The 144,179-nt window shown below is 37.4% G+C and overlaps 1 protein-coding gene across 1 annotated transcript; it reads right to left on the bottom strand.

The window, feature by feature from the left end:
• Positions 1–39,171: 39,171 nt before the first annotated feature.
• On the bottom strand, positions 39,172–106,104 carry LOC131073779 (uncharacterized). Its single transcript, XM_058010277.2, has 2 exons — positions 105,949–106,104; positions 39,172–39,584 (listed from the first exon to the last, which is right to left on the bottom strand). Exons 1-2 carry the CDS (start codon positions 106,021–106,023, stop codon positions 39,405–39,407), a joined length of 255 nt encoding a protein of 84 aa, XP_057866260.1. The 5' UTR covers positions 106,024–106,104; the 3' UTR covers positions 39,172–39,404.
• Positions 106,105–144,179: the final 38,075 nt, after the last annotated feature.

Below are 144,179 nucleotides of genomic sequence, written 5' to 3'. Positions count from 1 at the left end.
CGGATTCTAATGATTGTCCCAGTGGTGTGAAGATAGGCTTTTGAAAATTGTTCATTTTGCGTGAATTGTTGTGAGGTCCTAGATTCATGTTTTTGCTTTGAGTATCGTTGGTGTTGTTTGTATTGAGTTGTCCTTGATCAGTGTTTTGTGCATATGTGTTAGCATTTGGAGTAGCATTTTTAGGATTTTTTGTATTTTGAGGATTTCCAGATAATGCAAGCACTAGTTGTTTAGATTTGGGATCATGTGTTTCATTGTTACCTTCATTTTTGTTTCGGGTCCAAAATCGAGATTTGTCAAGGTTGGTGTTGTTCTGGTTATTGTAGTTTGATGAGTTTGTTCCTTCCTTGTAAAATTTGAGCGTTCCCTTTTTGACACAAGCTTCTTCCACTTGAATGCCATTTTCAATCAATTTAGCGAAAGATGGTATGCATTGAAGTTTCAATCTGTAACTCATTTCACTATTTAAGTTATCGATGAAGATTTCCATTTTCTCCTTTTCAGGAATATCTCGAGGATATCTGGAGACCATGCGTCGCCAGCGTTGAAGGAATATCATGAATGTTTCATTGTTCTTTTGTTTGGTGTTGCAAACATCTAGCATGGTTATGGCATGTTGGATGTTGTAGGAATAGTGGGTTATGAATTTGTTAACCAATTCATCAAATGATCTGACAGGTGGCGAGATTTTGGATAACCATTCCATGGTTTGCCCTCCCAAGCTTCTGGGGAATAACCTCATCAAATAGGTGTCATCATGAGCAAATTCAAGGCTCAGTGTGCAAAATTCTCAAACATGATCTCGGGGATCACTTTTCCCATCATATTTATCAAATTTGGGAACGTCTGAGTTTGGAGGAAAAGGCACCATGTTCAATCTTCTGTCAAATGGATAAGGACAGATTTCGTTCAAAGAGTACCGCACTGTTGTCCCTTATTGCATATCCTGTATTTGCCTTTGCAACATTTGCATTTGTTGAGTAAGGGCTGCCAAAGGTATATTGTCTTGTCGAGGGAAAAGTTCTTGCCTTGTATTGGTTCTCAGCTGAAAAGGTGTGGTAAATGGTATATTTTGCTCTGGTGTTTCTAGCTCCAGTATACGCATTTCTGGTATGTGTTGTTCTGGAATGTATTGTTCTGGAATATGTTTCTCAGGTATGTGAGTTTCTTCTTCTCTTTGTTGTTCTTGATATGCATATTGTCGAGATTCGGTTTGAAAAATGGTTGGGTCTAAATCTTCGGGAAGTTTAACGCCTTTGCTTGTAAGCATGAGCAGATATTTTTCTTTGTCATTTTCCATGAGCTTTTCTACAAGTTTTTGAAAGGAAGGGTTTTCTTGACATTCCCGAAGAAGTGCTTCAATAATTTCAGGTTCTTCTACGGGTGGAACTTCAAAAGGATTTGACAATCTTTGATTCATACTAGACTCAGCGTGTGCCTCACTTTGTTTGTTGCTTTGAGAGCAAGTAACAGGCATTTTAGTAGAAACTTTCGGTGACAAAGGGGAAAAAATCCTCTTCGATGTGTTGCTCAGAGGTGGGTGGTTCTGGTCGAGATGTGCTATACGTGATGCACTCGTCGGGCAAGAATGCTAGATTGATCTTTCCGCTACGGTTTATGGTTTGATTAAAAGCAAACTTTTGACAGTATGCTCTTGTTTTCAAGGGTTCCTTATCAAATTCGCTAGATTTGTTTTGAATATAACGTTTGACATGATGAAGGAATACCCGATGAGATTTGAAGAGTTGACGATTGATGTATAAGAACTTGTTTCTCTTGATGAATTTGACAAAACTAGGTTGTTGTTTCTTCAACATGATGTTGTGATAAAGGTTCTTTCTTCTCAGAATATGAGGATTAGTCATACATGAGTGATCAATGGTTTCTTTTGATTGGTTTGGATTCAGTTGATTCTTGTTTTTGAAAATTTCAAATCTTACTCTATCAAAATGAAGGCTTTTAGATGCCCCTTCACGACAAAGTGTGTCAAATGATATGGATTCAAAGTCTCCCGGTCTGGAAACTTGATTTGACAATTTGAGAATTTTAAACAAGTGTTTTGAGATAAAAATCCGTAAGATGGTAAAGGATTCTGTCGATACTGATGATGAAATTTCTAGATTATGATAGGAGAGACGTCCTCTATTGCATGATTCGTTTAGGATTCTGACAACATTTGTTTTGACACAAATTTAGCTCAAGAAATAGTTTTAGTGGTTTGTTTTTGTCACTCTAGTTTGATGAAAAATGATGTTGATGAAAAATGCTTCTAAAATGTTTTTGAAATTTTCAAAATTTTCTCGGTTTTGCTCTCTGTTTTTTTGTTTTGGATCACGCGCTAGAACAGAGTCTATATGTGCTACTTAAATCCTTCAATGCCCTAAAATAACAAGCACACGCACTAGGCTGCCCCCAGACATGTGCTAAAGTTTTGGGACTGTTAAAATTGGTTTTTCAACTGTTGAAAAGTCTATGCGCTATCCTGGTCCTGCTGAGCGCTAAATGTTGGACTTTATGCGCTAATGTTTGGTCTTCACACGCTAAGTTGTTGCTTCCATGCGCTAGACTGTTTTTCTGATGCGCTAAAGGATTTTACACTGTTTTGCCGTAAGATGAAACACTACTGTTTTGAACCAACGCGTTAACTAGTGGTTTGGATGCACTAATAGAAGTATCCCACGCGCTAAGAAGTTGCTCTTATGTGCTAAACTGCCCTAATCTTTCTTTGGTTTGGTTTTTGTGAATTTTTGGATTTTTGTTGCAATTTTTTCAAGTTTTATGGATGATTTTTTGAAGTAATAAATGCAAACACAGCATAAAAAGTATAAACCATTTTGCCTAATCTAACAAAAAGTGTATGTTCTGCGAGGATGTGTTCAAATCCCCAATGTTTTAACAGGTTTGATACAAATAATACACTTCAGATAGACTCTTTAGTCAAGGGTCATAAATAACATCATGGCCCACTAGTCTCGATACTCCGTCAACTCAAACAGCCGTGTCACCCCCTAGAGGGTGCCCATTTTTTTGTCTTTTTGCCAGAAATTAATTCAAAGTGAATCACTTCACAGTTGAGTAGTTATCTTGGGAGATATATGGTGAGTAATCTTGGGGGCAGATTCTTCCCCACCCTTGCACTATGATGTTATAAATGTCTGGTTACTGACTCGGTTCAAAGTTTCTATTTCTATGGTTCGTAATCGGGCTTCCTGTTCAGCCGTCAGTGATAAACTCCCTCAGGAGGCTTCCCAACCTTTAGAACAAAGGCTTTACGTATCTCAAGGATACTGGGGGAAGGCTAATCACTGCGCGCAACCGTTGAAAAGGACTTTCATCACTTTCCACATTTGATTATAGTGGGTTGGAATTCTTGGCGTCAAAGCCGTTCCCCACTTAGGTCGTTCCCTTCACACCGGCCATAAATGGCTTTAAGAGTTGATTGCAACTCCTCGGGAAGACAGGCCTGCTAAAGGTTTTATTGCTTGAAGTTGCTCTTATGCGCTAAACTGCCCTAATCTTTCTTTGGTTTGGTTTTTGTGAATTTTTGGATTTTTGTTGCAATTTTTTCAAGTTTTATGGATGATTTTTTGAAGTAATAAATGCAAACACAGCATAAAAAGTATAAACCATCTTGCCTAATCTAACAAAAAGTGTATGTTCTGCGAGGATGTGTTCAAATCCCCAATGTTTTAACAGGTTTGATACAAATAATACACTTCAGATAGACTCTTTAGTCAAGGGTCATAAATAACATCATGGCCCACTAGTCTCGATACTCCGTCAACTCAAACAGCCGTGTCACCCCCTAGAGGGTGCCCATTTTTTTGTCTTTTTGCCAGAAATTAACTCAAAGTGAATCACTTCACTGTTGAGTAGTTATCTTGGGAGATATATGGTGAGTAATCTTGGGGGCAGATTCTTCCCCACCCTTGCACTATGATGTTATAAATGTCTGGTTACTGACTCGGTTCAAAGTTTCTATTTCTATGGTTCGTAATCGGGCTTCCTGTTCAGCCGTCAGTGATAAACTCCCTCAGGAGGCTTCCCAACCTTTAGAACAAAGGCTTTACGTATCTCAAGGATACTGGGGGAAGGCTAATCACTGCGCGCAACCGTTGAAAAGGACTTTCATCACTTTCCACATTTGATTATAGTGGGTTGGAATTCTTGGCGTCAAAGTCGTTCCCCACTTAGGTCGTTCCCTTCACACCGGCCATAAATGGCTTTAAGAGTTGATTGCAACTCCTCGGGAAGACAGGCCTGCTAAAGGTTTTATTGCTTGAAGTTGCTCTTATGCGCTAAACTGCCCTAATCTTTCTTTGGTTTGGTTTTTGTGAATTTTTGGATTTTTGTTGCAATTTTTTCAAGTTTTATGGATGATTTTTTGAAGTAATAAATGCAAACACAGCATAAAAAGTATAAACCATTTTGCCTAATCTAACAAAAAGTGTATGTTCTGCGAGGATGTGTTCAAATCCCCAATGTTTTAACAGGTTTGATACAAATAATACACTTCAGATAGACTCTTTAGTCAAGGGTCATAAATAACATCATGGCCCACTAGTCTCGATACTCCGTCAACTCAAACAGCCGTGTCACCCCCTAGAGAGTGCCCATTTTTTTGTCTTTTTGCCAGAAATTAACTCAAAGTGAATCACTTCACAGTTGAGTAGTTATCTTGGGAGATATATGGTGAGTAATCTTGGGGGCAGATTCTTCCCCACCCTTGCACTATGATGTTATAAATGTCTGGTTACTGACTCGGTTCAAAGTTTCTATTTCTATGGTTCGTAATCGGGCTTCCTGTTCAGCCGTCAGTGATAAACTCCCTCAGGAGGCTTCCCAACCTTTAGAACAAAGGCTTTACGTATCTCAAGGATACTGGGGGAAGGCTAATCACTGCGCGCAACCGTTGAAAAGGACTTTCATCACTTTCCACATTTGATTATAGTGGGTTGAAATTCTTGGCGTCAAAGTCGTTCCCCACTTAGGTCGTTCCCTTCACACCGGCCATAAATGGCTTTAAGAGTTGATTGCAACTCCTCGGGAAGACAGGCCTGCTAAAGGTTTTATTGCTTGAAGTAAAGAAAGCTGTAAGAGTGGTTTGGATTTTTTATCACCCAATTAAGGGGAGAGCATATTTCTTCCACTTTCGAGACAAAGCAATCAAGTTGGTTTATTTTACCCTTTTAATTCAGTGATTTGCTAAAATCTATGTGGAGATGTTGCTCCACGAAAACATGGTGTTTATTTTATCCGTGCAAAGCAATGATTTTCTAATCTATGAAAATAAATTTGGTCAACAAAGTAAATTCGACGGTTTGGTCAGCAAAATAAATTGCTTTTTTTTTAAAAAAAATGGCCCGCTCCACCTGCAAGAAAATTGTTAGAATCCTGCAAAATTTCAATCCATGAGTTAGAAAATTTGGATTTAGGTGGACTTCTACAAGTCTAAATTCTCTTGCTGTTACATTTTTTTTTTAAAAAAAAAATTTGTTTTGTCTGTGATGCGCTACAGAAACGGCTTCACGCGCTACAAGAAAACCTAGATGCGCTAAACTTCTGTCTCTCTGCGCTACACTATTTACTGGATGCGCTACTTTGTTTTTTTTTTCGTGTTGAGACCTGCAGGAAAAATATTGATTTGATGTGCTACAAGACAGTTTAGACGCGCTGGTTGATGAACTTAATGCGCTAAATAGTGAGCCCGATGCACTATGCTATTTATTGGATGCGCTGCTCTGTTTTTATTCCGCTCCGAGACCTACAGGAAAATATTAGAGGGAGCCATGCGCTGAGGAAAGGTCTTTACGCGCTATAATGTAGACTCCACGCGCTAAACAGTAAGCGGAATGCACTAAACTGTTAGCCGGATGCGCTAGGGAATGTTTCCCACGCGCTGATTCCTGTTTCCCATGGACCTGCAAAAGTGATTAGTTTCAAAAACCGATATGATATTTGGGGTCGGGCCCCACGGTGGGCGCCAGAAATGTATGCAGGAAAAGTGGGTCGATATAACTTAATATGTGAAAATATTGCAAAATAACTTGTCCACACACACACACAAGACTTCTTGATGCAAGCTATAGAGTAATAACGTATTACTCAGCTTCCCAAGGTGGGTCCCATGGTTCTCTATCTCATAATGTCCCTCAAACCAATGTTTTTGCTCTCAGATTACTGAGCAAAATGGTTTAGGGATGTCAAATGCAAGAACGAGGGATGTTTTGATAGTTTTTAGTATGAAAGGTATGCTAAGCTATGTATGATCTTAGAAATACAGTAAACTAAACGATAAGATGACAAGATTAGTATAAATACTATCCTAACATGATATATTAGTCTATGATTGAGCTAAATGATAAAGAAATTATCCTAAACATGCATATTTAGACTAATTCCTGATTTCAAAGAGAGGCTAAATGATGAGCATATATGAAAGCTTGAATGTATTTGAGCATAAGTGTGATACTACAAATTTGGATGATTGAAATGGAGGAATGAGAGCTCTATTTATAGCACAAACAGGGCAATGGATGGTCAGGATTGAAAGGTTTAATCAAGGGCCAAGTTTGAAAGTTGGGGATCCATGTGCACAATTTGCACCAATGAAATGGTGACAAGTGTCAACATAGGGTTGGGTTGAGAGAAGGGGTTGGAGGCATTAAAGGCCTGAGAAGACCTCATGGTTATCTAGAGGGTAAGGGTCAAGTCTAAGTTAAGATTACCCACTGGATTAAGAGTTAATCCAAGGATAAACCTTTGTGCAAATGATTAAGAGATAATCATGGTCAAAGCATTAAAGGCCTGATGAGACCCTTGGGTTGGATGAAGGTTGAGTTAAAACAAATGTTTTAACCATGTAAGAGGGTTTGAGTTAACCATTAATGGTTATTGGAGACTTTGGGGGATTAAGTGGTTGAAAGTTGGAAGCCTTTTATGGCTATCAAAGACTTTGAGGTTTTAAGTGGTTGAAGGTTGAAAACCTTTAATGGTTATCAAAGACTTTGAGGTTTGAGAAGTGACTTCCCTTTGCTTAGGGATGTGACAAAGTTTAGAAGAGGGGTTAGGTTAATTAGAAGTGATTAGAAGATTCTAGAAGGGATTAGAAAGGGGTTTAGGATTTTGCAAGTGGATGGAGGGATAATAGGATTTAATTGAAATAATTTAATTCAATTTGGTTGCCATTTGGAGAAATTAAATAAATTAGATTTATTCAATTTTAGGATAACTATTTAATTAAATTCGAATTTAATTAAAAGTGGATAGGGGGGATTTAATTGAATAAAATGATTTATTCATTAAATGGATATAGTGAATTTAATTTAAATAAATTGAGTAATTTACTTAATTAAATAGAGGAATGTGGATAATTTGATTAAATTAGATTTAATCAAATAGAGAAATGAACATAAAATATTCATTTAGGAATATGGTCATTTTTATACGTCTACAGAGACAACCTCTTATGTCATAACCAACTCTCATCAATATGAGCAATCAAACATGTCTTATCACTAGTGTTCAAGTGAAATATATTACATCTAGTATGAGTACCGATTGCAATCTCCAAACAAGTTTTGTTAATGATTTTGCATTTTCTATCTTTAAACTGAAGTTGGAATCCCTTGTCCACCAATTGACCAACACTTAAAAGATTATTCTTTAAACCTTCTACATAATAGACATTATCAGTATTATGCTTACCATCCAAAGAAATAATACCTCTACCTTTGATCATACATGCTTTGTCATCTCCAAATCTGACTTGACCGCCATTGAATTCTTACAGGGATGGAAATTTTCTTTTATCTCCAGTCATATGATGTGAGCATCCACTATCAATTACCCATTCATCCTTGTCTTCAACTTTTGCTGTCGGGGCCTTTTCTTCATTCTAGATAACCAGTTCCAGTTCATCTTCCTTTATAGCATAGAACACCCATTCCTTTCCATATCTGGATCCACTAACAAAATCACTTGTTGGTTCTTCATCGGAGTCATCACTTACTCCTTCCTCGTCCACTATGTAGCATAGTTTATTTTTCTTGAATCTATATTTGTTCTAATAGGCTTAAATGATTTCTTAACTCTTTCTTCAAATCTTTCATTCCTCTCAGGACATCTAGATGCAAAATGACCAATCTTATTACATGCACAACATTTAAAAGGTGTTTTTCCTTCATACTTACTTCCTCCTGGTCCTTTAGGTACTCTTCTAGCATATAAGGCTTCAAGTTGCTCAAATTCTTCATCCTCTTTCCTCATATCTTCCAATTCCTTTGCATATAGAGCTCTCCAATCACTTTTTCCAGTAGATGATGATGCATGAAAAGAAGGTTCAGATTTTGCAGCTCCAGAGGGTCCAAATTCTTCAATCTCAAAAGCTGATAATTTCCCAATCAGAATGTCTCTGTTAACTGAATTTTTTGTCATTGTTCTCAATTCATTAATTGTAATAGCCTTCATCTTGTAAGTCAGTGGTAGGGCTCTCAAAATTTTAGAAACTATTTCATCTTCACTCAGAGATCCTCCACAACATTGAATTCCCATGATAATCTCATTTACTCTTGCCATAAATGTAGCAATAATTTTATTATCTTCCATCTTCAAGTTCTCATATCTTACCCAGTAACCATCAAGTTTAGCAATTTTGATAGTAGGGTCACCTTCATTCAGAGTTTGCAATTTATCCCACATAACCTTTGCAGATGATTTATCAGTCAATCCCATGATTTGTTGATCAGTGAGTGTACACAAGAGGGCTTCTCTAGCTCTGCAATCATTTTCAATATTTTTGTCCAAGTCTGCAGGAGTAGGATTGCGAGATGTCGGATCATAAGGTGTGTATCATTTCTGAATGATCTTCCAAATAACCTTGCCAAGACATCTAAGATGAGTCTCCATTCATATTTTCCATATCCCATAATTTGTTCCATCAAGCTTAGGAATTTCTCTTCTGAAAAAATAGTTGCCGATGGATTTGAACTATTAGTTGTCATAGGATCTACCTCAAGTGGTAAAGCTTCTACAAAAGAGGACCAAAGCTCTGATACCAATTGTTAGAATAACCATTGGACAACTGACAGGGGGGGTGAATTAGCTATCAATATATTATATTAATCAAACCACTTTATAACCTTTAACCGGAGCACATAAACATGAATACCGGAATAGCAAAAATAGATACCGATAAGCAATAAAACTTAAGAATGAAACAATGAATTAACACAATGAAACCATACCACATAACACCATTATTTGTACATAGAAAACTCAATAAAGGGAAAAACCACGGTGGGAAGCCTACGCACAGTCAGATGATACTTTTGGAGAAAGTATGTGATACAATGAGGGGCCTGCACATGTAGGAAGGCACACTGCCTAGAACGTACTGCTCATTACAAAGGAGTCACACTGACTACGGAGAGGTTAACACCACCTCAATATAATTGGACAACAATCCAGAAGAATGAACTACCAAAGATAGCATCTACCATGTCTGATTACAGTCCCAATTAAGCTCAATACCAGAGGCCTTTGACCTCTTACATAAACCCAATTCGATCACCTATGATCGACCAAATCTCCTTTGCATATGATATTTCATTCCATGACCACGACCATGATCTACAATGAGATCTTACATCAATTTATACAAACCCTAAGGCCTAAACTAATTAGGTTGGCCACCTAAAAGATATTACAATAAAATCATTACATATATCCATATTACAATGATATTCCATGTCGGATTTAGACCAAAACAACATTATCCAATCCATAAATCATCCTGGTAATGTATAGAGAACACGTTACATGATATCGGTCCATAACCTAGATAGGTGTCGGACCTAATCTAGGTCCACCATGCCAAAGCAATGTCTACAATCAGTCGTGGCATGAACAAAGATCATCTTATGCATCTTGAATTCCATCTAGAAGCCGCACCAACACCACAAAGTGTCTTAGTAAAAATTTTCCCAGTAAAACCTTCAACCCTTACTAGTTTAGGCTTACTAGAGTGTATGATAGAATCCGATCACCAAGTCAATACCAACAAACAAAAACATACTCCAGAAACATGTAACACGTCAAACCAAACCAGTGTCCAACTGATAGTCCCTTCTATCGGTAACACTAGATCTTTTGTCGGTAACCAAAGTTTGTCTGCCACTAACCAAACATAGCATCTAGTATTGACATTAATGACAAAACATCAATGCAACACATAATCAATTCCTTCATATTGCCAACACTCTCTTGTAGGATAAGAATGAATTCTTTAGCAGAATTCAACTCATCTTGTAGCTTTAAGTTCTTCAATCTTTCAGCATCATAATCTTCAAGTGTCATCTCAAGCTGCTTCTCCAAAGCCATATTCAATGATTCCGATTTTAGGATCTTCCTCAAGCTGTTAAACTTCCTCTGAGGCACAAGGCTTTGATACCAATTGTTGGAAACCAATAACATTGAGAGGGGGGGTGAATCAGTGTTATACCGGAATAGTAGATTTTAGCCTTAACAAACTATTCATCCACCAAGTGGTATACTGGTATAAACAGAATTGAAAGAAGTAATGCAACCAATAAGCCAAACACATAAACGAGAATCATAACACAGATTTATACGTGGAAAACCTCATAGAGGAAAAACCACGGTGGGATTTGTGACCCACAATATCAATCCACTGGCCATATGAAGAGATATTACAATATATGATGGGTCTGCACTTGCAGGAAGGCTTACAGCCTAGAGCACACTGCTTAATCACAATAGGAGCCTCACTGACTACATTCTAGAGAAGTGTGAACTGCTAAGATAGCATATTTTATGCTAGAATACAGTTTTGGTTTAAGCTTTGTCTGTTCTGGTTGAAACCCTAAACCCCTTTACTGGAATAACCCTTACAATAAATTCCTCACATACATAATCTCTCTGATATATTTCACATCACATTTACATATCCATCACCATATCTCTATATGATTATTACAAAATGATCTAATCAATCTTCCCTATATACCCTATACAAATTTATGCCTTGTGTCGAGTTACAAAGATATATACAATATCAAATTACATGTCAGCCATATAACAAAAATGAATAAACATTAAAACAAGTTCTCGATGCTAGATCCAAGATAAGTCGGCCTCTAATACCGATGACCTTTACTATACCATGTCGACCTGCATTGTCGGTGACCAAAGAAATCTTCTATCATGTCGGCCCCGGTGCTAGTGTAGAATCTGTGAAGTGCTTGCTGGTACACCATATGAAGTCGAAACCCAAAATCATGTTGCCATCAATGACAACATAGTGAAACCTAACCATAGAGTGTCAATTGCCAACAATTTCATTGTCTACAATAAGACTATTGTGTATGTCTCCCACCTTTCAGTTAGGGAATATATAATGGAAGGCGATATTACATAGAAAAGGGAAAATTGGATTACCAAGATTTTGGAGTATGACATTGATGTCAGGCCCACTAAGGTAATCCGCGGAAAGGACCTTTGTGAATATATACCCAAAGAGCTTGACCCTCAAGATGTCGAGACTCCTACGAGAGAAGTTGTGATGGCCCCCTCTGAGCAGACTGAAGCATGCTAGGTCGAGAACCAAAAACATTTCATGGAGACTAGGATATTCCCATCTAACATCTCTCCTGAAAAGAAGAGATTCTATAGGATGCAAAATAGTGGGTCCTGCCTTGTTGAAGAAGTGCTTTTTAAAATAAATTTTGACAGCATCCTACTCTGTTGCGTAGATTGGGACCAGGCCCGTAAGATCTTACATGAAATCCATCATGGCCTCTCAGGGGGCCATTATTCGGCACCACCATTATCAAGATTACTTTTTCTGGGTATTTGTGGCCCTCGATGTTTAAGGATACACATGCTCTAGTGATAGAATGAAAGGAGTGCCAATACTATAGTGATAGGTGCAAAAGGGCAACAATTCCACTCAAGCCAATAATGGTGGAAGACCCCTTTTCACAATGGGGCTTGGATTTCATAGGGATGAAACCAGCTAAGCTCATCCAGAAACAAGTGGATCCTTACCGCCAGTAGCTATTTCACCAGGTGGTCTGAGGCTATACCCCTAAGGAATTCATCAAAAACAAAAATACTAGCATTTTTGGAGGAGCTAGTATGTCGGTATGGTCTGCCAAAAACCATAACATCGGATAATGCACGAGAATTTACAGGTTCCCGTGTAACCCAATTTGCTCTCAACCAAGGTATATATCTTAAGACTTCCTTGAACTATTATCCTCAAGGAAATGGCCTAGCTGAATCTACCAATAAGAACCTCATAAGACTCATTAAAAGAATGGGGTCTGAACATAAAAGAGAGTGGCATAACCACTTGAGAAGCATAGTATGGGCAGACTGGATCATGCCTAGACAAGTTTTTAATAACTCTCCCTACAAGATGGTCTACGAAAAGGATGCCTTGTTCCCCATATCTTTGGAGATCCCCACTTTGTATCTCCTCAAGTCCATTGAGGTGGCCGAGAATGATCCCATGGAGGTGAGGTTGGCTGAACTTATGGGGTTAGAAGAAGCAAGGGAAGTAGCATTTCAATCCCTTCAAAATCATCAACAAACCATCAAGAGGTGGTTTGATAACAAAAAGAGCTCTGACCCGAAGTTTAAACAGGGTGATCTTGTTTTAAAATATAATGAGAGTGGCCAAGCCATGTCAACAGGCAAAGTTTGATGGTTTATGGGAGGGGCCTTTCCGCATCACAAATTTCAAGGGGCTTAATGTGTTTCACCTTGAGAACATGTAAGGAGAATCCCTCGAAATCCTAGTTAACGGGTTTCATCTTAAACCTTTCTATTAAAGTCTTGCATTCCCAATGTAAATAATGTATTTTTTAGTGTGCCTTATTTATTTAATTATGATTCCTCATGCATTGTAAGAAAAAAGAAGTAAATCATAAGATACATCATGAGCAAGCAAAAAGAGCCATTATATTACATATAGTAGTATATTTGTGCAATGCATAATAAAGGCTTGTAGCCTATAGTTTTAAGTGGAAGGGTGGCAGTCTCTCAGCTATATTCCTCATCCATGATAAATTATGAGTCATCATCTTCTCCCATCCACTCATAGCCGGAGTCACTGTCGATTTTTTGAGATATCAACATAAGCACCAGGTTTGGAAGAATATGCGGCATCAAGATCCTTGGGAAGATGTAATCTCGGAATTCAGTATACCATGTTGTTTTGACCAAAGTAGGAACTATTAGATAGACTCTGAGGAGGAACTCCACAGAACGTTCCACACATTGGCGATGAGCGGACAAAGACATACTCTTTAAGCCTTCTATAAGTGTATATCAGGTAAACTCCTCTCCAAGGGTGATGAAGCATTGAAAATTAGAGGCTAAGGGCAGACCTCTGAACGGGATGAAGTATTCCACGACATCCTTGAGGCTGCCCAGATACTCTAATGGGAAGAGTGTCTTAGTCAACTTCATGGTTAGATAGTCATACATCTGAACATCCAGCACTAAAGCCACGAAGCGGCAGTAGATATCTATGTTGACCTGATATTTGTCAACATCGTCAATGAAATATTCCCCAATCACCCATTTTATTGCAGCAGTAACCAACAGATTTCTTTGACACATCATTCCTTGCAACCTCTAGTCTAAAATGTTGCCAAGGAAAGCGACTTGTGTCTTGCTACTCGTAAGCCAAACTGGAGTATCCATTTCTAAAAACTTTGTCATTGAGCCAGTTTTGTGAAAAGTGTCAGGGTTTCAAGCAGATCCGAAGCAAATATGAACTAACAATTATATGTAGATTTAAATACAAAAGGTAAAGGAATGAAATAGGACACAGATAACACAGAGATTTAACATGGTTCTCCCAGAATGGGTTACGTCCACCTTACACAGCCATCCAATCTTTCTTATTATCTAGCAAAAATAGTACATCAACATTACAATGCCTTAAGCATCTCAGCCGCTTATAACATGTGTTTTTAGGGCAACAAACAAAGTCGGCATTTGCTGATCAGTCGCCACATTTCAACAATCTCCCACTTGGAGACTAATCAGGCTCCACACCAAACAATCTCCCACTTGGAGACTGAAACTACATGACACCACTGTACATGCAACATCCGCTGGAAAAAACACTAGGACTCGATTGGTATACATTCCACAATTATCAATCAAGAAGACCAATAGAAACTGATGAAGAAATCAGCTTCTCCTGTGGAACTGCCTTCGTGAACATATCGGCAGGATTCTCACTTGTGTGAATCTTCTCAAGCCATAACTGACCCTCCTCCAAAACAATCCGGATGAAGTGGTACCTGAGCTAAATGTGCTTTGTCCTTGAATGAAAAGCAGAGTTCTTCACAAGATGAATGGCACTCTGGCTATCAGTATACAATGGGCGATCCTCCTATGTCTGACCCAATTCCTCCAAACAACATTGTAACCAAATCATCTCCTTGCTGGCTTCAGTAGCAGCAACATACTCAACTTCAGTGGTTGAAAGTGCAACAACCTTTTGCAGCCTAGAAATCCAACTGACTGCAGTTACCCTATAGTAAAAACATACCCTGTAGTGCTCCTCCATGAATCAATATTGTCTGCCACATTAGAGTCAACAAATCCACTCAGAGTAGCATTAGATCCTTTGAAACATAATGTCTTCATAGTGGTTCCTTTCAAATACCGAAGGATCCATTTCACAGCATTCCAATGTTCCATACCCGGATTACTCATAAACCTACTCACAACTCCCACTGCATGTGCAATATCTGGCCTTGTGCATACCATTGCATACATTAGCTACTAACAGTTGATGAATACGGGATGTTAGACATTTTCTTTAACTTCTTCCTATGCCTTTGGGCACATCTCCTTAGTCAATTTGAAATGACTAGCCAAAGGTGTACTAATTGCTTTTGCATCCTGTATGTTAAATCTTTTCAACACCTTCTTTATATACTCACTTTGGGACAAATTCAAGGTTCTATTTTTTTTGTCCTGTGTAATCCTCATACTCAGAATTTGCTTAGCTGCACCCAAATCCTTTATAGCAAATGACCTGGCTAATTTACGTTTAAGATCATTTATGTGTTCCATGTTAGACCCAGCAACAAGCATATCATCAACATAAAGCAACAGGATAATATAACTGCCATTATCCAATCTCTTAAAATATACACAATGATTAGAATGACATCTATGATAACCGTGTTCAGCCATGAAGCTATCAAATTTTAAATACCATTGTTAGGGTGCTTGCTTTAGGCCATACAAACTTTTCTTCAACCTGCACACCAAGTTCTCCTTACCTTTGACCTCATATCCCTGTGGTTACAACATGTAAATTTCCTCCTCCAAATCTCCATGGAGAAAAGTTGTTTTCACATCTAATTGCTCAAGATGTAAATCATCTACAACCACAAGACTAAGTACAGTTCTAATTGAAATCATTTTTACAACTGGAGAAAATATTTCATCATAATCTATACCCTTTTTCTGTGCAAAACCTTTTACCACAAGTCTGGCCTTATATCTTTTCTGACCTCCTTCCTCCTCCTTCAGCCGATAAACCCATTTGTTAGGCAAGGCTCTTTTTTCTACTGGTAAAGGGACTAAGCCCCAAGTCTTATTTTTCATCAAGGAGTCCATCTCCTCTTTCATGCCTAGCTCCCACTGTTGTTTGGCATCCACCTGCATTGCTTCTTCATATTCTTCTGGTTCACCAAAATCAGTTAATAATATAGAATACAAAGAAGGAGAAAATATTTCAGGGGTCTACTTGACCTCGTAGAACGTCTAACACTTGCAGGAGTTTGTGGGACATTATGTTGTTGTTGAACATCAGGCACCTGTGGCATTTCATTTTCAGGAATCTCATCCAACACCACATATTCTTGCTTGTCCTATTCATGCTTCTTTTCTTGCATGTGTTCTTTATACATAACCTTCTCATTGAATATAACATCTCTACTTCTAGTTATTTTCTTATTTTGAAAATCCCATAACCGATAGCCATATTCATCTATCCCATATCCAATGAAGGTACATTTCTGAGATTTAGCATCAAGCTTGGTTTTGTTTTCTTTATCAACATGGACAAAAGCTTCACAACCAAAGGTTTTCAGAAAAGAATAATTTACCTTTTTACCAGTTCGTGCCTCCTCTGGAATACCACCATCCAAAGGGGTTGAAGGTCCTCTATTTATCAAATAGACAGCAGTATGTACAACATCTACCCAAAAATGTAAGATTGCATGTTGGACCTTCAACCTTTCCAAAGGAGGCATGGACTGGTAAAAAAGTAAATTATTTTTTTCTAAAAACCTTTGGTTGTGAAGCTTTTGTCCATGTTGATAAAGAAAACAGAACCAAGCTTGATGCTAAATCTCAGAAATGTACCTTCATTGGATATGGGATAGATGAATATGGCTATCAGTTATGGGATTTTGAAAATAAGAAAATAACTAGAAGTAGAGATGTTATATTCAATGAGAAGGTTATGTATAAAGAATAGATGCAAAAAAAGAAGCATGAACAGGACAAGCAAGAATATGTGGTGTTGGATGAGATTCCTGAAAATGAAATGCCACAAGTACCTGATGCTCAACAACAACAAAATGTCCCACAAACTCCTGCAAGTGTTAGACGTTCTACGAGGTCAAGTATACCCCCTGAAATATTTTCTCCTTCTTTGTATTCTATATTATTAACTTATTCTGGTGAACCAGAAGAATATGAAGAAGCAATGCAGGTGGATGCCAAACAACAGTGGGAGCTAGGCATGAAAGAGGAGATGTACTCTTTGATGAAAAATAAGACTTGGGGCTTAGTCCCTTTACCTACAGAAAAAAGAGCCTTGCCTAACAAATGGGTTTATCGGTTGAAGGAGGAGGAAGGAGGTCAGAAAAGATATAAGACCAGACTTGTGGTAAAAAGTTTTGCACAGAAAAAGGGTATAGATTATGATGAAATATTTTCTCCAGTTGTAAAAATGACTTCAATTAGAACTGTACTTAGTCTTGTGGATGTAGATTATTTACATCTTGAATAATTAGATGTGAAAACAGCTTTTCTCCATGGAGATTTGGAGGAGGAAATTTACATGTTGCAACCACAAAGATATGAGGTCAAAGGTAAGGAGAACTTGGTGTGCAGGTTGAAGAAAAGTTTGTATGGCCTAAAGCAAGCACCCCGACAATGGTATTTAAAATTTGATAGCTTCATGGCTGAACACGGTTATCATAGATGTCATTTTGATCATTGTGTATATTTTAAGAGATTGGATAATGGCAGTTATATTATCATGTTGCTTTATGTTGATGACATGCTTGTTGCTGGGTCTAACATGGAACACATAAATGATCTTAAACATAAATTAGCCAGGTCATTTGCTATGAAGGATTTGGGTGCAGCTAAGCAAATTTTGAGTATGAGGATTACACGAGACAGAAAAAATAGAACCTTGAATCTGTCCCAAAGTGAGTATATAAAGAAGGTGTTGAAAAGATTTAACATGCAGGATGCAAAAGAAGTTAGTACACCTTTGGCTAGTCATTTCAAATTGACTAAGGAGATGTGCCCAAAGGCACAGGAAGAGGTAAAGAAAATGTCTAACATCCCATATTCATCAGTTGTTGGCACTTTGATGTATGCAATGGTATGCACAAGGCCAGATATTGCACATGCAATGGGAGTTGTGAGCAGGTTTATGAGTAATCCAGGTATGGAACATTGGAATGCTACGAAATGGATCCTTTGGTATTTGAAAGGAACCACTATGAAGGCATTATGTTTCAAAGGATCTAATGTTGCTCTGAGTGGATTTGTTGACTCTAATTTGGCAGGCGATATTGATTCATGGAGGAGCACTACAGGGTATGTTTTTACTATAGGGGGAACTGCAGTCAGTTGGATTTCTAGGCTGCAAAAGGTTGTTGCACTTTCAACCACTGAAGCTGAGTATGTTGCTACTACAGAAGCCAATAGGGAGATGATTTGGTTACAATGTTTTCTAGAGGAATTGGGTCAGACACAGGAGGATTGCCCATTGTATACTGATAGCCAGAGTGCCATTCATCTTGCGAAGAACTCTGCTTTTCATTCAAGGACAAAGCACATTCAGCTTAGGTACCACTTCATCCGAACTGTTTTGGAGGAGGGTCAGTTACGGCTTGAGAAGATTCACACAAGTGAGAATCCTGTCGATATGTTCACGAAGGCAGTTCCACAAGAGAAGCTGATTTCTTCATCAGTTTCTGTTGGTCTTCTTGATTGATAATTGTGGAATGTATACCAGTCAAGTCCTAGTGTTTTTTCCAATGGATGTTGCATGTACAGTGGTGTGTAGTTTTAGTCTCCAAGTGGGAGATTGTTCGGTGTGGAGCCTGATTAGTCTCCAAGTGGGAGATTGTTGAAATGTGGCAACTGATCAGCAAAGTACTGTACATGATTGGACCCCGACAAGGATACGTGTTGAGTGTATAGTACTTTGCTTATCAATCGCCACATTTCAACATAAAGGAATGTTTGAAAAGATATATTTATAGCCGATTGGCTTTTCTAAGTAATAAAAAGAATTAAGATCCAATGCCCTCGATCTTCGATGCAGCTATCTTTTCCCATTACTCGCACAAGTGAATGGAGTCGAGCATGAAGGTTGCATATGTCCTGTCTAGAGCCTCAAAAAGAAAAAAAGCATACTCAGACGCCATGCGTATTTTTGAGTATGTCATGCCTTAACCAGTAACACGCAGGTCCATTTTGGCCCGTGCGAGCCTTGTTGGCTACCAATTTGCTCTTTAATAAGGAGATCTATCTGGACAGGCAGATTGTCGCTAATGGATTGGAATGATGAAGTAGTGGGCTGACTCCTTTTCGAAAAATAGCAAATGGCGGCACTTTTTCCCATTTTAGCATTAATGTTGCCTATAAAATACGATGGCATATGTGTTGGCGGATGCCTATCATAAATGCCTCATTTACTCACACAAATCTAGGCATGTGATACATTTAAGGAAAAGAGCTTCAAAAGTGCATGTCATATTTTCAGTTTGCATTCCCAATGCCAAAGTCTTTCAAAAAGTGTCAAAAAAAGCTCACCTACAAAAAAGGAGATGGAAGCAACAACCTCAAATCCCCTGCAAGGTGAAACATGGGTTGACATATACGAGGCAATTTCATATGCGTCCCACGCCATGCCCCCAAGCCAGAATATCCCAAAACCAAACCCAAATCAAAGGTGGTCACCCGCGATTCCATGGAGGTGATTGATTTATTGGAAGAGGTCATTGAGCTATGACTGCACAGACAACCTAGAGCTCTTAGGGAGGCTGTGTGCGGAAGAATGCTAAATCACATAAATGAGTTGCAGCCTACTGCATTCAAATTTTGGAATTTTCACACTCCTCAATTCATGGTTCCCATGGTTCCACATTGTCCTAAATTTATGACTGCATGCGCAAGCAAGTTCATGCCACATTCTTTTTCAATACAGGGCTCCTCTCTGCAGGTTGTCATAACCCTAAAATCTATTTGGGACATGCTTTGATATCCCATAATTCACAACATGGAGGTGTTTGACAAGGATGCTATGGAAGACTATTGGTACACTAGACAGTACATTGTCCCATTTTGTCAAGCTAATCTGAATCGGAGTTCAGTGGTCGAACCTCCAAAGCTCCCTATCTTCTATAGTGACTTGAAGAATGATTATCTCAAGGATATCATCTCTACCATTACACAGAAAATAGAGAAGGTAAATTATTTGTTGTTCACGTCGGGTTCACCAAAATGTAGCATGCTCAAATTCATCATTGCTAAATAGGAAATAAGGACGATCACGAATCCTTAACTATCTAAGCAATTCAAACATAAAACTAATGAAACAATGCAATTAAGAAATAGGAATGTAAAATACGTTAATCAAAACTCCATGTTCCATGATTGCATATGGCTTCCATTGTTCTTCTTCTCTCTGTGGTATGATGGCTCTCAGATATTGTACTGGCAACCTACAATTGACACAAAGATTCGAAGTTCGTGATCTAGAGGAATTGTGAGGATTCAGGAGGATTGAAAATAGAGATTGAATGCTCAATTTATAGATTTTTGGATGAGATTGATTGAAAGGTGGAACAAATTGATCAAGAGGTGGAACTCAAGTGAGCTCACATGTTGATTGATAGTTGAACTATTGATTTAGAGGTGAATCAGAATAGGTTGAATAGATTAATTGAGTTAACTGATTGAGAAAAAGCTAACTGGATGAAGAAAAAGGATGATTGGAGGATAATTAATTGATGATAAAGAAAGCTTTATTTAGAAAAAGCTAACTAAAAGATGGAAATAGAAGTTAAAGAGATAATGATTTAATTAATTAATTGATTGAATTAATTAATTTAGCATGTGCTTGCACTTTAACTTAGATTTTCAATTTAATCTTTGCATGAGATTTTAATTCAAATAATTGAATTAAATTCAATTTAGTATTTGAATATATTTAGAACTTGACTTTGATTTTCAATTTGATTTTTGAAATCATGCACATGTAATTAGAAGAATTAATTAGTTAATTAAATCATTTAAAGAAACTATTTAATTATTTTAGAAAATAGAAGAATTAATGAAATTAAATGAAATTAGAATCTGGGGATTTGGAATTGGAATTAATTAGCTAATTAAATAATTTAAAGAAACTATTTAATTATTTAGAAATGGACTTTAATTAAATAATAAAGATTATTTAAATTAAAGGAATTAAATCATAATTAATTAAATAATTAATATTTAGAAAAGGGTTAATGATTAGATGATGATAGGATTCAGATAGAAATTGAGAATTAATTTATTTAAATAATAAAGATTTTTTAAATTGGGGAATTAATCATAATTAATTATATAATAAATATTTAATTAATATTTGGAAAATAGTTAAAATGATGATAGCATAGAAAATAGAATAATTAGTAAGATGATGAGGAAATATGAAATTAGAAGACTAAGATTAATTAACTTAATTCAATAGTTAAAGAATTATTTAATCAATTAGAGGAATAATTAGTACATGATCAATGAGACATTTTTAGGTGTCCACATCCATTACTAAAGACCACAAAGTTATTGGCCCCATCATTCTTGAGTGGAGGAGCATAGCGGAGAGGGTTCTAACCTCCAAGCTAGTGCAACTTGGTTTGGTAGCATTTGATGATGTACAGAGCTACGACCCGGACGGTTGTCTATCCAATAAACAAGGGAATTTTACTACTAAACATGTATCATGAAGCTCCTAGGAGGGCCACATATGCCCGTTGGTGAATGACCCAAGGTTTTATGTGGGTCCTAGTGACTTTCCTATCATTGATCACCCCCCATGGTTGAGTTTTTACCCTATCTTTCAAAGGCACAATCTGGCTAATCCTATTCCTTGGAACTTGTTGCAATCCATGACAAATAACTGTTGGCCGAAGAAGAAGAGAGATGATTTCTGGATCTACCGCCAAGAAAATAATCAGCCTAGGGCTAATTTGGGGAACGCTCATTTTGATGAGCATTTTAAGGAAGAATGGTGTAAACGAAACGGATCTGAAGAAGAGACAAGTTATGAGTCCCCACGTGATGACTCATCCCCTGAGGAGGCTCGACCCCAAGGGTAGAAGTTATAAATGTAGAAGAGAAAGGTACCGAGACTAATTTTATAGTTTCTCTCATTAGTTCGACTTGGAGGCCTCATGCCCAATCTACCAAGAGATCAGCTGATAAGCAAACACCCGATCCCCCTTCCAGGAAGAAACAATATTTGGGTTCTGCAAAGAAGGGTTCATCTTCTCGAGTCCCTATGGTTTCTCCAGCTCCTCAGCAACCAGTGACTTCCACAGTTCAGGTACGCTCTACTCTTCCCTTCCTCTCTTCTCAATCTATGGTTTCTTCAGCGCCCCAAGTTACATCAATGTTTGCTCAAATCCCTACGGCTCTTACATTAGCACCCACCAAAACACCAATTGAACCCCAAGTTGCATCATTGTAGGCCATTTCTTCGCTTCTCGCCCCTAATGTCATATTTCCTATCACCTTTTTTCCCACAGATTTTTGCTACAGTCGTCATTTCATGTAGGCTTAGTTTCGGAGAGTCCACTCCTCCCCCATATGCCGATACAACATCCGATGACCCATCTTTTTTTGAAGCCTCTCCCTGTGTACCATTGTTCTCCCCAATAGTGCTAGCACAACCCATTCAAACCACTTTCGGCGGCCCTATTTCCCATTTTCCCTACGCCATCCCTCCTGGTGCAGTGTTTGCAAGTCAAGCCATTTCAGCCCTGGATACTTATTATCAGCAAGTCACTTACTCCAAGTATGCGCGGCTTAGCTGGGTACGCAAGAGAAAGGAGAAGGATGGTGCCAAACAAGCCCAACCGCATATGCAAACACATTTTAGTGAGGAAATTAAGTCTCCTCTTTGCAACCGTGTTCCTGAAGGTCAACAAGTCAAAGGCTCAAATGAGGCCTAATGATTATACTCTGCATGTTGTCTGGGTTAATCTCTTGAATGCTACAGCAATGAATAAAGTAGAAATAATGGAAGAAACTTTGAAGGCTATATCTATAGATTTCATCAAGAAAAGTTGATGCCTAGATAAGACGCAAGCAGAGTTCGTCCACCTCAGATAATCTTTGGAAAATCAAAGGAAGGAGGACAAAGCTATAATTATTGAAATAAATTGCTTGCAGGGATTTTTGACTCAAGCCAATTCTGAAAAAGGGAAGTTGCAATCTGCCCTAAACAATATGAGTTCTCATTTGAAATTGCAAGAGACGACGAGTGATGTAGCACTGAAAGAATTGCAAGAGAAGGAGCAAGAGATACAGCAGCTGAAAGAAACCTCTAGAGATGCTACTCAGATTCAAGCTCAGTTGTGGGAGGAGATCTGCTTGAAAGAAGAATACACTCAGCAACTGAGCGAGGCGCAGGTCACACTTGCTGAGGAGAGAGAAAAGTTTGAAATAGAAGTGTGCGAGATGCAGAGTAACCTAGAATAGACTAAAAAGAAATTCCAGGATACAAAGGGATTGTTAAAGAAAAAGAAGGATCGTGAAGCCCAGCTTCAGGAGGCTTTTCAAGATAGAGGTACTAGGATCCTCGCTTTGGAACATCAGGTGGTCCATGAACACGAACGATGCAATAATTTCTAAAATGAGATAAGAGAAAAAGATGATGAAATTACGCGCTTATCTAATGTTCCTCCCCCTCTAGAAGTTCCTCGGGATCTCTCCCCGGTCGTGGAAGAATTATATATCTCTCATTGGGAGAAAATCAAGCAGTATTGCCCTTCGCTGCAACTCGTGTTGAGGTTCCTAGGTGAAGCACAATCTCTTTGTGTTGGAGTTGGTGCTCTTATCAACAACATTACGCTTTTTATTGGTCCTAAGCTTCCTATGGCCCAGAGTTTGATTCAATTATCGTATGCTGCTTCAGGTGAGGAATTGAGAGTAAAAGGAGTTGCAGATCGCAAGCAATTGATTATGAGGGCCAACATTTTCATCAATCAACACAACAAAACCATGCAAGCATCAGAAGCACTTGATTCTTTAAGGATTTTAGCACCAGACATCAAGCAGCACATAGAGAAGTTTGTGTTATTGGATCTGCCTTCACCTTTTCCTGCAGATGGCTCTATGCTAGGAATTGAGCAGGTGATGGGCCAAATTGAATAGTTGCAGCAAGATCGAACTTTCCTACAGTGCCTTGGCAGACCAATATCAGCGAAAGAGGAAGAGTGGCTCTTGCAACCCCTAGCTCAGCTCTACGCGCTCCTGAAAATGGTCCATGATGAACCAGTGAGCTTGCTATATGATGAAGTGATCTATTTGGACCAGAATTGCTAGAGTCTGGAAGCTCAAGCGTTGCCCTCTAAGGATGATTGGTTTCCATTGCAGCAGGTCTTTGATCTACTTTTCCCTGTTCAAGCATGAAGTCTGGTCTCCGAACTAGCAATTTTGGGTCCTAGCAATCCGCAGGCAGAATTCCCCATTGAGTCACCAAGAAATGTTAATATTGTTTTGGGGTGCTTCGTGTGCGGCATTTTGGTAAAGTTTCGGCCTGTCCCCTTGTTTTTTGACCTGCTATCTCAACTACTCACGCACGTACCAAGTGGTGTCCCAATGTTGCTTTAAGTGGCTTGCTTTTCTCGCTTCGTGTTGAGAGAACGCAAAGCTACTACGTGGCACAGATCTTTTCTTTGCCTTACGATTCTCGGCCCCACCATCTTCCATCTACTGGTACTGACACTTAGCATCTCGGCGTAGCATGTTTCGGTTCCCCTTTTTGCATTCACTTCGGGTCTCCCCCGAGTTGCCGCATGTCTTCTTCGATGATTCATGAACCAGAATATTGTTTGCACCATGATTTTCTTGTTTGGCAAGTGCAGGGGTTGCCATGACATGGTTGGAGCAACAATATTAAAGGTCGTTTTCACCTGCATACATCTATGTGAGTGTCATGCAGGGAGATTCCTAATCAGAAGCGGTTGCTAGGATTTTTAGAGGTTTCCTTATTGTTTGTTGAAGGCCGAGTAATATTTATAGGCCTTTTCTGCTTTTTAAGGGTTCGGACTTTTGTGAGGATTTTAGACTTTGGTTCATTGAAGAAGTCTTTATGTTAATTTTGGTGAATTATAGACATATCAAATTGTTCTTATGGCCTTTATGATTATTTTATTTGAAGCTTAATAAACCGACTTGTGTGCTTTATTCACATTCAATAACTTTTAGGATATTGTTGTGAGACTCTACAGATTAAACTATGTTTTAGGACTTGTTATCTATTGGATGCATGGTGAATGTCATATTATGTTAAATGAGTTTAGTTTAATCATCTTCTCAAATTATGTTGAGCGTGTAGATTATTGAATGGGCCTTAAAACTGCATGTATTTAGGTTTTGTGTGCTACTAATATCCTATAAATACTCTAACGTATCACCTAAGTAGTGTAGCTTTTTAAGTTTTCTTCTTCCTCTTTTCTCCCCAAATTGTATGAAGAGCCAACTTCTCAAACCTGGAGGTTATTCAGTGAATCTCGTGCAAAAGGTCCCCCGTCACTAAATTTCCCATAAGGTTGTTAGCGTTTAATGCAAAATTAGTAGTCAACAGATACTATATATCTTTTTGACACTTCTATGGGTTTTGATGCCAAACTATCGGATCTCCATGTCCTCTTGCATTGCATATTTTGATGTTGTGGACGTATATGTGTCACTGTCTCTTGGTGGCATTCCATGGAAAGATCTTGTTATGTTGATGTGCCACAACTCTTCTTCTCCTTGGACTGACATGCCTTCCATGCATATCATTCTAAGCGGGGGCCATCATATCATCATTTTTGCATTTGTGCCTTTATTTTTATTCTTTTTCATGCATTTGTTTTACCATGTGCGCCTAGGTGGGGGCCAAACCCCTTGATCTTTTCTTTCCAAGATCACCTAGGTGGGGAAAAAACCACTTGATTTGTTCCAAAGATTGCCTACATGGGGGCTAAACCATCTTTCCAATCTGCATCATCTTTCTCGCCTTGGTAGAGGCCAATCTACTATGTTCCAATTCCAATTGCCCTATTGCATGGCAATCTAGCATGTCGCTACCCATGTCGGCTAACTTATTTGCCCTATCATATCGTTATCCATATCAACGTTCCAATTTTCCCTATCATATGGTTATCCATATCGAAGTTCCAATTTTCCCTATCATATGGTTATCCATATCGGTGTTCCAATTTTCTCTATCGTATGGTCATCCATACTGGCTTATCACGCCCTTTCATATGGCTCTTAGCAAGGCGCATAATGCTAACCATATTCACATATCTTGTACCAATGGTGGTTGCCCTATCTTGTATCTTTTTGGCATCAAGGACTTTCCTCCACGACCAGGCTTGTTCTTGTTGCGCTTTGTTCTAACTTCTTTATCATATCTTATCATCCTTTAGGCTAGACTGCAACTAACGTGTTGTCGATGTTCCAAGTACCAATTTCTATTCCAAAATTCTAGCATCATATCACCTAAGGAAACTTCATCTGATCAACAAGCATCTGCTTCCCTATCACGATATTCTCTCCTCTTTAACTTTTCTACATTTCCTACTTTAGCTTTGCATATCTTAATGGAGACATGCTTTCTAAAGTGGGGGAAAAATGTAGAGTCAAAAATATCACCCTTAGTGGCAATTGTGACATGTTGTGCCTCCCCCATGCTGCTTGGAGGACAGGTTCGCCAACTTATCCTTTTGTCCATCGAAGAAGTCCATGTCAGCTTCCCCAGAGGCATTACCAACTCTGTCGATCTGACAGATTCGCAAACACAGATGCGATGTGAAGACGTCCGTACGGTGCGCTACCATCCCGCCAACCTAACAACCAATAGGTGGCCATTGGAATGTTACGACCCCCACTAGGAAGGAAACGTAATGCCTCCCTGCGCGGCCACTGATATTCAAACTCATCCCTTAGCCTATATCCTAGTTTTGGGACATTTCCAGAGGATCTTTTTGCAGATTGGAGACTTTCTCTTGGAAATTGAAGCTCTTGGAGACACCACCACCATTGTTGCAACATCGTCGAGCTACCAAGTTTACCAAGCATACCAACACTTGCCAAGCACTAGGGGAGTAATCTAACTCTATCTTTCTGTTGGTTGAAAATTTTGTACACTTAGGGGAAATATACAAAATTGTGGTTTCAACCACAGCACACGAGTAAAAACTCTCCTAATTAAGGGAAGGCTCCCCCTATCTAACTAAAACTGAAATAAAAATAGGATGGGACAGCAGTCTTCCTTCTTTCTTCAAGAAAGACAATATCCTTTTCTCTTCACAGAAAAGGATAGCGATTGAATATGAACAGCAGTAATTACTTTCAAGTGAAATGAGAGAAAGGAAATGAAGTTTCCTGAAAGCGCAAAGACTTCCGTCACTTCCTTCGGGACGGGACAGCAATATCAAGCTCAAAGACTTGACTATTGGAAGTCCTATCTACCCTTTGCTATACTAAAATTTACAACGAATAAAAGATAACAGCTCAAAGACTGGAATAATCTATTCTTTCAACATAAAGACAAGAAATAATGCGAGCTCAAAGACTTGCTGCTATTTCTTATCAAACAATAATTTTCCTCAAGAATGGACGCAAGCTCAAAGACTTGCTACTCCTTCAAGAGAGTTTCCTATTTTAATTAATCTTCTCTACTTGCAGCTCAAAGACTTCAAATCAGATTGGACTAAGCTCCTTTAGAAACACTTTGCATAGAAGAAATAAAAAGATTCAAACTCAAACATGTAGCTCAAAGACCCAAAACTTGAGTAATCCTTCTTTATTATTCTTCCAAAACCTTCAATTCACATTCATAAGCTCAAAGACTTCTTGCTGTAAATTTGGCAGAGTTTTTGCTTGCTTTCCAAAAGATAAATATTACAATAGACTCCTCCAGTATTTATAGAAGAGGATCCTTGAGAAAAAAGTGGGAGGATCCTAACTAACTTGAGAGATTCTCTCAACCACCAAGACTCATTCAATAACTAACTAAGACTTCATTAACTAACTAAGAGTTACTCCAACTAACTAAGACTTATTCCAACTACAGTCCTAATCGGACACAACTTGTAGTTGTCTTACATGTAATTACAAAAGTGCAAGAAATGTGTAACTTGCATTTTACAAAAAATATTTTTACATGTAACTTGTCAAAACGAAATTACAAATGCATAACTAAAACTATTCCATGTGTCTAAAGACACGACTCTAACTGCATCATCCTTTGTCTGTGATGATCTTCATGTCGCTTCAGGATGCTAGAGCTTGAAGTATTCTAGATTGGTAAAGACATCTTGAACCGGAACGGGAACTTGCATCCTTGTCTTCTTGCTTGGGGTAATACTAGCTTTTCAAGAGGGAACAGGCTGCCTTCCTCTTTTCATGTCATGACCATCTTTGTCTTGAAAGCATTCTATGCTCTCAACCATGAATTGTTGTTGTATCTCTTCTTTGTATCATCCTTCATTCTTGAAATCTTCTTGCAAAATAAGGCCCATGCCTTAATCCATTGATTTGGTAGATCGTGTGTGCAAACCGGACTGACAAGGGAAGGGATAAATTGATGCGAAAATGGGCTCACAAGTGAATTTCGGGTTTTGGAAGCTGCATTACATGTGTGGGAAAAACAAGAGCATTAACTTGCAAATGTGGGAACAAACATGCAACTTCATATGTGTAATGGGTAACTACAAGTTTGCACTTGTAATTGGTCCTTTAAAACTCATTTTCAAGTGTTTTTTGAGTGCATTTTGGACCAATTTCGGGTTCTGGATGGCTGACTGCAAGTAGACTTTAAATGGGGAAAATGAATGAAGGTGTGAAATGAGTGGATGAATTGGTATGTACGGATGAGGGAATTGGAAGCGGATAGGTAAAAATGAATTTCAAGAAGATCACTTGGAACTTTGCCAATGCAAAAATGGGAAGAACTTTCAACTTGCAACCCGGATTTCAAAAAAAAGATGGTTAAATCTTTTATCCGTAAGGGAAGAACAATGATTTTCATCCAACTTGTAATCGGAATTTAAAATCCCGAATACAAGTAAAGAGGGAAAATGGGGAAGAACAATGCAATTCTAAAATTGCTTTACAAAAGGGAAAATCTCTCTCACAAAATCTGATTTTTGGGGAAGAACCAACCATTTACAAATTTACAACTAGAAAGAAAAAAAACAAGAAAACAAGAAAAAAGAAACAAGAAGAAAATAAATCTTACCTTGCTCCAATGTGAAAATGCCTCTCCAAAAGATAATCAATCTTTGAAATAAAGAAGAATATCTCTTAAAAAGAAATTAACCGTATTCCAAAACCCTAGCCACGTTTTTGAAAAAATGGCAAAAACTGAAAAACGTGGCAGCAAATGCATGAGAAATGGCATGGAAAATGGCCAAGACTCTTTCTAACCTCAATACCTTAGCATACCAAGCCAAAACGATTCATAACATTGCTGATTCGTGGCATTTTTAATGAAGAAAAACATGGTTTTTTAGCAAAAACGTGTTTGCTGTTATAAACCTAAAAACCAGCAAACTTAACCTCCATGTGGCGTGAAAGGTGTCTAAAAATGCATGGAAATAGGAAGGAATCCAAAACGCCTTCTATCTCCCAAAAAATCTCCACAAAAATTTGCTAAAAATCTTCAAAAAACATGTTTTTCCTTGCAATTTGGGTTTTTTGGAACAAATAGCAAGTTTAAAATGTATGAAACAATGAAAATCGGGTTTTTTGGAGGATATGACAAGTTTAAAATTTCACTTTTTCAACATGTTAGGCAAAATCGGGATTTTTTGGCCAAATAGCAAGTTTAAAATGTCAAAAATGCACTTTATAAGCAAAATCGGGTTTTTTGGACCAAAGTGCAAGTTTTAAATTGTCACTTTTTCACTTACAAGGCAAAATCGGGTTTTTTGGAGCAAACTGCAAGTTTTAAATACTTGTAAATGGGAAATAAAATCCCTACAACAAGTTATACTTGCTTGCACATATGTAATGGGGATTTAAAATCCGTATTACATGCAAAAACCATTAAAGTAGGGGTTTTTTGACCAAACTGCAAGTTTACTTGCACATATGTAATGGGGATTTAAAATCCCTATTACATGTGAAAACCATTAAAGTAGGGGTTTTTTGACCAAACTGCAAGTTTACTTGCAGTTGAGCCAAAAAATCCCTATTTTAACTAAAAATGACCAAAAAACAATAAAAAGATAAAAACAACAAAGGGGAAATTTAAAATAAATTACAAGTAACATATTTGAAATAAAAGTGCACATGTAATTGGTCAAAAATTCCCCTACAAAGACCAAAACAATGAATATCATTAAAACTTGCAGTTTGAAGAAAATTCTCCACCTGCAGTCGGGATTTTAAAACCCGACTGAAAGAAAGACATAGCAAACGAACCCAGAATTTGATGAAATTCGAAACGTAGTTCGAGGATGGACTGAGGATTAAGCCAGTCCAAGGATTAGTCGAAATTTTGCCTCGGGAAGCATGCCATAGAGTAAATTTTTTCATTTTTTCACAAAAATTTCATGTAATGGTCCTTCATTTTTTAAAACAAAAATGAGGACAACACTTTCATTTCCAATATCTTGTTTATTTTCCAATTACCAAATAGCATAGCATTGCCTTTGTATTTGAATTTGCATTCTTCTTTATCAGCTTATTCCTCATCTTCCTTTCCCGTGGCTTTTTGGGTTGTCTGTGGAGGTGGAAACACCAAAATGGGGGTCTAACTTAGGCAGACTCCAAAACACAACCCCCAACATTTTCTCTTTTGCATATGTGTAGGGATTACGTTGCAGGATTGAGTGTCATATTGTGGAATTAAACATCACAGCAAGCTTCTTGGTGAGTTCATTCCTAACTTCCTCTTCTATTTAACTATTTTTTTTCATAGTTAACCTTTTGTACATTGCTTTATGTCTATTTAGTTAGCATTCATCTAGTTCTGCATTTTGTCTATACGAACTGGACGTCTTTGTCTAGCTCTGTACTCTATCTGACCTGGACACTAGCGCGTTGCTGTAGTCTGCTAACCACGTTGTAGTCTCGGACCACGCTGCCATCTTGGCCACAGAGCCTTGCAAAGTTCGCCAATGGTTTGTTTCGATTCCTTGATAGGTCCAGAACATACTATTATCCCCTGGCCCAGCCTTGCGCCAGTTTGTAGAGGTATCGAAAGGACCATTCGCTCTCTGAGGACTCGTCATTCCCGAGGTGTCGAATTCCCTCTATTACAAGATGATGATCAATGTGGTGTAGTATCTTAAGAGTCATGGCATTGATTGAATTAGATTATTAATAGAGAGCATCACATGTTAGAAATGTGCAACACAAATAGATATGAAGTGTTTGCATGATAAAATCCATCACCGAGAGAGTTTCAAGTAAGTGATATGGTTCTTTTGTGGAATGCCACTTCAAAGGATAATAGAAAGCATACAAAATTTGACCCTTTATGGCTTGAACCTTATGGAGTAGCTAAGAGATACAAACTTCATGTCTACCATCTCATGAATTTGGATGGAAAATTAATGGAGCTACCCATGCATGGTTAGCATCTAAAGCATTACTACTCATAAGTGATGAATCTCATTTTTTTACTAGCAAGTGCAAGACTAAATCTTTCATATTTTGCTTGAAGTTTTATTGGTAGTCTTGATTCTTGTTGGTCAAGACGGTGCTTCGTTTTGATCATGTTGAAATTTTTGGTATGCTCATGGAGATCCCGATTCTTTTTGTTCTTGCAAGAGACAAACGCCCTCAACCAAAGCCACTATTGGGACTCAAATCCATAGTACCCTTTTTGCTTGAGTCGCTTCATTTTCCATGCATTGTCTTGGTCATCTATTCACTCTTTTCTAATAATCAAGATGAGAAATCTTCTAAATTGGATCCCCATATTCACATGATACTCAAAAGGGATATGAAATATTCCAGAAGTTTGTTGAAATAAGTAAAAACTAGTTAATTTTACTTGTCTATTTGGACCAATTGGTTCACTTAGGTTTTCACACAAGGTCCTAACTAGTTGGAGGTCCTTGCAAAAGACGAAAGAATGAAGAAAAATAACAAAAGTGTTTCTTTTGCAAAAAATTGACTTTCTAGTGAACTTCCCCTTTTAAAAAGTATAAATTCAATTCCCTTTTTTTTCCCATACTTAACCATTTATAAGATAAAATTGAATCTTTGTGGAAGTTTGAATATTCTTTTAACCCAATTGATTTCCCCTTAACATTGAATTGATTCACTTCTCTCTTTTTACATATTCACTTCGCCTAACTTTTTTGCATGAAATCCTTTTTTGAAAATTCTTCCCCCATCTAAACTTCCTCATTTATAAGTGATTTAACTAATTCTTTTAACATTTTTTGCATTTAAACTTTTCTAAAACCAAAATTGAAGTGTTGTGAAAGTTTATGATCCATCTAAACCCAATCCTTATTATTTTGAACATGTGTTTATTTCACTTGAAATATTCTACAAGCCATGCTCGAGTGATGTCATCTTTACATCATCATTTCACCATTAGCCCCTTTTACAAAGATTCCCTTGCCTTCTTTAAAATGTGCACTCCTAATTGATCTACTTGCATTTTTCCACACATGCTTTGCTAATGTCATCCTATCATAAGTTATTATAATCCACGATAATGGCATGCTTAGTCATGATGAGATCACCATGTCCTTTTGTTCACATCATCATTAAAACTTTTCATCCAAATCAAACATTGAAACATTCTAAGATTAGCAGGTTTAGTTCAGTTAGACTTTTCCATAAGTCTAATTCGGATGGTCTTCCTCGTAAATGGAGTTCAAAGGGATTTTTTTGCAAATCCAATTCGATGGAAAACTCCCACAAAGGTTTGAATGCACTCCACAACTCTACAAACTATCATACTAACATGTAGAAAGTTCCTAACAATGCTAGAATGTCTAGAATTTCATGACAATATTCAATGTACTTAATGCTAAGGCTCTATACCCCCTTGGATTGGCATCAGTCTCCCATTATTTGTTATGATCTTAATATGATATATTCTTAAGTATATATTATATATTCCTAAGTATAAATACCTACTCTCTTGTCAATTTGATATGCCATTAATGCATCTTCTACCAACCAAGGACTTGAAGAGTATAAATTTGAAAGTATATGTGGGTGCCAAAAATAAACACATGAGCTTGATTTTAACAACCACCATTAATGCAAATTGATCACCCATCCGCCTGAAATCAATGGAAAACTTGCCAAAAGTTATTGTAGGTGCTACTAACACTTTGGAACACCCATTTTTACAGCAGTACCTTGCAAGTCATGGATTTTTTTTATGCTATAGTGTAGTGATTAGATTTTTTGGCCCTTCTAAGTATATTATTGGAGCTTTGGCATTTTGGTAAGAATTGGACAATACTAGGACAAACAATAGAGAAGATAAACAAAATAATAATAAAAAATTGATGTCAAAGCAATTATAAGAAGGCATAAATAGTGTTAGATCACTATAGTATGATGTCAATTTCATGTCTTCGTTGATGCATGAAAATGTTCAAAAAATGTGTCATTTTGAGAGATTTTCTTCAATACACTAGATGTTGTGAATGTAAGCACCATTTGGTGAATTTGACATGATTATAAACTTATTGCAAAATGTTGTAATAAAACATTTTTTTCTTACATATGACTGGGTTTAAGTCATTAACGAATAACGAAGAATGTGGAACTAAAAATGGCCTATTTTGATTGCATAAAAATCCTAGATCAACTTGGTGTTTTTTATTGTTTCTTTTATTTCCTCTATGTTAGCTAAGGCTCTATACCCCCTTGGATTGGCATCAGTCTCCCATTATTTGTTATGATCTTAATATGATATATTCTTAAGTATATATTATATATTCCTAAGTATAATATGGATAAGAACTTGTGGCATGCTTAACCCTAACATAAGTATTAGTTAACACGTGAATCCCTCTTAATTAGAATCAAGGGGTATGTCCCTAAATAGTTAAGCCTATAAATAAGGAAGAGAACTCTATCCCATATCATCATATCATCTATTATTCAATTCATATGTTATTATCTAGCTATTGGAGGTCATCCCCTCAAAGTGGTATGTATATTTATGATTTTTGCATTCATTTCCAAGGAGTATCATAACATTTTTTTGTTTCAATCACTTAAAATAAAAAATAAAATCATTAAACATTACTTTTCAATTTGATTTTATGCAGTTCATGGTATCATGGTTATGGTACATAGGGAATATCAATTTTAGTAAACTTTGTGAGTGATATATCTTGCTTCCACCTTGCACTTACTAGAGGGGTGTTGAATCAACTAAATAGACATAGTAAGGTAGTTGCTCCCAACCCAATGACAAATTTTGGGGTTGAACCAAAATAGAGTTTAGCTACCGATTCTTTAGTCATTTCATATATTTCAACCTTTAAGAATGCCCTCTTGATTTTAAGCCAAGACCAAATTGTATGAGAGAAAACACACTCTCATAGAGTTTATCTTAAACCCTCCATTGTTCTGTTGATGAATTGATTTGACTTCCCCAAGGACAACCCAAACCCTGTGAGTGAAATTTTGTTCTAGGAAGTGGAGCACTTATGCAAAAAACACCAAATTGTTTTTGAGAATCAAAAGCTTATGGAGGTGGAAGGACATTTATCAAGTAACTTTATCATAGTGGAGAAATATCTTTCCACCTCTTTTATCAAGTGAATCTACTTAGGAGACCATTATTACAATACCACCTATCACATTTTTATCAAGATGAACCATTTATGGCTTTGTATGGGTATGAAGCTCAAGGATTCATTGATCTCATTCTAACAGATAGGAAGGTACCAAGAGCAAGTGATGTGATCAAATAAAGCCAAGACATTCTCAAGTCACTCAAGAATAACCTTTAGTGAGCTCAAAACCAATAGAATATTTACAAACCATAATTGGATCAAGAGGACATTACATTTTGGAGACAATTTTTGTGAGATTGCTTTCATACAAGCAATCTTCCTTGAAGGAAAGTGAGGCAAACAAGATCAAATTGTGTTTCTACTGGTGTTACAAAACTCTAAGAAGGATTGGCAAAGTGGCCTATGAGTTGGAGTATTGAAGAGAAGCAAGATACGTAATGTTTTTTGCATGCCTTGCCTTAAAAATGTGTTAGGCAAATATTTAGAACACTTGGATGAATTGCCTATGATTTACATTGATAGAAAACTGGTTTTTATTCCTAAGGCAATCATAGGTGTAAAGGAGAGAGCTGAGAAATAGAAGCACCAAGGAGTACCTAATTTGATCAAAAGATCTATTGATGGATCATACAACATGAGAAAGCCTATATATTTTGGAACATCTAAATCTGCAATTGCTCGAGGATAAGCAATATCGAGCAATGTGGACTTGTGTTTCAATTTTAAATCAATCTTTATACATGTTTTTTATATTAAAAGCAACAAAACAAGGGTGTTGATCCTATATACAAACAACCCATAGGCAACATAAAATAATAGGTAACAAAACAAGGGTGTTGACTTTATAAAACTCAGGTTGAATGTGCCATTAAGAGTAGGTCACAAGACCATTGCTAAAAGCCAAGCAAACCATCAATAGTATACTATCTAGGATCCAAACTCAAGAGTGGGAAGAGTTTGGGGTCACTGGGGGTGGGGATGGAGAAGAATTTCCTTTTCGCCTATGAAAAACAACAATCGAGGCAATAATACTGTTAGGAACATCATTACAAGTGGGATCAAGGAGGGAAATCCCCCTAGAGGGTCTATCAGCACCTGGAGCAAATTGTAGACCAACCATCAACAGTTGTTGCAAAACAAGAGCAACAAAAGTAAAAACCTTAGGACCAGAGGAGGCCATACCAACAACAATAGGCAGGTAGAGGAGACCACAACAGCAGAAAGAGGCACAAGCTCATCCTGGGAGGAGTAGTCATTGTGTGTGTGAAATTTGGAATCTGTATCAGAAACACAAACACTCAATAAGTCATTGCATGCATGGTTAGTTGATCAAAATCAATAAATGTAAAAACCATAACAAATCAACCTATTGCCTCCTAAAAGATGCAATTATAGATTTGCTCTCAGATTTATCTAAGCAATACCAGTGGCTATACTACACCAAGACAAAGGATTTAATCTATATGAATGCAAGATTAAGCAAATTAAGCTAGATGCAAGCAATAATGATCAAGTTATATGATTCTAACATGATTATGCTAATATGATTAAACTAATATGCAATATTTTCAATGATTCTAGAGCAAAACCAACATGATAACAATAAAATCTTCAGTCTCTTTTTGATTGAGAGATGAGAGCCTGAATTTATAGAAAATCCAGAGAGAGACCAACGATCGAGATTGATTGATGATGAGCGGTTGAGATTCTCCAAGAGGAAGCACAATCCAGGTGAATTGATATGATTGGCTACTTTCTTCAGATTTGAGGGAGATAAGGTTGAGCTAAAATTGAGACAAAATTAGAAAAACTGATTTATTCCATTTTCCTGTCTTAAAGCAAGCTTTCTTTGATTTATTCCCTTTTATTTAATTTTGCTCCTTTTTTGAAATTTATTTTTCAAATTATCTCAAACTAATTCATTTTTCAAAATAATTCCTTTCTTTTGTGATTTAAATGGCAAATTAATTTATTAATTAAATATGCTAGGATATTTAATTAAATAAATAGGATAACTGTTTAAAGAGATTTTGATGATTAATTGAAAAGATTAATTTGCAATGTGATTGATGATTTAGGAATTAATTAATTAGGTGCTCCAAAATTCATTTAATTGCCTTCAGTTAGGACCTTGGTGATGTAGTCGAAATTAGGTGTCCATGGTTTGGATGACCATTTTTAGGGTATTACAGTCATCATGTGAAGAGTCATCAGAATCAAAAGAATCAATAGTCAAATGATCAACATTAGCGTCTTTCCACCAAATAGCAACACCTTTACGACACAAGAACTTTGTACATGTTATGCATATCCTTTTGTCTTCTATATTTATGTCTACTTTTGTTTTCCTAAGTATGCATTTTCTTCCAAGTCCACTCTTCCCTTCTACTTGTAGGCATTTAAAATTTCTCCATATTTGCATGCCTTCTATCTATCACCAATATTGACATTGTATTTGTCAAACATCTCCATCTTGTCACGTCCTTTATTGAACCTATAATCCTTGATTTTTCTTTGAATTTTTCAATTCCTCTCCTAACTCCCCAACACATCATATCATTCCCAGTAATTTGCTTTTGGTACCATTTCTTTCAACGTGAAATCTTTCTTGCCCATGATCACTATTCAAATTAAGATAGCAGGTGTATTTGGTGGCTAACTTTTTCTATGTGGAAGATATAAAAGAGCAATTGTTTTCATCCATGATTATGATCTACACTTAATCAAATTCCTTTCAAAATCAGTTTTAGGCATTAGTGTTTGAGTGTGAGAGTCTTAAGACAAAAACCCTACTAATTTTGAAGGACAATCTCATACAAAGTTCGTATTTAAGTTTCATTGGACACAAACTTCAACTGCATATCTTTATCCAATTTGCCAAAGTAGTTAGTATGAAATTGTTGTAGTTAACCATATAGCAAAATTATTGAATGTAATATGGTAATTATTGCTATGATACACAAGGACACACCCCCGTGGTTTTCTTCTTGTGCCCCCATACTGGGGATGTCTCAAGGATGGGGACAACTCGAGGACATTTTCTCAAGTCTAACACTTCAAATAATGTATGCTTTGAGCAATTTATTGGGGTTTCAATGAAGGTATACAGACTAACTATTCACAAGAATGCATCCAATGTTTGATAACATGAAGATTGTTGAGTTTTATTGAAGATTGTTGAACTTTAAGGATTCTATATTGTATATGTCAATATGATGAATGATTCTATAATGTATATATAATTTTATATAGTCATCACCTTTGTCATCCCCAAAAATGACCTCAAAAGATCCCATCCCCGAATGTGTTTGTCCCATCCCCGCATCCTGAAAACTTGGTGGAACAAAGGATTATTGTTGTAAAAAAGTGAATGGGATTCACTCTTGTTATTTGTTGTTCATTATATACAAAGATCATGAGTTATTTATGTCATTTTGCTATTTGAAATATAATGATATTGCTGATGCATATACAATAATTTTAGTTTGTGTTATTCTAAGATCTAAGTGAACGCTAGGACCAATAGTATTGTTTAAATAATCTGTTATGGGAAGTTAAAAATTGGATTTGCATTATTGTTTTTCCATGGCATTCTATTGTAAGGACCGGATATTAAAAGAAAAATGCAACTCCAGCCCAAAAGGGCAATGTCTATGCAACAAACTAAATAGCTCTGACAAATGCAACTCCAGCCCAAAAGGGTAATGTCTATGCAACAAACTAAATAGCTCTGACGAGACATTTTTTATCTATTTAATAAATAGATTAAAAATGTCTTGTCAGAGCTATTTAGTTTGCTCCATAGACAATTCCACCCAAAAGAGGGTAAGGGATACACGGACACAAGCTGATGTCATCCCCACTGCAGTACAGCTTGAATGTAGTTCTCCCTAAAGTTTGCTAGCATCAAGTAGGTGCTTTCATGTTTTTTTTGCACTCTTTAACAAAGAAAATTGTTACTTTGAAATTCTCATAACATATTTTAGTGAACTAGATTATAGTCGATCTACTTTCAACATAAAAAGTAAGGAGTTATAGAGAGCATTGCTAACTTGAAACATTTGCTGAGTTTTTCTCTGTTAATAATCATATTACTGTAATGCCTATGATAGAAGTGATAAAAGTAGCCATCCATAACCTTAGGCTGCAAATAAAGTCAACTATAAATGAGAAAACAAAAGCAACAAACATATCATTATAATTTATTTAACAGTTGGCTTATGCATTATTCAGTGCCAGAACCCCTAAAAAAATCATGATGAGTGGCCCAATTATATATTTGAATAATAGGATTTCAAGAATCTATTTGATAAGTTTTTCAAATACTTATTGTGAATTAAGAAACTACAGACAAACAGAACCAATCTAAACAAACACGCTGCATGTATGTGGGTGTCATAGGTCATGTATGTGGGTGTCATAGGTTGAACTAAGTAAACCACTTCCTCTCTCTTGGAAGCTTGCTTGATAGAAAGTTTAAACGAAGGCAAAACTTTTTTTTTTTCTCTTGACACAATCAGGATCAATCTTCAAATAGCTATCCTTTAAGAGAACTTTTGTATTTTGAACCTCATACTGCAATTCGCTCATCGTAACTAGGTTTGTAATCTAGTAATCAAGCACATTTTCAACTACTGTATCAGTTGGATTTGACTTTCATACACTTCATTTCTCATTGATCTTGGTCCTTGCCCAAAGATGATTATTAAGGATCACATCTGAAAAGAAAGAGCAAAAATCCATGGTAATCAAATAACCGAAAACAGATGTTGTACAACTAATCCATTTAACATCAAGCATCATATCAAGCGCAAGGAAAAAATGATAACTATTCTGTGTTGGAAGCTACCTTAGCCAAAGAAATTTTAACTGCTGGAAACTTCATTTCAAATCAAATAACATGGAAGCACATGAAAAAGCCAATATACACATCAAACTTATCAAAAGTTGATAAGTTCTGCAACTTGCTTCAACTTCTTGTATGCTAGCCCATTTTTTACATGGAAACACATATTAGTGAATCTTAAGAATATACCATCTCAGCTAACTGAGTAGTACATCAGATTTTAAAAATAGCCTTGATGTCAGACTACTTCATTCAAGACGTTCCTCATCTTTTCCTTGGTATTCAGATATCATTTGATCATCATGAAATTCTTCTAGATTGTCCTTGGATTGTTTATCTTCTTTATTGCTAACCTCTTGAGTTTTTTTCTTGGTGGTACCAAACTTCTCCTGGAAGGATTCCTGTCTCCGCAACCACATCATATGTGCCTGCCAAAAAAGGACGCACACCACCAATCACAAACTGGTGACTGTATGGCTCTGTGTAATATAGAATTGACATTAATAAATTCAAGACATGCCTAAAAAGAGCTATAAATATTAAAAAGTTAAGTTCATGCTAACAGCAATATCATCATAAATGTAAGCAGAAAACATAATATTATAAAATCCAGCTAAGCAACAATGAAATGTACCTGCAAACAACACTACCAACACTGCAAAGTGGAGCATTCTTTAAAGATTTTTTTTTAAAAAAGGAAAATAGTCAGACAATAATCAACATGATGATCTTATATTTCCAAATTTCCATAGGCCACCGTAATATAACAATAGAATTTGGTGTCATTTACTATATCCAGAATCGTTATCAAGAAACATTTGCATAAGAATGAGCCAAAGAATACAAGAAGAACAAGCGATCTATAAACAGGAAGAATATTTCTCGCATTGCCATTAAAGGCAGATATAAAGATATGACTTCAACAAACCCTAAATGCACACTACACACCACCTCAAATGGTTGTCATATCATCAGAGGAAACAATATAAAACACCTCGTCAACATGAAAGAACAGATGAGAAACATGGACAACACATGAATATATAAGTTGCTCTGGAAAAAACCAAACCTCAGATAAAAAAATTCCAGCTCTAGAGAGCAAATCACAACATGTTCCACTATGTAAAGGTTGAATACAGATGTTTACAATGCCACAATGACTACAATGAGCTCCTACAAAAATTCTGAAGTTCCTCCAACATCTACATCTACACTCCCACAACGAACAGACTCACAACACTTGCAACAGTCTTGAGATGGACTAAGACTGCCATACAAATAAGAGTCAGCACCACAAAGTCATGGGAAAGCAATATATGACATTCCTCCATCCTCCCATGAACAAAAAATGGAAAGATTAAATCACAAATTGGAAATTCTAACAACAAAACCCTTTTGCATTCCACATTATGTCTAAGATTTAGTGAAACATGTGTTCACCACAGTATCTTCCCATTTGTCATTGTATTTGGCACAATAACCACAATATCTGATGAGATTGCCATTGTTGCATGCAAATTTGCTGCCTATACAAACCAACGTATTTGTTGCTTGTACAAACTTTTAAAGTCTGCAAGCTATACCAAAGACTCCTAGAAATGTCCCATACCATCCCTGATTCTTCAGACATAATTACAACTTTATTTTGTGAAACGACTCACCAAGAATGGCAAACACTGTATCCTAGCTCCTTGACAACACTCCAACAAACATGAAACACCATGATCCCAATGGTCCAATAGGTTTTGAAACCATTTTTTTTCAAATCACACCTTCCGAATGGGGAGGGAAATCCATAAACTAGGGTAGCCATGCCACAGTCCAACACATCAGCAAATGAATTAAATTGAGATGATCTCAAACTACCTCTATATGCACTTAAACCACCTACAATAGATGTCAATTCCCATGACACATGCCATAACGGATTCAACAGAGAATATCTTAAATACAGAAATAAACAACTTTCCATCACAACACAAACATGCAGCTCTAGGATACTCTGGAGAAACCCTCTAATGGGCAGAAGCCTCCAAGAAGAATGAGAAATGCTCCTCACACCACTAATCCACAGAAATTGAAGTAAAATTTGCCCAATGGGCTTACAAAACTTCCCATATAGTATCGCAAAGGGAAAATGTGAATTGTGTAAACCTAGGTAGGGCATTTTACCACCCATCCCGATACTATGCAATGGTAAACTTAAGCCACCACCTTTCATGAGGAAGCCGTCAAATGCCCTTGTTCGAATATTATATTAATCATCAGCCAGCAAGTATCTTTGACATTCGAACACTTGCCAGAATATATCAGGAATGATTTCCCATATCCATAGTCTGATACCAACCAATCCCACGGCAATGTAAGCACAGCAATCACCAAAGACAATACCGATGCAGTGAAAACATAATCTCCAATTAATTAATCAACAGTTCTGGTACAATATCATTATATTCAACAGTCAACCTAAAAATCACTGTTCAATTATTACCAGTCAATCAACTTTCAAGACTCCATAGATAAGAACAAATGGCACTTCACTTTACCAGGCAAAGTGAAGTGCTATTATTATTGAGCTAATTGTTTACAGTATAAAGATTTAACTTGGATCAGCTAAACCAGATTTTTTTTTAAAACATAGAAACATTACATTGGTATCAGGGCAGGCAGTCCTGCTAGCTTGCAGGGTTAATTTGTTTTATGCAGTTGAGTCAAAGAGATTGAAGGGACATAGAGAGAGAGAAAAAAAGATCAAAGGCAGCCACGCAAGAGGTTAGCAGTGGAATTGGAGGCAAAGGTAAGAAGAAGATGGCAGATTAGGAGGATGAATGGAAAGCTTTCATGTATAGATAAGAACAAATGGCACAAAGACAAGAGCAAATGACACAAATGCTCATCCAAATGATGGAAAACATGATTAACACTAATAACCACACCAGATCTGCACAAAACAATGCAGTAGGGAGTAATTCAAATCAGAATGGAGCTGGAAATCACACAAATAACAGTAGAACTCCAATTGGATCGACACCCAGACCTTTCCATCTATATTTTTGCCTAAAGTAGAGCCAGCACAAGATGAGGAGCCAAATCAAGCTGCAAATGACTTTAATATCTGTATAGATAGGTACATGAGACTTGATCCAGATGCCAGAAATTAGATTTCATTTGCACAATACAGTAATGCTAGAAGAAGGGAGTAATTCAAATCAGAATGGAGCTGGAAATCACACAAATAACAGTAGAACTCCAATTGGATTGACACCCAGACCTTTCCAGTCTACATTTTTGCCTAAAGTACAGCCAGCACAAGACAAGGAGCCAAAATCAAGCTGCAAATGACTTTAATATCTGTATAGATAGGTACATGAGACTTGATCCAGATGCCAGAAATTTGGTCCCATTTGCACAATACAGTAATGCTAGGTCAAGAAGTGGGCCAAAGGGAGAAAGAAAACATATGCAGTAGTTCAATAGAGATGCTCATGAGTGGTGGCATCATGGATTGATCACACATGGGCATCAACTTATTGTGATATACGCTAAGTTTAAACAAATCTCTAAGAGAGGTTTGATACGAGGGACCTGTTGTGACGTTTTCACACATTGCCCCATTGCAAATGGAGACCCCCACTTTTTCTGCTTTCTAGGTTAGTTGTAGAGTCTTTTGCTATTAGCCTTTCACTTGGAAGAGGTGTAGTTGGTCAATAGTAATCAAGTCAAGTCTCTCTTTAGGATGAAGTGAGGTCTGTTCATTTTCAAGGCTTACGAAATGAATGATTTACATCTTTCGCTTGCAAAATCAGAAATGAAGTGCTGAAATTTGACTGAGGCAGATTTGTTTTGGAGAGTCAAAATTTTAAGGAAATGGGGCTAGAGTTCAAATTACCATCAAGTGGCTTGGAACAAAAGGATCAAGACAGCGAAAGTTGCCATTTTAAAATCACTTCCTTTGACCCCCCAAATGTGCAACTTAAGCATTTGCTTTGATTGCCTAGATCAGCGACTTAAGGCATTGACAGCATTTCCTTTGCCCAGCCGAGGCATTGCCACTGCTTTCTTTGCTCAACCATGGAATCAACAAGACTTCTGGTACCCAAGCAAAAGCACTTCTTTCTACTTCCATTTCCTTCCACTTCTTTCCACTGCCACTTCCTTTGCCTTCCTAAACCTCCGACCTGCCTCTCTCAGCACTGTCAGTGAATGCTCCAACCCCTTTCCCCCCCACACCTTCCATTTCCATCTCTTTTCACTACCTTTCTTCCCTTTCATTTCCACTTCTTCTCACCTCCTCACATTCACCCTCATTTCCTTCTACCCATCCTCCTTCCAGCATCTATCTTTCATCCCTTATCCCTCCATCATCCTTCATCGCCTTTTCTTTATCACCTCCTAACCATGGCATTCACCTTCCCATTTCCTAACTTGTCTTCTCTACACCCTTCATTTCATCTACTACCCTTCCTTCCATCACCCCCACTTCCTACCTTTCTTCCACCTCTTATACCTTCCTAACCTCCCATTCTCTCACCCACATCTCACATCTTTTACCCCTTTACTTCCCCTCATACCCTTACACTAACCACCTTCTTTACCACCCTTCATAACCCCGATCCTATCCTAGCCTACCCCCCTTAATCCCCTCCTTGCCACGACATCCCTTTATCCCTTATAACTCCCCAATCCCTGGCACCTCATCTTACCCCCTACCTACCATGTCACTCATCCTACCCCATAGTATCTCCCATTTACCTTACCCCCATGGCTTCTCCTCACCACTCCCTCTTCTTCACCGCACCCTTCCACCTAATTTCCTTCAACTCCCCTTCCATTACCGTGCCACATTGATTGGGCCACACAAACTTTAAGGAAGAGAACGAAAGTTTTTAAAGGCATTAACAATGCCACTTCACATGCCTTGCAATTTCCTATGACTCCCAAAAGAGCGAAAATGTTTAAGGTATTTACAATGCCACATCATAGAAGCCAGATCACTTCCTTTGACCATTCAAAACACAGACTAAGGATTAAAGATTTCCTTTGATGCTTCCAAGGCATGATTTAAGCCTTGTCGCTTCTTATGGCCATCCAAGTCAGCGAGATAACATTTCCTTTGCTACCTTAAATGAACGACACAAGGATTATGTAATTTCCTTTGCTACCTGTTGTGACCATTTCACACATCGCCCCATGCAAATGGGGGCCCCCTTTTTTTTGCTCATTTTGCCTGTTCTTTTTCTCTGCTTTTTAGGGTTTTGGTAGTTTGTCAGTTGTCTGGATTTAGGGTCAAGCCTTAGGGTTTCTGTTTTGTCGTTTTCAGGCCAAAGTCCAGTCAATCTTGAGAGTTTTTCGAGCTTCCTTTCGTAGGATGCAATTTTGAATAAAGTGAATTCGCCAGAGGCTAAGTGAGTTGGTCTATTTTCAATTGGAATTTTGAATGAAGAGTCTAAAGTTGTCTAAGTGTGAATGATGAAATTGCGAATTTTGTCCAATTGAGTGATTTTGACCAAATTTTGAAAATTTTGATATTTGATCCCGGGCATTGGAAAGGTCTTGTTTTTGCCTTGTGAAGTGATTGTAATCCCGAAATCATGATATTTTGGCCTGTAGGAGCAAAATCGCTCCTGTCCCTCAGTGGAGGACCGGAGCTCGTTTCTCAAAATCTTACTGTCCTTGCAGGATCCAAACGAATTTCAGAGTGGAAGTGATAAAGGGAGGGATGATCTTTCCGTTGAATATAATTTGAAGAATTTCACAAGCATGGAAATGTGCCAGGAGTAAAAATCGCTCCTGTCCCTCAGTGAAGGACCGGAGCTCAAAATCAAACATTGCCTTGTCCTTGCAGGATTTGAACAACTTGACGATTTGAAGAGATCAAAGGAGATATGTTTTATCAATTGAATATAATTTAGCAGTGCCTTCATGAAGGAAAATGGACCAAAATGAAAAATCGCTCCTGTCCCTCAGTCAGGGACCAGGGCGAAATTCAATGTAGTTCCCGTCCCTCTCCTAGGGACCAGAGCGAAATTCCTCATAGGGCAAAATTTGGGTGAAGATTGAGCAAGTTTTGAGTTTGAAGCAAGAAAGGAGGGTGAAATGAACCCGTTGAATACAAATTGAAGATTACAAGACATCAATAGGAGACTCAAATTGGCCTAGGCGCTCCTGTCCCTCAGTCAGGGACCAGAGCGATTTTTGCCTTAGGTCAATTTCTTGCCAAGTTAGAATGAATTCCAAGCCATGGGTGAATGAAGGGATGCACAACAAGATCGTTGAAGATAAATTTTAAAGTTAGCAAGTTGTGATGGAGCCTACAAGTACAAATTCGCTCCTGTCCCTCAGCCAGGGACCAGGGCAAAATGATGATTATCTTGCCTTCCACTCAAGTTCAAACCACTCCAAGTCAGGATACATGGAGGCAAGGACGTTTTGAAGCGTCTCAACGAAGAACAAAGTTACAAGGACCGCTAAAGTTGAAAGAATTGCACCAAATGCCCAAATTCGCTCCTGTCCCTCAGTCAGGGACCAGAGCGAAATTTCTATGAAGGCTTGGGTTTTGAAGGTTTATCAAGTTTCAAGGGTCTAAGAGGGATCAAAGGACCTCATTCTACATGGTGAAAGTGATTGCAAGTTGATACAAACAAGGTTGAGCCCAGGATGCCCAAATTCGCTCCTGTCCCTTAGTCAGGGACCAGGGCGATATTTACCATATTGGCCAAATCCTTCAAAAATCACGCCAAGTCAAGGTTGTACAAGGTGGCACAGGGTCTAAGGTGTCTTAAGAAGGTGATATGCAAAGAAATCAAACGTCAAATGGTGATCAATTGAGCCAAGGAGACAACATCGCTCCTGTCCCTCAGTCAGGGACCAGGGCGATTTTCACAAGATCATTCATTTTCCTTCAAAATCATGACAAGGCAAGGATACACAAGATCAAGGATATCGTTTGGAAAGCAATGAACAAGAAACAAAGGTTACAAAACGACAAATTTAGGCTAAGATACAAGGTTCGCTCCTGTCCCTCACCAAGGGACTAGGGCGATAATCCTCCAAGCATCAAAGTGCCTTGTTAACGACAAGTAGAACAAGCATGGAACGAAAGGATAACGTTGTTTCTTCCTCATGATGAAATTTGGTGATCATAGAAGCTAAGATCAAGGAGAAAACACCAAGATCGCTCCTGTCCCTCAGCCAGGGACCTGGGCGATGATGGTCACAAGAGGCATTCATTTACGAAACCAAGTTAATCAAGTTCGAAATTCCTTGCAAATATGCCAGTTTCAACGTGAAGATGATGGTTTTGGACGTCGAAAGCACAAGAATCAAGGCCAAAATGAAGTTCACTCCTGTCCCTCAATCAGGGACCAGAGCGATAGGTTCGTATCTTTCCCTTCTCCCAATTTTTGGCGCTAAAACAATTTTTTGAATTTTATTAAATGCTAGAAAAAATCGATAAATCAATTGATAGCATTTAAAAATTGCGCATAAGCATTAATTAATTAATTTTTGCCTATTTAAAAATCGAATTAATTAAAAAACGATGGCATTTAATTAATTAATTATTATTTTAAATAATAAAATGGGGCGCTTGGTGTTTATTTGTTTATTTTACAAAGGTCGGCCTTTAAATTTATTTAAAAAATTGTTTTAAATTACCTCATTTTGCAAAAGTCGGCCCTTGTTATTTATTTAAAAATCATTTTAATTTCTTTATTTTGGCAAAGTCGGCCTAGAGGTAAATGAGAGGTGAGCGCTTATAAAAGGAGGGTGAAAATTTTCATCTTCACATTATCATTTTATCATCTTCCATATGCGATTTTGGAGAAGTGCGATTTGTATTTACAAGGAGCGAATTTCCATTCCAAGGAAGGCGCAAACATCATCAAGGAAGTGCGAACTTGAAGTTAAAGTAAGGCGAACTTGCCAAAGACATTAAAGATCACATCAAAGACCCCAAGGGTGGCGAATTGATAAGGAAGACGTTCATTTGAAGAGAGATCACGTTGAAGTCACCAAATTTCGATTATTGCCTAGGCGAATTTCTTGTTTTGCATTTTAGAGTTAAACTCTCAAGTGAGGTATGGCGAGGATCCCTTGAAATTTTGAATTTTGATCGTTATAGCTTCAAATTTTGAATTTTGAAATTTTTGAATTTCAGTAGCTCAATCGTTTTTAGGAAATGATAACTCAAAGACTTATCATGAAGTTTCCTAATCTTTAATCTAATCTATGTTATGCATTGCAATATCTAGTTACTTATTATGAAATGTTGTGTAGGTATGGCGACCCCGAAGGCGGGAGCATCCACCAGTCGTCCAGCTCTCATGAAGGAAGATCAAAAGACCGAAGAAGTGGAGACCAAGATCGTGTCTAAATGGAGCAACATTGGAGATACCAACTTGGGCAACTTCAGCACGAAGAAGTTTCGAGAGGTCCCCTACATTGGTAAGCCATCACCTGTCGCCCGGAGAATAATTGAAAGTGGCATCATTAAGGCGGTCGGCTTCCCTCCAGCAGTTCAGTGCCATGAGTTGATGATCGAGTGTGCTCGTCATTATGATCCTCAGTCCAGAACGATCGTGTCCAAGGAAGGAAACACTTTAGCATATCTTTCAGAGGAAGCTATAAGTGAGGCTTTCCATCTTCCAGAGCACAGGGATATGATATACAAGAGCATCGAAGGAGCCAGGTCCATGTACGAAGATGATCCAGATGCTTGCCTAAGCATCATCAACAAGAATTGGTTACTCAAGAGTCGTCCTCGCCTGAGCAAGATCCCGAACACACCACATAGGATTGATTTCCAGGAGGAGTACAGAGATTTGATTACAATGCTCAACCGAGTTACAGGAGCCCCTCAAGCCTTCTACTTTGAGAAGTGGATGTTCTACTTTATCCAGGTGATAGTTCAGGGAAAAGGAACAATTCATTGGGCTAGGATGATTAGCCATTGCTTGGACGTACAGTTGAGGAGACTAAAAGTTACCAAGTCCTTCCACATGAGTTCATACGTCATATATGCTTTGATTAGGAGCTTTGAGTACGCAGGACTACCTCACAGAGGAGTGATTGGAAGAGGACCCGACGAGGTCAGAGTTTGTGATTCCTATGTCCACTTGCATCATCCGCCAGGAAGCAACTACAAGCTAGTTAATGATACCTTCACGATGAACATCACGAGGACGTTGCAAGGTGGGATTCACAACAGGCTATCTCAAGATGCACAGGAACTAGTAAAGAGGTACGGTGCTTGGTTTATCCAATTTTCGAAGTTTACTTATATCAGAGTTCATGGATGTCCTTCACCTCCATACATGTTGCCGAGATATCCGACAGACAGAATAGTGTTACTTGAGGTAACAAGACAGTTGGCAGCTTATGCGAAGGCATTCAGACACAGACATGGAAATGGAGTTCCTGTACCTATCATCTTAGGCAATTCAGTTGAGGTATGTCCTAATGCTTTAGCCATGGATGACGCAGAGAAGGAGTTAGCTTTGTATTCTTTTTCATCCTTTGCCTTGAGAGAAAGCTTTGATCCACATGGATATATAGAGGAGACAGTCAGTAGGAAGTTTAAGCATGAATTTCAGATAGAAGATTTTATGATGAATCTCTTAGACGATCTTGAAGTGAAAAGAAAGATGCATTCTAGATTGCCTTTGGATTTCATCAGGAAATGCAAGATTTACAGAGTGGCCGACCAAGCACAGGACAGTGGCAGACATCTCCAGTCATCCTATGACCGAGAAAGCAAATCAGTAAGGTTAGATTGGAATGAGCCCGAGGTCGTGGATCTAGATGCTTTGATCGCTCCAGTCTTGTCTTGTACTCGCAGATGGGTTGATGTGCAGCATCAGAAGTTGAGAGAGCAAGGCATAGCTATGACTTTCACTTTGGAAGAGAAACCAGCCGAAGGTGGAGCTAGTGTAAGCGAAGGTAATCCTAATCCCAGAAATGCAAGTGAAGGCAACCTTCGAAGTGCAAGTGAAGGCGATCTCCATCCAAGAGGCTCGAAGAGGAAAGAGAGACCTGAAAAGAGAGAATCTTCCAAGAAGAAGCAAGGGGCCAACCGAGATCGTTCATCCGGCACATCTTCTCGACCTGAGAAGAGGACACTTGAAGTGGAAGATTCTATGGAGTCAATGGTACAGAATGATAAAGAAGGACAGGCAACAGGTGGATCTCTTCAAGACAATGAGTTGCATGAAGATGGGGAAGATAATGAAGTAACATCTCCTCCCAGAGAAGAAGAATTGCCCAAGGAAATACAGGTTAAAGACACAAGATCTGCCATCCCAGATTGGTTGAAGGAAAGATTAACTAAGGTGATCGTGATTGAGGACGAAAACAATGTAATTGACTTGGAGAGCCTTGTCGGACATTCCCAGGAAGTGACAGAAAAGAGGAAGGCTACCAAGATGTCCAAGATGATTAGAGATGAAACTGGATCCAGAAAGTTGCAGATAGCTACACCGGCAGTGGACAAGTATGAAGGTGAGATCTTAGCAGAGGAATATGATATAGAGACATTTGAGCTAGGTCCATCCACAGCCGAGCAGACACTTGATGATGCCACCGATTCATTTGAGGCCTTGAAAGACAAACTTAGGGAAGAAATGGAGAAGAATAGGAAGCTTGAGAGAGAGGTTGGTGCATGGAGAACATATTTCAGCCATCTCAATCAACCTTTAGGACGTCAGGATCCAGCAAGATCACCCATACAGGCACTTCCCCTTCAATCAATTGGTGAGGCAGAGAGATTCAGGAGTATGGTCCAGCGTATGAGTACTTGGATGGACAAATCTCATACAGTTGCCGTAGAATTTACAACAAGGATGATGAAGACTATTCATAGGGCTATCCAGATTCTTGAGATTATCCACAACTTGATGATAACAGTAGCTGCTTTTGCTCATACCAAAGAGGTTATCATTCCTGTCTTGAAAGTAATCAGACAAACATCGAGGAAGGTCTTAGCACAGGAAAAGATCATGGATGGAGGACCTCACAGTTTACTTCAGTGGTCAACCTTACTCCAGATGAAGGAAGTTCTCTTTGAGGACATCAGTACTAGATGTAGCCATGTTGAGGAGGTGATCAATCCGATCCAGGACAGAGTATTTGAGGTACTACGTACCATTCTTGGCAGGAGGATCGAAGTTGAGACAGATGTGGATTTGCAGGAATTGGAAGATAGAATCAAGGTCATCTTTTGCAAGGACGCTAATATCACAGATGAGCAACAGGACCAGATGTTTGCTACCATGCTCCTGATCGAAAAGACTAAGGAACTTGAACTTACATGGGACGCAGCTCTTCTAGATGCATTTGATCAGGTCATCCACTTGGAAGAAAGAATGAAGAATCTTCCCGAGATTCCAATTGCTGAGATCGAAGGAATCGTGTCAAGATTCATTGCATATGCTAAAAAAGAGAATTGGAAAGGAATAAGATTCTAGATGAGAGGTTGTTATAGATGACATGGCACCTTAGTTGTCATTGGTTTATGTCTCCTAGATTTTCGTGCCAAATTTAATAATTGGCTATGCATTTAATGTTGTGCAATAAAAGGGGAACTTTTGTAATAAAACCCTAATTAGAGTTTAGGTGTCATGATCTTGACCGTTGATCTGCTTTTTGATCTGGACCATTCATTGTAATTGAGGATGCTATTTATACCCTCATTTCATTTCATTTTCATAATTAGATGTGAGAAGAAGATTAGATTATTGATGTATTAGAGAGATTAGAGTTTAGAAGCAATTTACTTTTGTAGCAAGATTGAGCTTTGAAGAAAGAATTCAAACAATTGTTGTACATGATGACTTTGAAATCAATGAAATATTGAAGTTATGGTGTTTTGTTGCAATTCTCTTGGTTATCTTCATGGTTGTTCAATTTTCTTGAATCATTCTCAATCAAAGTAGTGTGTTAATTCGAAGGACAAAGTGTTGGACTTGATCTTTGGTAGGATTCGCTTTCCAAACCACTAGCTTCTTGCTGATTGTAGGAACGCCTTGCGTGGTCAACTGGAGAATACTTGAATCACTTAACCTTCAATCATTGTTGTATCTTGGATATGTACCTTCGTGGTAGTGTCTTTGATCTTTGATGTATTGAAAAATCATTTGTTACCTTAGAAGATCGCATCAATTTCAATTGACTTGTTATTTTATGGCAAAATTGAAGTTGGTAGAATTTTGCCAAGTCTTGTCCACATTGAGTCATTCTTAGGGTTAGACTAGATTAGATCTCTTGCAAACCCTATCCTTTTGTTTTTTTTTGAAAAGCTTCTTTAGTTTAGCAAAATCTTCGGCAACGTAAGGCCCCTTGAGGACACAGCAAATCACAACGACCACTGGTGCTTATCCGCACGTAGAGACCCTACCAAAAAGAACATTGGAGTCATCCTAACTGATCCTTTTTGCGAATCTTCAGCAGTTAGCGACTTTATTCAAGAGAGGATAAGATGCCTTTGGGTATTTTATTCTGTGTATGATCGTGTACAAAATACACGTCAACACTACCCAAAATCAGCGCCATAAGCATTTTGAGTTATTTCCTCTGATATATGAAAAGAGCGACTTAAGGATTATGAGATTTCCATTGACCATCAAAAAGTGCAACTTAAGGATTATGTAATTTCCTTCGCCTATAAGAATGTGCAACTTAACAATTGAATGACTTCCTTTGCCTATGGAAAAGCATGACTTAAGGTATTTTACTTCCCTTGCCAATGGAAATAAGCGACTTAAGGTAATACAATTTAGCTATGAGAGGCATTTAACAACAGCACCCAGCCTTGAACCATCAACCATACCCAAAGAGCAAGGATTAAGATGTGAAAAATTTGATTAAGTATTTCTCTTGAGTGCATTGTGCACCCTTACATGCATTATTCGCTCCAAATTTGTGCAAGATCACATGCACAATAGGAATCAGGTTAGAGGCTCAGAACTCAGAAATCAGAATTTAAAGTTAAAAGAATCATGGATGAAACATAAAAAAATCAGACCTGACCACAATAACTCGGACTTAGTCCGACCTCCAAAGATCTAAAATCAGACCACTTAGAGTGAAGTATCAGGTGAAAGAGAGTTGTAAAATCAGCATATATCAAGTGTGTTTGATAGTCTTTTGTTTGTTTTGCAGGTGACTAAAGAAGAAGATGAAAGAGTAGGCTGTAGATAGCACCAAAGAAATCATCACAAATTCAATGCCGGCAACATGGGGAGTTCAACATGTCCAAGGCAAAGAGTCAAAGCTCTAGAAGACTACACCAAGGCAAAGAACTTTCAACATCAAAAGGGCTTGAAAGAAGATTTCAACAAGGATGATCAAGTATGTATAATGGAGATGAGAAGAAAATGTTTACAATCTTGAATTTCCTCCGAAAATCCTGTTGACGTGTTTTTTATGACTGTGTCAAACATAGAATAAAGTTGCCTAACGGTCACTTCATTCTCTCTTGTCAAAGTACGATTGCATGCTAAGATTGCAAGAAGTTCAAACAATCGACTCCAAGGTTCCTTCAATGCGTGGACGTGACTCAGTTGGCGGATGTGATTGCTGGTAATCCAAGTGGCCTTATGTGTGCATCGTTCTTTCACTTCTTTGCTGTGGCTGGAACTCCATCATCGGATATGGCAATTATGCGATGCTATTGCTTCGAATGGACTAAAATGAACTGAAAGTAAAAGGGAAAGGGTTTAGAAGGATCTAAATCTACTCCTAAGGGCAGTGATAACAATGAATAGTGCTTTGGTGGACAAATTCCAAATAAACCAAGCTCTGCTTCGCCAAGTTTAACTACAACTCCGCAAGAACCGGTGCAATCGTCTAGGGATATTGAAGGATTTTCAAATCGAGAAAGTGCATTTGAATACCCAAAACGGCGCAATCCAAACGACTGTCCACAACCGAACTTAGCACAAGTTTAGTGGCTCAGGCTAACTTTACACTGCAACTTACAATCAGCAAGATACAAAAAGTATGAACCATGGAAATTCATCAGACACCATTACATTCTCCATTGAAATCAAAGCACTTTACTACTTCTAATCTAAGTGAGGAAGGTGAAACCATCCAAGCTTTGAAAAAATAATTGAAGTGGACACCATCAAAGAACAATGTTTCACTATTATTTTCTCAAAAACTTATCGCAACAATTTAATACAAAGCTCCCCCCTTTTACAAATGAGGGTGTCACCCCTTTATATAGGCCTCGGGCCATGATTACATGCAAACCCTAATTAGGGATTTCCCTAAAAGATTCTCCACACATGATGCAACAAAGTGGGAATCTTCAATTAATAACCCATCATGCCCATATACAATTAATTCAAAAGTACCCAAAATAGCATCCACTGCGCATAGAATGCACCACCTCCTTCAAATTCGCCCAACATGCGTTGAATATTTATCCATGCAAAAATCACCCCATTATGTCATAAATGCTCCATCATTTCCACATGCGGTGGCTGCATGCATAAGGAATCTGCCATAAATTCAACATGCAATGACCAGGTTGCCATTTGGTCAAATATTCCAGCAATGAATGCGCCACCATACTGCCATGCGTTCAATAGATCCTCGCCATGCAAATGGACTCTGCCGTCGTATATCCGCTCCTGCACATCTGGAATTGTTGGAGAGGGAAAATTCAATTCAGGAAGAATTTTCTTGAAGTCTCCTCAACTTTCCTTGCTTGAAGAAGGTTTTTCATCAATTCTGCACATTTCCTATTTTTGGGGAAAATTTCCAAATTAGGGTTCCACGGTCCAGGAGAGAGAAAATTCTCCTACGAATCCAAATCTGTAAAACTTTTGAAATTTGGATGTGATTTGATGCCCGAGAATGGATTTTTCAATTTTTTTCCTGGAGGGGAAATTTCTTGTTCAATTCATCCCTGATTCCTTCCTTGCCTTAGAAATTTTATGTTCAATTCATCCTTGGGTGTATTTCTTCCTTGCTTGGAATTTTGTCCCGAAGGAAGGAATTTCCAATACTTAGCCAAATTTTCATCTTTACTGGAATTCTGTCCTGAAGGAAGGAATTTCCAACACTTAACCAAATTTTCACCTTTTTCAGGAACTCTGTCATGGAGGAAGGAATTTCCAACACTTAGTCAATTTTTCACCTTTCCTGGAATTATGTCCTGAAGGAAGGAATTTCCATTACTTTGTGAATTGTCCATGTCTCCTTTTCAACATCCCTATTTTTTAGGGATCCTCCTAAAATTTAGGAGTCAATTCATTGGATGGAGAATTCTGCCACGATTCCGAATCTATAAAATTTTCCACTCTGTTGAGATTCGATGTCTAAAAATAGCAAATTCAAAAATTTGCTCGAGGGGAATTTTGTTTTTTTATTCCCTCCTTGACTCCTTGGATTCCATGCCTTAGGCAAAATTTCAATTTTTTTAGCTTGGGCGGAATTTTCATCATGTCCATGGATTCATGGATTTTTCCGCTTGTGAATGCCTTCTTGAATTCAACACCCCCGCCCAACCTTGGGCGCATTTTGGCTTTGTCCATGGACTGACAGATTTTTCCACTTGTGAATGGCATCTTGGTTTTAGCGCCCTTGTCCAGCCTTGGGCGCATTTTCACTTTGTCCATGGACTGACGGATTTTTCCACCTGTGAATGCCATCTTGGTTTTGGCGTTCCAATCCAGCCTTGGGCACATTTTCACTTTGTCCATGGACTAGCGAATTTTCCCACTTGTGAATGCCTTCTTGGTTTTGGCGCCCCAGCCCAGCCTTGGGCGCATTTTGGCTTTGTCCATGGATACATGGAATTTTTTCACAAGTTACAAGCTCTTCGTCAGGATATAGATATGAAATATAACATTTAAGTATAAGTGGTATTCTTATACTTTAAGTTATATTTCATATATATTGTCAGGATGTTTGAGAGTGGTTTCAGGTCCATAGGAATCATAATGCAAATTCTGGATTTTGGAAGATCTTCCAAATTTCCAGACTTAGTCAAATTTCAGGCCATTTTCGGATCAGGATGACATTGGTGGACTAATGTGAATTTCTAGACTTGGATGATTTTGATAGGAGTTCCAAACTTAACCATTTTTTGACCCAAATTGTCTGCCTTCTGACTCTTTCGGATTTAGAAATGGTCTTCAAGAACGTTCAGTCTTCAAAGATATTCAGCTTTCAGTGTTTTCCTGTGAAGATCCTGCCAAAAATAGATTTTCCCAAATAGTAAGTGTTTCAGAATGTCAAGGTTTGGGCAAAATAGGTCAGAAAAGCACTTACTAAAAATAGTAAGTTTGATTTTTGGCAAAATGACAACATTCCGGGACCCGAAAAAATCCCTAAAAAATAGGGACTTCCTAAAAATAGAAAGTTGCTCCGTTTGGACTCAAATTTTACTGGGAGGTTCCTTGAAGGGTCCTGATTCCAATCGTATGTTTATTTTCTTCAAAACCCTAACAGAAACCCCTAAAATGTAGGACAAAGGCAAAACCCTTAGAAAAGACAAAAAAGGCCCTAGACTTCATCAAATTCGCTCAAACGAAAGGCAGACTTGACCAATATGACCCCCAAACACTTGCAAAGCAGAGAGACTGACGAGACTACTGCGAAAAGACCCCAAAAACGCAAGCCAAAAGACCGGGAGGGCCTAAAAAGTAGGGGGTCCCCATTTGCAATGGGGCGATGTGTGAAAACGTCACAACAAATCCTAGAATCATTGCCAGTATAGCCAAACAGAAGCTCCAAGGAAGAAGTGATCAAGACAGAAATTAGTTTCAGAAGAGTTGATCAAAGTTCGAGGATCGACTTGAGCAAAGTCATCATCACATCAAGCGCTTAATAATGTTGAGTATCAAGAGATATGCCTCATTCATTCACATCTGTGATGAGTTACAAAAATCAAGCAAACTGAGGTGGCGCCCAGTTATCACTTATCCAATCATATCATTCTAAGATAAGGCGTCCAAATTCAATGTACCTAGCTCATCCATCAAGAAGATAACTACCACATGTGGGTACAAAGTCCGATGCACCTATCATCGTCATCTATTGGTCATATTTCAAAGGACATGTGTCTATAATTGTAATTTTATCATTGGTCAAACATTAAATGCTTTGTAATGGGTGTATAAAAACCCTAATTAGGGTTTCCATCTTTCAATCTTGGCCATTAATTGCGAATCAATCTAGGTCATTCAATTGTAATGAGAGCACTATAAAAGGCTCCACTTCTTCATTTGTAAAGGTTAATAGTTGATACTAGTAGAAAGTAGCAAATAGCAATTAGAGTAGAGTAGGAAGAGAAGGCAAAGATTGTTGCAAGAAGCATGTAAATTTCATTGAATGTAATGTCCCCTTCTCACTAGTACTCAGACATTGATGGAGTTTGGCCAATTACTTGACCCTCGTAGGCCAAGGAGTTGATGAGAGGGTCGCTTGGGCAGTACTTGCGACTTCACGTTTGATTTTTATATGATTTTAGGTGAAATAAGGTACTTACACATATGGTGTTATTTGCACTTTATATTATAATGATATTTTAATATTATTTAAAAGTGCAATTAAATAAAATTCCCTTAAAAAGGAATCTTCTAGGTGGCCGACCTCTTGGAGAAAAAGAATAAATAGAGGGGGTAGGCTCATTGTTGGGCATCCAATGTTTTGACATCTTCTTTGCTTGATAGCTTGTGGAGCCAAGGGTTTCTGCAGTTCATTTTCAGTTTTAGAGAACAATAACTCTCTTTGATTGGCATAACCAAGGTGGTGAAAGATCCTTCGAAAGGTTGCATTGTGGTGGAAGATACTTCAGTCTTTCACATAGGGCTTATTGAGCTTCGTTTCAGCATCCATGGAGTTTGGTTTGGTATGGAGCCTTCATCTTTGGGTTGATTGATTTCAGTTTTGGCATCCATTTATTGAGGGCAAATAGGCGCTCCATTTAGGGGTAACTTGGAGGTGATTTTGTGAAGTTTGGAGGTGGTTTTCAGATTTATATCAGGTCTGCCATGGAGGTCGATCAGACCACATGAGACTCACATTTATGTTCATTGCAGTTGATAGAGGGGACAAATCATTATGGGTATTTGACCAATCATTTTCCCCAGTCTAGACCATCATTTCCATCATGTTTTGAAGGCGACAAAAGGCTGCAATTATTTAAGGTTAATGTTGCAACATCAAGGGCAGGGGGCAGCCAGCTGCAAGGTGGGCAATTTTCCTCATAGATGTAAATGTATTCGATTTTCAATTCAAGGTGCAAGTTATATTCAAGGTTATTTTTCTTTTCAAGTAAATGTTATTTCTCAATATAATAAATCTGATTTCTTTTCTTTGTTGCAGGTGGAGAGAGAGCATTTATATTTTCTATGTTTTCTCCACAACATATTATTGGTGTATATATATCATGGAGGTGACAGATCAAGTGGTACCTTGATCGATCATGTCCCTTGGACATGACCGACCAAGATACCCCATGGTCGTGTCCCTCCATACCTGATTGTTTAATCGGTGTCATTACATATACAAAAGAACCGAAGTCATTTAGGTTATTAATATAACTAATCCGATGATCATCGGTGGCAATATCAATCGGTGGCAATATTAATCGGTGGCACTATTAATTGGATTAAACCCAATAACATAAGTTAGTCTGGTAAATGCATTAATCCTGATCATAATAAATGCGATGACTATTAAAGTGATAACCCGATACTGAATCGGGAGGGTTAGAATAAAACCCGATCATTATCGGTTTATCAGTCTAATAGTTTGCCCTCAACCGATTTGCATGAGTAACGTAGTTTATTGTTATAGAATACGGAGAGCAATTATAAATAAAGGAATAATCATTTGAGATCTGAATTTATCTATCGATGAGATAGATGATTGAATTGGAGACTTCATTTATCTCCCATTCAATCATTTATCTTACCGAAGCTATTTAAGTATCAACACTCCCTCTTAGCTTGGGAAGATGAATAATAGACAAAGTGTCTAGCATCACATTTCTCTTGATGACCAGTATTCCTTATATAGTTTATAATCTCATTCTCCAAGGATTCATATCATCTGAACACATGACATGAAGTATCATCAGAATATATGATACAAGTAACCATATCACCTAAAAACATGACATGGAGTATCACCTAAACACGTGATACAAGAAATTCATCACCTTGTGATGATATGATATCACCGAAGCACGTGATATCAGTATTGCAAAACAAGCAACACTACGGATTAACACATGAGAACAACTTAAATTCTCAACTGATTCACATTGTGGTATGTGCACTAACATCTTTCCAAATGTTTTACCACAATCATAATCATGGCACATCCATAACATGTCAGAAATCACACATGATAACTAGTTTGATCATTATAAGATCGTCACCTTATAATGTCTATATACAAGTGTTCATTATCTGAGAGATCGTCACCTCGTAGAAATGAACACAAGGGGTTGAACCCATAAAAGTCCTAACATGACAAAGAAGTTTACACATTAAACATCTTATTGATATGTAAGTACAAATTACAAAGCAAATTACCTTTCTATCATACTCAAGCCTTTTCTGAAATGTTCAACCTTTACTCTAGAAAGTGGTTTGGTAAGAATATTTGTTGTCTGATCTCCTGTACAAATGTATTCCAACTGAATCACATTCTTGTCTACCATATCTCACACATAATGGTATGGAATCTCAATGTGCTTGGATTTGTCATGAAACACTGGATTTACTGAAAGTTCTATGCAGCTCTAGTTGTCACAATGGATAGCAATAGGTTTCATTGGTTCACTGAATAGTCCTACAAGCAACTTCCTGAGCCATACTGCTTCTCGGGCAGCCATGGAAGCTACAATGTATTCGGCCTCAATGGAACTCTGTACTACTGAAGATTGCTTTCTGCTGATCCAAGATATCATGGCTGAACCTAAACTGAAACAGCATCCTAAGGTGCTTTTCCTGTCAGTCACACTTCCAGCCCAATCTAAATTTGTGAATCCGTGTAGATTTAGATCAATTCTCTCATATTTGAGACCAAGATTTAGAGTACCTTGTAAATATCTCATAATGTGTTTTACTGCTATCAGGTGTATCTCCTTTGGCTCACACATAAACTGACTCAAAGCATTAACTGCATAGCAGATATTTGGTCTTGTATTTACCAGATACATCAGAGACCCAATCATTTGCCTGTAGTGAGTAGGATCAGTGGGTTGTGACTCTGCTGCTGCTTCCTTAAGTTTATGAAGATTTGTTTCCATTGGAGAGGTCATGGGTTTGCAGTTTATCATTCCAAATCTCTTCAAAATGTCCAAGGTATACTTTCCTTGGTTTAGTATAATGCTATCAGAATTTTGCCATACTTCCAAGCCTAGGAAGTAATGAAGGAGTTCCAAGTCCTTCATGTCATATTCTTTAGAAAGATCTTTCTTACATTGATCTATAAGGTGATCTTCTCCAGGCCCTGCGAGCCTGCTTAAGCCTAGGATCAGTGGGTTGTGACTCTGCTACTGATTCCTTAAGTTTATGAAGATTTGTTTCCATTGGAGAGGTCATGGTTTTGCAGTTTATCATTCCAAAAATCTTCAAAATGTCCAAGGTATACTTTCCTTGGTTTAGTATAATGCTATCAAAATTTTGCCATACTTCCAAGCCTAGGAAATAATGAAGGAGTTCCAAGTCCTTCATGTCATATTCTTTAGAAAGATCTTTCTTGCATTGATCTATAAGGTGATCTTCTCCAGGCCCTGGGAGCCTGCTTAAGCCCATAGAGAGCTTTCTTGAGTCTACACACATGAGACTCTGCATCATGAATCTCAAACCCTTCAGGTTGCTCTAGGTATACTTCTTCTGAGATCTCACCATTAAGAAAAGTTGTCTTAACATCCATCTGATGAACTTTCCATCCCTTTGCTGTTGCAATGGCTAAGACCGCTCTTACCTGAGGTGTATCTGGCTACAGGTGCAAATGTTTCTTCATAATCAATTCCTTCCTTTTGAGAGAACCCTCTAGCTACAAATCTGCCCTTGTGTTTTTCAATACTGCCATCTGCAGCATGTTTGATCTTAAAAAACCATTTGGAAGAGACAACAGATTTTCTAGTTGGCCTAGAAACAATTTCTCAAACATCATTCTTCATTATGGACTGATATTCCTCAGACATGGCATCCTTCCATATTTGATGTTTAAGTGAATCTGATACACTGTTAGGTTCAGCTTTTGAAAGATAATTCATAAGGGCAACATAGCTAATGAATTTGTTAGGCCTTTTGCATTCTCTGAAGGTTCCTGAAGGAGTAGCATACTTTTGAGCTTCTTCTACAATTTTGGTGGCCCATAGTGGTTTTTTCTTGAAATTTTCTCTAGGTGGGTTTTGAGTTTCACCTTCATTTTCCTCAAGACTCTCCCTCTAAAGCTCAGGAGCAGGGTCTTCATCTATGCTAGGGGTAGGGATATAGACTTCCGGTTCTATTGAGCTTTGGGCTCTTTTGAAGGCTAAGTCTTCTTCAAAGATTACATCCCTACTCAATTCAATATTCCTCTGATCGAGTATATAGATTTTGTAGGCCTTGGAGGTTTCACTATATCCTACAAGTATTCCCTTTTTTTCAGAAGGCTCTAATTCTAATATTTTCTCCTTAGGTACATGAATGTAGACAGGGCACCCAAATATCCTAAGGTGGCTGATATCTAGGTTTGTTTTAGTAAAGACTTCCTCAGGAGTTTTATCTTCAAGATGGGAGTGAGGACATCTATTTTGTATATATACAATAATGTTGGTTGCTTCTGCCCAAAGATTGGTATTTAGATTCTGATCAAGAATCATGGCTTTCGCTGCTTCTACAATTGTCCTATTTTTCCTCTCAGCTACCCCATTTTGTTGAGGATTATAAGGTATAGTAAGCTCCCTCTTAATCCCAACATTTTTACAAAAATCTTTAAACAAATTTGAGGTGTATTCCCCCCCATTGTCAATTCTTAAGGGTTTAATTTTATTTCCTGAGTAGTTTTCTGTTAGTGATTTAAATTCCTTAAACCTATTAAGGATCTCTTCTGATTCTTTACATTTCAAAAAGTAGATCCAAGTTTTCCTAGAATAGTCATCAACAAATATTACATAATACAAGAAGCCCCCTAAAGAAGGTACGAACATAGGTCCACATACATCAGAATGAACTAACTCTAGAACTTTGCTTGTTTTCCTAGTACTATTTTGAAAAACACCCTTAGTATTTTTACCTAGGGCACATCCCTTGCATGCCCTTGAATGATATTGCTTTAACTTAGGTAGACCTGTGACAAGGTTTCCCATTGATGATAAAGCTCTAAAATTCAAGTGACCTGGTCTTCTATGCCAAACTTCATTAGCATTTGTAGCTTCATGGTAGGGCTAGGTTGGGCTCTGTGCACAGCTCATACAAGTAGCCTTGTCTTTGACCAATGGTGCTGATATAGAGACTAGATTTCTCTTGATGCCTGGGACATATATTACTCCTTTAAGTTGCAATGATACGTCTGACTTCAGTTTGATGGTGCAAGTTCCAACTCCTCTGACTGGATATGTGGAGTCATCTCTGATAGTCACTTCTTCATCATTCTCCTCTATCATAGAGTCTAGCACTTCTCTAAACCCTGTAATGTGTTTGAATGAGCCACTGTCGATCACCCAGGAGTTAACCTTGTTTGATGCTTGGTTTGTAAGTGCTGAGTAGAGTACATACTTCTCGGAGTCATCTTCCCCTTTAGATTTTCCTGCTTTGGCAAATGTGGCTTGTTGTTTGGCTCTTTCCAGACATTTGGCAACATAGTGTCCGAATTTGTCACATCTGTAACATTGAATCTGTGAAAGATCCTTCTTGAAGGTTTTCTTGCCATGACGACCTTTCCTCTTCTTAAATAGTTTATGCTTGCTTTTCTTATTGGAGTTTGTATTTAGGACTTGAAGATCTACATCTATATTCTTTTGTTTGATCCCTTTCTTATTTAACCTTGATTCTTCTTGGAGACAGTCTGCTTTTAGCCTTTAAAACTTTGGAAATTTATCCCTTGCACTAATGCCTTGGACGAATGTTTCCCATATACTAGGCAACCCATCTAGAGCAATGAGTGTTAATTCTTTGCTTTGGATCTCATATCCAAGGGTTGCTGATATCCGCATGAAGTAGGCATTGACTGACTCCCCTTTGATCATAGCTATATGATTTATTTCTCTCTTTAAAGCCAAGGTTCTACTTGCATTGGATATCTCAAATGCATCTTCAAGTGCTTTGAACATGTTGTAGGCCGTTTCATATTTCCTTATGATGGGCATAATATTATTCCTCGCCCCCTCAACTATGATTTTGATGGCCTTTTCATTTCCCTCTATCCTGGTTGCTTTGTGAAGTTCAGTCTCAGGTTCTGTAGTTTCAGTTTTTACAAATGATTCAACTTTATTTTCTCTTAGAATCATCTTAATTCTGAACTTCCATGCTGAGAAGTCATCGCCTCCTCTGAGTCTATCTTCGAATCTGATAGTGCTAGCCATTTGGAGATATGTGATGTTGAATATATGCTTGTCTTGAATTTTCCACACAATTGAATAGCCTCAGGTTCATTTTAACTATAGCTCTGATACATGTAAATGTATTCGATTTTCAATTCAAGGTGCAAGTTATATTCAAGGTTATTTTTAATGTTATTTCTCAATATAATAAATCTAATTTCTTTTCTTTGATGAAGGTGGAGAGAGAGCATTTATATTTTCTCTATTTTCTCCACAACATATTATTGGTGTATATATATCATGGAGGGGACCGATCAAGTGGTACCTTGATCGATCATGTCCCTTGGACATGACCGACCAAGATACCCCTTGGTCGTGTCCCTCCATGTCTGACCAAGATACCCCTTGGTCGTGTCCCTCCATACCCGATTGTTTAATCGGTGTCATTACATATACAAAAGAACCGAAGTCATTTCAGCTATTAATATAACTAATATGATGATCATCGATGGTAATATCAATCGGTGACAATATTAATCGATGGCACTATTAATCGGATTAATCCCAATAACATAAGTTAGTCCGGTAAATGCATTAATCCCGATCATAATAAATGCGGTGACTATTAAAGTGATAACCCGATAATGAATCGGGAGGGTTAGAATAAAACCCGATCATTATCGGTTTATCAGTCTAATTGTTTGCCCTCAACCGGTTTGCATGAGTAACATAATTTATTGTAATAGAATACGGAGAGCAATTATAAATAAAGGAATAATCATTTGAGATCTGAATTTATCTATCGATGAGATAGATGATTGAATGGGAGACTTCGTTTATCTCCCATTCAATCATTTATCTTACCGAAGCTATTTAAGTATCAACAATAGAGCCTTCCAAAATTCAAATAAAAAATCTGTGATCATTGTTGAAGGTGTCTCATTCAATTGGCATCAGCAAATCAGGTTTTTGATCCCTTTTGGTCTATGTTTGGGTCAATTTTCTGAGTACATTGTGTTCAGAGATTAGGGGCAGCCATTAGAGTACCTTCATCTGTCATTTATGTTTGAGAAATCAATGTTATTGTGCATCTTGCAAATCTGAAATTGTAATCAGAACTTTATGATAGTAGTATTGAATATACAAATTTGCTTATTCTGAAGCACATACGGCAAGTGTTTGATAAAATGTCCATTTCAGATTTAAAATGCATTTGAGGTCTATTCTTCATGTTTGATTGTTGTATATCTTCCTACATCAATTGCAATTAGTATATGATAGATTTCAGCGTGTATGCAAAGTATTTGATAATATTCCTTGAGTTCAAATTCATCATTTTTACACCTATATTAGCAAGGGATATTACATTGAAGATATGGTGAAATTCATATGTTGATTCGACAATTTGTATGATCTTTACTTCTAGTTTAATTTTCATGTTGTTTAGATGAATGGAAGAACTTTGTGTATGATGAATGGTGAAATTTGTACATCCATACTACTAACACCTTGCTAATTGTAAAGTGTCTTGCACAGTCAACTGAATACCTTGATGGTATCTATGCTTGTAGTGGTGATTTGAAAATCACAAGCTATCCCTAAAAGATTGCACTAGCCTTGTGGAGATGTTTGTTGCATGTCAAAGCAAAGCTTAGTTGAATTTCATCAAAGATTGTCCATTGCTCTTACATTCTTAGAGTTAGATTAGCTTCCTAAACCCTCATCCTTTTTTCCTTTTTTCTCAAATCAAGTTAAGTGAAGTTTCCACGTTCCAACTATATTCAAAGCATTCAATGTAAGTCCCCCTTGTGATTCCAGCAATATCACATCAAACAATTGGGTCTATCCAAGAGCACGTCAAGACCTGGCATTCAAGAACCTTGGAGTCATCCCATTTGATCACATAGCTTAGCATTTGGGAAGTCTTTGTTCAAGAGAAGATAGAATACTTAGTATTTTATTCTGTATTGCATAGTGCGTAAAAACACCATCAATAGGACCCGTAGATGCATTTCAAAGAGTGGCACGTTTGAGGCAGCATGGTTCACTAGAAGATTATGTCATAGAATTTCAACAAGTTTCAATTATAATAGTAGATGTCACAAAAAGAAGACTCGTTTTTTTTGTTTATTGAGGGATTATTGGAGTCACTCTAGGGTTTGGTGAGACCTTTTGAGCCAACATCTTTGCAAGATGTTATCAAAAAGGATTTGAATTTAAAGGATACAACAACCAAGCACAAGTTCCATACAAGGAGTGCACCATCAAGACAACACGAGACCATTACACAATGGGTTTTTCCACAACCCAGGGCATTACATCCTAAACCTAGCAAGGTGGTAAAGACTATAAATGAGCTTCAAAGGAAAATAACATGCTTCACTTGTAGAGAGCCATGGACAAGTTCTTGGGAAAGGGACAAGTACACTAAATAGAGGTGGTTTGAAAGTTTTTGATAAGGATTCTGAGGCAAAAGAGTCTAAACGTGAGGTTATTGTGGGTGAGGTTAAGCATGAGCATCAAGGAGAGCATTCATAATGCACAGTTGTTACACTTTTAGGTGCACCAATATATCACATTACCATTAATAACTTCTTCAATCAATAAATGGGAATCATCAAATCTTCTTAACCTAAATTCCTCAATAATTCAGCAATTTAAAACATATACATCAACAGAAATTCACACAATGAGCACAAAATTTACGTGGAAACCCAGGATGGGAAAAACCACGGTGAGAGTAGCTACTTGGATCTACTACCCAAATCCAACCTCACAAAATAATGAATCACTTACATAGATTTAGTAGGCACCAACCTATCAAAGACACCATTCCCCTTAATGTATTGTGAGCACCAACCCACTAGAGACACCAATCTCATATGCCTAGGTCTAAGTAACAACCCAAAAACTAGGACCTCGATCTCAACAATATGAATGATATGATTTTAGGACCTTCAACATGCAGATTGCCTCTGATTAAATCAATCTTCATACACTCTCCTTTGCAGCTTATGATATTCTTATAATGGCACTCATGAATCAGGAAACTACACTCTGTCTCATTCTCCAACTCACATGATATGAACTTGTATCCTTAGAAGTACACATTCAACATTAAGAGCACGTATTGAAATGAATCTAGGACACTTATATGTGTCACGATTACAATTACAATTACAAGTCGGCCTAATACATAAATGATCATCTACAAGTCGGTCACACAATTTTTCTTCACGAAATGTGTAGTAGGCCACGTCCCATTACCCCATAAATAAAATCAATACAAGAGAACATGACACACGCTTCACAAGGTAGCTTAAGCTGGTCCTAAAGTTGTCCATGCACAATCTCCAACAAACACACGCACTACAATTCATCTACAAGTCAGCCACAACAAACATGTAATAGGTCTGGCCCAAAAAGATCACACATAGTTCCATACAAGGAAACATGTCATGCAGATCCTACCGAGGATCTATCTGATCTCAAAGAATATTCACCCTTAATTTCCTGCAATGCATACACAAATCATCTGCCACATCACTCCAAAAGATGAACAAAGTCTGTTAACAACACAATAGCCAAACTGGTAAAACAAACATTGTGTTCCACTACACCAGAATTCCGAAAACATTAGGTATTGATAGAACATGTGTAGGCATACTCTCCATTCAAACCGCAAGTCACAACTCTTAAGCATTAGCAAATGCAGACCTCTGCAAGTTACCAAAGCAAGCATACTGACTGGGTAACAACAACCAACTTTCCGAGAAAAACTTTCGAAACATTTCCATCAACTTGAATAGTTGCACCATTATATTATAGACATGTCACAATAAATTTTATAGTCATATCAATCAATGGTATTGCCATAACCTAGATGCTCTGACATGAGATGACAAGTAACATAAATTCTCCAACCTTCTAAATGCACCAAGAGCAAACAGCAAGTCTGATACTCCACTGAAGACATATGTCCAGCAATCTCTCTTAGACAACTCCTTTTTTGACATCAATGACAAAATGATAATCTTGATTGATAGTGGGGCACCCACAACTTCATTGACGAGGGATTGGTGACTAAGATGGGAGAATAGATGATTTTGAGGGATTTAATGTAATGATGGCTGATGTTTACTATTCCATGCAACAAAAAGAGTCAACAACTTGGGTTGACCTAGGGAGCATAAGATGTGAGATGATATCTATGTCGTTAGCATTGGTGAGACAAATTTGGTTTTGGGTGTGCAATGGTTTCACTCAATTGGCAAGTTCACAAAAAATTAGTCGACTTTGGAGTGAAGATTAAAATTTGATGGGAAGGAGGTGGTTCTTTGAGGCCTATCCAATGGGGATCCCAATATTGTTTCAACAAAATAAGATGGAGAGGGATTTTCATAGAGACCAAGTAGCTTGAGCAACAAAGTGTTTCATTACATATATAGATCCATCTAAAGGATGGGAGGTCTTATCATGCTGACATTCGATCCATCTTGGATGAGCATAACAAGGTGTTCAATGATATTCCTCTAAGTTGGCCATCGGATAGGGGTTTTTAGCATGTGATTCAGTTGGAGGAAAGAGGAAAACCAATCAGCACTAAACCTTATTGTCATCCTTGTTGGTATTTTGGATATGTTGATATGGTTTTGTCATTGATGTCAACACTTATCAGCACTTGGAGATTCTTGTTTTATGTTCACCGGCATGATCAGTGACTTATGCACAATCACCGGTATCTGATTTACCGACAGGATATATTGTTCACTGGCTCTTGGAATGACTTGGAGATTACTTGGTTATGTCAAAGACATTATTTGAACACTTGGTTTTGGTGATTTGTTCATTGGTTTATTCGGGTTTGCATATTTGTTGTTACCGGCAAATAGGCCCAGGTTATGCACCGGCAAGCATATATATTCCAAATCAGCACGGCACGTCATGAAGATGATTTGTTATTATTGTAAATGCATTGAGCCGACATGATGCATCAGATATTGATTCATTTGTAATTGATTTTATTGTAATATCTCTTAGTGAGCCGACCTACTCATTTGGTCTTAGGTTATGGTATAAATGTAAGATCTCATTTGTGAGATTGAGATAGGATTGGGAAAAGGGTAATAATAAAGTATATGTGAATATAGACATCATTCAAGATTTAAGGGAAGGTTTGAAGAAGGCATATCAGAGTTAAACCGGTACTGAATCCAGCATATGAAGATGTTATTTTGAGCAGTACATTATCATTGGATTTAACCATCCAATTGTAGTCAGTGTGACTCTCATTTTGTGATTGAGCAGTGAGCTCTAGGCAGTTGGCCTTTTTGCATGTGCAAAATTCAAATTGTACACACATACTATCTGCAGTAGTATCATTTGATTGTGGGTAAGGTTTCCCACCGTGGTTTTTCCCCTTACAAGGTTTCCACGTACAAATAACTGTGTTATGTGTTGTGTATGTTATTTGTCTTTCTGTTTCATGCATTAAACTTTATCGGTACTGCAATTAACTGTTAAACTGTCTACCAGCATTAAAGTTTGGTTTACTGGCATTAAGCATTAAGTTTGTTTAAGTTAGTTTTGGTTTGTATTTATTGGGCAACTGATTCACCCCCCCCTCTCAGTTGCCTCTGGGACCTAACAATTGGTATCAAACCTTAGTCCTCTTTTTGCAGAAGTTTAACAGCTTGAGGAGATCCAATGTCTTCTAACTATTTCAGGAAGGACAGTCTGAAGCTTGATGGAACTAACTATGGCATATGGAAGATCAGGATGGAGACACATTTGAATTGCATTGGAAATGACATATGGGATGTTACAAAGAATGGTTATGTTGCTCCTACTCAAGGTCAACCTATTCCACCAACCTTGGCTAAAGATGAGGAAAATGATTGCAAAGCAAGAGAAACACTTTTGAGCGCATTGTCAGATCAGCAAATCATGAGATTATCAGATAGATCTTCTGCTAAAGCTATTTGAGGTAAATTGGAAACATTGAATGAAGGTGATACCACAGTCAAAATTGCAAAACTAGAATGCTTTTGGGTCAGGTATGAAAATCTGAAAAATGGAAGAAGAAAGAATTTCTGCTTTTATGGAAAGGGTAAATGAAATTGTTTTAGGTATACAATGTTGTGGAGGAACCTTAAGTGAAGATGAAATTGTTTCTAAAGTTTTAAGAGCATTGCCACCCGCATACAAAATGAAAGTTACTGCTATAAATGAATTGAGAACAATGCCTAATACATCAGTATCTAGAGACACCTTGGTTGGAAAACTATCAGCTTTTGAACTTGAGGAATTTGATCATGTTGCTACTATAAAGACAGATTTAGCTTTCAAGGCATCATCATCATCTGCAGCATCATCATCGTCATTTGATAAATCTGATTGGAAAGTCTTTTATGCAAAAGAACTGGAAGAAAGCAGGAGAAAGAATGAAGAACTTGAAGCACTATTTGCAAGGAAAATGTCTAAAGGTCCAATTGGAAATAAGTATGAAGGTAAAGCACTCTTTAAATGTTTTAACTGCAATAAGATTGGTCACATGGCATCTAGGTGTCCTGATAGACATGCAAGATTGAAAGAAGAAGCTAAAAGAACATATAAGCCTAACCCTGAATATCAGAGATACAGATTTAAGAAGGATAGAGACAAATCTTGTTACTATGTTGATGAAGGAGTTACTGATGATTCTGATGAGGAACCGGCAGACAATGGATGGGCTTTTGCTGCTATAACAGAAGATCAACCAGCACCTACTGTTCAACCGGTAGAGTAGGCCCTAGCAGCTAAAATTGAAGATAAGGATGAATGGATCATTGATTCAGGATGTTCACATCATATGACTGGTGATAAAAGCAAATTCTTAACCTTTAAGGAATACAATGGAGGTCTAGTAAGATTTGGAGATGATAAAGCTTGCTTGATCAAAGGAAAAGGGACTATATATTTTGATGGTAAGCACAATACTGATAATGTTTACTATGTTGAAGGTTTGAAGCACAATCTTTTTAGTGTTGGTCAATTAGTTGAAACAGGTTTTCAGTTACAATTCAAGAATGGTAAATGCAAAATCATGAACAGAACTGGTTTGGAAATTGCAACTGGTAATCAAACTAGAGGTAATATCTTTCATTTGAATAACTATGAGAAAGCATGCTTGATTACACATATTGATGAAAGTTGGTTATGGCATAAGAGACTTTGTCATGTAAATTTTGATTGCATTGTGAAAATCGGTACAACTAAGGCAGTAAGGGACTTACCTAAGATTGTTAAACCTCACAATCCGGTATGTAAGGAATGTCAAATTGGAAAGCAAGTTAGAACTTCTTTTAAGAGTATTCCAAAGAAATCCAATAATGTTCTTGACTTAATTCACACTGATTTATGTGGTCCAGCAAGAACTAGAAGCTTACAAGGAGATAGATATTTTATGCTAATCATTGATGACTATTCTAGAATATGTTGGGTTACTTTTCTTAGGGAGAAATCAGAAGCTTTTGGGAAATTTAAACTATTCAAGGTGATGGTAGAGAATGAAACCGGTAAGAAAATCAAATGTTTAAGATCAGATCAAGGAGGTGAATTCACATCTACGAAATTTAATACATTTTGTGAAGTGAATGGAATCAAAAAATAGTTATGAGCACCCTGGACACCCCAGCAGAATGGAGTTGTGGAAAGAAAGAACAGAACTATTTTGGATGCAGCTAGAAGCATGATATCAGAAACAAACCTACCTCATGTATATTGGAGAGAAGCAGTGAATACAACAGTTTATACATTCAACAGAGTTCACATCAAAGCTGAAACCGGTAAGACCCCTCATGAACTATGGTTTGGTAATACTCCTCTTAAATATTTCAAAATATTTGGAAGTAAATGTTACATTAGAAGAGACGAGTATATTGGCAAATTTGATCCTAGAAGTGATGAAGGAATATTTCTTGGTTATTCATCTAAGAGCAAGGCATATAGATGTTTTAATAAGAGATTGCAGAAAATCATTGAGAGTGCAAATGTGAAGATTGATGAACAGTTTAGAAATTCAAGGTACATGGACTCTGAACCGGCAGTTGAGATAATCACAAATGAACCTACTATGAGCACACCGGTACAGAATGTTGATCCAATCATACCAGCATCATCTGAAAATTCCACAGTGACTGAGGAACAGCAGCAAGTGAAAACACACCGATATGTAAGATTGAATCACTCTCAAGATCAGATAATTGGAAACAAATATCAAGGAGTTATGACTAGAGGAAGACTGGCAAATGAAGAGGTATGTCTCATTTATCAAATTGAACCAACATCAGTTAATGAGGCATGTGAAGATAAACACTGGATTAAAGCTATGGAAGATGAATTGGAACAAATTGAAAAGAATAACACATGGACACTAGTTCCCCGGCCTAAAGACAAAAATGTAATTGGAACTAAATGGGTATTCAGAAATAAACTTAATGAAGATGGTAAGGTAATCAGAAATAAAGCAAGATTAGTGTGTAAGGGATATTCACAGAAAGGAGTTGACTATAATGAAATAGCTAGAATTGAGGCAATCAGACTATTCTTAGCTTTTGCAGCACACAAGAACTACAAAGTATATCAAATGGATGTTAAATGTGCGTTTCTGAATGATGATCTTGAAGAAGAAGTTTACATTGAACAACCTGATGGATTTTCATTAACAAATGACAAAGATATGGTTTGCAGGTTAAGGAAAGCTTTGTATGGACTAAAGCAAGCTCCTAGAGCTTGGTATGCTAGATTGGACAAATATCTTTTGAAGATTGGTTTTACTAAAGGTAATGCTGACAGCAATCTCTATTACAAAGTGACTAATGATGATATCTTGGTTATAAAAGTTTTTGTTGATGATATAATCTTTGGAGGAGAAGATGGATTGTGTAAAGACTTTTCTAAAAGGATGCAGGAAGAATTTGAAATGTCTATGATTGGAAAGATAAAATTATTTTTAAGATTGAAGATCTCACAGACTGATAAAGGTATATTCTTAAACCAATCCAAGTACTTGAAGGAATTACTAAAGAAATTTGGCATGGAAAACTCTATACCAGTAAGCACACCTATGACTACAACTGACAAACTATCATTAAAGGATGAATCAGCACCTGTTAATCCAACTAGGTACAAGTCTATGATAGGAGGTTTACTGTATTTGACACAAACAAGACCTAATATTATGAATGCAGTATGTATTGTTTCAAGATTTCAGAGAAATCCTAAAGAAAATCATGAATCAGCAGTGAAAAGGATTTTCCAGTATCTACAAGGCACTACAAATCTTGGATTATGGTATCCTAGAGATGAAAACTTTGATTTATGTGCATACACAGATGCAAATTGGGCAGGAGATGTAGATGACAAAAAAAGTACCACCAGTGGAGCATTTTTTCTTGGTAGCAGATTAATTTCTTGGTTGAGCAAGAAACAAAGTTGCACATCTTTATCAATAGCAGAATCAGAATATGTTGCAGCAGCAACTAATTGCACACAGGTATTATGGATTAAGCAAATGTTGAAGGATATAAAGGTCAAATGCAAGGAACCTATAACAATTTACTGTGATAATATGGCAGCAATTGATATATCTAAGAATCCAGTATTTCACTCAAAGACTAAACATGTTTCTATCAAATTCAATTTTCTTAAAGAAAACATTTAAGCAAAAGAAGTGAAGTTGGTTTATGTGAATACTAAAGAACAGATTGCAGATATTTTTACTAAGCCTTTGCCTAAAGAGACTTTTGAATATCTCAGAGAGCAGCTTGGGGTTATACCCCCACCGATAGAGACTTATACAGTTGATGATTGTCATCAATCGGCAGAATTTACAGAGAAATATTTTATTCCGGCTTTGATGAGGAGAGCTACTTCTCAAGGGGAGTAGTTGGTATTTTGTAATCAGTTGGTATTTTGTATGAGCTCCATGAATCTGGTTTTTGTATTACTTTGGCATTTGATGTCAAAGGGGGAGAGATTGTTATGGAAAAACACATTATCCTTTGAGGGAGAGATTGTCATTTTGGGGAGAGATTATTACTTTTACTCTCTGTATCTGTAATTTGATTTATGGTTAATGATCTCTTTTGGAGATTGTTGGTTTTTGATTTTTGGCATTTCTATTTTGGCACTTTGATGGTTTTTCCATCATGTTGCCATCAATGCCAAAGGGGGAGATTGTTGGTATTTTGGATATGTTGATATGGTTTTGTCATTGATGTCAACACTTATCAGCACTTGGAGATTCTTGTTTATGTTCACCGGCATGATCAGTGACTTATGCACAGTCACTGGTATCTGGTTTACCGGCAAGACATATTGTTCACCAGCACTTGGAATGACTTGGAGATTACTCGGTTATGTCGAAGACATTGTTTGAACACTTGGTTTTGGTGATTTGTTCATTGGTTTATTCGTTTTTGCATATTTGTTGTTACCGGCAAATAGGTCCAAGTTATGCACCGACAAACATATCTATTCCAAATCAGCACGGCACGTCATGAAGATGATTTGTTATTATTGTAAATGCATTGAGCCAACATGATGCATCGGATATTGATTCATTTGTAATTGATTTTATTGTAATATCTCTTAGTGAGCCGACCTACTCATTTGGTCTTAGGATATGGTATAAATGTAAGATCTCATTTGTGAGATTGAGATAGGATTGGGAAAAGGGTAATAATAAGGTATATGTGAATATTAGCAGAGCTATACACGCAGACATCATTCAAGATTGAAGGAAGGTTTGAAGAAGGCATATCAGAGCTAAACCGGTACTAAATCCAGCATATGAAGATGTTATTTTGAGCAGTACATTATCATTGGATTTAACCATCCAATTGTAGTCAATGTGACTCCCATTTTGTGATTGAGCAGTGAGCTCTAGGCAGTTGGCCTTTTTGCATGTACAGACTCCATATTGTACACACATACTATTTGCAATAGTATCATCTGATTGTGGGTAAGGTTTCCCACCGTGGTTTTTCCCCTTACAGGGTTTCCATGTGCAAATAACTGTGTTATGTGTTGTGTATGTTATTTGTCTTTCTGTTTCATGCATTAAACTTTACCGATACTATAATTAACTGTTAAACTGTCTACCAGCATTAAAGTTTGGTTTACCGGCATTAAGCATTAAGTTTGGTTAAGTTAGTTATGGTTTGTATTTATTGGGCAACTGATTCACCCCCCCGCCCCCCCTCTCAGTTGCCTCCGGGACCTAACAATCCTAAGATGCACAAGGAGGAGATTGAGAAGGCAATTAAAGAGTTGTTGAACATGGGACAGATACAACCTAGTTTTAGCACATTCACTTCTTTCATGGTGTTGGTCAAGAAAAAGGATGGTACCATGAGGATGTGCATTGACTAAAGAGCCCTGAACAAGAAGACAATAAATAAAACACTGCCCCTTTTCCAAACTCAATGAGTTAATAGATAAGCTTCATAGTGTAATGTACTTCTCCAAAATTGATCTATGGTCAGGCTATCATCAAATAAAGGTTAGAGGTGAGGATGTGCATTAAACAGCTTTCAAGGATCACTATGACCATTATGAATTTTTTATCATACCATTTAGGGTGACTAATGCACCTGCCACATTTCAAGCATACATGAATTAGGTAGTTATTTTACAATTGAGGAAATTTGTGCTAGTTTTCTATGATGACACCTTGATTTACAGAAAAACATGGGAGAATCACATCGATGAGGTGCTTGATATACTAGAGCAGCATTGCTTCTTCACCAAAGCATCCAAATTTGAGTTTGGTTTGATCTGTGAACCAAATCAGAAATACTAAGAGGGTGGGCGAGGGGAGGAGGGGGGCTGAATCAGTATTACAAAAACTTTAATAAAAATAAAAACAAATCAACAGAGCTAAACCAATAAACACTAAGAGAACACACAATTTATCTCATGGAAAACCCTTTCGAGTGAAAAACCACGACATCAAAAGCTTTCATAAAATCAAATGGGCACCAGCCTAAGTACAATAGTGAGTTGCAACTCACATAAAGAGCACCAACTCTGAAAAAAGAGGCACCGACATCATAAAGAGCTCCACCTCATAACAAAAGAGGCACCGACCTCATAAAGAGCTCCAACTCTATTAATAACACAGAGGCTCCAACCTCTTAATAGAAGAAATAAAACTGAACTTATAACCTCTCAAACTTCAAACTTTAACATATATATCACACTGTAAATTTCTTGTAAAACTGAGAGGAATGTATCACAAACACTCTTTTCTCTCCAAAACTTTCGAAAAATCACATTGAAGTCACCTATGATATCTTCAATATAGATTGAACAAGATTTCAGAACATGAGTTTTGGATTAGTCGCCTTGACATTTGATATTCTTGTATGTGTATCTCAGTATATCATCTTCAAGAAAAACTTTGCGTGTTATTCTACTATGTAACTCAGGAAGAATTGTCAAAAAACATTCCTCACATCAATATTCACCCTTTAAAAAAAAATTGTCCAGCTCATATCCCCACACCTCACACACACAAATGGATCGTATTTTTCACTTATCAAAAACTCCATACTTCCAACAAACAAGTTCTAAATTTGTTTGGAGAATACTTCAAAGAAAAACATATTTCTCAGACTAGTAACCTCTTACGCAGAGTCCAGAAATTAATCATTTAAACTCTGCACAAATTGAAACTACTTTTACACACATAGAAAATGATCAACAAACGAGCACAGCTGTCAGTATTGAAGAAGTCGAAACAGTCATGAATATTCTACCAACTTGTGCAGACTTCTGACAAACCACCAAAAATTCTTTGTGAATATCAGTAAACCACCCAAGACAAAAAGAACAGTTACAAAACAAAGCCAACCGATCACAAAGACAAGTGGCATCCTTGACACCCATTAACACATCTGCATAACACGAAAACAGCAAAAATCACACTTCAAACCACGTGGCAGCAAGCAAACTGCACATACGTTGACATCAATGACAAGAAGATCAACAATCTCCCCCTTTGTCATTGATGACAACCCAAACAAAACCAAGGGACCAGCTCTGAAACAAACTGAAGCTCTTCCTGTCTCACTACTCACCCTTTTACATCAATGACGAAGCCAAAACTACATATCTAAACCCAATATGCATACCTAAACCAAGGCATAAAATGTAGCACTAGATACTCCCCTTGAGACCAATCTACACCTTAATTAGGAAATGAAATCATTCCTAGTTTCTCCCTCGAAAATTCAAGTGTCTCCTTGGGTAATGGCTTGGTAAACACATCTGCAATTTGTTCTTCAGAAGACACATACTCCAACTTAACAACCTGATTAGTAACCTGCTCTCTTAAAAAATGAGATTTAATTCGAATATGTTTAGTTCTAGAGTGCATAAAAAGATTTTTTGAAATATTAATTGCACTCATATTGTCACAAAAATAGAAATAGGATGAAGATACTCAACCGTAAAGTCTTGCAAAGTGTGTTTCATCTAAATAACCTGTGCACAACATGATACAGCTGCAATGTACTCTGCTTTAGCTGTAGACAATGTTGAAGATTAGTGCCAGTCAGTAATATGATCTGACAGTGTAAACTAAGTTGTCTAATCGTCCTTAGACAACTTAGTTTACAAATGAATGTTATATCGTTAAATAATATTGGAATAGCTACAGTCAAAATCTATTAGGACCGACAGAGAACGCAATTCTCTAATTGGCCTATCGGCCTTAGACAATTACGTATACCAGCTATTAATGAAAACCGATATTAAATGCCTAATATATTAAACAATATTAAAATCGATATTAGTTAATGTCTATATATATAATCGATATCAAAAACATTAGAAAATGATTGATGTTGATATGTATAATTGACTATCAATATCTATATTACATTATCGATCTTTATTATCGCCGTATTGTCTAATTATCAGTGATGTGTGTTATTGCACATAATTGATTATGTTTAAATTGGTTTAGTTATAAATACCGGTTACATTAATGTATCGGTTTGCCTCCAAAGGTATCATGTCCCTACGTGTAGAGTCACGACCTCGGGTATCCTATATCATACAATGCAATTCCTTTGGGAGGAATAGATATATAGGATACGATAAGGCAGAGATATAATCAGCAGCTAGCAATAAATACATTATTTATTTAGAGAACTATAAGCAATAAAAGGTGGATACATATACAGCAGTCTTTGACATATACACATTTATTTTTTGATATTCACTTGCAGTGAGTTCAATATACATTCTATAGATTGGATCTCCATTGTATATAGTTTGAATTGACATCAAACAGAAATTAAAGTTGAAATAATATTTGAAATTACCTACCTATTATAATCTGATCAAAACTTAACATGGTATCAGAGCCAGCATAAGAAAAAGATCAAATCAGATTTATATAGGTGAGACTATTCTCTATATATCCTCGAATTCTTCAACTCCCTTCTATGCATCAAAATGGTGAATGGTGTTAGATTTGAGGATCGACTTGAAGGAGCTTCCAACTTTGTATCTTGGAAGTTTAGGATCATACTTGCTTTAAGAAAAAATGAATTAGATGAATTCGTAAAGAAAACTATACCGGTACCTGACGAAGAAAGTGAGAGTCTCCAATGGATGAAAAAGAACAATAAAGCTATGAAAATGTTGGTGGATAAAGTGAAAGATCATATTGTACCAATTATCTCAAAATTGGAAATGGCCTATGATATGTTCAAATCATTAGAAAGTATGTATGAGATAAATAACACTAGTAGAGCTCTTGCATTAAAGCAACAACTCCATCATGTAAAAATGATCAAGGGCGAATCTATCACCTTATACTTCACGAGGATAACAGAACTAAGAGACCAGCTCTCCACCATTGGTCACACAATCGAAAGTAAAGAGTTAACCATGTTGGCCCTCAATGGTCTCCCTTCTTCTTGGGAATCATTCATTCAAGGGATAAGTGCACAATCTAAAACTCCTAAGTTTGATCGTCTAAAAATTGATTGCATTAAAGAAGAGTCGAGACTAATCACAAGAGGGATTGGACAAAGCTCCATAAATGAAGATATTCATGTTCTTGCCTCGCACTCCTCAAAGAAGAAAGGTAAGAAAGGACATTTCAAAAGAAGGAAGGATATTTCAGAAATCCAATGCTTTAGATGTGACAAATATGATCACTACACAATGAAATGTCCAACCAGGACTATGCCTCAAGCTTCCATTGCGGATGTTGGTTATAGAATTTTTGAAGTTCTATGTGTGATGAAGAGATTGAAATTCAAGAGGAATATGCAGAGGACTTTAGTTGAGATTCAAAGATTTTGTATTTCAAATTTTTTATAAATATTTACCTGCAAAGTGCAATAGTTCACTTGTGAAAGCCATAGAGGCACTTGTGCTGGTAATGATAACATCTAGGGTTACAAAGCCAAGATTGAGACAAGAGGACTCTCTGAGTGAGAGGGAGCAAACTGAAAGGGGATTTTGTTCTAAATCTCAAGATGATCATATTCCTACCTAGGGCTTGATCTTATGACAGTAGATCCATGGTGGTTTTGAATCTAGCACTTCCAACTGTATGAGGATCATACCAGATGATGAGAGTCTCCTAAAGAAAGATATCTTCCATGATTGGGAACATGTGAGCAGGGGATGCTTCCGTGACAGAGGGAGCCGCTAAGAGGATGTGCTTCTATTGATATCCGAGGATCTTGGTTATATTAGTTCAGAGGGAGGGGACCATGTCAAGATGGTTTCTCTAGTGATTAGTCAAAGGACTACGATTCATGAGATGGAGTCCCATTTATGTAGGTTGGAAGGCCTTTATGCTGACTTCTAGGTCATGATATTCCTAGATAGATGAATACTTGGTGAGCTTGGAATACACCAAGAGCGATGCAAACTCCAACCTTGTATTTCATGAAAGGTCAAAGCATGTGGAGATCAAGTATCACTATGTTAGAGACATGGTGGAAAGGTATGCTATTCACTAATTTATTCTTCTTTTCAAAAGATGTTTTAAAGTGTAAACTCTTGTGATTGCATTTCTCTTTGAGAGAGACTTAAGGAAAAAGCCCTTATCTACACCCTCTGATATGGTTTATGGTAGATGTCATGTGTGTGACTCCATGACAATTTTGGTTCAGTGCTTGATGAGCCCCTATGAACATTATTGTGAGGTGATGATCTCTCAATAGTGAACACTTGTACATCTGATCACTATCGTAAGGTGACGATCTTACGATATTGATTGATCATACCATTATGATGGATATCATAGGACGTAATATCTATGGATATGTCATAATGTTTTATATCTCTACTAGTAATATTTATGGATATGCCATAATGGTGGATATCATGAAACGTGATATCCATGGATAAGCCATAATGGTGGATATTACATAAAGAGATATCCATGGTGGATTTCATGTGACGTGAAATCCGTGGACATGCCATGTAGTAATATCTTTAGATATACCATAATGGTGGATATCATGTGAAGTGATATCTATGGATAAGCCATAATAGTGGATATTACTTGAGGAAATCTCTATGGTGGATATCATATGAGGTGATATCCATGGATAAGCCATAATGATGGACATCACATGAGGTAATGTCTATGGATATTCCATGTCGTTTGTTATCACAGTGAAGTGATACCTTTGTGACTTAGATCTTGAGTAGATTACCTCCCTAGCTAAGAGGGAGTGTTGAAGATTAGCGTCAGTCAGTAATCTGATCTGACAGTGTAAACTAAGTTGTCTAATCGACCTTAGACAACTTAGTTTACAAATGAATGTTATATTGTTAAATAATATTAGAATAGCTACAATCAGAATCTATTAGGACCGACAGAGACAACGTAATTGTCTAATTGGCCTATCGGCCTTAGACAATTGCGTATACAAGCTATTAATGAAAACTGATATTAAATGCCTAATATATTAAACAATATTAAAATTGATATTAGTTAGTGTCTATATATATAATCGATATGAAAAACATTAGCAAATGATTGTTGTCGATATGTATAATTGAATATCGATATCTATATTACATAATCGATCTTTATTATCACCGTATTGTCTAATTATCGGTGATGTGTATTATTGAACATAAGTGATTATGTTTAAATTGGTTTAGTTATAAACACCAATTACATTAATGTTATCGGTTTGCCTCCAAAGGTATCATGTCCCTAGGTGTAGAGTCACGATCTCAGGTATCCTATATCATACAATGCAATTCCTTTGGGAGGAATAGATATATAGGATACAATAAGGAGGAGATATAATAAGCAGACAGCGATATATACATGATACGATAAGGCGGAGATATAATCAGCAGCTAGCAATAAATACATTGTTCGTATAGAAAACTATAAGCAATTAAAGGTGGATGCATATACAGCATTCTTTGACATATACACATTTAGTTTGTGATATTCACTTGCAGTGAATTCGATATACATTCTATAGATTGGATCTCCATCGTATATAGTTTGAATTGACATCAAACAAAAATTAAAGTTGAAATAAAATTTCAAATTACCTACCTATTATAATCTGATCAAAACTTAACAGACAAAGAAATAGAAGCCTTTTTTTTGCTTAGCCAAGACAGCCACCAAGAAAGAAAGCACCAACGCTTGTGCTCTTTCTATCATTGACTAAACCTCCTCAATCTGCATCAATATAGGTTGTTAGTGTAAAATATTGACATTTAGGATACCATAAGTCAAATTTTTTTGTACCCTTGAGATATTTAAAGATCCTCTATTCTGCTTGCACATGAGTGTCTTTAGGAGTAGCCTAAAACCTTGTAACATATCCAATTGCCTGCATAATGTCAAGTCTAGTGGTTGTAACATAAAGCAAACTGCCTACCATAGACCTATAATATGTCTGATCTACACTAAGAGACTATCATCTTTACTAAGTTTACATCCTGTTACCATAGGTGTACTTACAAGATGACAATCTTCCATTTTGAATATTTTTAGCATCTCTCTGATGTACCTAGTTTGAGAGATAAAAATACCTTATTGAGATTGCTGAATTTGTAGTCCTAAGAAATAGGATAGCTCTCCCAGCATAGACATTTTGAACTCATTCTTCATATTAGCAGCAAAATTTTCACACATACCTACACAATCACTGCCAAATTAGATCATCTATGTAAACCACTACAACCAAAATATTTTTACCTTCCTCTTTCACATAAAGATTGATGTCTACTACTCCTTTTCTGAAGCCTTGTTGCTGTAAGTATTTATCCAGACTGTCATACCAAGCACATGCACCTTGTTTAAGGCCATACAGTGCCTTTTTCAGCTTACAAACATAGTCAAGCTTCTCTGACAAAACAAATACATCAAGTTGTTCAACATATGCATCTTCACTTAAATTTCCATTAAGAAAGGCAGATTTCACATCCATCTAAAAAACTTTGAAACCTTTGAAAGAAGGAAAAGCACGAAATAATCTAATTGCTTCAAGACATGCAACAGGAGCAAAAATCTCACCATAATCTATACCTTCCACCTGAGCATACCCTTTGCACACTAATCGTGCTTTATTTCTCACAACTTGACCTTCTTCATTCAATTTATTCCTAAAGACCTATTACATTCTTATCCTTGAGTCTAGGCACAAGTTCCCATGTCTCACTTTTCTGAATTTAATCGACCTCTTCTTTCATGGCAGCTATCCAATGCTTATCTTCAGCGGCTTCTTCAAAACACTTAGGTTCAAACATAGACAACAAGAAAACATCTTCATCCTCAAAATAATTAACATTCTTTTTAGTAGCTCTAGTTCTATTTTCAGGTAAGATTTGATCAACAGGATGATTTCTTTGCACAAACTTAGGAGTCTTAAAGATAGTCTTACCATAATCACTTTTTATTTCATTTTCAGAACAGATATCTGATGTCCCAAACTGCAAATTAAAAGAAGAAGTGTTTGTTACCTCTGAATGAACATTTTTAGAGTTGTTTTGTGCATTACCACTTGCTGTTTCAGCTTGTGTGTGTGTAGAAGAAGGTTGGGTAGCACATTTTGCTTCCTCCTCTTGAGCACTGTTTCAATCACTTCCATTTTCTTTACAAGTGTTAGTAAGCTCGTGAACTTTAACATTAACACTTTACACAATTTTATGCAATCTTTTATTAAAGCATTTGTAAGCTTTACTTTTAGAGGAGTAACCCAAAAAGATACCTACATCAGATCTAGGATCAAACTTACCTAGATTATCATCATCTCTTTTTATATCACAAGGGCTACCAAAAATTCTAAAATACTTAACTGTAGTTGGTTTACCTTTCCAAAGCTCATACGAGGTTTTGTTATGCTATGCTCTCAACAAACTTCTATTCTGAATATAAATAGTTGTGTGAACTAGTTCTCTCCAAAAAGTGTCTCTTACCTTTGACTCATTCATCATACTTCGAGCCATATCTTGGACTGATCTGTTTTTTCTCTCAACAATACCATTTTGTTGAGGGGTCCCAGCAGCTGAAAATTGTCTTTTAATACCACTTTTCTCACAAAAACTAACAAAATCGTTAGAAGTAAATTCACCACCATTGTCAGAACGTAAACACTTAATTTTCAGTCCTATTTCATTCTCAACTAAAGCCTTAAGGCTTTAAACTTTTCAATTGCTTTTGCTTTTTCTTTTAAAAAAGTTACCTAAGTCATATGAGAATAGTCATCAATCAAAAGCATGAAGTATTTCTCACCTTGCATACTTGCAGTCCTTGTAGGACCACACAAGTCAGTATGTACCAACTCAAGAGGTTTAGTACTAGATAAATCTTTGGATTTAAAGTTTGCTCTAGTTTGCTTACCCATTTGACAAACCTTACAAACAATATCTGTTGATTTCTCAAGTTGTGGCATGTCTCTAACAACTTCTTTCTTGCTGATTTGAACTAGATTGTCAAAATTCATATGCCAAGTCTCCTATGCAACAACCAGGTTTCATCAAGCTGACTCAAGCAACACTTCTCACCCTTAGTATCATCAAGAATATATAAATTGTTTGTTGCTCTACTTGCATCAGCAACATGTTTTCCATATTTACTAATAATACAACAATCTGAATTGAAAACTAGATCATACCCTTGATCACATAACTGGCTAACACTCAAAAGATTGTGTTTCAAACCTTTAACATACAAGACATTTTCAACCTTGGTTTCCCCATCATTTAAAACGTAAGTACCTTTACTTGTAACTCTTGCTAAAGAGTTACCTCCAAATCTGACTTTGCCTCCATTCATTCTTTTAAGAGTCAAAAATTTGTTCTTGTCACCAGTCATATGCCTAGAACAAGCCACTGTCAATATACCATATATCTTTCTCGTTTTGTGCAAGAAATGCAGTTTGCACAACCAAGGACATTTTTGTACTCTACTTTTCCTTCTTCCTCCATACTTTAGTGTTCTTTGCTTTTCCTTTTGCTTCATCCTTCTTAGCAATATCTGTCAAGCCACTTTTACAGACTCTTGCCAAATGGCCAAAGTTATTGCATTTATAACAAATGACATTATAATTTCTAAGAGGTGCAAAAGAATTTTTGTTTGCAAAACTGAAATCTCTCCTAGGAAACACCCTACAATTTATGGCCTTGTGACCAAAATAATTACAAGTAAAGCAGTAACCATCGAAGTAGAAGTTGTTAAACCTGCCCATGTGTGGTTGTCCAGCAATAGGATGCCATTTGAAGGCACCATTCATGTTCTTAAAGAAAGATTTTCTTGTATAATCAGCATTGGACTTCTGTTGTTTAGAGCATTCACCTTCATCATGGCCAACACCGCTTTTATCAAGAGATTGCTTTTGAGAGTTTAGCAAGCCATCCAAAGACATGGTATACTCTTGATGGGAATTTCCTTGATTCGGCAACTTTGTAGATTTATCAAATTTTCTCAAAGAAACAACCTCACGTTCAAGCTTTTCACAATTTAGTTCTTTGTCCTTAAGCTCCTTTCTAAGACCTTCAATTTTCTTAGCTTCTGCAATTTTAACATTTAAATCAATAATCAACTTTTCAACAGTCTCTAAGGCAAGAGATTTTTCAGAATTCTTGTTACTTTCCTCTTGTAATAGCAACTTCAAGTTTTGATTTTTCTTTCTCAATTTTTCGATCTCATTAAGAGCACTAATAAGTTCTTGTTCTAAATCGACTTCAACCTCTTCTTCATCAAAATAATCTTGTTCTTCTTGATTTTCAAACATAGTCTCTTCTAATGCCATGAATAGAATTTCATCATTCAAAGACTCTTCTCCACTTTGAACTGAAGAACAACTCTCCTCGTTGGAATAGAAACTTCTCTTGAAATTACGTGACTTCTTTCCTTTCTTTACAAACTTCTTATTCTTATATTTAAACTCCTCATTGCTACTGTCCTCTTCTTTCTCATCTGGACATTTTGATGCAAAGTGTCCTATCTTTCCACAGTTGCAGCATTTTAAGGGAAACTTGCCCTTATATTTACCAATTTTTAACTTTCTCACAAAATGAGCTGCTTCACAATCTGATTCTTCTTTTGCGCAATCACCAGATAAATGTCCCTTGTCTTTGCTCTTCTTTGAAGCTTTGAATACAGTTTCTTTCTTTGAAGAGGATTCAACATTTGTTCGCAATTAATTCGCAATTAGGATACCATGCAGCTTGTCAACTGTCATCTTATTCAGATCAGCCATTTCTTCAATAACTAAAACTTTAGCATCAAACATAGGAGGAAGTGATCTTAATATTTTTGGAACAACAACTGTCGTGTCGTCAATCTTTTCTCCCAAGCCATTTAGAGAGTTCACAATTTCATCAACTCTCGGGAAATAAGCTACAATACTTTCTTTCTCACGCATTTTAAGACTTTCAAACAACATTCTATGAGTTTGAAGCTTTGCATTCTTAACTTCCTCATATCCTTCGTATGCATTTTGAAGTTTCTCCCACATAGCTTGTGCTAATTCACACTGCCTGACTTTCACAAACTCAGATTCAAAGAGACCACATAATATTGCATTCATGGCTTTAGCATTACTTTCAAAGGCTCTCTTTCCATCAGCATCTGTAGGTGGATTAGGAGGAGATTTGTAACCATTAACAACACTCATCCAAACATCAAACCCAAGAGACATTATGAAAGTCTTCATACGGACGCTCCAAAAGGAAAAATTAGACCCATCAAACAGAGGAGCTTTGTTGATTGCTAGACCTTCAAGGGCACTCATCTAAAACTACTAGGAATTGACCTTCAGGCTTTTAAGCTTTATAAAGGTGTTTGGCTCTGATACCAATTGTGAACCAAATCAGAAATACTGAAGAAGGGGAGTGGGGAGGGTGGAGGGGCAAGGGTGAATCAGTATTTAAAAAACTTGAATACAGATAAAAACAAATCAATAAAGGTAAACCAATAAACACTAAGAGAACACAAGATTTATCTCATGGAAAAGCCAAGTGTAAAAAACCATGGCATCAAAAGCTTTCATAAAATCAAATGGGGCATCAACCCAAGTACAGCAGTGAGCTGCAACTCACATGAAGAGCACCAACTTTGAACAAATGAGGCATCGACCTCACAAAGAGCTCCAACTCAGAACAAAAGAGGCACTGAGCTCATAAAGAGCTCCAACTCTATAAATAACACAGAGGCTCCAACCTCTTAAGAGAATAAAATAACAATGAGTTTGTTGCTTCTTATTCAAGTTCAAAACCGTTCCTCCAAGTTCAAGACATTCTAAGATGAGGAACAAGGTGGCAAAGGCATTTCAAGGCATCTCCATCAAGCACAAGGTTACAAAGGTCGCCACGTTGAGGGAATTTGCACTAAGACTCCCAGTTCGCTCCTGTCCCTCAGGAAGGGACCAGAGCGATATTTCCATAAAGGCATAGATTTCAAAAGTTAAGCAAGTTTCAAGCGACCAAGGGGAATCAAGGGACTTTATTTCACGCGTTGAAGATAATTGCAAGTTGATCAAAACAAGAACAAGCTCAAAATATTGAACTTCACTCCTGTCCCTCAGGAAGGGACCAGAGCGATGTTGAAAGTATTGACCAATTCATGCAATAATCACGTTAAGTCAAGACTTCACAAGGTTGTAAAAGGTTCAAGGCGTCTTTTGAAGGTGATATACCAAAGTTTTGAACGTCAAAGTGTTATCAATCAAGCTAAGGAACTCATATCGCTCCTGTCCTTTGGACAAGGACCAAAGCGATTTTTACAAAAACATTCATGCTCCTTCAAAATCAAGACAATGCAAGGATTGGCGAAGTTAAAGACGACCTTTGGAAGACAATGAACGAAGAACGAAGATCAAATGTTTACAAATTTGAGCCAGGACATGGAGATCGCTCCTGTCCCTCTCCAAGGGACCAGGGCGATATTTGCCAAAACACATGATATCCTTTGAAGGTCACGTTAAGATAAAGTCGCACATGGTTTTAAACATCATTTGGAAGGCGATGCAAAGGGAAATGGACGTTAAATATCACCGATTTGAGCTTAAAATGGAGAAAAGACAAGGATCGCTCCTGTCCCTCTCCAAGGGACAAGGGCGATGATCCTTTAAACATCAAAATGCCTTGTAAAATTCAAGCAAAATGAGCATGGAATGAACAAGCAAGGTTATTATTCACCATACAAGGAAAAGTTGATGTCAAAATGGAGAATTTCAAGTGAAAACATTAGGATCGCTCCTGTCCCTCTCCAAGGGACCAGGGCGATATTACATTCAAGGGCATCCCTTCACACATGCAAGTCAATCAAACTCGAAGGACCCGACAAAAATGATGATTTGAACGTAGAAATGCAGAGGTTGAACGTCAAAAATGCAAAAATCGAGACCAACATGATGGATCGCTCCTGTCCCTCAGGAAGGGACCAGGGCGATGAGGTACGTATACTTCATTTTCAAAATATTTTGGCGCTCAAATAAACATTTTTGAATTTATTTAAATGCTAGCAAAATCGATATTTTAATTAAAAATGGCATTTAAATATTGCGCTTGGTATTTATTAATTGTTTTTTGCCTTGTAAGAAAATTGAAGTTTATTAATTAAAAACGATGGCATTTAATAATTGATTATTAAATTAATTAAAAAAATTAAAAAGAGCGCTTGGTTTGGTGAGTCGGCCTTGTTATTTAATTAAAAATCGTTTTTAATTGCTATATTTTTTATAAAAGTCGGCCTTGGGGGTGAGTGGAGAGGTGAGCGCTATAAAGGGAGAGTGAAATCTTCATTTTCACATCATCATTTTACCTTTCCACATGCGATTTGAGGAAGACAAAGGAAAGTGCGAAGTTATATTCAAGGTGGTGCGAATTTCATATCAAGCAAGGTGGCGCTAACATCATCCAAAGGTGGTGCGAGACTTGGCGCTAACAAACTCATTGTTGACGTGTTTTTTTTTGTACACAATCATACACAGAATAAAATACCAATAGGCATCTTATCCTCTCTTGAGAAAATAGTCTCTAACTGCTGAAGATTCGCGTAAAGGATCAGTTAGGTAGACTCCAAGGTTCTTTTAGTAGGGTCTCTACGTGTGGACAAGCTTCCAGCGGTATGATGTGATTTGCTGTTTCCTCCAAGGGGCCTTACGTATTCCGAAAGTTCAAGATTTGCTAAACTAAGAAACTTTTTCAAAAATGACAAAAGAGTAGGGTTTGAAAGAGGTCTAATCTAATCTAACCCTATGAATGACTTAGTAGGGACAAGACTTGGCAAGATTCAACCAACTTCAATTTTGCCATAAGATAACAACTCAATTGAAATTAGTGCGATCTTCTAAGGTAATAAAATGATATTCAATGCATCAAAGATCAAGGACACTACCACGAAGGTACATATCCAAGATGCAATAATGATTGAAGATTAAGGGATTCAAGGTATTCTCTAGTCGACCACGCAAGGCGTTCCTACAATCAGCAAGAAGCTAGTGGTTTGGATTGCGAATCCTACCAAAGATCAAGTCTCACACTATGTCCTTCAAATTAACAAGCTACTTTGATTGAGCACAATTCAAGTAAATCAAACAACCATGAAGATAACTCAAGAAATTTGCAATAAAACACCATAACTTCAATATTTTATTGATTTCCAAATCATCATGTACAACAATTGCTTGAATTTCTCTCTTCAAACTCAATCTTGCTACAAAATAAAATTGCTTCTAACTCTAATCTCTCTTCTCTATTACATCAACTATTGACTATTACACTATTAACTATTCTCAAATGAAATGAAAAATGGGGGTATAAATAGCATCCCCAATTACAATTAAAGGTCCAGATTGAAAGTAGATCAACGGACAAGATCATGACACCTAAACCCTAATTAGGGTTTGTTACAAATGGCCTCCTTTTTACTGAACAATATTAAATGCATAGCCAAATATTAAATTTTGGCACAAAAACCTAGGAGACATAAACCAATGAGAAATAAGATGTCATGTCATCTATAACAACCTTTCATCTAGAATCTTATTCCCTTTCCAATTCTCTTTCTTAGCATATGCAATGAATCTTGAAACGATTCCTTCGATTTCTGCGATTGGAATCTCGGGAAGATTCTTCATACTCTCTTCTAAGTGGATGACCTGATCGAATGCATCTAGAAGAGCTGCGTCCCAAGTAGATTCAAGTTCCTTTGTTCTTTCAATCAGGAGCATGATGGCGAACATCTGATCATACTGCTCATCTGTAACATTTGCGTCCTTGCAAAAGATGACCTTGATTCTATCCTCTAGTTCCTGCATATCCACATCTGTCTCGACCTCGATCCTTCTGCCAAGAATGGTACGAAGTACCTCAAACACTCTGTCCTGGATCGGATTGATCACCTCCTCATCTTGGCTACATCTAGTACTGATGTCCTCAAAGAAAACATTCTTCATATGGAGTAAGGTTGACCAATGAAACAAACTGTGAGATTCTCCCTCCAAGATCTTCTCTTGTGCTAAAATCTTCCTTGATGTGTGTCTAATAACTTTCAAGACAGGAATGATAACATCCTTGGTATGGGCGAATGCAGCTACTGTTATCATCAAATTGTGGATCATCTCAAGAACCTGGATAGCTTGATGAATAATCTTCATCATCCTTGTTACAAACTCTATGGCCACTGTATGAGATCTATCCATCCAATTACTTGTACGCTGGACCATGTTCCTGAATCTTTCTGCTTCATTGATCGATTGAAGTGGAAGTGCCTACACTGGTGATCTAGCTGGATCCTGACGTCCCAAAGGTTCATTGATGTGACTGAAATATGTCCTCCATGCACCGACCTCTCTCTCAAGCTTTCTATTCTTCTCCATTTCTTCTCTAAGCTTGTCTTTCAATGCTTCAAATGAATCGGTAGCATCATCTAAAGTCTGCTCTGCTGTAGATGGTCCTAACTCAAAAGTCTGTATATCATATTCTTCTGCTAGGATCTCACCTTCATATTTGTCTGCTGCCGGTGTAGCTATCTGCAATTTCCTGGATCCAGTCTCATCTCGAATCATCTTTGGACATCTTGGTAGCCTTCTTCTTTTCTGTTACTTCATGTGAGCGTCCAACAAGGCTCTCTAAATCAATTGCACTGTCCTCGTCCTCTACTACGATCACCTTGGTTAATCTTTCCTTCAACCAATCTGGGATAATCGATCTTGTTTCTTGAACTTGAATCTCTTTATGCACTATTTCTTCTTGTCTGGGAGGAGATGTTATTTCATTGTCTTCTTTGTCTTCATCTAACTCATAGTCTTGGAGAGATCCATCTGGTGAACCATGTTGTGCCTGTCCTTCTTCCTGCCTGTCGTTCTGTACCATAGACTCCATGGATTCTTCCACTTGAATTGTTCTTTTCTCAGGTCTAGAAGAAGTACCGGATGATCGATCTCGGTTAGCCTCTTGTTTCTTCTTGGAAGATTCCCTCTTTCCAGGTCTTTCTTTCCTCTTCGAACCTCTTGAATGGAGATTGCCCTCACTGGCACATCGAAGGTTACCTTCACCTGAATTTCTAGGATTAGGATTGCCTTCACTCACACTAGCTCCACCTTCGGCTAGTTTCTCTTCCAAAGTGAAAGACATAGCTATGCCTTGTTCTCTCAACTTCTGATGCTGAATGTCAACCCATCTGCGAGTACAAGACAAGACTGGTGCCATCAAAGCATCTAAATCCACGACCTCGGGCTCATTCCAATCTAACCTTATTGTTTTGCTTTCTCGATCATAGGAAGACTGGATATGTCTGCCACTGTCTTGAGCTTGGTCGGCCACTCTGTAAATCCTACATTTCCTGATGAAATCCAAAGGCAATCTAGAATGCATTTTTCGTTTCACTTCAAGATCATCTAAGAGATTCATCATAAAATCTTCAATCTGATACTCATGTCTAAACTTCCTGCCGACTGTCTCCTCTAAATGTCCATGTGGATCAAAGCTTTCTCTCAAAGCAAAAGATGAAAAAGAATACAAGGCTAACTCCTTCTCTGCGTCATCCATAGCTAAAGCATTAGGACATACCTCAACTGAATTACCCAAAATGATAGGTACTGGAACTCCATTCTGATGTCTGTGTCTGAATGCCTTCACATATGCTGCCAACTGCCTTGTTACTTCAAGTAACACAATTCTGTCTGTCGGGTATCTCGGCAACATGTATGGAGGTAAAGGACATCCATGCACTCTAATATAAGTGAACTTGGGAAACTGAATGAACCAAGCACCGTACCTCTTTATGAATTCCTGGGCATCCTGAGATAACCTGTTGTGAATTCCACCTTGCAACGTCCTTGTGATGTTCATCGTGAAAGTATCATTAACCAACTTATAGTTGCTCCCTGGCGGATGATGCAAGTAGGCATAGGAATCACAAGCTCTGACCTCGCCGGGTCCTCTTCCAATCATTCCTCTGTGAGGCAGTCCTGCGTATTCAACACTCCTGATCAAGGCATAGATGACATATGAACTCATGTGGAAGGACTTAGTAGCCTTGAGTCTCCTCAACTGTACGTCTAAGCAATGGCTAATCATCCTAGCCCAATGTATCGTACCTTTTCCCTGAACGATCACCTGGATGAAGTAAAACATCCACTTCTCAAAATAGAAGGCATGAGGGGCTCCTGTAACTCGGTTGAGCATGGTAATTAAATCTCTGTACTCCTCCTGGAAATCAATCCTGTGCGGTGTGTTCGGGACCTTGCTCAGACGGGGACGGCTCTTAAGTAGCCAGTTCTTATTGATAATGCTTAGACAAGCATCTAGATCATCTTCGTACATTGATCTGGCTCCTTCTATGCTCTTGTATATCATGTCCCTGTGCTCTGGAAGATGGAAAGCTTCACTTATAGCTTCCTCTGAAAGGTACGCCAAAGTGTTTCCCTCTTTGGACACGATCGTTCTGGACTGTGGATCATAGTGACGAGCACATTCGATCATCAACTCATGGCACTGAACAGCTGGAGGAAAGCCGGCCGCCTTAATGATACCACTCTCGATTATTCTCCGGGCGACAGGTGATGGCTTGCCAATGTAAGGGACCTCTCGAAACTTCTTCGTGCTAAAGTTACCTAAGTTTGTATCTCCAATGTTGCTCCACTTCGACACGATCTTGGTCTCCACTTCTTCGGTCTTCTGATCTTCTTTCATGAGAGCTGAGCGACTGGTGGATGCTCCCGCCTTCGGGGTCGCCATACCTACACAACATTTCATAATGAGAAGCTAGATTTTGCAATAAATAACATAGATTAGAGAGTATTTTAGGAAACTTCATGATAAGTCTTTGAGTTATCATTTCCTAAAATAAAACGATTGAGCTAGGAATTCAAAATTTCAAAAATTCAGAATTTAGGCTATGACGATGAACAAATAAAACAATAAAATCAAATCGCCATACCTCAAAAGAGAGCTAACTCTAGAATGCAAAAAGGACAAAATTCGCCTAGGCAAAAAGATCGAAAATATCCTTCAATGTAACCGCCTTAGCAAAATAGCAATTCGCCACCTTTTGAGTTGCCTTCGACGTGATCTTCAAAATTCGTTCAAATGGATCTTCAAGTTCGCACAAATAAATCACCAAGTCTCGCACCACCTTTGGATGATGTTAGCGCCACCTTGCTTGATATGAAATTCGCACCACCTTGAATATAACTTCGCACTTTCCTTTGTCTTCCTCAAATCGCATGTGGAAAGGTAAAATGATGATGTGAAAATGAAGATTTCACTCTCCCTTTATAGCGCTCACCTCTCCACTCACCCCCAAGGCCGACTTTTATAAAAAATATAGCAATTAAAAACGATTTTTAATTAAATAACAAGGCCGACTCACCAAACCAAGCGCTCTTTTTAATTTTTTTAATTAATTTAATAATCAATTATTAAATGCCATCGTTTTTAATTAATAAACTTCAATTTTCTTACAAGGCAAAAAACAATTAATAAATACCAAGCGCAATATTTAAATGCCATTTTTAATTAAAATATCGATTTTGCTAGCATTTAAATAAATTCAAAAATGTTTATTTGAGCGCCAAAATATTTTGAAAATGAAGTATACGTACCTCATCGCCCTGGTCCCTTCCTGAGGGACAGGAGCGATCCATCATGTTGGTCTCGATTTTTGCATTTTTGACGTTCAACCTCTGCATTTCTACGTTCAAATCATCATTTTTGTCGGGTCCTTCGAGTTTGATTGACTTGCATGTGTGAAGGGATGCCCTTGAATGTAATATCGCCCTGGTCCCTTGGAGAGGGACAGGAGCGATCCTAATGTTTTCACTTGAAATTCTCCATTTTGACATCAACTTTTCCTTGTATGGTGAATAATAACCTTGCTTGTTCATTCCATGCTCATTTTGCTTGAATTTTACAAGGCATTTTGATGTTTAAAGGATCATCGCCCTTGTCCCTTGGAGAGGGACAGGAGCGATCCTTGTCTTTTCTCCATTTTAAGCTCAAATTGGTAATATTTAACGTCTATCTCCCTTTGTATCGCCTTCCAAATGATGTTTAAAACCTTGTGCAACCTTATTTCAACGTGATCTTTAAAGGATATCATGTGTTTTGGCAAATATCGCCCTGGTCCCTTGGAGAGGGACAGGAGCGATCTCCATGTCCTGGCTCAAATTTGTAAACATTTGATCTTCGTTCTTCGTTCATTGTCTTCCAAAGGTCGTCTTTAACTTCGCCAATCCTTGCATTGTCTTGATTTTGAAGGAGCATGAATGTTTTTGTAAAAATCGCTTTGGTCCTTGTCCAAAGGACAGGAGCGATATGAGTTCCTTAGCTTGATTGATAACACTTTGACGTTCAAAACATTGGTATATCACCTTCAAAAGACGCCTTGAACCTTTTACAACCTTGTGAAGTCTTGACTTAACGTGATTATTGCATGAATTGGTCAATACTTTCAACATCGCTCTGGTCCCTTCCCAAGGGACAGGAGCGAACTTCAATACTTTGAGGTTATGCTTGCGTTCTCCAACTTGTAATTGCTATCATCGTGTAAAATGTAGTCTTTTGATCCATCTTAGTCACTTGGAACATGATCAACTTTCAAATTTCATGCCTTTATGAAATATCGCTCTGGTCCCTTCCTGAGGGACAGGAGCGAATTAGATGTCTTGGTGTGGTTCCTCCAATATTGGCAACTTTGGATACTTCGTGCTTGATTGAGATGCCTTGAAACGCCTTTGCCACCTCGTTCCTTGTCTTGGAGTGTCTTGAATTTTGGAGAAAAGGCAACATACTCATTATATCGCCCTGGTCCCTTGGAGAGGGACAGGAGCGACCTTGCTCTTGTGGGCTTCACTTCACTTTATCACCTTCAAAGTTTATCTTCAATGACCTCGTAATGCCTCCTTTCATTCATTCATGCCTTGAGATCGGTTGTAATTTGGCGAGAAAATCATTTACAACAAAAATCGCTCTGGTCCCTTCCTGAGGGACAGGAGCGAACTTAAGCATTTTGGTCCTTTGTTGGCATTTGGCAATCTTCAATTTATCTTCAATGAGTTCATTTCACCTCCTTCCTTGCCTTCAAACATAAACTTGACTTGATCTTTGCCTGAATCTCTCCCTATGAAGAATATCGCTCTGGTCCCTTGGAGAGGGACGGGAGCTACAATGTACTTCGCCCTGGTCCCTGACTGAGGGACAGGAGCGATTTTGGCATTCTAGACCATTTTTCTTCATGTTTGCTCTTCAAGTTATATTCATTTGACAAAACATATCCCTTTGGACCTCTTCAAATTGTTAAGTCGTTGGAATCCTGCAAGGACAAAGCAATATTCGATTTGTAGCTCCGGTCCTTCACTGAGGGACAGGAGCGATTTTTCTCCTGGAGGCATTTCCGTGTTCATGAAAATCTTCAATTTATATTCAACGGAAAGATCACGCCTTTCTTCATCACTTCCAATTCGTAACTCATCTTGACCCTGCAGGAATAGTAAGACATTTGAAAACGGGCTCCTGTCCTTCACTGAGGGACAGGAGCGATTTTGCTCCTATAGGCCAAAATAACATGATTTTATACATTTTATCACTTCACAAGGCGAAAACAATTCATTTCCAATGCCCGAGATCAAAAATCAAAAAAGTCAAAATTTGGTCAAAAATATTCAATTGGACAAAAATTCACATTTCATCTTCAACACTTAGACAAATTTAAGCTCTGCATTCAAAAATTCCAATTGAAAATAGACCATTCTGGCGAAATCATTGCATTCAAAATTGCATCCTACGAAAGGAAGCTCAAAAGCTCTCAAAACTGACCGGATTTTGGCTTGAAAAGACGTTAATTAAAACCCTAAGGCTTGACCCTAAATCCAGACAACTGACTGACTAACAAAATCCTAAAAGCGAAACGAAAAGCGAGCGAAAAACGAGCAAAAAGAGGGGGTCCCCATTTGCAATGGGGCGATGTGTGAAATGGTCACAACAGGCATCAACCCAAGTACAGCAGTGAGCTGCAACTCACATGAAGAGCACCAACTTTGAACAAATGAGGCATCGACCTCACAAAGAGCTCCAACTCAGAACAAAAGAGGCACTGAGCTCATAAAGAGCTCCAACTCTATAAATAACACAGAGGCTCCAACCTCTTAAGAGAAGAAATAAAATTGAGCTTATAACCTCTTAGACTTCAGACTTTAACATATATATCAGACTGTAAATTTCTTGTAAAACTAAGGAATGTATCACAAACAACCTTTTCTCTCCAAAAATTTCGAAAAATTACATTGAAGTAACCTATGATATCTTCAATACAAATTGAACAAGATTTCAAAACATGAATTTTGGATCAGTCGCCTTGACATCTGATATTCTTGCATGTGTATCTTAGTATATCATCTTCATGAAAAAATCTGCAACAAAAACTTCGCGTGTTATTCTTCAAGAAAAACTCTGCGTGTTATTCTACTCTGCAATTCAGGAAGAATTGTCAAAAAACACTCCTCGCGTCAATATTCACAGTTTAAAAATTCTCTCAAGCTCAAATCCCCACACCTCACATACACAAATGAATTGGACTTTTTACTTATCAAAAACTCCATACTTCCAACAAACAAGCTCTGACTTTGTCTGAAGAATACTTAAGAGGAAAACGTATTTCTCAATCTGGTAACCTCTTATGCACAGTCCAGAAATTAATCATTTAAACTCTACACAAACTGAAACTGCTTCTGCACACACAGACAATGATCAACAAACAGGCACAATTGTCAAATTTGAAGAAGTCGAAACAGTCAAAGAATATTCTACCAACTTGTGCAGGCTTCTGACAAACAACCATAAATTCTCTATCAATATCAGTAAACCGCCAATGACAAAAAGAACGATTACAAAACAGAGCCAACCAATCACAAAGACAAGTGGCATCCTTGACATCCACTGACACATCTACATAACACAAAAACAGCAAAGACTCATTTCAAACCATGTGGCAACAAGCAAACTGCACATACGTTGACATCAATGACAAGAAGATCAACAATCTCCCCCTTTGTCATTGATGACAAGCCAAACAAAACCAAGACACCAGCTTTGAAACAAACTGAAGCTCCCCCTATCTCACTACTCCCCTTTTGACATCAATGACGAAGCCATAGCTACATATCTGAACCCAATTTGCATACCTGCACCGAGGCATAAAATGTAGCAATAGATACTTCCCCTGAGACCAATCTGCACCTTAGTGAGGAAGTGAAATCACTCCCAGATTCTCCCTCAAAAATTCAAATGTCTCTGTTGTGACCATTTCACACATCACCCCATCGTTGATGGAGACCCCCTTTTTTTTGCTTGCAGTTTTAGACTTGAGCGGCTTGGTAGTATTTTAGGTCTCTCTCTAGGATGAAATGAGTCATCTTGGCTCCTGAAAGAAAGGATCTGTGATTAAAGATCAAGTTTGAGAGGTAGTTGTGTTGAGAGTTGAATTTGATTGCTTGAGCTTGAATTTGATTGTGAGAAAACTTTGGATAATAAGAGGCAAAGCATATCCTTCTTCCATCCTTCCCTCCCTCCCATATCCTCCATTTCATGTCCTCCTTCCATGACACCCTCCCTAAACAAGACATCCTATCCTTCCTTACATCCTGCATCTCTCATCTTTCATCCTTGCCTCTTCCACTCATCCTCCTTTCATCCTCTATCCTCCATCCCTTATCCCTCCATCCTCCTCCATCTTTCTTCCTTATCACCCCTTAACTATTCCATTCACCTTCCCCTTCACCTAACTTCCCTTCCCTAAACCCTTCCTCCCATTCATCATCTTATATCTTCTTGTCTTTCATCTACCTTCCACTACCCCATCCCATCCTAGCCTACCCTTCTACTTCCCAACTACCTACTTTCTATTCCCTACATTTTGTTAACCTATATCCCACACTTCCTTACCATCCTACCTCCTAACTTCCATCCTACATTCTAACCACTACACCTACCACTACCTACATCCCATCCTAACTATCTCTTTCACCCCCTACATCATCATTAACCTTATCTTTCACATCCTAACCTCCCTACCTACCTACCTATCCTTCTATCTCCCCCAAACATATCCTAAATTTAATTCACTAACTCCTTTTTATCCCATCCTATTTCCTATCCTCCTAACTATCCTCATCTCCCACCTTCATTCCCTAATTACCTTTTTCCTAACCTACATACTATCCTAAACCACTACCCCTACCACTACCTACATCCCATCCTAACTAACTCTTTCACCCCCTACATCCTTCATCATTAACCTTCCTCCCTTCCTTCCTTCCTTCCTTCTTACCCCACCACCTTCTTCCTACCGACCTTCCTCACTCCCTTACTACCACGGCATATCCTCTTCCAGCATTCCTTTCCCCTCCTTCACCATGGCACATACTCCCTACCCCACCTCCCTTACTTCCCTGTAAAATCCCAAAATGAAATCTTATTCAATCTACTGATTTTTGTTTCCAATTCTACCTTTGGCTAGCGAAGGGGTTCTGTTTGATCTTTGTTTTGTTTTGATATTTTTTTAACTTTTTTGTGTTTTGACTTTAAATGAATATTGAATGCAAAACACCAGGAAATAATTGACTGAAAAATAATTCCAGAATTCTGAATTTTTACAGCAGCAAACTATAATTTCAAATAAGAGTGCTCATCTCACCAAAAAGAGACAAATATCATAGCAGGAGTCCGATGCTTAGCCTAGAAGTGTACTTTTTATTAATGGATCTCACAAAAATGACAATATGGGGGCATCTAGGGTGTGACAATACCTCCAATGGGTTTTATTTGCATCCACTAGAATTATCAAAAACAATTATTGCAAGACTGGACAAATCTACTGCTGATTCCTTCAAGCTCCCAGTCAAAATCACTCAATTTAGCCAAGTTTCCTCACTAATTTGCTCATATCATCCACCTATGCTGTAACAAGCCTGAAGAAATGATTTATTTGCTGATTGCTACCTCTAACAATGAATTTCCAACCAATTTCAAACCCTGCCTACTGATGATTTATTTATTTGACACCCTAGGTGCCTCCAAAGTGTACAGCCTACCCTAGGAAGCCACGTGGGAGCTGGAAATGGATGTGGCGGCCTTCAATGGCCTCTAATTCCTGATCAATTCGCTGTCACCAATCTGATAATGTTGCTACAGGTCTGATTTTGAAGCACAAACAAGAATTCTAGAGGAATTTTTCAGTTATATGAGTTGGGGTTGCGTCCAAACTCATCCACCTTTGAGAAGTTTTTGTTTCTCAAGACTGATCTGCTGCCGGTATGCATTTGCAGAGCTCAATTCCCAAATAGAGGCTGAAAAATAATAATCATGAATGCCAAAATGAAAAGCCTTCAAACCTTTTTATTCATCTCCAAGCCTAGACGCCACATTTAGGTTTTCCAAATGCCAAGATACCAAGGAATATACTCCTTACTTGGGCATACAAGTTGAGGATCTTATTTCATCAATAATGTGGCCCAGTTCATTTTATAATAATTTGCCTAGGTAGGCATGCCAAGGTAACTCTATGACTTTTAATTTGGAATTAAACAATCTTCCTTTATAAAGTTACTTTTATAAAATATTTCTATTTTTAGAATAAAGTAACTTTATAATGAAATATCATAGAGTACATATGAAATAAGCCAACCAAAGCCAAAAATTGACTTAGTATAATTCCCCCTTGCTAGCACAAACATCTCCTAACCTTCGAATCTACCTGCGGAGATGAGTAACAAGCAAATCTATGCTCCTGAGTGATCATTGGGAAAGTGACGTTTCATTCCCCTCCACCGCCGCATCTCCAAACCCCACATCCTTCACTTCTTCTTCCCCACGGCATGCTCTCCCCACCGACATCCTTTCCTTCCTCTCTCTCACAGCATGTTATACTTTAACCCAAAGCAAGCACTCAACGAGCATGGAAGTGAGTGGCGCCAACAAGGATCAAAGAGGACCCACTCAAAGATAAAACATGAAGAAGAAATCAATGCCGCATAGGATCAAAGGGGGCCCACACAAAACAAATAAATGTTTTATTTTTAAAAAAAATTATAAGACCAAGTCCACAACATCCGATAAGGAAGAAAGAAGTCTCAGCCCCAGCAAATAAGACAATGAAGGCCGACATGGATGAAGTTTCACGTATACATTAAAAAAAATCATTGAAACTTTAAAATTAAGACAAAAATTTCAAAAGGAAAGTCGGCCTAGAATGAAAAGAGACAACCTTTGGCATCCAACGTATATATATAAGGAGGATATTGTGAATTCATTTATCATTCAAGGCAATTGAATTAATAAACTCTGCTTTGCACTTCAAAAGCAAGGTAAAATACGAATCTAAGCAAAGCGAATTTTCTTCATCAGCAATTAAATAGGGGGATTTTAGAGCAATAAAGAGCTGATTTTTTGAACATCAGTTTTGAGGATTATTATCAACAATTACCAGGTCTGATTTTAATATATTTTTGATCATTTTTATCAGATCTAGGGTCAATTTTATCAATTTTCAGTCATAAATCAGGATTTTGAAAGAGTTTTAATTGAGAATATTTTTCATCATTTGTTTTTTTGGTTTTTTTTTAATTCTAAATTGGCTGATTCATGGTTTTAATTTAAATTTATCTACAAATTTGATAGACATCTTCAAAATAGTCTGATTTTTCACCATCAAAGTTTTAGGATAAGCATTTAAAGTTTAGCAATTCATTAAGATTTTAATAATATTCACTTTATAAGTGGATTGCTAACTTAATAGAAGATTTTCAGTTGAGAAAACCTCAATATCATACTAAGATCCTAACTTAGACAAATCTTCCAGGAGGTAGATGGTGGCCTCGAGAGCTGGAAGTCCCTCAAGGCAGGCTCTCATCAAAGAAGATGCGAAGGAAATAATACCTGAATCAAAGATTACTTCACAATGGGCGAATGTGGGAGACACTAACTTGGGCAAGATTGACATAAAGAAATTTCAAGGCCCTCTCTACACAAGCAAGCCAATTGGGATTTCAAAGACGATGATCAAAAGCGGAATTGTCCAAGCGGTTGGTTTCCCTCTTGCCATCCAATGCAATGACCTAATAGTTGAATGTGCAAGACACTATGATACCAACACAAGACAAATAAAGACATTTGATGGCAAAGTGTTAGCATTCTTGTAAGAAACTACTATCCGTTAGACTTTCAACATACTTGAGCCTAAAGATATGATATACAAGAGTAAAGAAGCAGCATTGGCGATCTATGAGGATGACCCCGACAAATGCCTTAGTATCATCAATAAGTATTGGTTGTCGAAAGCTAGACCTGCTCTCAACAAAGTGCCAGGCAATCTCCACATAAAAGACTTCAAGGAGGAATTCGGTGATTTGATTACCCTACTCAACATGATCATGGGAAGTCCACAAGCCCCATCATTTGAGAAATGGATGTTCTTCTTCATAGAAGCAGTAACAATTGATAGTGAGAAGATCAACTAGGCTAAGATCGTAAGCAACAATCTTGATCTTCAATTGAGAAGACTTGAGCACACCAAAAACTTTCATATGAGCTCCTACATCATCTACTCACTAACCAGAGCCAAAGAGTACACAGGATTGATGTATAGAGGCTCGATAGGGAATGGAAAGGGAGAAATAAGGGTATGTGAAAACAACATAGCTGAATTTTCGTAACAAGGCTCATTATCGAAGAGTGAATGATGCCTTCTTCATGCATATAACAAGAAAGTTGCAAGGCAGTATCCATCAAAGGTTATCCCCACAAGAATTGGTGAAGCAATATGGTGCTTGGTTCATTCAATTTCCCAAGTTCACTTATATACGAGTTCAAGGATGCCCATCACCACCATACAAGCTTCCACGTTATCCTACTGACAAGATGCTATTGTTGGAGGTGTTGATACAATTAATTGCATATGACAAGACTCAAAGGGACAAACATAAGACAAGGATTTCCTTTCCCATTATGATTGGAAAATCATTGGAGTTATGTCCATCTTTGCAGGTAGCTGAGAGAGCAAGAAGAAGAGATGAAATTTTATCCCTTCATTGAATATCCTTTAAGGGATAATTTTGATCTACACGGCAACATGAGGAGGAAGAATGGTAACAAACACAAGCATAAGCCACATATAGAAGACTATTGGATGAATGTCAAAGATGATTTTGAGACTAGAAAAATGATATTCTCTAGATTGCCCATAGATATCCTCAAAGCATTTAGAGTGTTCACAATCCCAAATCAAGTGCAAGATGATGGAAGGCGCCTCCAACGTGCTTATGAGCAAGTGAAGGATAAAGAAATAGAAGACAAGTGGGTTGAGATGGAAGTTGTCGATATGAACAAGTTGATGAGACCCGTCTTAGCGTACACAAAAGGATGGGTAGAATATCAAAATAACAAATTGAAGGGTCAAAAGGTGCAACTCACCTTTGATATGATGGGAGACCCAAATTCCTCAAATGAAGAAACTGAAAGTGTAAGTGTTGATGTGTTTTTTATGCAAACATAGAATAAAATACCCAAAAGTATCTTATCCTCTCTTGAAGAGAGCTTCTCAAATGCTGAAGATTGGCTTAAGGATCACTTGAGATAACTCCAAGGTTCATGAATGTAGGGTCACTATGGATAAGCACAGGGGAGAATTGTCGAATGCTTGAATCGTTGGAACTTAGATCATTTGATGTTGCGATCTTGTGATGCTTTTGATCCTAAACTAAATCATTATTAAAAAAAAGGGGCAAAAGGTGAAGGGTTGAGAAAGTCTATTCTAAGGCCTAGAATGTAAAAAGATGGATAAATGATTAGATGGAATCCTACCGAGTGAGGTCTCACCATCAAACTGAACAATTCGACACAAGCTCGGTGCAATCTTCTAAGGACGTTTCAAAGATGTTCAAATCATTATCATCAAACGTTGCTCACCATTCAAGGTAATGCATAAACAATGGACGCATTACAATTTGAATTTAAGCTCATATCACTCTAGTTGATCACCCAAGGCACACTTACAATCAGCAAGAGGCTAGTGGTATGGACTAAACGGATTCCACACAAATGCATTCAACAAATTCTTCCATTCAATCTAATCAGCATGAAAGTAAATTGAGAAGTAAAAACCATTCAAGTTGTTGAATCAACAAACTGAATTCACCATAACTTCAATGAAATCAATTGTTCTTCACAAGAAGGTTTGGCAACAATCTTTGCCTTCTCCTAATCTAACTTCTATTCTAATTGCTATTCTTCTAAAACTATCTATTTGCTAATTATTCACTATTCTAGCACTATTTGCTAACTATTCCCCTTTACATATGAAGAGCTTGCGCCTTTTATAATGCTCTCAATACAATTCAATGGCTCAGATCCATTTGAAATCAATGGCCAAGATTTTACAATGAAAACCCTAATTAGGGTTTGTTACAACAAACTCAATTTGGCCAATGAAATAATTACAACACTTTGGCATGACCAATAGATAACAAGGGTAGGTGCTTCGGAGTTTGTGCCATCACTGGTCAGTCAAGTACATTGAATCAAGACGTGTTGATGTGGAACTTCTTTGATTGGCGAGTGGTGACTGGGACGATGACTAGGATTCCACCTTTATCTTGCACTTGTAGGCTTGATAGATCATCATGAAGGAATATTTCTTGATACTTAGCATTATCTAGCTTCTACAATGATGATGATCTTCTTTTAACTTTGATTAACTCTTCTGAAACTATCCTCTCGAATGCCTTGATCATGGAAGTGCAAGGTATAAATCTTAGTTTTGAAGTATTGATGAACCTCTGATGTCACCAATGTCTCTCTCCTTCGGAATTCCTTCTCTTATGACTCCCTTCATATCGTTGATGTTGTAGATCATGTCTTTGTGTAAGTGAATGCTTCTTGTGTGATCTCCTTATTTCTTTCTTCATCTCCTGCAAAACAAACAAGTATCACATACACTTGATATATAGGTTTAATAAGAGCAGATAAAGAGAATTCGCCCTCATGAAGGGGCACTTGAAGTTGTTTTTTCTTACTCGTAAAAGGGGGGGTCTTGAAGTTTACTTCACTCTTGATTTTCATTAAGTTGCCCTTGTCTTTTGAACTTGTTCTCCTCCATTTTCTTGAACTTCGCTCATACCCATGGATTCTTGAACTTCATTTATGTATCTCATTTCCTGAAGCCGCCTATGTGCATTTATTTTTGAAGTTGGCTCTTATACACCATTTTCTGAAATTCATTCTTCCTCAAAATGTAAAACTAGCTCATATACCTTGAGTTATGAAGTTCGCTCCAAATCTTGAACTCATGAAGTTCATCTTTGTGTGAAATTCGCTCCATTTCCTTGACTCTGAAGTTCACCTTTGTAGGAAATTTGCTCCATTTCCTTGACTCATGAAGTTCACTCCATTTTTCAAACTCATGAAGTTCACTCATAACCTCTAACTCTTGAAGTTCGCTCATGCTTCTCAATACACTTGAAATTTGCTCTTCTCCCTTTAACCATGAATTTCACTCCAAATTCACAACTCATGAAATTCACCTTATCTGAAATTCGCTCCATTTCCTTGACTCATGAAGTTCACCTTTGAATGAAATTCACTCCTAATCATCAACTCATGAAGTTCGCTCCAAATGTCCCAAACATGAAATTCGCTCCAATTTGTCAACTCGTGAAGTTTGCTCTTGAGTGTTTGAACATGAAGTGCGTGCTCTCAAATTTCCTACATTCCTCCACTTTCAACATGAAGAAGTTCACTCATGTGTGCACATTGATGAAGTTTGCTCCACTATTCCAAGTCATGAAGTTCGCTCCAAATATCTCAAACATGAAGTTCGCTCCAAATTGTCAAGTCATGAAGTTTGCTCCAAATTCCCAGTTCATGAAGTTCGCTCCAAATTCCCAGTTCATGAAATTCGCTCCAAATCTTGGAGTCATGAAGTTAATTTCAAACTAAAACGAACTTTCCTCTCAATCACTTCATTGCTACATCAATTCAATCCTTAAGTTTTTTTTAGGTCTTCATTCACAAAAAACATGTCAAATTTCCCTCATGAATGCAAAATTTGCTCCTATCATGGAGCTCATGAACTTTGCTTTGCTCTCAAGAAGAGGTGATCTCAAATCAAAACCATGCTCACTATCTTCATTCAATCGCTCCAAGGCTTTTCAAAGGAATTCGCTCCAAAAGTGATGATAATGAAGTATGCTCTTAAGGTCATGCTCCTGAAGTGAAGGCCCTGACTCACCTTTGCTCTCTTTCGCTCACTCTCTCAACTTTGATGCATCGTGCAATGCTCATCATGTAGCCTTAGGATGAATTTCCGCTCTATAGGAGAGGTATAAGAAGTTCGCTCTACAAGGGATGCACATGAATTGAAGTTCACTCCTCAAGAAGAGTACTTGAAGTGACCCTCTAACTAGCAATCTTTCTCACTCATGGTTGAACTCATGATATCTAGACTTTGCAAACTTACTTCACACTCATGTAAGAGTATCCACCTAACTCCTAGCCTTTTGAGCACCTATACCTCCCTAAAGCAAAGGCTAAAAGCTAAGGACTCAAACACTACCCTAGAAATCAGAAAAAAAGTAGGGGTCCCCATTTGCAATGGGGCGATGTGTGAATACCTCACAATAGTAAGCATAAGCAAGAATACGACCCAGTCAACTCAACTTATGAGCTCTAAAAGAAAAGGAAGTCACAAGGAGGGATCAAAACAGAAGAAGCAAAGGACAAGTACAAGCCATCCTTCAACCAGCTGATCAAACAAACTTAGAAGCCCAAGCTGATCAAAGGAGGGCCACACTATAACACACCAATAGAGAGCTTGAGCTCGTAGCACCCAAACATCAAGGGTTCTACGAACACAAGCCCCAACCAGCAGCCACAAACACCACAGCAGCCTATCCAAAACAGGGTACCAAAGGGAGAAAGGTAGTTGTCTCAGCAGCCAACGTAGCAAGCCAAACACCCCAAACAGGGCCAACACGGCAACCATGGAGACCATCCTCACGCTTAGTGCACAATGGGAAAAGAGAGCTAGCTCCCACTGCAAGTAGGAGACCTGGCCACCAACAACATCAGCTCTAGGTTTGTTCCCAGCAACACCATCTCCAACACCTCCCCCGCAGCCACAATCGCCAAAAAAGGCAGGGGAGATCATCCAGACCTGTAGCGCTCAAGGGGAACAAGGGGGCCAGCACCAATGAAAAATGAAATACAGGGCTTCCCTCAACAACCATGGCCAAGGAGAACCAAGAGGGAACAAGAGGATCCCCATCATCGTCTGCCTCAGCATCGCTGCCATCACACTCAATTTGAAAAGCAGGGTTCCCCGCTCCTTCAGCCATATTAGAGACCAATTACGTTTTTATGTTCTCTAAATGCATTAATTTCTTTTTCTTTCTTGTAAAACCACAATTTTTTTTGCCAACTCCAAGCCGAGTTTTCTGTCTAGTTCGTGACAAGTCCTAAGTCTAAGTCCAAAATTTTGGGCTGCCGAGCCTGGGCGGAGTCCAAATCATCAAACTTTGGTTACAGAAAAACCACTCCTGATGTCTCTTCTTGTTACTTATCACCTTCTCGTGATAATGAGTTCTAAATTTCGGTAATGCTCATACCACTGTCCACATTAACCTATTACCACGACACCACAGCCCCAGTTGTGTTCTTGAAGTCAAGGAAATTGAACTTGGGCAATTCTCATATGAGTGTCCACATTACCGTCCTTTGAACACCCTACTTACATGTACTTGTTAAAATAACAATAAACATATGATTTTCTTCCTAGAATCTATGTTTTCCGGGAATGAAAAGATGATCACTCTTCTATTCTACATTTGTAAAAGAATACTCCGTCAAGTAAGTTTCTCACACTTCTACTCCACGTTTCTACGCACCCAATATGCTAAAGCTCAAATACAACTCTTGAACAACCTCCTCCTAAGATTTCATCAATGAGCCCTTTCTAGGTTTTTATTAAAACTCTCAACTTCAAAATAAGTAGATACCCAAAACCTGAATTTTGAAAAAAGTGCAGTTCCTGAAAAGGACAACTGTTGATGACGAACAGAATAATCTTAATTAGTGAAATGATCAGAGAACAAATTTGGGATCAAATTTGAAAGAGGGTTTTATTCTAATATTTTGATCCAGCATTGATCTATGTTGCATTGCTTATCATGGCAATGTACAGCTGTGTACCTTTGATATCATTAGAAATAATATATTTGAGTGCTTGCGGTTGGAGATTTTACCTGGAGTGCAGCAGCCCACGTGATAAGGAAGGATGCAAACCAAAACCTCTTGTCTCGTAAGAACTTAGTTTCCATCTTCCAAGAACATCAGACCATCGTCAGGTTCTTTTATATATATATGGTTGTAATGGTGAAATTCCCACACCCAGTTCCATGTAACGTTTTAAAAATTGATTAGTGGAATTTGGCTTATTCTCTCATTTTTATGAGTCTTATTATATATTTATTTACACTTATTATATAAATGGGTTTTTATTGAATTTTTTATTATAAATATTTATACAAATATATCATCATTAGTCGTTATTATAACTAACATTGATATATATTCTTATATTTGATCTTCATATTAAGATTCAAATCCTCTCAATTTATCAATATCATAACGTTCAAAATCCATCTTGAGGTACTTGGATTGACCCAAAATTCATTTTTAAAATTCAAGTTGTTAATTCTCACATTCTTTCACTAGTTCATATAAGTCAACTAATACACATTTGCACCATGTTTTTTAGGTCTTAGTATTTGAAGACATTCAATATGCAATTAATTCATAGGTGACTAGAAGGAAAAATCATTCTAAGAACATTTCAATTTGGAGATTAAAACAAATGGATCTACATCACAATTAGAATCTACATTAAGTCACCTACACGCTTTTCTATTAGATTCTCCATAGTCACCCAAGGCTATAAAGTCGGTTTGACAAAGGGGTTTACAACCAAGCAAAACTTAACCCTTGCAAAATAGAATTTTTCCCTAAGGTATTTCTAAATACCATATGTCCTTACACACTTTTAGATGTCAAAGATCAAGGAAAAGTTAGTTTCACAAATCCACATTTTTGGCTAATAATGCAAGATATAAGGCAACCTGAATCACAAAAAAAATTCAAAATTTTGTTTTAATCTTATTTAAATCACTAGAAAATTTATTTTATTGAACTTTGAAACTACAAAAATTGTCAAAATATTTTATATCTAATTATATTTAAGTTATAATAGAAAATAAAATTAGTGTTGGCAATATGTTTTGTCATTCATGTCAACTTGATGCCTAATAATATGTGTTGTCATTCTTGATGTTAGCTTGATGTCAACCTATCGACATGTATAGAAATGGCTTGGTGCAATAGAAGAAGCAATGAAATGGTGTGTGATCAACATTTGAGAGAGATGGTTTGACATGATCGGCATGATTGAAGATAGTCTGGAAAACCACCAATTGTATCCATGGCTAAAAAATTGTCTGAATGTACAATATGTATATGGTAACACATTATTACATATATTTCATATCTTGGGTGAGGAATGAAATCATCTTGATTCATCTTTGTATGTTTCAAGGGGTTAGATAAGGTTTTCTTTGCTTCTGCCTTACTTGTTTGGTTGAGGAAATTTGTTTAAGGCATTAATAGTATTTTACTAAGTATGTAAGTTGATATATTTGGTCTGCATTCCTCCACCTTGTATGGATTGGCCTTACAGTTTTGAGGATAGATTTGTTAGTCATTAAGGTGCATACATCCAAGATTTCATGCGATATCATCGTCTACAATAAATGTTATGGTTGATTGTTCTCATGTGTGCACTAGGATAGTGGTATGTCTTTGTTATCCTCAATTTTATCATTAAGAAAAATTGAGGGTACCCTATAATTTTTTGCTAATTTGTGGTTAAATTAATCTATACACATTTATGAGACATCATCATCATCATAAAATGGGTTTTTCCCTTGGTTTTTTCCTTTTACACTAAGGAGTGTAATCTAGGTGTAAATTGGGTTCATAAGTCCGATTTACACTAAGTATACCTTTTTGGTATAAATCGGGTTTATAAACCCGATTTACACCTATTTATGTCACTCTGGGTCATTACTTACTCAATTGAGTAATTTGTTCGGAGTCTCCCTCCTTTATTTTTAAGCCTTTAAACCGCTTTTAAATCTTCATTTTACTTGATTAAGTTCACTTGGAGCTAAAGTGAGAGATTTTCCATGATTTTCAAACCCTGGTATGAATTATTTCTTCCTATTATTTAGGGTTTTGAAAACCATTTTTGTTTTTTCCATAAATCGTGTTGGTTTTCCCTTTGCAAAATTTTGTGAATGAATGATGTCATTCGGGTTTTCATACCCGAATGACATCTTAGTTTAAATATCTTTCGCAGTGGTGCGAGGTGGTGGTTGCCAGCCCACCATGCACCACGCACTAGTGTGTGGCGGGTCGATGACCAACCCCCCACGCGTTTTATTTTTCCCTACGTTTTATTTTATATGTTACCCGTATTGTGGTGTTGGGTGGGGTCATAGGCCCACCACACACCACAATGTGGTGTATGGTGGGTTGGTGACCCTGACCACCACCCATGTTCCAACTTTTATTGCATTCCTCATAGTGGTGTTGGGCAGGGTTGTAGGCTCCCCACACACCACATGGTGGTGTTGGGCAGGGCCGTAGGCCCACCACACACTACACAATGGTGTGTGGCGGATCTACAACCCCAACCACCATCGTCGACCCTTCATATATACCCAAGGTGTTTGGCGGGGCTATAGGCCCAACATACACCTTTCAATCCACACTCTTTTGTAAATGAATTTTTCAAGTTTATGGATTTGAAATTCATTTATCGCACACACATAATGATGATTTTTCATCCAATTTATCATGGAGATATCAGTTAGCCAAAGAGGGTTTTTGGAAACCCTAATTGTTTCAAATGTACTATTTTTTTAATTTGTTCAAGTCATATGAACAAAAGTAATTGATCAAATGTATCAGTGTAATACTGATAATTTCCCTTTTTCTCAATGTTATTGTCATACAAATGATAGAAGCTTCTCCAAACAAGAGGGCAATGAAATTTAAAAAGTGGGATCCTCACCCGATCTTTTTGCCTTCTTCATTCACGTCTAATATTGATCATATTAGGGATACGGAAATAGGTCATTTCGATCTATTTGAGTTCCCAAAGAGGGTTGAGAAGCCTTCTTCCTACTGTCAGATCAAATCTATCATCAACAGGAGTATCCACTTGGTAGCGGTTTTCCCTATGTCTACTCAGGATCCTGAGTTCGTGATAGCAGTTGCAAACCATTTTGATCCAGTCAGTAGAAGTGTAAGAAATGAAACTGGGAAGAATTTGATCAGGCTAGATGAGGAATTCTTTGACTTGGTCTTTAAGTTTCCCAGTATTGAGAAGTATTCTAACATTACAATACAATCTGCCATAGCTTATTTTGACAGGAATTCTGACAAATGCAGAAAGAACGTTAATAATAATTAGTTGAAGACCCCAAGACCTACCATTGCAAGATGGCCAAAAACCCTTCCTAGATGTGACTTCATTGAAGAAGTCAATGATTTGATAACTCTTTTAAGTAGAGTTAAAGGACTTCCAACCTCCAACACTTTCTATAAATGGATGTATCAATACATTCATGTGATCGGGGAAAATAAAGAGAAGATATTTTGGGGAAAAAAGATTAGTGATGCTATTTGTGAACACCTCACTAAGGTACCTACCACACTCAAGTTCTACATGACTTCATACTTGGTGTATTTTGCGACTTCAATGAGACATTTTCTAGGGTTGTCTACAACTGGTCACATGAGACAAATTGAGGTACATAAATACTATTTCTTGTTCATTTTTCAAGAATAGTCATAGTCAATTTTGAAGGGTAAATGATGCTTTCTTCAGTTATTATATGGTTATGTTGAACAAGAATTTATACAATAAAAGGGTGTTTCATCATGCTTGGGAAGTGGTTAACCAATATGGATGCATGTTTCTCCAATTTTTGACCTTCACATACCTTAGGGTTGGTTATTTTGTTCGTGAGCCTTTTATGCTCCCAAGATATCCATCTAATAAGATTGTATTGATGGAGTTAGCTTATCAGATGAATGCAGTACATGAGGCCCAATCAGGTTCTCATAAGATAGGTTTGAAGTTTTCTCTTTCCATTGGTAGATATTCTATTAATTTTATCTATAAAGCCATAGCAATGGAAAAAGAGATGAGAAGGGTTACCATGAGGTTCTTCAAGGCTAGGAAGGATTTTGACTATAGGGGAATGAGGAATAAGCTTAAAAAGGCACATGTTCATGTGCATCGGATTGAAGATGTTTGGGTTGATTGCAGGTCTGAGCATGATGTAAGAAAACTTGACTATTGTCGGTTGACAGTCGAACAAATTGAAAAATTTGGTCTTACTGATATTCCCGATGATCTAGAGGAAGATGGAGACATCTTAGATCCTATGTATGAGAAGAATAAAGTTTCTTCTACTCCTTTGCCTCTCATTCAATGGTTGCAAAAGGAATGTACCTCCATTAAAGAACAGTTTCAAAGCATTCTTAGGAATACCAATGTTTGGTTAAGTATGCATGGTGTTCCTTTGAAACCTTTCTCATATGGTTTTGATGATGACACTGTCGGCCCAATGGGAAGAAGACCAGAGATCAGAACCAAGAACAAATAGGAACCCAATACTTTTGCCAAAGCTCCCAAACTAAAATTTACAATTGGAACAAAGAAAGGGAAAGGTCAAGGGGAACCTTCGAGCTCAAATGCTCACGAGACGCGAGGGTTAGAAGTTCCAAATGAGCAAGAGGAGGGTGAGCATCCTAATGAAGAATCATTTGATGTTTATCAATTAGAAGATGATGAGGAAACAACCGGAGAAACATAAAAACACAACAATTGAGAAACAAAAGAGAAATTTTATTATTATTTGCAACCAACATGCACTACATGCATTACAATTTCAGAGGATTAAAACCTCACAGGCTGCCACGCATGCAGCTTATAGATTCTGGAAAATACCCTTCCCACAATACAATCTCCCAACTCTAAACTCTCAAAAACTCAACTCCAAAAACTCAACTATTTCCCTCAAAGATGAGCCTTAAATAGACTTTCTTTCCTTAGGAGTAAGATTACATTTGCAATAGAAACTTGACAGACTAACTAGTGCTTGAACAAGAAACTGCATAATTTCAATGAAGCCAAATTCAAAACTGGAAACTTTCCGAAAAATAATTGTCCAACTTTCGGCAGCCATAATCTTCCACGTTGTTCACCATTGTTTTGGTCGCGTGGGCAATAAAAATTATCACCCTTATGATTTCAGATGGAACCCACTTCATCATTTTTCTTTTGATCTTCATTTCGGCTTCCGTAAGATTTTCCATCGCTTCTACCACCCTAGGCTTTCCCTTTTTGCTTGCCTTCAAACCTCTTATTCAGCTTCTCTTCAACCTTCAAAGCCAACTAATATGCTTCTTCAATACTGGTCATTCTAACCAAACTCAACTCCTCTTGAATACTTGGTCGTAACCCATTAAGATAGCGGGCGACTTTCTCCATGTTGGCCTCTGCATGGCCTGTTCTTATAATGATTTTATAAAATTCTTATGTATACTCTTTTACAAATTTTCTACCTTATTTCAAACCTTGTAGTTTCTTCAATAGATCCAACTCATAGTCCATAGGGATGAACCGTTTCTTCAATTTGTCAACCATGCGGTCCCATCTGGTGATCTTTCCCTTTCCTCTCTGATTTCTGTCCAAATGTACCTCTTTCCACCAGATATTTGCATGACCTTTCAGCTTTGTCTTAGGAAATTTAACCCGATATGGGTCCTCTATCTCCTCATATTCAAAATATTCCTATAACTCAATAATCCAATCAATTAGCTCTTTTGAGTTCAGATTCCCAGAATAATTTGAGACTTCAATTTTGGGTCTCTTCCCAATTTGAGAAATGGTCCTCAACAAACGAGCCTGATCACGATCTATTGCTTCTTCTGACTCACTTGAGGATGAATCTTCAACCTCTCCTTCATCATCACTTTCTCCTCTCCTTGGATTAAACCCTCTTCTCCATTCTTCTTGCAGTGCATCAATTTGTCTCTGGAGAGCTCTCAAACCCTCATTTGCCAAAGCATTTCTACCATCAGCATTTTTGCCACCATGCATCACTTTTGGAGGCATCTTGAACATGATCCCACAATCACAAATCCTGGTATGAACTGCCTCATGTTCGACGATCTGTTCACACACTCAGGAACAACCCGCTCTGATACCACTTGATGAGGAAACAACCCGAGAAACATAAAAACAAAACAATTCAGAAACAAAAGAGAAATTTTATTATTATTTGCAACCAACATGCATTACAATTTCAGAGGATTAAAACGTCACAGACTGCCACACATGCAGCTTATAGATTTTGGAAAATACTCTTCCCACAATACAATCTCCCAACTCTAAACTCTCAAAAACTCAACTCCAAAAACTAAACTATTTTCCTCAAAGTTGAGTCTTAAATAGACTTTCTTTCCTTAGGAGCTAAGATTACATTTGCAATAGAAACTTGGTGGATTAACTAGCGCCAAAACAAGAAACTGCATAATTTCACTGAAGCCAAATTCGATAACTAGAAACTTTCCAAAAAATAATTGTCCAACTTTCGGCAGCCTTAACTTTTGATCTAACTGTTGGATTTTCAATGATAATACCTTTTCAGAAAGCTCTTGAAAAGATGGCGTGGTAAGGCAAACTACTTTGGATTTCCACCAATTTATGGGCTCATCTGGAGCCTCTAAGGGCTTCAAATTTGACTATGAATAAATTGAAAAAAATAAGAAAAGGAAAATCCAGAAACTACAACAGAAAATAAAAATCTTTTTGGGTGATGCAGGATTGCCCTTACACCACCGGATGCTCCTGCATTAGAAGAGGAGTAAGAAGGTGATCAAGAATGAGGTGAAGTTGATGAGGAAGAATTACCACAAGTTGATAAGTCCTTACCCTAGTATCTCCATCCTCACTTACATCTATCCCTACTTCCAAGTCTAAACTTCTCATGGTTACTTGCATTTCCCCCACAAATGTTATTCATGTATCCTCCACTAGTGCTATTGAGTCCACTTTAGACACACCCCATGACAATATTGAGAATGTATTCTCAACTTTTACCACATTGTCTGAAGTGTCTGCAACCATGGTGGATGATTTTGATAATTTCATGAATGAAGCAGCCCCTAGATCCAATGAATCATCCCTTGAGAATCCTCCCCATGTTATTACCATGACCTCTCCTCTTGTAACCACCACCATTCAGGATTCTATCAATCCCTCTCAGGAGATGGTGTATACAGTGAAAATGGATACAACAATGTTGAAAGACTAAATGAATTTAACCACAAAACCCTAGCCTAACAACAACAAAGATCCACCATAACATATGAAGATTACTTAAGACAATGCAAATCGAATGAAATCACAAAGATTATACCATCACATGTCCAATAGGGTTTGGATCTCCATTCTTCCTATCTCCATTGATCTTGCTTGATATATTTGCTCTCAGATTTTATGTATGCACAAGAGCTCAACAAAGACCGAAAATGTGGTTGCAAGTAGGATTGCATATAAAAAGCGTAGTGTAGTCAAGTGCATAAATTGATTAGCGAGGGTTTGATAATGAAGGAAGCATCTCCTTATATAGAAGACACTATAAGAAATTGAGGGATAAGATTGAGAGGTGTAAAAGGAGGTCGGCTATGATTAGAGGGTAGGTAGAGAAAACAATAAAATAATGAGAGGGGTAGGTAGTGTAGGAATTAAGAGATGAATGACATGTGTCATGGGTAGAAAAGGTTAATGAATTAATTAAATAAATAAAGATTTATTTAATTAATAGAAGAAGTGGGATCAATTAAATAAATAAGATATTTATTTAATTTAAGAAAAGGATAATTTAAATAAATAAATGTATTTATTTAAATGAGAAATAAGGCTAGAAGAGGATAAATGAATTAATTAAATAAATAAAGATTTATTTATTTAATAGAAGAATTAGGCTTAGATAATTAAATAAAATTAGACATGACAATTTCAGGTGTCCACATTTTGCCCCTCTTTGAGACAATGCAGCTTGTCGCGTTGTTTCAAAGAAGATAATATGAACTGATACAAAGTTGCCCCAAGATGGGAATGATATGCCCCCTCAAGAGATTGGATGAAAATGTCTGAAAAGATCGTAGACAATCTTTCGATAAGAAAGAAAGGCTAGAAATGACTGACAAGATAGGAAAGAGTGACAGAGTCACGGGATAAAGAAGACTGACTTGGGAAACGAGGGCTAGGACTAGGGCTAGGGTAGTCTATAAAATAGAATATGAGGGGAATACATCCTCATTGTCATCCACACATCCAAGAGATCAGAGTGTAGAGCGAGATAGAGTAGCAGCAGTCAGCAGCGATGGCATTGGTTCACAGATTCGATCGCGTTCGCCGATATCAGAGGCCAGCAGATGCAGGAGAGCCGGTAAGTACCACAAAACCTCCTTGTACTTTGTTGTAATAAATATTGTCATTAATGCATGCTAGGTAGCGCAATAAATGCATTTTATAATAATGTAAAAAATGTCCAAAAATATCGGGGCGTGTCTGTGCTGGTGCCAGGCGCGTCTACGCTGGCTAGGCGCATTTGTGTTTGTGTCAGGCGCGTCTATGGTGGGAATAGCGTGTGTGCCAAATGCGAGCGCATCTGCGTTGTTCAGGCATGTTTGTGAAATGTGGGCACGTCTGCGTTGTTCAGGCGCGTTTGTGCAGAGCAGGCGCATTTATGCAGTCTTTAAGCGCGTTTATGCAATGAAAGCGCGTTTATGCAATGAAAGCGCGTTTATGTCTTCAAGGTCAAATCGACAGTTCTGTGATGAACATACGTTGTTGATTGGATAAGCTGCTGAGAGGATTCACTCAAGTAGGTCCTCTAGGGAAGATTTAGGATAGGTCGAGGCACTTTGTGATGAACAGTGAGTACCGAGACAGAGTACTTTGTGATGAACAGTGAGTACCAATGTGAGCAACACTTTGTGATGAACAGTGAGTACCACTAGGATAGAAGCAACACTTTGTGATAAACAGTGAGTGTCACTAGACATAGTACTTTGTGATGAACAGGGAGTACCACTAGGATAGAAGCAACACTTTGTGATGAACAGTGAGTGTCACTAGACGTAGTACTTTGTGATGAACAAGGAGTACCACTAGGATAGAAGCAACACTTTGTGATGAACAATGAGTGTCACTATAACTGACATGATTGATTTGCATTTTTTTTGTAGGAGTACTTGCCTATGCTGGAGTCACGAGAGAGATTCCCATCGACTCAGAGATTGCGAGTTGAGCTGACAGTTGATGAGAGAGCTGCTATTGATGCTATGGGCTTACACCACATTTTGTATGTGCCTGAGTTTCTGGCGAACATGGGTTTGCTGACTGCATTAGCTAAGAGGTGGCACTCTGAGACTTGCACTTTCCATTTGTCGATGGGTGAGATGACAATCACCTTGGAGGATGTTTACAGGATTCTGCGGATACCGATCGATGGGGAGCTGATTCCTTATGATCAAGAGGGAGATAGGGAGGCCCTGAGACGAGTGTTTCAGGATCCAGGACTAGAGATGAGAGCTGGACACATGGCATGGGATACCATGACATAGACAGGACTGGCACTACCAGCAGTACTAGGAGGAGTGATCAGTGGGTTCCTGTGTCCAGACAGGACGACACGAGGATTGGTTGTGGGCTGGGGGAGCACCTTGGAGACACTGGTTACACAGCACACCAGATATGCATGGGGACCGTGTGTGCTGGCACATTTGTATTACGAGCTGCATCAGTTTGTTTATCATGGATCCATAGGATTGGGCTGCGGAGTCACATTACTGCAGGTATGTACCTATGAGCATCTGCCAGTTACCCGACTGATACACTTCAGGGGCAGGGGTCATGGACGCAGTTTTGTACATCTGTATGATATGATTACCTCACAGCCACAGATTGGTAGGTTGGAGTACTGGCGTCGATTCTTGGATGAGATCGACACTATGATATGGAGGCCATACCTTGGGTGCGAGCAGTGGGAGGATGATGCAGTAGAGTTACCATACACCTTCCGGAGTAGATATTTGATTGGGCGGACGCCCTATGTATTGGAGAGGCAGTTGGTAGACAGAGTGGGCAGACAATTTGGCAGGATTCAGCGGATGCCACGGGGTTCTGGGATGTATGCTCGGACAGTCAGAGATCAGGCACACTTTGGGCCATTATTGTCGTATGATTAAGCCGTGATGCAACTAGTGGAGATGGTTCCCTTGTCGTGGGATATGCAGTCAGATATTGAGGATGCAGGCATGGATGCAGAGTACACGACGTATTGGGCTGAGCATCCCTTCCCACGACTGACAGACCCAGGGGAGGTGATAGATGGAGATGGTGGTGGGGATGGAGATGATGATGGAGATGGTGGGGGTAGAGGTCGACGGAGGAGGTGGGGTGCAGTTGGAGAGAGGAGGGTGGCTCCATGGAGAGAGGGTGGGGAGGAGAGACAGGCTCGGGTGGTGAGGGGTTGCAGTGGATTGCCACTACAGGTGCTAGCAGCACAGGGTCCTAGATAGGTGTAGGGACAGGGGCAAAGGCAGGTACAGGTACAGGCACAGGCACCAGTACAGGGGGAGCCACAGGGGGTCGAGGAGGAGGAGGATGAGCTGCTTGAGCTGAGGGAGATTTGTCAAGGACAGGCAGATGAGATTCAGGACCTGGAGAGGGAGACAGCTAGGCTCAGGAGGTGATTGAGGGAGACAGAGCATGAGCAGGATCAGGCTATCCAGCGCTATACTAAGGCTGAGACAACGCTGAGGGCTGGGAGGCAGGCGACAGAGGATACAGGGGTTGGATATGCCTATGTTCTACGAGCAAGTGAGGAGATAGGTTATTGGCGAGACCTATATTACGGGGCAGTGCCACCAAAGCAGCAGGCGAGGAGCTTCCGCAGACCGTTGCGGACAGCGACAGCTATGGGAGGGAGCCAAAGGAGACAGGCGTCCAACGGTGGGGTTATGGGTCCTCCACCACCACCAGATAGAGGGGACAGGAGGGATGATCCTGGGGTGGGTCCTTTTAGGGCTCAGACTCTGTCGAGGCCAGGCAGCTCCGAGGGAGGGAGTTCATCATAGCCGTAGAGGGCTCCCTATGTATCAGTGTTTTGTACCATTTTGTATTATGATGTAGACACCTTCGGGTGATTGTAGCCATATGATTTTGACATCATTGTATCATGACACTTTATATATATATATATATATATATATATATATATATGAGATGATTCATCTTTGCGGCAGTTATATGCATGTGTACCTATATGATGAGATATTTCATGATATATGTTTCTATGTGATGGATTATGATATGGATGCAATGCAATATTTTTGTTCTTTTATGTTTGGATATGTTATGCCAATGCAAATGTGAATGTATGAAATGCAAATGAATATGATAATGCAAATGATTATTTACATGATGAGAATATAAAATGTGTTAATATGTGTTGTGTGTAGGATGTGATGCAATTGTGATATCTATATGTATGTATGAAATGCTTATGTGTGATAATGTAGGTGCAACTACATGAAATGCAAATGTTTTTGGCGTGTAATTATACTCAGTCATGTGATAGCAGGCTACACGGACTCAAGAAGGATGATGGAAGTCAATCAAGAAAGGGGGATGAAAGATAGAAGATGTGAAAGTGAAAGAGCTTCTTGTGCGTTATCATCATTGAGCTTATTATGGCAAGTAGGTTATGACAATCAAGGCATATGTTCGACCCAAAAAGTCATTGTACCTGTTTGCATGGAGATAAGACAGTCACAAACAAGGAATGCCACAGTTCATACTAGACTCTCAGTGTCCTCATATCCTTGGACAAGTCATAGCATTACTAAGAGACAATCCGCAGACAACAAAAGAAAAATAGGTGACGATACCCCATCCTCGCCTTTCTAGTCAAAGACATCCTGGAGATAGAATCTCTAGTCAGAGACATCCTAGAAAAGCTAAAAGACATGTCACCAAAAAGATTAAAATCAAAAGAAAACAAAGACTCGACACCAACATTCACTGTAGTCCTCAAGTTTAGTGTCTCTTGTCACTTGTATAAGTCTTATTTGATTGTGGTCACAATGTTTACTTTCACAAAAAGGATAGATAGCACTGAACCATAATGTTGTCTGAGTCTGTCGAAAGATTTGATTTGTTGAAGCCCATTGTTGTTGTTGTGTTGCATCTGAAACTGACTGAATCCATGCAACTAATACTGTATTACGGAGAAGATGGAACTTTATTGCGGATTGGCGATGCAAGTGTTGCTTTATTGTGCATTGTGCACGGATAGACTGAAGAAAACTGGAAGAAACTATACTCCTTGGAACGTGTGATGCTCTTAGTTCCACACCCATCACTAGACGTAGAATTAGCCTTAGCCATAGATAGGAGCTGATTTATTATGGATGGAAAGGGGTGAAAAGGGATGTTTTATTATGAATGGCTAACCAATCCTTGGTAGATCAGTAACAAGCCATGATGGGAATGTGTAAGTTTTATTGTGAATGGATAGAATGTGAGTGTGTGCAAAGTTAAGGATGAAATGAAATCCTGAAGGAGGGAGGAGCAATGTCTCTATGCATGGTGTTGGTGACCCAGTTTTCACCATGGTACTTGCCCAGGGCGCCACCAAAGTGGTTTTCACCGTTGGACAAAATGTTTCTCTTTACTCTTTTTTTTTTTTTTTTTTGATTTTTTTGTTGTCACAAGGCCCTTGTTTGCCAGGTTTTCACCAAGTAATGATTTTTATGTTTTACGATTTTTTTGTATTTTGAATTAGGATACTCCGAAGAGCTATGTGTAAAACCTACGAAGGTGCATGCTGTTGATAGGATCCTCTAAAGGTTCACCCTCTGTGGTTGAGAGCTGATATGCACCAGATCCATATGTTGTTGTAATGATGTAAGGACCAAGCCAGTTTGGTTCGAACTTGCCCTTCTTCTCTCTGTCTTACTGATTTTTGGGGTTTTCTCTGAGAACCAAATCACCTACCTCAAATGTGCGAGGCTTGACTTTGTGATTGTAGCTACGACTCATTCATTGTTGATAAGCCTTGAGATGATTAAAAGCAGTTTGTCTTCGTTCATCCAATAGTTCAAGTTCTTGTAAGCGAGAGACCCTATAGTCTTCATCACTGATAATGTTTTGCAAAGAGACTCGTAAAGAGGGTAGCTTGACCTCAATAGGAAAGATAGCTTCAGCGCCGTAAACAAGTGAATAGGGTGTAGCTCCTGTAGGTGTGTGGACACTTGTGCGGTAGGCCCAAAGTGCGGATTAAGTTGGATATGCCAATTATGGCCAGCATTGTCGACTGTCTTTTTTAAGATTTTAAGGATTGTTTTATTAGACGCCTCATCTTGACCATTACCTTGAGGGTAATATGGTGTGGAGAAACGATGGGAAATATGGAAGCAGTCACAGAGTTCACGAACATCTTAATTTTTGAAGGGACGCCCGTTATTGGTGATAATGGAAACAAGAATACCATATCGACAAATGATATAGTTGAATGAATGTAGCAATTTGTTTTCCAGTGACTTGCCTGAGAGGCACGACTTCGATCCATTTTGTGAAATACTCTGTGGCAGTGATAATGAATTTATGACCGTTGGAGGATGGAGGGTGAATCTTGCCTATGAGATCGAGTCCCCACTGACAAAAGGGCCAAGGAGTCACAATTGGTTGAAGTTCCTACACTGGCGCATGGATGAGGTCTCCATGAAGTTGACATTGCTTACATTTCTTGACAAACTGATATGAGTCTTTTTCCATATTGGGCTAGTAATATCCAGTCCTAATGAGTTTCTTGGCTAAGGTAGGACCACTTGAATGTGAACCACATATCCCTTCATGTACTTCATGTAACACAATTTGAGCTTCATCGCTTTCCAAACATCTAAGAAGAGTGCCATCTAGACCTCGACGGTATAGGATATTGGCTAAAATGACGTATCGGGAAGATTGGCGAATGAAAGTGCGACGTTGGTTATTGGATAGGTCAGGAGGAAGGGTATTATCACGAAGGTATGTGAAGATGGAACCATAGAACTGGGACTCAGGACCGACGATACATATTATCTCAGTAGGAGTGATTTCATATGAAGGAACCAAAAGGTTATCCACCAAGAACTCATAGCGGGTCTCATTCGAAGGTAGATCAATTAGTGAAGCAATTGTAGCCATGGCATCTGCGACTCGATTCTGCTCTCTTGGTGTCTTCTCAAAGTCTATCTTTGTGAAATGTTGTTTCAGGTCATCCACCATTCTTTTGTAAGGCATTAATTTCTCATCCTTTGTTTGGTAGTCATTAGTTGCTTGACGAATTACAAGTTCAGAGTTCCCAAAAACACGAAGTTCCTGGATCTTCCACTGAACTGCTATTCGTAATCCAGTTGTTAATGCCTCGTATTCTACTATGTTATTAGTGTAGGGAAATGATAATCGATATGATTTTGGTATAGAATCCCCTTGAGGAGTTAGGAAGAGGATGCCAGCTCCTGCCCCATGCTGTGTGTATGAGCCGTCAAAGTAAAGTTGTCATGGCTTTGCATGTGACACAGTGAAAATGGATTCATCTGGAAATTCTGAAATTAGAGGAACATCATCTATCATGGGGGCATCTGCTAACTGATCTGTGATAGCTTGTCCTTTTATTGCTTTTCTGTCCACATACTCGATGTCGAATTCACTCAGGATCATTACCCATTTAGCTAGTCGCCCAGTAAGCATTGCTTTATTGAGAAGGTATTTCATGGTGGACTAGAGTCTCCCTTGCAAAGATCGAAGCTGATTGATGTTTCGTGGTGGTTGCATCTCTAGGATGGCCTTGACTTTTGCTGGATCAGCTTCAATTCCTCTTTTTGATACAATGAATCCTAGGAGCTTCCCGGAGGTTACTCCAAAAACACATTTCTTGGGGTTTAATCTTACTTTATATTTTTCCAACTGATCAAAGATGATTGAAAGTATGTCCAAATGTGTATTTCTGTCTATTGATTTGCCCAAGAGGTCATCAACATAATCTTCCATAGTAACGTGCATGAGATCATGAAAGATAGTAGTCATAGCTCTTTGATATGTAGCACCTGCATTTTTTAGCCCAAAGGGTGTGACATTCCAGCAGAAGGTTCCCCAAGGACAAGTGAATGATGTTTTGTGCTGGTCTTCGGATGCAATTTTTATTTGATTGTAACCAGAGAATCCATCCATCAAGGATAACATCGCATGACCTGCTGTGAGATCGACAATCAAGTCAATATTTGGTAACGGAAAATCATCCTTAGGACAAGCTTTGTTGATGTCTCTGAAATCTGTACATATTCTGATACTACGATCTGGTTTACTAACATGTGCTAAGTTGGAGATCCACTCAGGATAATCAATTGGGCGTATGAATCCGACATCCAATAATTTCTCAAGTTCTGCTTTGACTTGTAATGCCACTTGTGGATGCATCTTTCTTAATTTCTGTTTCACTGGTTTTGCCCCCGGTTTAACAATCAAATGGTGCATTACCAAATCCGGATCCAATCCAGGCATATCAGCGTGTGACCATGCAAAGTTGATTTGTTGTTCCGTGAAGAAACTTATGCATTTTGACCTTTCTGACTCTGTCAAAGATTGAGCCAGGAATATGTTGTGTGGAACTTCTTCTGTACCAATGTTTGTTTTGATAGTCTCCTCTACCAACATGGATGACTTTTCCTCATATGATGCTGGGAGAATATCAAGCCTTCCATCTTCGAGTGCCTCAGAGAGGTTTTCGCCCTCAGATACGTCCTTTCTTTTTACTTTTTCGAGGTCAGACAGCGCCACAGTGTGGTTTTCGCCATAAGACCCTTGGTTTGTTTTTATTTTTATATTTTTGCGACTGGAAGGTCCGACACCCTCACCAAAATATGCGAAACTATTGAGTTCTATAGTGTATCCCACTTTATGGTCCCTAGGGGGAAGATCATCTCGTATGCCAAGATAGTCAATAAGGGCTTCATCATTTTGGAATGTGTCAAACTGTGCAGGTCCTTCATGGTCCCAGTCAATAAGTTGGTGGTGAACAAGGGGAAGGCCTTTGATGTCTTCAAAGTTAGCGGGGTTAAGAGTGAAGATGCAGTTATATTCAGGTATGTCGAGGTAGTTATCGAGGTCATCGTTGGCACTCTCCTCATCATTCTCGATCGTGAATGAATCCAAATTATCATCACTAGTAGCGCATTCCGAGATAGGTGTTCTCATTCTATGTGATTTCAACCTAGGACCTAGAGGCAAAGACTGTATGGGATCTTCTGGGGTTGTTTCTTGACCAAATTTGAATTTCCTATTAAATTCCTCTTCTTCTGTTGGTTCACTTGGTTCTCTGAATGTCTCGGTGAGCTCATAGTCACCAGAGGATTTGTCTAAACCCCATTCCCATTCATTGGAGTCTGTGGAATAGCGATTCTCTTGTTGAATTTTGGCAGCTTTGATTTGTAATGCTTCTTTTGTCCTTTGAGTGTGGACCTTGGAAGTCACGAAACCAAGTCCTTTGGAATGCTCCTTTTTGAATGTCAATTCAGGTTGTAAAGGTTCAATGATGCCTTCCTTTCTTAACCCAAGAGGGCTTTTGCCATCATACCCAATTTTTTGTAGAATCTTGAACCCTTTGCCATACTTCTCACATGGTATACTGATGTGATATTGTGTATCATTTTCAAGGTCTTTGTAAAGCATTTTGTATAAGTCTTCCTCTTCCAGTTCACCCCACCTTTGAAAGATAGTAGGGTCCCATTTGAGTATAATGATAGATACCTGCTTATTAGGATGTGGTCTTCCATATTCTTTTGGTGAACTCATGACTTGTTGTAAGTACATGGTCTGATTCAAAGTGTATTCACCCATGCCCTTGTCCTGGAATTTGCCCTTAAGTTCACCTTGTTTTGATGTCGAAGGTTTTAATAACTCAGGATCAATGTATGCAGAAGAAGGAACAGCTTCGCGATTACTGGTAATGATGGTCTCAGTATTTGGTCTCAAGTTATTGCAATATATGAATGGATTAGGATCTCCATTAACTGTTATTTCAACTCCATTGTGAGGAAACTTAATGCATTGGTGGTATGTATATGGGACTGCCCTCATTTCATGAATCCAAGGACATCCTAGTAATATGTTGTATGTGAGATCTAGGTCCAAGACTTGACAAACTACATCCTTTGTAACTGGCCCAACTCTGAGAGGTAAGGTGACTGTGCCCTTGGATGAACGCTCTTCATCATCATATGCTTTGATGGTAATTTTGTTTGTAGAATTCACAGCTTTATCAGAATATCCCAATTGTTTAATAGTGCTCAATGTACAAATGTTTAGACCTGCTCCTCCATCTATCAGGACTCGTTTTATTCGATGTTTGTGTAGGAAGGCTTCAATGTGTAAAGGTGCATTATGTGGTTGACTTACGGAGGTGTCATCGGCTTCTGTGAATGTAAGGGAGTGTGGAATGGAAAGGTATCCCACCATGGCTTGAAACTGATCCACGTTCAGATCAGTAGGGACAGAAGTGTCTCTCAAGATTTTGTCAAGAATGGCTTTATGTGCGGGGGATATGCGTAAGAGCTCAAGGATGGAGATGAGCACGGGTGTCTTCCCTAACTGTTCTACAAGGTCATACTCAGGCTTGGTTGATGAGGAAGTGGTGTTTTTAGCTGGAGCACCTTGCAAAGTGAATTTACCTCGACGGGTTGTAACATGTCATTCAGAGGTAGGTTCAGAAGAAGATCCAATGCCTTTTAGGAAAATTTTGGGTCTTTGGGTAGAATTCTCAGGCGTTTTGTCCTTGATAATAATGGTAGAGACATAATTGTCCATCAAGATGTGATTGATAGTTGAATCATAGTTATAAGATGCTCTGGTATAGTTGGTTTGATCATCTGTGGCTGCAGCTTTTCCCTTGTCATGTTTTGGAAATGGTTCCTCAAACATCTCATGTTCTTGGTTAGATGAGTGTCCTTCAATTTCAATGTCACCTCTATCAATGAGATCTTGTATGATGTTCTTCAGTCGATGACAATTTCCTATTTTATGACCCTTGCTCTTATGAAATTCACAATATTCATCATCATTCCACTAATTTGGTTTGACCTTTGGCTCATATGGTGGAAAATCTGGAATTGTGATTACTTTGTTTGCCACTAACTTCTTGAAAACTGACTCAAGTGGTTCTCCCAATAGGGTGTACTTCCTTCGTGATCTAGAAGTTGTTTGAGTATTCACTTGACTGTTTGTAGAGCTTGATCTTGAAAAAATGATTTTGGGTCGCATTGTATTGGCATCTACAACGCCATCATTGACCGTGTTCTTGTTTTTATTCCAAAATCTTGGCTTTATCTTTTCCTTTAAAGTCATCTTTGTTTTCCTTGAATATCTTAATGACTCATTGTTCAATTAGGACCTTTTCTGTCGCTAAGCCTTTTTCAATGACGTCCTTGAAGGTGGACAAACAAGCTTTTCTTAGATCATAGCCAATGTCTTTGTTAACATTCTGGGTGAACATCTCTACCATTTGTTTTTGTGGAATTTCACAAGAGCATCTCCTGGCTAGATTTATCCATCTTTGTAAAAATGATGAAAAAGATTCTCCATCCTTTTGTTTGGTGTTGCACAAAGTAGTGACTGATATGTCTGTCTCTATGTTGTAGGAGAAATCTTGAATAAATGCCTCTGCTAAGTCACCCCATGACTTAATTCCAGGTGGAAGTTGGGAGAACCATTCCATAGCTTGATCACCTAAGCTTTGTGGGAATAATCTCATCAAATATGTCTCTTCTGAAGCTACCTCAATGCAAGCTGTGAAAAACTATCTTATGTGTGCCTTAGGATCCCCTTTTCCTCTATACTTATCAAAATTAGGTGTCACGAAGTGTGTAGGAAAAGGAGGCATTGGAATGCTCTTGTCAAATGGATAAGGACATATGTCTCTCATTGTGTAAGTTGGCTTCAGTGTATTTATGTCCTCCATTTTCTTTTGTAAGTCCCTGATTTGCTGTTCCAAATTGTTGTTAGGTGGAGATCGACTTCTTGGATCATACCCCATGCTTGAGGCACCAATTGGAGGAGGAGCATGTTGCATATATGGATGATATTTATCATACACATGTTCATATGGAGGAGGTCTATAATGATGCTGTGTATATGAACCACTTGGTATAGAGTCATGTTGAGGAACGAAATATCTACTTTGTCCATGTATACCATACTCTATAGGAATGTCATGAGTTTGTTCTATTGTGTTGCCCCCAAATTTGACGCGGGGTTTCCTTGTGTCCAAATTTTGAGCATGCCTTTGAATATCCAATTGCTTTGGTGGTTGATCCTTAGCATTGGTATGTGATTGAGTATATTTTTTTGCATAAGACTTCCATAATAGTCTGCGAAGGTGAGTATCATATGCTTGACCATGTGTGTCTGGTTTTTGAAACAAAGATGATGGTGATTCAGACATAAGATGTGATCCTCTATTGCCTTCACTATTAGGCCTCCTTTGATCCATGTTGGAGTGAGTTTGTTGCAAAGGTCGATTTTCCATTATTTGAGACATGTCAAAATCATGAGGTATCTTGGCTCCACTTTGTGCCATCACTTGTAAGAAGTATTGTCTATCTCTCCTCATTATTTCCTCAACCAATCGATTGAAATGGGGATTCATAATGGTGTCTTCCACTTCTACTGAATGTACTGAAATGTTGTCCATATTGTCATTGTGTATATCATTGTTGTTTGTAGTGTCCATGTGCTCAACATTTGGAATGTTTCTATAAGCATCCATGTTAGGTAATGTAGTATGATCAGAATTGAAAAAGATATCATTGTCATACTCATAGGAACTCATGTTTGTAGACTCTTGAGCCTCTTTAGCTTCTCTCCTAGATTTTTGAAAATAGGTTTCAACCATGAACTAGGTATTGAGCAAGATGTGTGAGACTAGATGAAAATGGAAAGAGTATGGAAGACCAAGAGTTGGATGGAGTGTAAATGAATCTGAAGTGTACTTGCAATGTCCAAAGTGTAAGACCAAGTATGTATGTAGTAGAGTAGATGTGACTTCCAAAGAGAGGATAGTTTCTCTTGATGAGGTAAGTTGACCTTGACTCTAAGTAAGACCAAATGAGACCCAAAGGTGATAGACCTTGATGAGGGACCACTTAGCAAAATGTTGTTGTATGTAGTGTGTTGACAAAGTATGATGAGGACAAGCAAGTGACCTTTTGACTAAAGTTTAGACAAATGTGAATGTAATGTAAGGTGTAAAGCAATGATGGACTTTGTGAGACCCAAAGATAGGTTCAATACTAGATGAAACCCTGGAGAAATAACCTAGGAAGCTCAAGAATTCCGAAACTGACTGTGTTTGTTTACTGGACTGTAAAAGTTTTTCAATTCTGAACACAGATGGGCCTATATACTGCACAAACGCGATTTTCTGACATAGACGTGGTTCTATTTAACACAGACGTGAGTCTGAGATTTTGTAAATGCAATGTTGATTCTGAGAACACAGACGCGTTTTTGCCCTTCACAGACACGTTTAGACGACACAGACGCTATTATGTCAAACACAAACGCATTTCTGCAAAATTTGTGCAATTTTTTCCAATCTGTGAAGTTGCTTTGTTGTGACCAAATCTGAATGTTTGACTATTTTTTTCATGACAAGATGACATAGTGTTGATGAGGAGTCAATGTTTGCAAGTATCTAGACAAAAATGACTCAAAGAAAAGTGTGTTGTTTGATGTAAAATTATTTTGCATACACTTGAAGACACAAAAGACACAATGTTTTGATGTTTGGTCTTGAATGTTTGAATGTTCAAAATAAGTCAAGCACAATTCTTATGGCTGGCTAGGACAATAGTTGTTGATCCCACATGGGGTTTTACCCCCGAGGCTACACTGTTCAGAGCAGATACTTAGATGCTTGACCCCACTGGCTCCACCCTCGACACTCACTTCTTGGGGCAGCCAAGCATCAGTCCCCACGAAAACTCCTCATGGCGAACTTTGTATCTCTACTAAGAACCGTATGTGTGTGGGCCGCTACCAGAGATCCGACCTCCTGCCCCAACAACTAGAAGGATTTGGGCTTCTAAAACAAAAAGGTGCTAGTAAGGGCATCTGCTCGTGTGGCCATACATGCGGCACTTTCAGCTCTGTAAATACAGAAGGCTCCCAGTCGGTAGGGATTACGCCCTACAAATGATCAAATAAATTTGATCAAACGGGTTTATGGGGAGACATAGCGTCGGCATGAACTAATCAGCACACGTTATTCATAGTTTTCACCATGAATACAGTTATTTATAGTGGTTTGGAAGAAGATGGCTTTTCTTTTACTACCACTTGGGTCGTTCTCTCCTCACTAGTAGTCCTAATGACCACACGGGGAGATAGGTCCTCTAAAGATGAAACAAAAAGAGCCTATTGCTCAAGACACAAAAACAATGGTTCAATTTTAGTGCACCAATTGAAGTGTTTGCTAATCTATGAAAACAAGGCACACAATAAAGATCCAAAAACCTTTGCCAAGGTCCTGCAACAAAGATTTGTTAGTAGTTCGGATTGTTTGAAATAATCACCCCTTCCTACAATCACACAAGTTAGGTAAATTTTAGATCGAAAAGACTTTGTGAAAATAGGGGCCTTCGACAAAACGATTTTGCTTTCAAGACAAGATGCACCAATTTCGTTAGCTAGATCTAAAAATGTTAGCTCAAAATAAACCAGATCTAAAACATTAAATGCAAGACAAAATGGCGAAAAACATGATTTTGCAACATAGACGCGATTTAACACCTCACAGACGCGATTCCACAACATAGACGCGTTTCTGCAAAAAAAATGCAAAACAAAAAATCCTGCAAGACGCAAACGTGATTAAAATGATCACAAACGTGATTAGATCTCACAGACGCGATTAAAGTGCCCACAGACGCGCCTATAATGAAAACCTGCAATCTGGAAAATGAAAATACTGTCGGAAACACAGACGCGGTTCAGAGGTTCACAAACACAATTCGGGAACATAGACGCGACCCTACAATCTGCAAAAAGTGAAATAATGTCGAAGACGCAGACGCGATTCAAGATGTCACAGACGCGATAGAAAATCAAAAATGCAATCGAAAAGTGCGCAAACGTGAAAATGTCGAAATGTTGTCAGAAATGTCAGATCTGCAACTTCAAAACACAAAATCTGCAACAAAAGATGTTAAATGCAAAAGGGACAAGAGTCCCATCGGGCGTGCCAAAATGTATATGGTGAAAATGGATACAACAATGTTGAAAGACTAAATGAATTCAACCACAAAACCCTAGCCTAACAACAACAAAGATCCACCATAACATATGAAGATTACCTAAGACAATGCAAATCAAATGAAATCACAAAGATTATACCATCACATGTCCAATAGGGTTTGGATCTCCATTCTTCCTATCTCCATTGATCTTGCTTGATATATTTGCTCTCAGATTTTATGTATGCACAAGAGCTCAACAAAGAACGGAAATGTGGTTGCAAGTAGGATCACATATGAAAAGCGTAGTGTAGTCAAGTGCATAAATTGATTAGCGAGGGTTTGATAATGAAGGAAGCATCTCCTTATATAGAAGACACTATAAGAAATGGAGGGATAAGATTGAGAGGTGTAAAAGGAGGTCGGCTATGATTAGAGGGTAGGTAGAGAAAATAATAAAATAATGAGAGGGGTAGGTAGTGTAGGAATTAAGAGATGAATGACATGTGTCATGGGTAGAAAAGGTTAATGAATTAATTAAATAAATAAAGATTTATTTAATTAATAGAAGAAGTGGGATCAATTAAATAAATAAGATATTTATTTAATTTAAGAAAAGGATAATTTAAATAAATAAATGTATTTATTTAAATGAGAAATAAGGCTAGAAGAGGATAAATGAATTAATTAAATAAATAAATATTTATTTAATTAATAGAAGAATTAGGCTTAGATAATTAAATAAATAAAATATTTATTTAATTAGACATGACAATTTCAGGTGTCTACAGATGGTAGTAGGTGAGGATGATGATTCGGATTTACCACCTTGGTTGATGTCAAATGCACCTAAAAGAAAGAAACAAGCCATCTCTCCTAAAGACTTTGATTTTAGTCAACTTGTTCCTGTCAAACCCAAGACTGTCAAGAAAGCCAGAACTTTGTCGAGAATAAAAGTTGATAAGAATAGGAATAAGTATGTTGAGGTTGTTATTCCTCCCCAGGATGTTGTTATTGGGTAGGTCCGGGACTTAGACTATATCATTCAAAGAATTGATCTCGGAAAGAAAACTCATGATTTTGTGGCATAAGACGCTCAATCCACCTTGGAGGCTTTAGTTTCCAGGTATGATGAGGACAAAGTCAAGAAAGATCATCTTAAGACACAAATTGAGAAACTCACCTCAATTCTTATCAAAGTGACTAAGTCTTCAGAAGTTTTTGAACCAGTAGCTTCATCTCTGGATGAGAAAGTTGTCAAAAGAATTGAGCAGGCCGCATCAAGGAGTAGAGTTGTAGGAGAATGGATGGATCGAATACTAAGCCAAGGAACATGACTCCTAAGTTCAGCTTGCACCATTGTTAGCAACGTTGATGCTGTAAGGACAAAGGTGGATAACACCATAGGAATTTTCTCACAGGAGCTTGAAACACAAGAGAAGGATTTCGAAGCCTGGTTGAAATTTGAAGACTATGATCGAAATGATCTCATTCAAAATGGTGTGATCCCTTCACGATGCATATGCATTGAACAGAGAGAAGCCTTAGAACAACAAATGAATGTCCTAGAATTCCTAGTCAAGGATATGAGGAAGGCACAAAAAGAATGTGATGATAAGAAGACATAGATTGTTGCCAAAATCTATGAAATCCCATGTGCTTTCCTTGATGAGAATGACAGGGTGCTCGATGTAGATGAAGTCATGAAAGATTTTATCTTTCTCTTGACCATTGAGGTTGATAGGGAGGACTTCTCTTTGTCTTCTATCGATAAATTACTTGATCTTCAATTCATTCTAGTTTTTTTGGATTCGCTTCTAAAGAAACATAAGAAGTGTTGCACCGAATTAGAAGATTCTAACACTTGGGTCAAAGTCATTACTAGAAACACTCTAAGACCTAAGGGAGTTAAAATGAAGAACACTTTGCATAAGTTCAAGGAATTCCAGAAGCGAGATTCATATTGAGGAAAATGACACTTAGTCATTTTTGTGTTTTTCCCAGTGGTATTTTATTATGTCCATTGACACTTTTTGTGTCATTTTTTAATTGCTCATGTGCACCTATTGAGTGCATAATTCCTTAGTCAAATCAAGCTCTTCTTTTGATAGTCATAGATTTAGTTATAATTTCCTATTTTCATGTTGCATCCCTCTTCTATATAAATGAGGGTTATTATTGTAATAAGGATCTTTTGTCCATTTTATTGATGCAACAAAACTCTGCCAAAGTGAAGAGCAAATTGAGACTTGGTGTTCTTTTTGTAAATTTGCAATTTGATCAAGAAAGAAAGAATCTTGGCATTCAAACTTTGTTTTGAGTACAATCTTTTGTGTGATATGAATATTCATATGTCATTGGTATTATATATATTCTTGAAAGATTAAAGTTGGATAATATATTTGTGTTGAGAAATAAAAATCTATTGAGTCTTTCCAGGTAATCTTTGAGTTAATTTGAAGTTCTTAGGAATTGGAAATTAGTTGAGAGGAAATTGCTTTAAGTCTTTGAGCTTATACAAGTCTTCTTCAAAAGTTGTATTTGAAAGATAGAAAGTAGAGTCTTTGTGCTATATGATTTATCTAGTTAGAGTAGAATATTTTTAAATATATTTGTGAGTCTTTGAGTTGATAATATATTTAGGTAATAGTGGTTGATAAGATTTTAGTGCACAAAAGAATATTTGATTTCTTAGGTGTATGTAACTCTCGTCCCTAAGTCATTTTCAGAAAAGGGAAGTAACAGAAGACTTTTTCTTTCATGGACACTTTACTTTTAAAATTAGTTAGTATAGTGAAAGTTTTCAAAGTTATTTAAGTTGAGGGAAAGTCTATTCTTAAAAGAGAATTGGATATAAATGGTTTTGAAAGAAGAGAACCAAGTTGTTATTGTACCTTGGATTAGTGTAAAGTTAGCAGGTAGGAAAAATAGAAAATAGTTGCAGTAGAAAGGGGGAGACTTCCCTTATAATTAGGAGGAGTTATGTCTTGCCTTCTAAGAGATATCATTATGTGTGTTGTCGTGAAACATATATTTTGTGAACCTTCATCAGTTTACAAAATTTTCACCTAGCAATCTCATAGCTCTACCAAAATGCTTTGTATTATTCCAAAGAGATAGTTTTGTTGTGCAAATTTGGGGATGTGATTGGTAAGGTATAAAGGTTCAACAATGTGAGTTTGAGATGGAGTGGTTCTTCACAATTCTATATCTTATGTGTTTAAGTGTAACAGTCAGACTAGATTGCTTTGTTTCTATCAGTTTAGTGGGTTTCTCCACTCGCACGAGCATTTGATAATCACTTACTTCTAGAGATAGTTGCAGATATGTTGTAGATGGTACACATTTCTCTCTCTCAGTTTTCATGATTATTTTGATTTCTCCCCAATGGCTTGAATATGAATAATTAATAGTTATGGTGGTGTTGATGTTGATTGGGTTGAGAAATTGGATTCATTCATTTGTGGTTGATCTTGACCTATCTTATTGGCTTTAAAGGATGTGTTGAGATGTGTTGGGGTTCCACTATGTCCCAAGTTGATCTTCAACCTATATTTGTTTATGCTATATTTTTTGAAGCTAACCTTATTGTACCACATTTTCTATTTGAAAAGTATTTTTGGAGCTGACCTAATTAATGTTTCCAGGCGTTGTGTAGGATATATAAGGAAGGATAGCTCATTTGTGAAGGATATAAGATGTATGGAATGTACTGGTGATGTATCAAGTGCGTATGAAATGTGGAAAGTTAGTTTGATGGAGTAATTGTCCTACAAAGGAACTCCAACATCAAGATATATTATATGCTTCTTCTATAGCAATTCATGTTCATGTTTTAATTATAATTTTCATGTATTCTACTACTAAATTATAGTAAGTCTCTTCAGAGGGTCCCTATTTCAATGCATCTTTCTCTACAAGTCCTTTTTGAGAGTAGTGAGGCCTAAAACAAATACTGTAATATCTATTTCATATAATGTGAGTTAACTCTCACGATGGTTCTTCCCTTGTTGGGTTTTCACATAAAAATATTGGTGTTCTCATGTGGTTCACACTTTACTTCTATTCTTTCCTTCAACAAATCTGATTAAATGTTTAATGGATGTTTAAGTCATAGTTATTGTTGATTCACCCCCCCTCTTAGCATATAGGTGTGTTCAACAATTGGTATCAGAGAAAGGTTCCTAAGGTAATAGTCTAATAACTAAGGTAGATCTTGCATTTGAACACATGTAATCTAAAGTAATGACTAATGACATGCTCTATCCTACATAAGATCTAGAATAAATGAAACTTAAATGTTGGTACATTGATTCTAATGAGTGTGAAGTAGATAGTGAAGGAGAAATCCAGTAATGCTCTTAAAGACTTGGATATTGAAAGGGTTGAGTGTGAAGAATACAAAACCAAATTAAATATGGCATAAAAGATGATTATCAATCTGAAAACTAAGAATGAAGGAAGCAAAGAATGTGAATACAAACTCAAGAAGACAGAAGATGACATAGTTAATCTAAAGAATCAAGTTGAAGAAGGCAAGAAGATTGTTGATTGTTTGGAAACCAATCTTCATGATAAATCTATTGAATGCACCAAACTTGAGGAAGAGATTATTGTTTAAGAAAAGAATTAGAAAATGTAAAATAACATATAGAGAAACATTTGAAACTCAAAGGTGGTAGTGACCTCCTTGATGAGATACTCAATTATCAAAAACCCAAAAAAAGATAAGGGCGACCTTGGTTTTGAGAAGGGAGAAAGTTACATGCTGAAGATAAGAATGAGAAAGGAAAGAAAAAGTTACAAGATGAATCCAAGAAGACATAAGGCAATAGGAACAATTTCACAAGTCCAAATATTTTTCAAAAGTCAGCTCCAAATACAACTTCTCAAACCAAGTAATTTTAGTTTTTTTATGGTAATTGTCATTTTTGTGACAAGGTTGGACATAAAGTTATTGATTGCAGGAGTAGAATGAGCATGAAATCATTTAGGCCTCCAAGGTAAAATGCTATGAACTCTCAACCATACAATGGTCAATGCTATACTTATAATAGATTTGGTTATAAGGCTAATGAATGCAAAAGTATAGTTATGAGGAATGGTTTCATGAATAAGAACAACACTATGACTTATCAATCTTTGTATGGTTACTATTACACCTGCAACAAGTTTGGTCATAAGGTTGTTGATTGTAGATTTAATATGAGAAGGAGTGGAAATGGTTTGTAACATGGTATCACATGTCATAATTGCAATAAAATAGGACATGTTGCCAGGTTCTACAAGGGGAAGAATATCATACCTTATGTTCTACAAAAGAAGGTTGATTTGGTTCAAATGAACAATAAGATGGACAAAATTTGCAAAAAGGAGGAAGGAAGAAAGGTGAAGGACGGATATGTACCTCAATATGGTGCAAATGGTTTTTCTAGAAACTAAAGAGAAAAGGTATTGGTTCAAGGGATGTTATAACTGCAAAATTTTAGACCCCTATGAAGAAAACGATGTTGAAATATTTAGCATATTGGTTGATGGTGACATGGACATAAGTGGATAGTTGTATTATGATGTTTGATCAACTTTATAGAGTAGATCCTATCTATTTGAAGGTTTATTGAGTGTTTTATAAATCCCTGATATAACAAAATAGTTAGAAGCTACTAAAACCTAAGTGCATTCAATGTGGATCTTATAGGGTGGATAGGAAGGGTATTTAAGTGACACTTGATCATTTTTGTATCCCATTATATGCATTCAAAAGTGATAAAGAGCTAAGAAATGAATACTATTTTCAAAGAGAACACGTGTGCAAACCCTAACGATCATATTTCTAGGTATTTTTATTTTTATTGCAACCCTAAGCTTCAATAAGTTGAACATGGCAACACCTAGGGTAATCAACAGCGTGGAGAAACTAAGGTTTAAATACAAGAAGCGCTAATTAAAATTTATAGAGACCATTCCTATCAATATATTGCATATAGAGGATGCCTACATGTATATTCATTCATCTTTGAATGATTATAGTTATTTGAAGATGGAGGAGTTCGGGAGCAATTATTTGTTGGATGACAACTTTCTATTCAAACCATAATACATGAATGTGGAGATAAAGAGATTAGATGTGTAGAAGGGTTTTCCTAACTTCGGCCTTGAATATGAATGGATTAGAATTATGTTGAACTAGATTCATGAAGATTTCATCTACCTAGATCAACCCTACCAGATCACAAAGGAATCCATTAGAGTTGTGACTAGGTTGGGCTCCACTAGATCAATATCAACACTGAAGTTTGTAAATAACGATGAGGTTATAGGGATCACCAAAGTAAAATTTGGTAAGAGGAAATTTACAATGGATGATATAACCAACCCAGGAATCAAGTATACAACTATGAACATTTCATTAAAGATACACTACACAAACAAATAAGGCTTTGCTACCACCACCACATTTCATACTACATATCAAATGGCGAAGGAAGAGAAAGACTACGATCTTATAAGATTTTGCAATAGTAGATGTTGGACAATTTATAAAAGAAAAAGGATAAAAGGTACAACTTCCAATATGGTAACTTAATCAAATCATCTATCTTATGTTTTACTTTTTGAAAGAATTGCCTGGGTTGGAGGATGTAGCCCAGAGAGTAGATATACCAGTTGCTTTTCAGATTAGAGGTCACAGGAATAGGTTTTTGGATAGCAGATAATGTGACATTATCTATAATGGCTTCTTCAAAACATTTCAAAATTAAATACAAATTAGGTTTAGTATATAACCAGGTTGTGGAGAGGTATACAAATTTATTAATTTTATGGTTAACAAATACAATTGTTAAATGGAGGCTATTGCGCCAAAAACTGTATGGATACCTAAGATGCCTTATGAGGTCTCTTAACCTGAATGTATTACCTATGTTGATATTTTGGTCAAAAAATATAAGGATCTCATTGCTGAGAGACTTGACACATACGATGAGATCACTCATAAGAGAATCATGAAGAAGGTTGAAGAAAATGTGAAAAAGACAAAGACAAGATTGAAAAAGGAATTTGGTACATCTGAAGGTCTTAAGGAAGTATCAGGAGCTCTTGCTACCACTCATCAATCTCCACAAGGAACACAAAGATCAGGTAGATCCACCTCTACCACTACTACTCCTACTAAGCCTTTCGACCCTATTCAAACTCCACCTAACAAAATAAAGGTTTCCCTTGTGGTTTCTAAAAAAATAGGGACACCAGTTGAGAAGAAGAAGCAAAGAACAAAGAAATGAACCAAAAGAGGAAAAATCATTCTAGTGAATGTAGAAAGTGATGATGAAGAAGAAGAGGAAAAAGAAAAAGAATCTTTTATATTGAAGAGAAGAGAAAGAAGAAGAAACATTCAGGGGAAAATAAAAGGAAAAGGTAAAGAAAATAAAGAAGAATAAGAAGGAATCATATGAACATTCATAGCCTCTATAGCTTGAGGCTACCTTCAATCCAATTGCATGGAGTACTAAAGCAAACAACAAAACTATATGATGATATGCCTCCTAACAAAGCCATAATTAAAAAGGATATAATGATGTACTTGATGACATTTTATATGGCTCTTAGTGAAATCCTTAATCAAACTCTAGTGAGCCTTGCAGATGCACTAGATGCTAAAAGATAGGAAGCGGTATTGAAAGAAACAAAGATGAGGTAACAAGAATTAATCAAAGCCAAAGAATATCTTACTCATGAGGAAAGAGTTAGACTATCTCGAATACAAGCACAAGAGTTCCAAACCAAACAAAGGGTGAATACCCTAATGGGGAAGTATAAAGACGAGACAGAGAGAGTGGAAAGACAGAGAGACTAGAGAAACCATAATAAGGACTCTTAAAGAGATGAAAAATGGTTGAGGTAACTATTGAATAACAAGTCCTCTAGGTGACATTGATTTGGAGGATATTCCTGATGTTTTAACATAAGACATTGATGTGTCTTCCTTTGATGTTCCCTTGATAGATTTTGATGGAGATGAGAAGGATGATGAGAAAAATAAGGAGACAACTCCTCTGAAGAAGTCTAATATAGGTGCACAAGATGCAAGTGAACAAGGTGAAGTGGATGTCCCTCCTCTGAGGAACCTTAATTTTGGTGAAGAACATAATACCTCCCTTTCAAAAAATACATGGAATGTTGTAGTAGAAAATAATACAATAATTGGTGGAGATGAGAAAGAGGAAGAGGATAACCTTGAGAAATTTAGTATGCAACAAGCAAAGTATATGAGAAGTGAGATGCTTCTACCAATAGACAAGGAGTTGGTGAGGGATCCTCTTCTCCCTGTGATTCATTTAAGGACCTTCTAGGACTACAGATGTGGTTTCAACCTATGGTGACACCATAGTTGTTGTAGAATGCTAAACATGAGGGGCTAGCTGACTTGCTAAATATTTCCCTCCTTCATAAGTTACAACTTGGTGATATATTGAATGCTTCTGCAAGGAAATAAATTTTGCAGGAACATTTGAAAAAGACAAATTTGATTGATAATGCAATGAAGGTGATATGAGAAGGTTTATCAGATATAAACATTGTTTTCTCTTTGGATTTGAAACAGAAGTTGAAGCCAATAATGGATTATTTCAAGGATCGTTCATCCCATGTTGAGCAAAAATTAGAACAAGAGGCAATAAGAAAATTGAATAATAAGAGGATGGTTAGAGCATTAATGTCTTCTTATCTACTTCTTCGTCTTTAGAACATTTCTTGAATGTCTTGAATTTCTTGATGAGGTGACTTCTCTATATCAATTTTGTTTGAGGTGGCCAAATTCAACTAAGAGCATTAAAGAACAAGTTGACTTTATTGAGTCACAAATTTTTTAGTTGGTCGAAGCATATGACCCATCAATGGAAAAGGAAGGATCAACTAGGGTACACATAGAAAAATTAAAATTGTAGTTGTCCTTACTTCAAGACTGAAGGGTATAGATCAAGAAACAATATAGTTAGTTGAGAGAAGCAATCGATTTGAGACTTACTACATTATCCAGAGTATTAGGTGAACTAGAAAAGGTAGATCAAAAGATAAAATCATTTGATAGAGTAGATGTGGTTGATGCCCGTTCATATAGTTGGAGAGCCATAGTCAAATCCTTACATTAGCTAAGGTAAATTGGGATGAAACTCTAGCACATCATAAGGTAGTCTAAAAAATTATTTTACCTTCTAAGGGAGTTACAAGTTTACAGATGAGACAATTTTACTCTTAGTTTTGCAAAGGATTCCAATATCATTTTTTTTGCTTTTGTCGAAGATATCTTGTATATAGTATCATCTTTTAGGTGATCTCCATCTTAGGGGGGGAGTTTGTGTAATGAGTTCATACAAATATGGGGAGTATATGTAGTATTTTTGGTTGTTGTAGGTATTGTGACTTTGTCCTTGATGTCAAAGGGAGAGGGAATGTACAATTGGTTCTTTTGTCAAAGGGGGTGTGTGTACATATAATGGATGATTTGTAGATCAATGAAAAAAGGGGAAATTATTGGAAATATGTGTTTCTATTGATGTTAACTTGATGTATGGCAATGTGTGCTATCATTGTTGATGTTAGCTTGATGTCAACCTAGCATACTTGTATATAAATGGCTTGGTGAAGCGGGAGAAGCAATGAAATGGTATGTGATCAACATTTGAGAGATGGTTTGACATGATCATTATTATTGAGGACAGTTTAGAAGACCGTTGGTTGTATTCATAGGTAAATATCAGTTTGGATGTATGATATGTATATGGTAACACATTGTTACATATGCTTCATATTTTGGGCGAGTAATGCAATCATCTTGATTCATCTCTCTATGTTTCAAGGGGTTAGATGAAGGTTTGAAATGCTTCTAGTCTACTTGTTTGGTTGAGGAAAATTGTTTAAGGCATTAACAGTGTATTTTCCTAAGTATGTAAGTTGGTGTATTTGGTTTGTATTCCTTTGCCTTGCATTGCTTGGCCTTGCAAATTTGGGGATAGAATTTTTAGTCACCAAGGTGCTTACTTCTAGGATTTTATGTGATAATTGTACATAGGGGTAAATTAAATGTAAATTGCATAATGAGATATCAAAGAGTGAATCACAACTTTAATCTAATCAATATTACTCCTAAATGACAATAAAATGATGCAACATCAATTGAATTGGAAGAATGATCTATTTAAAACTCCCTCAATTGAAATAGCAAGGCTTCCATTGCTCTTCTCCATTGTTGTTGATGTAGGTGGCTCTTAGGTATTGCACTTGATTTCCTGCATAAGATGGATAACAATTATGAAGACTATAATTCTGTGATTCTGAATGCTATATCGAATTGAAAAAATGATGTTTAATTTATAAATTTTCAACACAAAGGGGGTGAGATATAGAACTCAAGTGTTGATTGGGAGACAACTGGGTTAGATTGATCAGTCAACAAAGTTGATTGATTTGTTAACTAAGATTGATTGACTTGTTAACTCATTTGATTGAGTAGTCAACTAGATTGATTGGAGAGTCAACTCATTTGATTGATCAGTAAACTAAAAAGACTAGGGAGATGACTGAATTGATGGATTAGTCATAAAAAGCTGATTTTGAGTTAAAAAAAGATGATTGATGAGTTAACTGAGTTAACTGATTAGATCAATCAGTTCTAATTTCGCATGTGTTGTAGGAATTTGAAATTGAATTTGATTTTCATTTTCAATTTAGATTTGAATTTGGTCATTCGAATGCTGAAATGTACATGAAATTAACTGAAATTCAGATTTGGTGAAATGTGAATTTGATGATTTGGAATTAGATGAAATTAATTGAAATTCAAATTTCAGAGAAAATGAAATGAAATTAGATGAAATTAATTAATTTAAATTAAATTATTTAAATGTAGGAGATTGAATTAATTAAATAACAAAGATTATTTAACTAAGGAAAATGTAGCAATTAATCAAATATTTGATATTTAATTAATAATTGAGATATGGTTAACTGATTAAAATGATGAAATGATATAAATTCGATAATTAAAAAGGTTGAATGTGATAATCAGAAGAAATATTTAATTTAATTAAATAATTACTTAATTAAATAGACTAATAATTAGTGTAAGATCAATGAGACATTTTTAGGTGTCTACATTTGCCCCTCTTTGACACAATGTCGTAACAAAGTTGTTTCAAAGAAAATGAAAAGAAAACTGCCCCAATATGCCCTAGTGACATTAGGGTATAATGCCCCCTTGAGAGATTTTTTGTGCATTGAAGGCATAAACGATCTCTCGAAAGAAGAAGAATGAATGAGTTTGATTAGAGAAAAGAAATGGTTAGAATGATTTGTAGATAAGATTGATAGGATTGATATGATAAAGATAAATTTTGGTTTCAGAAAGGACACATCCTGTATAAGACAAAAATGATCAAAACGTCTGGTTTCAGGAAGGATACATCCTGTGTAAGACAAATGATAGATGATCATGTTTAGTTTCAGGAAGGACTAATCCTGTATAAAACAAATGATAGATCAAAATATGATGAATAATACAGAATAATTGATTGATATATAGAATAGTTGATATGAGAAAAGGATAGAATTATAGATGAAAAGATTGAAATTAAGTGATGAGGGAGATGTTATTAAACGAAATGAATGATTGGAAAGAATTGAAAAGGTTAATCTAAGAAAAGATGCTTGATGAGAAAATGATCTTGATTAAAACAATCAGCATGATGAGATTAGAAAAATGAAATGATATGATTGATGATGAATAGTCTTCTTGTCTTTATTCATAGTGAAAAACTTTTTCATCGTTGATCCTTATTATGTAACTGTAGACGTATAAAAATGACCATATTTCTAAATGAATATTTTATGTTCATTTCCCTATTTAATTAAATCCAATTTAATTAAATTATCCACATTCTTCTATTTTATTAAGTAAATTACTCAATTTATTTAAATAAAATTCATTATACCATTTAATGAATAAATCATTTTATTCAATTAAATCCCCCTAGCCACTTTTAATTAAATTCAAATTTAATTAAATAGATATCCTAAATTGAATAAATCAAATTTATTTAATTACAACCAAATTGAATGAATTAAATTATTTCAATTAAATCCTATTATCCCCCCCATCCACTTGCAAAATCCCAAACCCCTTCCTAATCCCTTCTAGAATCTTCTAATCGCTTCTAATTAACCTAACCCTCCTCTAAACTTTGTCACATCCCTAAGCAAAGGGAAGTCACTTCTCAAAAACCTTAAAGTCTTTGATAACCATTAAAGGTTTTCAACCTTCAACCACCAAAACCCTTAAAGTCTTTGAAAACCATTGAAGGCTTCCAACCTTCAACCACTTAATCCCCAAAGTCTCCAATAACCATTAATGGTTAATTCAAACTCTCCCACATGGTTAAAACATTTGTTTTGACTCAACCTCTACCCAACCCAAAGGTCTCATCAGGCCATTAATGCTTTGACCATGATTATCTCTTAATCATTTGCACAAAGGTTTATCCATGGATTAAATCTTAATCCATTGGGTAAACCTAATTTAGACTTGACCCTTAGCCTTTAGATAACCATGAGGTCTTCTCAGGCCTTTAATGCCTCCAACCTCTTCTCTCAACCCAATCCTATGTTGACACTTGTCACTGTTTTATTGGTGCCAATTGTGCACATGGATCCCCAACTTTCAAACTTGACCCTTGATTAAACCTTTCAATCCTGACCATCCATTGCCCTGTTTATGCTATAAATAGAGCTCTCATTCCTCCATTCTTAACAATCATCTTTCAAATTTGAAGCATCACACTTATGCTCAAATTCTTTCAAGCTTTCATTTCATATACGCTCATCATTTAGCCTCTTTTAGATCAGGAATTAGACTAAATATGCATGTTAGAGTACTTCCTTTATCATTTAGCTCAATCATAGATTAAATATATCATGCTAGGATAGTGTTCATACTAAATCTTGTCATCTTATCATTTAGTTTATTGCATTTTTAGCATCATACATAGCTTCACATCTATTTCATACTAAATTTAGCAAAAGCATCTCTCATTCTCATATTTGCCATCCCTAAACCATTTTGCTCAGTGATCTGAGAGCAAAAACGTTGGTTTGAGGGACATTGTGAGATAGAGAACCATGGGACCCTCCTTGGGAAGCTGAGTAACACTACGTTACTCCATAGCTTGCATCAAGAAGTCCCGTGTGTGTGTGTGGACTAGTATTAACTAAATTTTCATATATTAAGTTTTATTCGCCCACTTTTCCCGCATACAGTAACAATGAAGCTTTGTACATTAGGGTATGAGGAACCAAGATGTAAATATATCTTATTGCAAAGAAACAAACACATAGTAGACAAGGAATGAACCCTCCATTATGGGATTTATGCTAGGGGTCGAGGTATGTGTGGTATTCACAAGATAAATGCTCCTATCATAGACACCCACTAGAGAAATTGCCCCAGAACTTCATTGGTTCAAACCACAAACAACAAACAAAGAAAAGGATCATGCCCATCACGGCTCCTCTAGTCACTTTTTGGACATCCTTGAGTAGTTAAAAGCAATGATTTTTGCCAATTGATAAAAGATAAAACCAACTAGATCAAAATGCAGTAGCCATACTGATTTGTGGCTTTGTGTGATTGCTTGATGTGATTTTGCTAATGTTTGGTTTCAAAAGTTTTGGACCCTGTATAAGACTGACCTGTCTGGTTTTGAGTGTACTGATTTTGTTTAAGACAAGATGTTGATCACGTTGATAGTTGGATAATGATTCAATAGATTAGACAGTTGACCAGCTTGATTACAGATGTTTGATTTAAGATAGTTGTATCCTTTGTTTAACTTCGTGCGAAGTGTTTGTTGGATAGCTGCTAGGATATTTGATTCTTGCGAGACATGTTATTGCAAGTTTTCAATGTTTTCTGATTTTTAGTTTGTTTTTTAGGAGTTTTTCGATGTTTAGGGGTTTTTGGTTTTTTCTCAATGTTTTTTTTTTTTTGAGGATCGTATTTGAATGTTTTTTTTGTGATTTTGATGTTTTTTTATTTGATTTTGAATTATTATTTTTTTAATATTTTTGACGTTCTTGGATTTTTGAAATTTTTGATGTTTTTGTAAAAAATTCAAGACTTTTTCGAAAAAAAAATTCAAGACTTTTTCGAATGTTTTGGTATTTTTTATGGTTTTCAAATGTTTTTGGTATTGATGAAACATGACCTGCCATTAATTGATAGAGATAAGACTAACTTGGACAAAATCCCACAGTCATACTAATCTATGTCATTGTTTTGATTTGTGTGATCATTGATAGGAATGTTTGGTTTCAAAGAGTGAGTACCCCGTATAAGACCGATCTGTCTGGTTTCGAGTGTACCCTTCCTTGTATAAGACATGTTGATGTTTGATAGAATTTGATTGATTAACAAGACATGTGATCAGTTTGATTATAGACTTTGAGAGTTTGCTTGTTGTTGATTTGATTTGATGGATGGCCCATGCTTTGTTGCTTTGATTTTTTGATTTTTTCATGACATTTTGTGAATGTTTTTGATTTTGTCAGGACTTTTAATGAATGTTTTTGATTGATTTTTTCATGATATTTTGTGACTGTTTTTTAAATTTTTCCAAGACTTTTTATGATTTTTAGAAAATTTCCAGTTATGCCCCCAAGTATGTAGATCTTTGATGACACGATGATTTGCAAAGTGCAATGGAGACATTAAATTTTTGATATGAGTTATGCTAATGCAGGATACATGACAAAAATGGAGTTCCTATTCGAACAAGGATGAGTGTGTGTGTCTTTCATTCTGAAATGCACTAATTGGATTAAAGGTGCAAAATGTTTCAGAGATATGAGCTCAATCCATTTTGAAAAGACTTAGACCATCCATCCTAACACACTATGTAACCAAGATTTATGAATGGAGGCGCGGAAAACTTCTCCATCAATTCTTGAAATTTTGATCTTCTTTTGTTCGTGTGTGTGCAATTGAGTTCATTCCAACTTTAATAACCATCAAAGACCCTTAGAATCCTATGTGGCTAGCTACATGAGTTATTTTGACTTCAAAAGTAACCTGGATAGAGCCTTGTTTCTAGCAAGCTTCTAGGGCTCCGATGAGGTTATGCACTATAATCTCTCAAACATTGTTCCATTGCCAAAAGGCATCCATAGCCTTGATGGAGTTACTTGCATGTTCCCATAGTCAAGATTTTTTTTGTCGCACTTGTATGCGTGATATTTCAGTAATATATCATTTTTTTTTGTTTTGCCTTGAGATTGACATAACACTTTTTTCTTTTATTTCCTTGCCTTGACTTGTAAGTAATGAAACCTACTTGGGTATGACAATTGCAGCGATACTGAAGCATAATATTGGATTTTTCGCTAGCCACATGACCAACCAGGTATCTGTAATGACTTAGAGATTTTGATTAATGTGTAAGATATAGAAATTGATAGTGAAACTTCTATCCAACCAAGGATAAAGCTTAATCACAATGTGACATTGAAGATGAATGACTAAAGGCCTCCTAAAGACTTCATGAACAAGTATCTAGGAAATGAGACAACCTTCGTTCCTTTCAGTGCAGACAGGTGAATGACTTAGACAATCATCTTGACTTATTGATGCAACTGTATGAGAAAGTAATAATGATATGTAATTACATGTTGTGAAATGGTTGTATGCAATGCATTGCAGTAAAGAAATATGCAAATGCAGTACTGAAAATTGAAATGAACCCACCCTTAGATGTAATATCTTTTTAGGTGCATGTTGTTATTGAGTTGGTATGAACTTTGTGTAGATAATTCATTGGTCTTTGTTTGAAGAGTTGGACGAACCTATCTTTTTCAATAGGATATGTGGCTGGGAGTCTTTCATGTACAGTTTCTACTATAGCCTCCTTATTTTCAAACCAATTCAGTTGTGGTAAATCCTCTTGCCCCCAGTCTT

The sequence above is a fragment of the Cryptomeria japonica genome, chromosome 1 (assembly GCF_030272615.1).
Source record: "Cryptomeria japonica chromosome 1, Sugi_1.0, whole genome shotgun sequence".
In the NCBI taxonomy this organism is placed as follows: domain Eukaryota; kingdom Viridiplantae; phylum Streptophyta; class Pinopsida; order Cupressales; family Cupressaceae; genus Cryptomeria; species Cryptomeria japonica.
The sequence above is the reverse complement of the archived record's forward strand: the minus strand, read 5'-3'. Positions and strand labels throughout refer to the sequence as shown.

What these genes read in the sequence shown, in the direction of transcription:
- LOC131073779 (XM_058010277.2), bottom strand. Translation starts at nt 106,023, where the DNA reads ATGGAAACTAAGTTCTTACGAGACAAGAGGTTTTGGTTTGCATCCTTC. An exon ending in CGTGGGCTGCTGCACTCCAG is followed by an intron (nt 39,585 to 105,948) that starts GTAAAATCTCCA and finishes CTTTTTTGGCAG; the next exon opens with GCACATATGATGTGGTTGCG.